The 107,990-nt window shown below is 41.0% G+C and overlaps 4 protein-coding genes across 6 annotated transcripts; 3 read left to right on the top strand and 1 right to left on the bottom strand.

Moving 5' to 3' along the window:
* Window positions 1–26,924: 26,924 nt before the first annotated feature.
* On the top strand, window positions 26,925–39,689 carry LOC124112188 (metallophosphoesterase domain-containing protein 1-like). 3 transcript variants are annotated; one of them, XM_046472184.2, is made up of 6 exons: window positions 26,925–27,318; window positions 33,776–34,051; window positions 34,610–34,850; window positions 35,323–35,438; window positions 36,810–36,920; window positions 38,618–39,689. In XM_046472184.2, exons 1-6 carry the CDS (start codon window positions 27,309–27,311, stop codon window positions 38,782–38,784), a joined length of 921 nt encoding a protein of 306 aa, XP_046328140.1. In that variant the 5' UTR covers window positions 26,925–27,308; the 3' UTR covers window positions 38,785–39,689. The 3 variants fall into 3 exon arrangements, with proteins under 3 accessions (XP_046328140.1, XP_046328138.1, XP_046328141.1); XM_046472182.2 differs by having other exon boundaries at window positions 33,746–34,051; XM_046472185.2 differs by lacking the exon at window positions 38,618–39,689 and adding an exon at window positions 37,592–37,666 and having other exon boundaries at window positions 33,746–34,051.
* Window positions 39,690–44,402: 4,713 nt separating this feature from the next.
* LOC124112187 (metallophosphoesterase domain-containing protein 1-like) lies at window positions 44,403–53,629 on the top strand. The gene is made up of 6 exons (XM_048382393.1): window positions 44,403–44,796; window positions 45,910–46,185; window positions 46,655–46,895; window positions 47,410–47,525; window positions 49,187–49,297; window positions 50,453–53,629. The coding sequence occupies exons 1-6, from the start codon at window positions 44,787–44,789 to the stop codon at window positions 50,617–50,619; spliced, it is 921 nt and encodes a 306-aa protein (XP_048238350.1). The 5' UTR covers window positions 44,403–44,786; the 3' UTR covers window positions 50,620–53,629.
* On the bottom strand, window positions 52,945–78,342 carry LOC124112185 (protein lifeguard 1-like). The gene is made up of 11 exons (XM_046472179.2): window positions 78,244–78,342; window positions 74,014–74,105; window positions 71,025–71,103; window positions 69,694–69,747; window positions 68,408–68,498; window positions 66,524–66,561; window positions 65,678–65,723; window positions 65,367–65,408; window positions 64,154–64,243; window positions 63,393–63,440; window positions 52,945–59,200 (listed from the first exon to the last, which is right to left on the bottom strand). Exons 2-11 carry the CDS (start codon window positions 74,096–74,098, stop codon window positions 59,048–59,050), a joined length of 726 nt encoding a protein of 241 aa, XP_046328135.1. The 5' UTR covers window positions 74,099–74,105; window positions 78,244–78,342; the 3' UTR covers window positions 52,945–59,047.
* A 262-nt stretch (window positions 78,343–78,604) lies between these two features.
* On the top strand, window positions 78,605–106,168 carry LOC124127138 (ubiquitin carboxyl-terminal hydrolase 1-like). Its single transcript, XM_046490592.2, has 9 exons — window positions 78,605–78,785; window positions 82,245–82,424; window positions 84,334–84,461; window positions 85,408–85,598; window positions 86,019–86,122; window positions 95,879–97,431; window positions 98,002–98,185; window positions 99,098–99,202; window positions 100,545–106,168. Exons 2-9 carry the CDS (start codon window positions 82,273–82,275, stop codon window positions 100,864–100,866), a joined length of 2,739 nt encoding a protein of 912 aa, XP_046346548.2. The 5' UTR covers window positions 78,605–78,785; window positions 82,245–82,272; the 3' UTR covers window positions 100,867–106,168.
* The last annotated feature ends 1,822 nt before the right edge of the window (window positions 106,169–107,990 follow it).

The following is a 107,990-nucleotide window of genomic DNA, read 5'->3' as shown; positions in this document are numbered from 1 at the left end:
GAGGTATGACCATCCAAACAGTTGTGCAGCAGAGCTTCAGCGTGGTTGCCATGTGGTTTATCAGACATCGTGTCTTTAACCTTCTCATAGTAAATCCAGAATTGCTCCCTTCTTTGATCGTCAGTTATCTCTCTTGGAGTTTCCTCTCTCTCCTTTGCCCACTTGGGGTTCTGGCGACCTATCCATGACTAGGCTGAAATCACCAACCGTGAATGCACTCCTTTTCCTCGCTCTGTCCAGTCGTGCTTCTGCTCTTCCTTAAAGATGCACGTTTACTACTTATCTGTTTAGCTGTTCTACCATGGAGTTTTCTGGCAATCAGGGTGTTGATCTGTTTACACCCTTGGTAGACTTGCTCATACTTGTCTAGAATCATGACTTCGCAACTTGTCCATTTTTGCTTCCACGGGTCGGCCTCCTGACGAACTCTTTTCCGCCTAGATTTCTCCGCCATTCTGCCGCTGCTTGTTCCTAAGCGCAGGGTGTCTATGCCTTGTGTGTTGTGAGAGACCCATTTTCGTGTAAAAGGTCATAGGACACACACTGCACTTATGCTCCCCAATCCTCCTTTCGGGCTTAGGTCCTTTGCACTTACTGTGATGGCATATTGTGCCATGAAGAGTGGCAAATCTCTTCTTACAGGACCTACATGTGAACTTCACTGGAAGACTGGGGTGGCTGCGCTCCATGTGAGTCGTCATGGCTTTTGCGGCGAGAAAGGCTTCCTGGCAACAACAGACTGTGGGCTGGAAGGGGATAAGGATTTCTGCGAAATTGTCACTTATTTGCAATGGTTGGAGAATATTTCCGCCGGCCCTCCCCTTGGATCTTGATACAGCGTGTGGACTTGTAGCCGGCTGGTTCACATCCGTTCCTCAGATAGCGGCATGACCCGCACCGTCAGTCTGAACTTCCCCCGACTGGCCTGGGTTTGGGCCACCCGGCCTTATGTAAGAGTGCAACGGGGTCCCTTGTTGCAAATGACGGCTCGGATAGCCAATTTTTCAAATTGCCCCTTGCTGAGGACAAAACGGCAACGTTTGACCCACTCGCGGGGATCTGGCGCCTTGCATCCGTATTGAGATTAGATATTGGTGTATTCATCATTGGGTTTGGGATTTTTATCCATTAAATCTATGGAGGGTTTAGCCTCTTGCGAGCCAGTTGATAGCTCCACCACGCAGAGGTACCTCCCAGCAGGACCGAGCAACGGCAGAGCACCCAAGTTAGTCAGGGTTACCAAGGCTTTTCACCCAAAGAACTCGGTAATGTCCGGTTGATCCTAGAAACAACACTAACAAAACCCATTCCTCGCCGTATACCTTGCATTGTGGCGCCCCCATTCTCTCTAGTACTGATGGCACATGTGGCAAATATTTTCTCTCCTTTTCCTTACCGCCTCAACTAAGGCCCCCTTATTTGGGTCCCATACGACCATCACATCAACTACTACCGCCCTCCCGTCTTTCACGAAGACTAGATCGGGCTTGAAATAGGCATCCCCCAGACGGAGTCTGGGTTCGCACAATACTGCCCAACCTTGGAGCTTGGCAGCAGTCGATACGGCGGTGCATATCTTGTGTCTTTTGATTCGGCTCTGTTTGACAAATCCAGTGTCCACTGATGTGACCCAGCGTTTTAGTGTGAAAACCACACCGCCTGCACCTCACATCTCCTGTCACTCGTCCCGATGCATCGCCTCCCTAGTGGGGTAGGTGTTGGTATGCAGCTTAATAGCCAGTGAGTACTCGGACTCTGAAAGGGTCTCACCTTGTAACCACCAGTTGGCGGCTTTGTTGTCCCTTAGTAATCGTGCTCCAAGCCCTTGGGCTGAATGGGCGTACCGAGTCATCCTTTGTTTGTTATGACAGCCCTTGAGGTTTGTAGCACACTCCGGAAGCCCCCATTTATCTATTTATCTACCAGCCGTTTGAGGCGCACCTCAGCATTTATCTCTTCACTGATTGTACGCAACAGCAGATCTTTGGAGTAAATAACACGACTTTTTGATTGCACAATGCTACAAGGAACCATGTATAGAAGACATCGGAGGCCATCTCTACAAAGTCTGGAAGTTAATTTAAGGTACCAACGTTTACTATAATATCTGAAAAACTATTGGACCTACTCCAGTCAAAGTTGGTATGAGATTATTAAACAGTCATACATAACTGGATTTTACATTTAAAGACAATCTGTGCATTAATATAACATCTGTTTATTTAGCTATCACTATATTTCATCACGGGTGGAACGAGCATTCATTGTAACAGCCATCTGCATAATGCTACCCCTGCCTCACAGGGTTGCACGGGAATCACGCACGCACGAATACATTGTTAGCATTAGATTTGATGTTGTCTCAGCGTAAGCATCTTTCCGCTGATGCGAAAGGTTTCGTTGTTAAAATATTTGAATACTTTAAGGCTGAAAGTGAAAGACGTTCGCCCTGCTTTGATATTTCAAAGTACATGAAAAGAATAAATTCATGTGCTACAGCTTCCCAAACAAACTGTAGTGAAGATTTTGAACTCTCATAAAAACACATGCTGCCCTGCACATCCCTTAGGGGTCATCTCAAAACAGGAAAATTCAAATGTACCGTACACGTGGCGTTTCTTCTATTAGAATTACAGCACTATAACTTTACAATGCGAGGTATTATGCCTTTGCAAGGAAAGAAATGTACCATACATACAGTTTGGTCAGTCATGGTGTCTCAGTGAACGATTTCGTTGTTGAAAACTTTTCTTGAATAATCAAAACGTCTTGTCAGTCGTATGAAGTAAAAGGAAAGTGATTTGGGTGAGAGTTGCTTCCCATGGCGTGATGCGCCGTGGAGGGTGAGGCCCTGTAAGAGTTGTCGTATATCATACAAAAACGAAGTTCTTTGTGTGGTAACATTTTTTATTAAGGAACTATTTATACAGGAACTAAGTCAAGTAGATTTTCTTGAGCAAGGAAAATGCAATAAGTGCCCCAAGGAGGATTTAATCTGAAAGAGAACACCAGACATGGTTTATGTACTGTTTAAATTGTATTTTTTGTTCTGCTAGGCATTGTTTTACATCCAGGGATTAAGATTACCTTGTGTATTTTCTCGAAACTAAGCTGGAAGCAATCAGCTGTACACACGTTTTCTTGGAATCTACCGATGATTCGGTCAAGACACCGAATGATCTAACTTTACAGGATTTTAATGCAAGGATCGGCAAAAATTGTATCTGAAACTATATTTTTTAATCAGGAATAATATATCCCAATATCTTAATTTAGTTGCAGCTTTTACTAAACATATTTTAAATAATAACCCTAAGCGAAGCAGCTGATCGCTATCGCCGGTTATAATTTTCCATATGAGACTGACCAGTCACCGTCAAGGCTCTCGCGCACGTGATCGCGAGAACTATGTGTTGACATAGAATCGTCAAACTATAACAAATATGACTTAACGAGTCAAAATATGGCATTTATGATATATGTATCCATTCTCTGTCAACTAAAGTTCGTTTCAAGGCATCAATAGCGGTAATCTGACCGTGGTTGCTGTTAATAACGGTGAGTTGTGCGATCTTCCGATTGCTTCACACACGATTTCGCCGAAATTAATTAAAACAATATTAAAAGGAATTTTGAATAAAAATAATGAAATAAGTTACATAAGTCCTGATATACAAAGAACACTTTTTATAGCCAGACAGTGTAAATTACATGAATAATTTGCGTACTTCAGTATGGATTTGTTGACATGGTATTTCCGGTGTTACGTGCTCATGGTAATATCTTTCCAAGGGGGAAAAAAACATCAAAACTCAATTCGTGTATAATGCGCACCCCCTTCTACACAGCTGTGTTTTTGGGGAAAAAAGTGCGCACTATACTCAAATACGGTACTCCACAAAGTAAGAATCATACAGTGTTTTCCAAGTCCCAGAACTTGGAATCGCACAGTTCTTTGAGGCACGCCAGGTGGACTCGATTGTGTTGGTATGCGCCCCGGTCTCGGGGTCCTTGAAGTTCACGGAGTGGTTGACAATTTGATGAGTGTAGCCAATCTTCCCAAGAGAGCTGTACGCTTTTTCAGCAGTCTGTAATTATGGTTGTCCCTTTCGCCACATTTCTCGATAGCCGGGATGAGGGTGGCCGCACTCCTGTCGGTCAATGTCGTCAGAAACACTTGTCGACTCTCACGCTCGATCCCGCCGAGCACCCAGACTCCCTTGACCCTTTTCCCACGGTGGTACTTTCGTTTCCCAAACTTGGATTTGTCTATCTCCACCCTAGATCCAGGGCCGCCGATCTTTTCGCTGTCAGCTTCAATCACTGTCATACAGACTTCTCGGCAGAACATGGTCCAATCCAACGTGTGATTGGAACCGACTCAGTTCCCGCTGTATGACGTGACTGGGAGTCTTGTACACCCAGTAGTACAAGCGCTTAACGAGCTGCGACAGGGTTAGATGGGAGTCGGAAAACAAACTGCCCTCACGAATCTACACTATCACGGTGACCAAAATCGCCTCACTAGTCTGCCATGGGGAATCGACTTAGACCCCCATGTCAGGCAGTGAATAGCAGTTGTCAGGATAGAAAAATAATACAAACAAGTGGCCTGTAATCTAAAACTCAGTTTATTTACATAGGCAATCAACCTAATTAAACATGAGATAACAATAACAGAGATACTGACTCAAGTAGGGGTTACAACAACAGGTATGTAGGACCTGATAGATAAACACCTCAGTTTGGAGCTAATTGACAAACTCACAACTAAATAGGCTGTGCTAACCAATCTCACCGGACGCTAGACAAGACAATGGATATGCTAACGTCTACGTCTGACAGGAATTTACACCTTGAGACAATAAGCAGTGACCAATTAACATAAGCTCTTAATTGGACCAATTAGCGGGGACTCAAAAGGACGGGATAATTAACTCTAAGGGATAATAGGTGGATTTAAATAAAACAACGCTTTAAGCATAAATAAGGATTTTACCCAAAATATCTTCCCAAAGTACTGTAAGATACAAATAGTTCTAGTTCTATGAATTACAAGTACACTCTTACACTCTAGTCAACTGGCCACTACCACAACTGGGACCGGCTCCTGCGAAGTCACTATGACCCCGCAGGTAGTAAGCCAGTCGACAAGAGTCATCGCATCGAACGGGATACGGAACACATCATCATACACCATAGCGTGGCCGGATTGGTCGTTCATGTTTACAAAACAATGGCGGGTGTGGCTTCAAGAAATGATGAATGGGGAGGCGGATCATGACATAATGTAAGCGATTTACTTCCACAGCCTCATTCCCGCCTCAAGAGTTTGCATAAACTCTTGTTACGCTTACAAAAATTCAAACAAGAGGTTCTCCCAGTTTGGGTGGCACTGAGTGAGAGAGTAATGCTTAAATCCTAAACGAGGGACAAACTACAAAATTATTCCACATACTGATTTATTACAATTTTCAAGTATTTGCAAATGATATACATGAATTTCTAGTTCAGACTCCACTAAATACAAACCAATGAAAGTATTATTGACCAGTATACATGTGTTACCTGTTCAGACATAACTGGTTACAAACCAATGGAAGTATTACCGACCAGTATACATGTGTTACATGTTCATACATAACTGATTACAAACCAATGGAAATATTACCAATATCGAACGATAGACACGGAGGCGTCAAACGCTTTCACTAGTCAGTCCTCGAACATATCTAACACACTCGGTTGACACACCGGGTCCAAAGTTTTGAAACTTCTTTAGCCTAACCAACACTGGCACACAATTTCCAGCAAAAATATTACAAGGCTACGTGCTAAATCTATCCCATTATAACAAACATGATAACCTACACAGAAAAAAAAATGGTGTGACTGGGCAAATAAAAAGAACTACTACTAATACAATTATCTTACCATACCGAACACACGTGTGCAAAGATTCCGTCAAGCCTGTCCCCGGAGCAAGACGCTGACTGCCGCTCGTGCGTCACGCACGAGCTTAAGTATCCCTTTCCAAAAACCCGGATGTTAAAAACACCCGTATGAACCAAGGTAACTTCCTGTTCCGGTTGTGTAGAGTGTAAACTTCCGTTACAATAACACGTATGCGCAAATTATTTGATTGCGCATGCGTGTTAATGGGGTGCTTATGACCTGTTAAACGAGCACTGAGCACCTGTGATAGCGCTTGCCTTCCAGTGTTTGAGCATCGGCTAATTAACGAATTAATTAGCCTAGCCGGTGAGCTGGCGAAACGCGTTCCAACCCCCACAGCGCTAATTGGATCTGAAAAAGGGTGCTCGGTAAAGTGCACTACTCCCTCAACTTCTTTATTATGAGGATCACAATGTTGGGAGTATATGCTTACTCCATCGGGTGAATGACTGCTTGGATGCAGAGCATATGTAAAATAAAAGTAATAACAATGGTGGGAACCTAACAAGGGAAGGCCACAATTAATAGCACTGATTTGCAATGGACGCCAGAGGTTATATTAGCATGGATTTGTAATAAGCATTGGACAAATGGAAGGCATCTGGATTACTTCCCCTTAATAGAGATGGTGGTACAGATTTAATGAATACGTCGCAAACACAAGACATGTTCCCAGGTCGCGACTCATGGACTGATATATGTATCAGGGGGGCATAGGTGGCCCATGCGTCTTAAGGTGGCGCGATTCGCTGTGCAGAGTTGCGTTTCTTGGCCATGCCAGAAATCTGATTGTGGGTTCGAATCTCGGTTTCCCCCCCGATTATGTTTCTAGGTTTGTCAGCACCATACCCATGCTTGTGGGTTTCACTGAAGTGGTAAACATCTGAGACCTGCATCACTTTGGCCTTTCCTCCCACATTAAGCTGATGCGCCATGATATATAACTGGAATACTGTTAAAAGTGGCGTAAAACCCAATTCACTCACTCACTCACCCCTGATGTCGATGGCCTCTTGCAGTTTCCTTTGATGCCAGTAGTTGTTGGACAGGACTTTGGAAGCTTCCCACTTGATGGTATGGTCTTGGTTCCTGAGGATGTTCAGAAATTGCAGATTTCTGGTCTACTTTATTCAGAGGTCTGTTCCTTGAGGCTGGTGTTGAGGGGTCTAAGGGTTTCTCCAACGTATTTGTGCATTGGTCCACAGTTGCATGGGATCTGGTACAATGTAGATTCATTCTCTGGGGTTGGTATTGTTAATTGGCTTGAACGAAGTTTGAAAGATATGCAGAAGAAATGCATATTTTGCACTTTAGATTACCTAAATCAAGTGGTCTGTGATATGTAATGTTGGGTAAATACATTCCAGAATATTCATTTAGGTTGTGGGGGAGGGGTACGTGTTCATATGAGCTATACTACAAAAGCCTTTCTCCCTGACAGCAATAGTGTATTGTTTTGCTGGTAACTTGTCCAATCGTCTTCGTATATGCTCGGCGATGTCCAAAGTTCTAGTAATGCAACACTTCTAAAAGATGGGATGATCATGTCCCCTGAAATCATGGACTGAATGCTCTCTTCCACCAGCATGGACTGACAGGGTGGTCGGTTTCTGATGTAGTGGCCACTGAATGCTCTCTTCCACCAGCATGGACTGACAGGGTGGTCGGTTTCTGATGTAGTGGCCACTGAATGCTCTCTTCCACCAGCATGGACTGACAGGGTGGTCGGTTTCTGATGTAGTGGCCACTGAATGCTCTCTTCCACCAGCATGGACTGACAGGGTGGTCGGTTTCTGATGTAGTGGCCACTGAATGCTCTCTTCCACCAGCATGGTCTGACAGGGTGGTCTTTCTGAAGTTCTGCGATCCCTTTTTCCGTTTCTGGCATAACTTTAATAATGGCTCGGATAAAGCAGTATATCACTTTGCATTGTATCTATTTAAGAAATCTGTTATGCTATTGTTTGTTAAATATATATGCATGTCTTTTTGAGGTCTCAATGTTCTCATTTCACTGTTTCAAGTGCATTTTCAGCTGAAGCATGGTTCCGTACAATTCACAATTTGCAAATCAGCAGAGCACAACCAGTTGAATCACCTGTCTTGATCAGACTCTTTAAGAACAATTGGCCATGATCATTTCTTCACACTATAAAATGTTAAATTCACAATAGCAGTTTAAATGAGCACCTGTTACAATAGCTACTGAATTATGTCAATACAATGTTCAGACATGTTATACATTTTGTTTTCTCAATATAATTATATTAATTTAAAATGAAACATTTCCCTTACAAAATGGCATGTTGACACCTATTCTGTGTGACCCCCAAGCATGCTCCACTCAGGCTGCTGTTCAAACGATCTTTGGAGGTGTGCGAATCTTGATGTATGTTGATCCAGGGAGGAGTCGTGATCCATGGAGGTGGGCGAATCTTGATGTATGTTGATCCAGGGAGGAGTCGTGATCCTTGGAGGCATGGTGAATCTGAGATCAGCGTGCCCTAGATTGTCGATCCCAGTCTTGAGTTTGTTGATCCTTAGAATTTCAATTCAAACTCGGAAAGGAGCATCAAACCATGGGAATGTTGATCCTTGGAAATGCGCCGATCCTTCACGGTACGGTGATCTTTGCAAGCCCATCAGAAGATCGCCACATCTCAGATCACAGCAGATCTAAGTTCCAAGTAATATGGATACTATTTTGGAAGGTCAGGGTAGTTGTACTTTCAGGTACTGAAATGAACATTAATGAACTGGTCGACTGTCAGGTGTTCCACAAGGACACATTATACATTGCCTGAACCTCACCCCAAAGGGCTTCTAACTCACTATAGATATAATTGTTCTCAGATAAGAGTTATAGCTGTTATAAATTATCATATTATGGCCAAAAAGTGCTAGTACCAAATACTTCTAAAAGTAAAACACCATCTCGGCGGTTTAATCTGGTTTGGTAACCAGACATTACAGAATATTCATGTTGACGTGTAGAAAGCACCTTTCATCTGCTTTTTATAATATACATACATTTGACAGATGACAATGCAACCGATGCAGCTCCCAAAGGGCCGCACTGAAATCTGAATCAGTCTGTAGGGATTCAAACCATAGCTTTCTGGCATGCAGAAGAGACGCAGCTATGCACAGATAATTGCTGGGTGTGAGAAGATTGTTCAGTGGCCATGTCTGATCCAGATGGGACAAGATGTGGTCGTATTTACGCTCAATGATGTTATTCAGGGGACAAGAACTTCATATTCCAACCTTTTACGTCTTTACAAAATTTGCATTTTTCTTATGTTCCTATGTACAAGTATGGGTGAGTATGGGCAGTAGACATCACTTAGCCATGACCAAAGGGCCAGCACATAAATTTTCCCATGGTCTGTGAATGACCTGCAATGTCTGCTGCATGTTGGTATTGACATGTCCCTGTAGGAATCCCCTCTTCTGAAGTCTCTACACACATTTAGAATACTCATCTTGAATCAAATGGGCAAATTTTCTAAATTGTTTGGGTGAACTTGTGTTGTTGGTCCCTGGCGTGGTATATTACCCGTAAACCCTATTTGTTTTGTGGTGTTGGTCCCTGGCGTGGTGTTATTACCCGTAAACCGTATCTGTTGTGTGTCTGGTCCCTGATCCCTTTTTTGACCTGGAAGCCTATGTCAAAGCAGCAGCAAGTCAACTACCTGCATGTGCACCATCTTCAGCAAAATGTTGCACTTTGATGCAGCAAGCACATGTAATGCCAGAAGCATGTGTGAAGATACTTGTTGCACAACATTCAACAAGCAGGTGCTTGTCACATGTCACTACATTGACAGTGAAGAAACCAGATGTCTTCTGCTTATATGGCTTTCAATAAACAAAGACTGTTGTCATTCAACCAGAATACAACCAGAAAGATTGTATCAAGAAAACCTGTTCAGCACTTATGGCAACAAGTTGTAAACAGGAACACATTATTGGATGGTTTGCCAATGGTTCAACATTGCGAATTGGCGGTTAGGTGGTATTTTTCTCCTGAAAACAGAAATAGAGCCTGAACACACTTTGGGCATTATGTGCTAAATGTTTGTTTCATAATTTCTTTCACAATAATACCTTCATATACTTGAGACCCTGATGCTGGTCCTTTGGCTCATGGTAGGCAGAAATAAAGGTCATCTTTGACCCGATGGGTCAGGTGTTTGTTTTGCAATACTCACACATACTTTGGTATTTGACTAGCGAGATTAAGATTTGTTTTCTTAAATCTTTCCCTGACTCTTAATTTGCGGCTGGCAAAAGAATTGCCATTACATGAAAATATGATCACTTACTTTAAAATAGTGCTTAGTTCAACTTTAGCATCAAAATTTGAATCTAGCCTTTGTCTTAAGTGTTTCAAGTCATCAAATGGAAAATAAATCTCATTTGGGGTCAAAGTTTACCTAGTCTAAGGCACTGTGATTTGATGTGCAGAGTTGCATCCGTTAGGCATGTCAGAAACCTGGCTTAGAATCCTGTTGCCCCAGAATATTTCTAAGTTCGTGAGCACTGTTCCAATGCTGATGGAATTTATGAAAGTGATAAACTTATGAGACCTGCATCACTTGGACGTTTTGGCTCCCCCATGAAGCCGACACGCTGTGATAAAACTGAAGTATTATTGAAATTGGTGTTGGAGCCAACTCCTCCATGCCCTGTCCTGTATGCCGGTACTAGCATCTAAAATTAGGAACTGCATCAGACATTTGTAGTTAGTGGTAGGACGTAAGATATGTTCCGCTTTTTCAAGATATTTTGAAGTTTGACCTTTACATATTGACCTTGCTCCTGAAGTCGGAGAATGCATTCTTTCTCTATAAACATCTCGGAAACAACTGGAACAAGTGAAACTTCACATGTGTTCCCACTGTTACTAAAATTGTTCAGTGGCATCGAATGAAATTGATATGGTCAACATGGCAGCTGTTTTCAAAACACTTTCATGAAATTTGGTTATGTATTTTTTAATTCCATGCCTTGGGATGTAACTGACCATTTAGAAGATATAATCAGAGTGGTCTAACCTATTTATACTATGGCTAACATTTGAACAACCCTGGCATTTGTTTAAACATTGTTTTTGATAACCATAAAGTGCTCTTTAACTAAGAACAGCTGTGTGATCCATGTTTTGAGACTATCATGCGTGCACCCCATTCTCTGGCGGATTCATACAGTTTGCACATCTTTTCATACCTCAATGAACAAAAAATAAAAGTCAATCCTTAACCAAGTAAAGCAAATTTTCTATTCACATGTTACTTGCCAATGTTGATGATACCTATTATGCACAAACATAACCCTATCCACAACACGAGTAAAGTTTGCAAAAAGCTATCAAATCATGTGAACATTCAATGTGTAATAGGCGCCCTCTAAAGCCTGAAAAAAAAGCGCCCTGTGTCAATAGAACTACCGGTCTATAAATTGAGGACAAGAGGGCTCATGTTTTACTGCGGTGTTCTGTTGTTCTCTTCTCCCTGCTGCCCATGTGACGTTAAATAATAACTCACTCACTCACTCTTCTCCCTGCACAGTATTGATTTGTTTATACGTTCTTGGAGGCTCCTGACCGGGTTAGCAATTCTAATCCTTACGTAATAGTTCAACATTCTTCCTGAAACTCTCCCTATAACCACGCCTAACTAACCTAACTCCCAACATTTCTCTATTTCTCCAAGCCCAATAACTTATACCAACCTAAAAATATCCTTCCCAACAAAGAAAACGAACTGCTCGTTAAAAGTGAAAAAAGCGGCTTCAACCACATACTTTCCCAGATGCTGGTGGAAGGACTGACGATTCCCTACCCAAGGGAGCAAGGGAGGCTTACAGCTGACACCCATCCGCTGTATTCGAGTCGAACATTCTCTCCTCTCTCTCCCCCCCCCCAGTGATGCACACACACCCCTTAAAGTCAAAAGTTACCCATTTGCCCCCCCCCAAAACATAACAATTCAAATAAAATATAAATATGAAAAGGAGGGGTAGATGTATACAAAATATTCAACACAAAACAAATTTTAATGAAAAGCTTAATGCAACAAAATGCGAGGCCGATATATAAGTTCTTAATCACTTTGGAAATTCACCATAACTTGTTGGTCCTCTGCTTCATGGCTCAGGCGTCTACATGGTGTTGATGCTCTGATCTGAGCTGCCAGATCACCCTTCTTGGTCCCTGTACAGGGTGTCCTCGGGGACATAAGCATGTTCCAGGGTCCCTATAAAGGAGACGCTGTGTCTAGAAAGTCTTGGTCCCTTATGTACGAGTCATCTCCGCTTATGTTTTGGGTTGAGGTGTCCATGTTGGTTGGTTGTTTTGTTGTGTTGTGGGTTGCTGTTTTTGTATGTTGGTGGTTGTGTTGGTGGTTGTGTTGGACTTAGTGGCTGTGATTCTTGGTTGATGTGCTTGTTTGTCTGGTAGTTGTTGCCCTAGTGGCTGTGGCGGTCTGGGTGTTTGGTCTGGGTATGCTGCTAGCCTTGCGGCCTGTTTTCCCTGCGGGTGTTGATGTTGTGGCATTTTGTTGAATGAAGAACTCTGCCATTAGATCTCTTGGATGTTGGTGGGTTGGGTGCGGTGAAGATGGGTGCATTTTCGGTAGGTAGGTCCGTCCCAAACAGTTTGTTTTCTTATAGATGTTGGTGTATGGGTTTTGGTGGTTGTATTGTTGTCTTAGGTGTGAGTAGTGATTTGGTTGTGGGTGGTGCAGGTTTTCTTGTTTGTAATTTTGCTATGTCGATGTTTATGTGTTTGTTGGCCTGTTGCAGTAATTGTAGTCGTGTTTGCTGCTATGCAATTTAGCAGTTCGACCTGTGAAGATCCGGGGTAGAACAAGTCTTCAGCAACAAATGCTTGTCGTAAAAGTGCAGACAAGCATAGTCACCTATCAGGCACTATTGTCACAAGTACAATCGGCCACACACACTCTTCCATGGATGTCACTGTAAGTGCAATAATATTGGACACAATGTTAAACTCCATTTCACCTCACCTTTGTATGAACAAAGTTCTGTTACTGTTTGTGCTGTCAGGGTGACCTCTTGTTTATGCGGCATTTCAATTTCCGACTCAACTTTCAAGTGTAATGCAGGAGAAATGTTGGAATAGTGACAGATTTAAATATATAAAACCATGATAACGCTTGACATATGTATGTGGGTTTTTATAATGTAAATCGGCTGCCACATAATTGAATAGAAAATTAGTCCTCTTTATTAAATATAGCAATAAAAAAACAGGAATAGCGTGTCACTATGTCAAACAAGAACAGCGATTACATGAAGATTAAAAAAAATGAAATGTTGACGATTTACTTATTTAATAGTTAAATGATGGGGATGGGAAGTAGCTTAAAAACAGTATGCACATAGGTCAAATCAAAACGTGAGAATGTAGCTTTTCGTGATTCTGGCTGCAAGCAATATTTGATCACATTTGATCAACAAAATCGGCAAATACATGAACTCGGAATACTATCTCATCAACCCTGGCTATATGGCTTAAAAAAATGCTTATGATTTTAAACTTTAAGTCACTTGGGCATTTTCAAGCATCGGACATTGACTGGTTTATTTCAACCAAGGCTTCCGACACCTTTTTGATGGACACAGATGACGTCCCGTTTCCCTTTCCTAGTTATCTCTTCAGCCATCTGCCTGAAATTGTCACAAGGGTTGGGGCAGTTCAGAAATATTCTGGTCCAGTTCTCGGAGGATGTTGAGGTCCTCAAACCCTGACCTTTCCTCCAGAGAAACTGGCACCAGGTTACTAAGTTCCGGAATGTTTGGTTTCTTACAGCAAAGGCAGACGGTCTCAATGTAGTATTGTCTGTTCACCTGCCTCCACCATGAACTTATGCAGGGCATCGTCAAGGGGTTCATCCCTTATGCTAGTGTGACTGCTATTGGCTACAACCACGTAGTTATGCAACCCAGCTCGCCACGAAAAGACAGTGGCCTCCATGTCATTTGGGCAAACAGTGTCGCCTGTCAGGCACATCAAGATTGGAAATCTGTTTCACCGATGAAAGTTTTCGCGGGTTCTGATATGCAAGAAGCCAAATGGCACTTGACAGAACACAAATCCAATCTTTTCGTTCCCTGTTCTTTTCTTCCAAGATGAAATCGAAACCTTCCCCAAACAGAACTGTTCCGATGGTTGTAACTGATGCATTTGCATTAAATGTTGCTTGCCATCATTCATTCTTTGTATGGTGTCATACACCTATCTCTTGGTATTTGGGGTGGTTTCTCCCAAACAAGTTCCTTGGTCATGAATTTTTCTATTCTTGAGCACTTCAGCTTTGTGCAAATTTCTTGGCCAATTCACTCTTGAATCCCATGTCATGACTCAGTGCTTCCAGAAGTCACTCAAAACAATAACTGGGAATGTTGGTAAAATCAAGGAACTGAGAGTATCAATCAGTAGCAAGACACAGGTTTTGAATGTTGCCTGTAAAAAAATATTTTACTGGTTACCCTCCCCCTTTTTTTTAATCTTTGTTTCATCTTGGTCAAACGGAGTCCTTCATGTTGAGAGGGAATGCTGTGCTGGCTTGGAACTGGAGGTTGAAAGGCAACATATCGAACTCTCTTAACTTAATATATCATAAAATATAACACTCTCAACAAAAATAGGGATCATATTTATTATATAGAATAATAAAAAATTATCAAGTAATAATGTAACAAATGTAGTGATATTCTTGCAAATACTTTCATGAGTTTCAGGAACAACCTGGGTCATAACATAGCTCCTGTGGTTGTTGGCCACCGATCCAGGTCCACCTCGACATAGCTAATGTATCCAGGGTGGTGCATTTGATCCGGCTCAGGCTGTTGAAGAACAGACACAGGCAGATGATGATTATGCTTTTATCAAATGATGAGGGTGGCTGCTGTTGAGGAAGGATGTGTTCTCCTTTTCAGGTTATTTCCTCAACAGCAGCACAAAGTATGGTATATACAAAGTATGGTATATGCAAAGTATGGTATATGCAAAGTATGGTATATGCAAAGTATGGTATATGCAAAGTATGGTATATACAAAGTATGGTATATACAAAGTATGGTATATACAAAGTATGGTATATATATATATATATATATTATTGCAGAATTACAGGTATTTATATTAACATAGTAGTACAAAGCCATTTGATAACCATAATAAAGTTAGTAATTTAACATTAAAGTCATATAATACTTGGAAAAGCACATGGGCCAAAATGGACCATGTAGTTAATTATTTTACAAATTAGTTTTATATTAACATTTCATTTACTAATTCAATATTACTTTAAAAGATATTCTATGTATTATTATCCCCTGCCACTAAGGGGAAGTTGATATAGGAATGGGGTCCGTCTTTCCATCACATTTCGTTTCCGGAGCAGAACACAAAAACCATGAGAGATATCTTAACCAAACTTGGCACATAGATAGGTCTAGTGGTGAACTGGTGACTTTTGATAGTTTGGGATTTTTTTTTAAAAATTACCAAACTTGGCAACCGTTTACATATTCTACAAAAACATCTATGCAGGGTTGTCTGAGAACCAATACCATAATTACCTAATTGAGATGTATACCACTTGACAAGGGAATTTGGTCAAGGTATATGGTGAATTATTGTGAAAACACAATTTACAAGTGGCACCCGAACCAGCCTGCTTCATTGCAGTGCATGCCGGTAACATGAACAGGGGCACCCGAACCAGCCTACATCCTCACAGTATAAGTTTGTTGGTGTGCCTTATGTTTTGTGTTTCAGGGAAACGCACATCAATGATTACAGTGAAAAAGACCTGCCAGGATATCAAGTCTATCCAGGAGACACTACACATGGTATTCCTCTAAGTAAGAACTCCCTTACTTCTCTTATTATCCCCCGCCAGTGGAAGGGGATATAGGAATGGGTGCTGTCCTTCCGTCCAGCCGTCCGTCCGTCACATTTCGTTTCAGGAGCAGATCTTGAAAACCGTACCATATTTCCTCACCAAACCTGGCACATAGATATATCTAGTGGTGAACTAGTGCCTTTTTGATAGTTTTGATTTTGAAAAATATTATTTTTCGTGTTTCCATGGCAGCGACTTTGATTTAGACTGAAAATGGCGGTAGTCCTCGTTTCCGGGGCAGATCTTGAAAACCATACCAGTTTTCACATTTGGCACATTGATAGGTCTAGTGGTAAACTGGTGCCTTTTGATAGTTTGGGATGTAAAAAAATAAAAAAATTCGAGTTTCAATGGCAACCAAATTTGGCACATAATGTCATCTCACAGTATTGAATACATTTCCTTTTCTTGTTGGTAAGTTCTGGATTGCTTGAGTGTATGTTCCTCCAAAAGTGTCATGGACACAGTTGTTGCATTCACTGACTAACTTCATGCAGAAACACAACTCATTACAAATACAACAGTGTAACTGATCTTAAACCTACTCAACTGTATAAACACTATATATTCTTGTCAACCATACTCTGTACTTCACTTGCTTGATAACGGTGTTAGAACCTACACTGAAACCATCGCTCCTAATTGTAATAAAGAAGTTGTTCGTCCATATGTCTCATCCTTACTCATTACAAATACAGTTACATATTCTATCATAATCTGCAGATGGCAAAACAACACCAGCAATAACTTTTTAGTGCAGCAATTAGGCCATTTACAAAAAGGCACAGTGAACATAGTTCACAGGAGCTATTGCATTGCACACAACCGGACATGTCATATTGGTGGGGGATATGAGTATTTCATGCTTGTTCAATTTAATTCAGCACCCATGGTGGTGTTCCGGGGATGCCTTGTGCTAGGGTTTTCCACTGGCAGACATTGCACTTGATGGCGTTTGTCTATTTTGTTCCATGGGAGATTCCTCAAGATGGTGGCAAGATTTGTTTTTGATCTGGTATCCTTTAGTTCACTTTCTATTGTTTGATAGGCATTACTTAGAAGTTGACGGATGAGAAAGTAGACACAATTAATGGATAAGAACTTCTTTATTTATTGTAAAGGTGAAGTTTTGGTATAGATCCTTATACCATTGTCAAGCAAGGCTGCATGACAACGGTATAAGGATCTATTCTGGAAACTGCCTTTACAATAAAGAAGTTCTTATCCATAAATTGTCTACTTTGTTCATTTTGTATGTAAAGGTATAGATTTTAGCATTTTTCTATTTGTTTGTTTACAGTATCCCTTCAGCTCATTGGGTGACGACTATTATATCATGTATCCCCAACTGAGGGGGCCAACTCCAACAGCCATCCATGCAGACATGGCATCAACTTCGGGGTGAATGCTCGTCCTTTTGCCACTGTGTGAGGTGGGCAACAGGGTTCAAGATGGGAAGAGAGCCTCCAAGATGACCCAAGACCAGGAAGACCAGGAAGACCTTCAAATGACAATACTAAAGAAAATAACAATTCAAAACAACTTTCCTTAAAAAATATATTGATAAAGGATTGCAACACTTGTATGTCCTATCTCAGTGGGCTGGTTCTCTTGAGAGTTGGGCGAACTCTCAACAGTTGTAATTTCTGGACATAAGTCCGCCATCTCCATTTCCAAGTTCATATTTGTCAGTCCCAGGGGCCTGGGTGATTGACAACCGTGCAGTTTAAGCTGGTGAGCGAACCGAGCTTGGTAGGCGCGGAGGGTTGTGTACAGTACGGGACCTGTTACACAACTGAGGTTGATAGGTCCTCAGCTGATAGTCAGCTGATAGGTCAGGTACATATATACCAATGCAATAACAATAACAGTTCAACAATTGAGCAGACATCTAATTTCCTTTAATTAAACCAATACTAAGAACTAACCAATTTGTAACAATTACAAACAATGTGAGAAGTGATGATAGGCTTCTTTATTCCTTAATTATTAAATAAGATTTATTTACTAAACAAGATTTACTTGCACATTCAAAACAACTAAGGATTAACAGAATGACCAAGTCAAACAAGAGGTGTGAGAAGTTGTCATAGGTTGTAAAAACTTCACTTTGAACCTCTATGCTGCTTGGATTAGATTAGAGCTTGAGATGGACAATGCCCATTCATATAATAGGGGTGAGGCAATTAAGCATTTAAAAGTGTAAACAAGCAAAAAATCACACAAAAATGGCATAACCTATATCTAAACTCAAATAGCCAAATCAAAAAAAGTGCTCAGCAAACCACTAACCAAACCAATAATTCTCCATCCATCAAAAAAAATCGACAGAGTAATCACTTAACTCCAAACAGGACACACCAACCTAAATAACCACCTAAAAAAAAATGCCCACACTGCAAACAACCAGAAACCCCAGAACACGCACTCATCCACTGCACACACTACCTAACACATCGAACCGCATTACAAACCACCCTCAATCTAAACAAGGCTCTCACTCTAGAAGCAATACCAAACCCACAAAATAAACTAGAAAACTTCAAGGCCTTAGGCATATTCTTAATAAAAACGGAACTAATAAAACGCATCTAAAAACACAATAACCTACCAAATCAAAATCACATAAACACCCACCATACCCAGCTCCCTTAGTTCTCCTCCCCAACCCCATCGGCATCTATTCCAAATCTCAAAATTCCCAAATTCTATATAAGCAACCCCTCAACCCCCCTCTTGGGTTGCACAGACCACTTTCGCCCCTTTCGGAAACGCATTAAATGGCCTGGCCGGGCCCGTGTGCGACATATGCATCAGTCGGAAAGCGCACGTTAAATCTCGTAAGTAATTAAGCATTTGAATTATTGTAGGCGAAATGAGGGCAAGCCCCGACTATCCATCCTTGTCAGCCAGGCCACCAGCAAACAGATTTCAACCATGTCACACCACAATCCGAGGGCAGTGTGAGAAACAGCCTCAGACCAGTTCTCACATTAACACGATGTGGCTCTGCAGACAGATAGTCAACATAGGTGCATTTAGAATTATGGCACAAATGGCTGATGTCCAAATTACCTTGGTTGAAATCTTCTCTGTGCACTATAAAGCTGCGTCTGAGCATTTATGGTGTGCCACTTGTTGGATATGGGGCAATGGTACCTCAAAACCCCATAGCCACTGGGCTTACATGCCCTGGACCAGATTTGACACTGGCCGATTTGGTCACTTTGGGCTGAATGAGCAAATTAAGATTTTATTCATTAACTGATTCAGTGACAGCTGATTGTAGCATTGCATTTATAAAAGACATAGCTATGCAGCAACCAGGACCTATTTCAACTGCTACACAAAGTCAGTCATAAACAAGTCATTAGCTACAGTATTACTGCACATGTTCAATAGTTTTAATATGAATGTTCGGTTTGTTTACTAGAACATGGCTTAGGGTCAAGTTGACCCTTTTTGTAGTCCTTCTCCCCCCCCCCCCCTCTGCTCTGTTTGTCACTGAGTTTTGACTTTAAATGTTCACTAATAATTTTGCTCCCGTGCTGCACAAGTTTTCTTTTCACAACACTGGGACTTTTCTGGTATTCTTTGTAATAGGCAGCCTTCTCCATTTGTTCAAGTGACCGCACTGCTCGACTTATGGTTCCACTCCAGAATTTTGGCACTTGTCGATTGCTGATGTCCCGGGGCCATTGTTGAGCCTATGAATAGTCGAAGCCCTCCCAATCATATTTCTTGAAAAGTTCACATTCTTTGGCAAAGAAATACTCATCGATCGGTTCACAGCTTCACATTTCTTTGTCTGTATACAGTTTCATTTGTTCGACAACTTCGACACTCAGCTTCGTCTTGAATTTCATTCAGCAAGTGTTTATCATTGTCATCGGTATTGAAATGACTAATTTTGTAGCAGCCAAGGAACATGGACTGCTGCCACCAGCTGTTTATTACACCGCGACGACACAGTACCGGGCACACCTGGAGCGGTCAACACTGTAGCACTTAAGGGTTGCTCCGAGCACTCAAGGTAAATTAACACAAAGTGTTTGCATGTCGCCTCCATGATACTTCATGAGTTCTTACAGTATCGGGCTGCACCGTGCCTGTATTAATTTTTAGCCTCCAATTTGTTACAGTGGTGCTGGGCAACATCTGGGTTGAAATCAGCTCTGTAGCATTGCCGAAATTGTCCTTGAGTCAAGTGGGTGGGATCAGCTATCTTTTGCACCTTCCACATAGGGTCTAATGTAAGCGATTTACTTTCACAGCCTCATTCCCGCTGCAAGAGTTTGCATAAACTCTTGTTACGCTTACAAAAATTCAAACAAGAGGTTCTCCCAGTTTGGGTGGCACTGAGTGAGAGAGTAATGCTTAAATCCTAAACAAGGGACAAACTACAAAATTATTCCACATACTGATTTATTACAATTTTCAAGTATTTGCAAATGATATACATGAGTTTCTAGTTCAGACTCCACTAAATACAAACCAATGGAAGAATTATTGACCAGTATAGAGGCGGTTCAAGTTCATACACAACGGGTTACAATCCAATGGAAATATTACCGACCAGTATACATGTGTTACCTGTTCAGACACAACTGGTTACAAACCAATGTAAATATTACCAATATCGAACGATAGACACGGAGGCGTTAAACGCTTTCACTAGTCACAGTCCTCGAACATATCTAACACACTCGGTTGACACACCGGGTCCAAAGTTTTGAAACTTCTTTAGCCTAACCAACACTGGCACACAATTTCCAGCAAAAATATTACTAAGCTACGTGCTAAATCTATCCCATTATAACAAACATGATAACCTACACAGAAAAAAAATATGGTGTGACTGGGCAAATAAAAAGAACTACTACTAATACAATTATCTTACCATACCGAACACACGTGTGCACAGATTCCGGCAAGCCTGTCCCCGGAGCCAGACGCTGACTGCTGCTCGTGCGACACGCACGAGCTTAAGTATCCCTTTCCAAAAACCTGGATGTTAAAACACCCGTATGAACCAAGGTAACTTCCTGTTCCGGTTGTGGCGAGTGTAGAGTGTAAACTTCCGTTACTCGAACACTTTCAGTGCTTGGTCTATTCCATCTGCAGACTTTCCCCTAGACATTTCACATCCATTTCTTTTCCTTTCGGCCAAGCACCAGTCCAGCAGAGCTTATTCTGGAATGAAGTTCCGATGATGAACTTCTTATCGGTTAGTTTTGCAGGCCATGCAGATTGCCTGTAATGGATTCTGCCCTGGCTTCTTCCTGCTTGCTATTGTCATTGAGTTGTATTGGCCATCCATGGCAATGTTCATCTCGCATGGCTCAGTACCCCTCTTCCGATTAACTTCCTTTGCCAATTCCACCTTTTGAGCTATATCCTGTGTATTCCATTCAGTTACAGCCTTAGCCACCTTGTTTGAGGTCCTCTGCAATCTGCTCCTTCATGGGGGCAGAATGTCCATGTTCGCCAACAGTAACCTGGCTCTTGTGTTTCCAAGAGGGGTTTCTCGAAGACCTAAGGCAAGTCATATGCTAGGTGCTGCTGGGTTTGGGTCCAGGTTTGCCTGTCTTGATTTCTTTATACAACTTCATTTCAGGTGCTGTGAAGTCGCATACAACACATTTCAGTGTTAATTTCCAGCATGCTCCCCATTTACTCTCCTTGTCTATCTGCAGCTAAAGGCCGACAGTCAGATGCAGTCGCAGAACTCTGTTCGGCCACCTTTTCATTGTAGACTAGTCACATAACCTCCAAGTCATCTTTGCTTGACTCTTGTTTCAGGTCTTGTTGGCTGGTCCTAGTAGGACGCAACAGCCTCACATAGGTAGATGCCCTCAGTCAGGAGTCGACAGCCCACTGCCATCCAACTGACTTGGTAACCAGTGAGAAGTCTTCAGCACTCATCGTGTCCTAACGGTCCTCAATATCGGAGGAGTCCACTAATGCCGACAGTGACAAATGCCTAGTCTAAAACAAATATTTATATGCTTCAGTGGTTTTACATGTGATACCCTGCTACTTCTCTGCAGAGTTGAACTGGCCTATTTTAGTGTACTATTGCCTACAATGACAAACACTAGCAAATGATATTTAGTGGTTTTTCTTTGTTCATACATTTCTTCTGATATTTCATACATCATCCATAGTTTCATTTATCATATTTCATGTACATTATGATTCAAACATCACATTCACACTCTCATTTTATCACACATCTTACATTATACATTTCATTCAGTTTCATTTATCATATTTCATGTACATTAAATACATATCAGACTTACATTCATCATATATCATCTCATACATCATCCATATGTATCATTCAGTTTCATTTCTCATATTTCATGTGTCAGAGTTGCACAAATAGTTCCTTTGTTAGCCAAGTTTTATAACACATCCAGCTGCATCAAGGAACTGGAGAGGAGACTTGATAACCAGTCGAAGCTGCTCCTGTAGCCTTTCTAGTCTCTGGTTGATCTCTAGGTAGATTCTCTTACGGGGTGGTGGACGGGCACTATGGCGATACTGAGCAAGCTTGTTCCTTTCCGTCTTTAGTCTCTGGATCACTTTGATGAAGGCAAAAATGTTCGGATGGGCTCTCTGGACGACCTTGTTAAGATGACAATGCCACCCTTCTAGATGAATAGTACAAGCACCCAAACACACACACACTCACACTCACTCACACTCACTCACACTCACTCACACTCACTCACACTCACACACACTCACACACACTCACACGTACACGTACACGTACATGCAAATCGCTATATAAGTGCAATAATCTTGGATGCGACGTTAAACCCCATTTCACCTCACCTTGTTACCTATTTGCTTAAAACCACTTGCGTTTCTTTTGCGTGTGAATATATATATTACACACACACAATCTACCATTTAACCTGTATGAATGTGCGTATGGTTTGTTTTCTATGTTTAATCTGGTCAATATGCTGGCTAGTAATTATTGTTTCGTAACTGTTTACTGTACGATGTAAGATTGATATATATCATCAATCCTGTATTGTTGGTAATATTGTAGAACTTCATAGTGGTGGTCACTTTTATGTATATGTTTCAGTAAGTATAATGGTAGCCCTGTATATAATCTAGTTATCAAGAAATATTATTGATCAGTGTATTATCCCTTATATAGGTTTACTGTACGAGTGTGATTTTATTTTATGTAAATTGTTTGTTTATTGTTATTACCGAGTGTCTTCTTCCACTATCATGGAATAAACGGATAGTACCTCACAACCCGTAGCCTGTGGTTTATGCACATTGACAACCTAACCTAATACCACTGTATCATGGCTGTAACATACACAGGGCTTGACTTGAGCAGCCGATTGATAGAACCGAGCCCATTCTACCACCTGTCCCGGTGAAGTCTCAGGGTCAGTGTAGTGTGTTGGGCAGAGGAACTGGAACCAGTACCTTCAAGTTGCTCCACCGACTCCCTCCCTCCACCGACTCCCTTCCTCCTACGACACCCTTCCTCCACCGACTCCCTTCCTCCACCGACTCCCTTCCTCCACCGACTCCCTTCCTCCTACGACACCCTTCCTCCACCGACTCCCTTCCTCCACCGACTCCCTTCCTCCACCGACACCCTTCCTCCTATGACACCCCCTGTCTGGCGCTCGGCATTAAGGGGCTAAAACAAGTCAGTATACTGTGTCTGAGTGGGGCATTCATGTTCAACTGCGGCATGGTATCTCGGTGGGCTAGCACTATAAATCGGCATCAGTCCTGACTCGCACACGCACACGCATCCACATCCACATCCACGTGCATGCACGTCGCTATATAAGTGCAATAATCTTGGACGGGACGTTAAACCCCATTTCACCTCGCCTCACCTCAACTCCGACGCCCTTCCTCCAGACTCCCTTCCTCCAGACTCCCTTCCTCCACCGACACGGGTGCAACCCACGGCAAACGGATTGCCTCTTACGAAAGGGGTGCTGGGGATACATTCTACCCTGGGTCTCCAAGGGGGAATAATGATATAAAAAGAATATAAAAAGATATGTAAATTTGAAAACGGGGGTAAAAAGCTAGGAATTAATGGGCTAGATAATCTGTATTATCTTGTCATCCTCTTACGGTTGCTCTCACAGACGCTTGCTAATACGTTCTGTTTAAGGGCGGTGTCCACTTTCGCAAGTGCGCCCCCGTCTTGCGCACACGCAGCACCAGCTTCAGACCACGTGAAAGGAAATGAACCAGATTGTAGCACAGGTTACCATTTACCTCACCTGGCAGATTGAGATACTTCACCTCAATGAACAAATTGGGATATTGATCTGGCTATCCTCATTTGATCCAGATATTGATTTGTAAACTTAATATCTGTTATTGATATATAATGGTCTTCAGAAACAGCTCAACACACCCACCCCTTGTATCAGAATACCTTCTGGTCAACAGATGATAGATCTGATAAACAGGTAATACGATAAATTGCCCCCCACAAGAGGCAGCTTCAATAAATGGACATTTCATAAAAAAGACATATTTATTCATTTATTCAAATGTTTGTGGTTGTTCGATTGTCCACGATCCTTTTCAAATGGATTTTAACAAGATTTTATTGCTCATGTAATTGCACCAGGTTGTCTGTAAATGATTCATCCTGAGCAATTGCATGTTGTTTCTTTGTTTCAAAGCATCTTAAGTATGGAGTGGTATCTACCTTCAGTGGCTGGCGATCAGTAGCATCTGTGCAGATATTGCTCCAAGTGGACATAACTGTTAACTACTTTGCAGCAGCTCGTGAACAATATAATGCCACTGAACATAATTCCCAGGGACCTCATAACATCCTTCCGGCTCTACCAGATGACTGATTTTAATAGTACTTGGCTATCCAACTATGTACGAAAGTATTAAAACTCTTATATTGACTCAAGGGGATGTTTTCTACTGTTTACCAGTGTGATTAAAGTATTGCAAATTCAGAAATACATTCTTTCTTTCATAGATTGCTTTTATCATTATCCAACCTTACTATTACCGGGTACTTGCAAACAAACTTGTCAAATAATTCATCAAAAGACAAATCCAAATTGTATCATAAGGTTGAAGCAAGTATTGTGTGAAAGCATAGAGCTTTCGATTGATATATTGCATGATATCATAAATATAAAACTACAAAATTTTATGTCATTTAAAAAATAAAAAAAATGGCGGTCATTTTGAAAATGCCACCAGGGATAATTTGGGGAGCTTTGTGCTTGGCCCATCAGTGTGACTTTCTGAAGGTCTCCATAAAAAATTACCTTTCTACTACTTTTTTTCCAGGTTATATTTTGTCTAATGCTCTTGGCCTATTATCCGCATATTACGTAAATTCCGATGTATGAGCCATAAGCTGGGTATTCAACAGTTTCGTTACAAAGTCAGTACTGCAAATTGCCATCAACAATGATGAGTTGTGTTCTCCCATAAGTTGCCACAGCATACCATTATTCTTCCACCCCAAATCTGACGACGTTGAATAACGCAAACGTCGCTAAAACGTTCTCCTGGACGTCTGTAGGCGCTTGCCCGAACATCAGACCTGCCCGGGTGAATCCTGGACTCACCTCAGTCAACTGTGAACAGTAGACTGTACCAGTATAATGTTCTGAAACTAGGTGCAGTCTACACCAAGCTAGGCGTCCCTGACGGTGACGATGAAATATAACTAGGCGTATGGCTGGACGTCGTGGTCGGATGTTATGGGCGAACCTGGGAGATGACGTTTACAGAAGACATCGTGATGGACATTGATCTATTGTTTGTTCTTTGCAAAGTAGTTATTAAAAACGTGCGTTTATTATTTTCAGTGATAGACTGCCATGCACCGTAACTTTTTGTCCGCTGGTACATTTCAATTTTAATCATGTATATTGAAAACACAGTATTGGAGTTTATATACTAATATAAGATAGCTACGCGATAAAGAACAATGAAGAACGAGGCGTGGTTTATTTCACGATAAAACATTGTTCTATCATTTCTGGGGATTTGAACATGCGCTCGCAACTTGATGACGTTAATTGGACAACGTTATTTTTAGAGAGAGGTGTCTAGTGAGTTGTTCCTCATAGATGTAGATGGACAACACTGGCCGAACGATCGCACCCAAGAGTAGCAGAGATATGACAATCGGTATTGGGAGAAAAGGTACAGATAATCGACGTGAAAATTGTGAGAGTATGCGGGAAATACCAAATTTTATCCCCCTATTCATAAATTGGATTTGTCAGACATTGCAGCGGTCGGATTCTGTTCAGGGAGTCGTCATTACTTGTATACGGGAAAATATGTTTAAAGGTGTACTTTTTACTGACATCCTTAAAGAGGCTGTAGAGAATGTTGATATGGCATATAAGAAATAAACGAATCGTGGTCGTTGTTTATCGTACAGTAAAACACAGCAGGGAGAATAAACCATGAGGGGCTGCGTTTTATCTTCCTGATGTGTTTTACTGTACGATACAACTCCCACTCGTCCTTTATTTCTTAAATAACAAATACATTGAAAACCGTTCCGTATTGCCAGTTGGTTAGTTTAAACATTAGTCCTGTGTTATATGCTAGGGCATTACTATTGTGTCAACGATGGTACATATTTCACATGAGGGTAGAATGACCCGATATTTGCACGAAAACATTTTATAGATTCTCAGTGCTGATTTGTCAGTTGAGGCCATATGACAATATTTCTTGACATTGTTGAGGGAAATATATACGATAATTAGACGTCATTCATTGTCGCAAATTGATTACGTTATGTGAACAAAAGTGAAGTCTCCCTGTATGTAATTGTCTCTCTTTACATTTCTCTATAAACTTAATTCACTCACTCCACTATCAGAATTAATTATTGTTTATCCCTCTAGTTCCTGGGTAGTTTGTTCTCTTTCGAGCCAGTTACCATTAAAGCTCCGTTCATCATTCGAAATAACATCAGTGTGGGGAGTTGTCAGTTACCTCCCTTGGTGACACCTTTCATACACCAGACTGTTGTGACAACCTGGTCAACAATCTCATGTAACGACACTTCTCCGATTTCACGTCACAGTCATCGGAGATCTGGCATTGATGGACTATTTCAACAATTTGTTTTGTATCTAATGCATTGTCAGTTGGAATGACCAGTTTCAGTCGATATTCAAGTTGTGCTGCCTTTTCTATAGGTTCTATATTTAGTATCGTGTGTATATATATAGTATCATGACAACATGGGCAGCTCTATTGTTTATCGAGAACTACGAAACAGAATCACACGTCGACAGACTCACGGAGTTGTACCTACAAATCTGACAAGACATTAACTCATAACAGTGCTAACAGTGCTAACAGTGCTAACAGTGACACCACAGTACACACAGCATGGCGTCAGGTAATGAGTAGTTCTACCCGGGAGTCGCGATGGGGACCTACAGTTATAAGACATGACCCAACATGTAGGGTCATGTCTTGACTGTAGGAACCCATCGCGGCTCTCGGCCAGAGTAATTCCTTCATATATATAATTACGTGAAATGTATTGATAGGGATTATTTGTTACATATTACACATAAGGATATGCTTGTCGTAAGAGGCGACTACGAAAGGGGTGGTCAGGCTTGCTGACTTGGTTGATGCATGTCATGGATCCCAATTGCGTGGATCGATGCTCATGATGTCAATCACTGGATTATCTGGTCCAGATTCGATTATTTACAGACCGCCGTCATATAGCTGGAATATTGCTGAGTGCGGCGTTAAAAAACAAACAAACAAAACACACAAGGAAGAAATGATTGTGTGTAATAACTTGTCGATATTGTTAGTTATGGTGTCTTTAGTTGCCGTATACCGTGTCATATTAGGTTAGCAGGCGTGAGCCTCGCCCAATATTTTCCCGCTAACCTAATATGACACCGTATACGGCAACTAAAGACACCTTACCGCATTTATTATGCCGAAAAGTTTACACTATTTAGTATCTTTGTCGCACATGACAAAATGAAAACTTGACACTTACAATCGGTATTTAAACGACAGGACCAGTACATATGTTTCCGATACGTTTTAATGTAAACATAAACGTTAACAATGGAATATTTAATACACTAAATGTATACGTTGAAAGTATCACAGCTAAAATGGATAGAATTATCATAAAAATGCCCGCATGTTAACAGAAATCTGCGGGCCACTAACTTGATAGCACTCCGCTTTCCCCTAACGACGGGCTGCTATCTATTCTATTGCTATGTGACGTCAATAGCGTCACGTTTGTTTGTGACGTCATCCTATATTATAGCTAAAATGGATAGAATTATCATTAAACCGCCCGCACGTTATCAAAAATGAGCGGGCCACTGTAACTTGATAATGCCCTCATATTGCTTGACGACGGGCCATTATCAAGCCCGTTGTTAGGTGACGTAGTGACGTCATCTGGTTTTTTCTTTGACGTTTCCATATTTGTAAAATGTGGTCAGTGACATTCGTGTTGATTGCAGTAAGTGTTTCAAAACCGATGTTGTTTCTTTTTATTTGATAACAAATTCCATCCATTTTAGCTATAATAACGGTAGCGCTCTTTTTCAGGGCATTATCATTTGCAGAAGCCCTCGGTCTTTTCAACTGCCCTCCTTCGTCGGGCAGTTAATAGAAAACCTCGGGCTTCTGCAAATGATAATGCCCTGAAAAATAGCGTTACCCTTCTAGTATGTTCTATGACGTTCCTATTTGTACCTCAATGACCTACCGACGTTGTTATCTTATTTTCTCTATAATTCTTATTAATAAAGTCACGAAAGTGGTTTCTTTAAAAATTAATGTCTTTGCGGATCACAATTAATTATATTAAAACACAAAACATTGTCAAATAACGAATTTCGGTACCAGAATTTCCATGTGAAATATGTAAGGTGGGTGTTGGAAAATTCAAAATGGCTGTTACTGACGGAAAACGGTCTCATATAAGGTCAGTAAAAATCCATCTTGGATTGTTCCTGACGATGTACGGGTTTATGTGGGGTCAGTAGTTCTGCTCTTTGATTGGTCAGTCTCACTTTGAGGCATAATAAGTGAACATGTGCATTTTAGAGATTCACAATGCTGATGTCAATTGAAGCCATGTGACTCCATAATGCTTCATTGTTGAGAAAAGGTATTTAAGAATTGACCTTCACTTTGTGAGTTCATTGGAGTATGAACCTTCACTCTATGAAGGTTCATACTCCAATGAACTCACACAAAGTGAAAGTCAATTCTTATGATTTTTTATCACAATTTCTTACCTCAAAGGATGTAGGCCAAGATCTAAACACAATTTTATTATTTAGATCTAGTACGTTTGACTTCATGTTCACACTGACCGCCAAACAACAACCAGCTATATCGCGGAATAAAATAGTTCCCCAAAAAGAGAGGTGACATGAGCGTATTGATGCAGAACTTGCTCTTCAGAAACATCTTACGCAACACATGTGTTCATATAATATCCCCTTTAGATGAGAAAGGTCTGTAATGAACTACCTCAGAAAGTCAGTCACAATAACAGCGCGTCGTAATATATTTACATCAAGTACAAAACGTCAAAATGGCCGACACGATAAACGTGACGGGGGGATTTCAGAAGTTGTTAATGAACCTGTGGCGGTTACATGTGTTAGTCATCATTGATCAACTGACCAATTATTGAAAGGTGATTAAAGATGCGTCAAACAGACACCAAAGTAAATTCGTAGATTGCTGGAGACAATCACTGTCAGCCTAGACACAGATCGAGTCGATACTGACGATAGTTTGGATGTGCATTTTTTCGTTTGTTCATTAGGATGGGCCGTAGCGAGGAAATTCACAATCATGCAGTCAAGCTCTCTTACGTTTCTCAATGTATACTGAAATGATGAGACCAAGATTAAAGGTTCTAAATGATCAGAAATAATGTTTATGTATGTTTTCGTGCTAGGGAATTCCCAGGGTTTTCCCCAGGAATGTGGAGGTAGTCCGTCAGTGTTTACGTCATTTCAAGAACACGGTCTCGTGAAAAAACGTATGAACGTCAAATTGTGTCGTTCATACACTTATGAACGTCAATTTCGCGGTCATGTGACCGACCTCTCGTCCAATGGAACAGTCGCATATCGTGTAAACGCCCAAATTAAAAAACAAATGACTGCTTTCCATTGTTCATGACGTCACAAATTGAATGCATTACGTCAGTGACGTTTCTCCGTAGGGATGTCATTTCGTATGATTTTTCTTCATTTCTTCTCTTAAAATGTCAATTAAGGATTGACAGGATCTTTTATGGTTTATTGAGGTATAAATCGAAAACCGATGTGCAAACGGTATGAATCCGCGTAGCGTGGCGGATTCTTACAAAAGTTTGCACATCGGTTTTTCGATTCATACCTCAATGAACCGAAAGAAATACAGTCAATGCTTATAATTAAATTCGACAACGAAAACATAGTTTATCTGCAATAGTTAAACCAAAAACAGTTGTATATATCAAAGCAGACAAAAATGACGAGATTTATAAACATTCCGGGTGTAGGTATACATGCTGGGGCGTGACACGAATCAGGCGATTGTTTAATTTATGCACATAGCTTCACACGCCTACAAAGTCATTAGCCAATCAACGGAGAGTATGATAAAATCAAAGTTCATAGGACCTGTCAATCAAGGCAAGAGGCGAGAAGAAATGCAACAGTCAGACTGTAAAGAACCGGAACAAATATGTCCGGGAGAAGGCGGCCGTTTCAAATAACATGGTCAGTTAACGCAAGATTCAAACATTAGTTCCCTGAAAACGGGAAGACAAAGTTGGAAAAATGCTGGTTAGAAATAAAACCCGAAGACATGAAAGTTGTGGAACCGAGGCGAGGGGGGAAAACAACAGGCGAGCGAACCTGCACGTTTGCTTTTTCATTCCTTCTGGACTTTCGGTCTCAAAGAGCTGTTAGGACAATGAATATGCATGAATTTTGCTTAATGTCCTGTGCGTGACGATACACGTGAGCAGAAAGGGAATTTCCCCAACTGTAATATTTTGATTCCCCGACATTCCACAGTAATAAAAGTAGTCCGCCTCGATGGGCGTGGCTTAATTTTTAAAATTCTTTGGGAAATAACAATATTGAATTACAATAACACGTGACCAGTTCAGCTTATCAGAATGCTGGAATTTCAATGAACACAACGAAAATTTAATTATTGAGTAATATATAGGACTGGATGGTATTATCATTATAGTGATATCGTTATACGCTTTTCAAGCAGATAACATATACATACAGATGACACTATTTTTTTAAGTTCTGGTATGTAGGTTAATAAAAATATAACAAGCTTCATGTCACCATCCTTTTAATCTAAAATCTATACAGAAATTCATTCACAAACGATGTTGCCCTTCGAAATTGATTGACAACACAGAGAAACATGGAAGTGATTTTGCTCTCATGTTGTCTCCCATGAATTCACGATTACAAAATATACTCCTCACAAAAAGTTAAGCAACAAGTATTATTTTCCGTGCAACATTCTCATCAGTGTTGAATGCCATCCAATGAGAACAAATTCAGGCAGGAGAATTACCTACGAATACTCGAATTAAAGCCTTTTCCATGTAGATTTTCCTGATAACACTGATAACATCGCCTGAACACAACCACCCTCAAAACACACTTGCAAAATGCACGACATGCATGTTTTACACACTTCACCCATGCACCCTGATTGCTTAAAAACTGCCAGCAAGGGCAATTTGTCGACATTAACACTTTAGACATGGCTAGGCGTCACTTAACGCCAACTGAGGTTGCTCAGATTGTTGGAATGGTACAGGGGAGTCTCACCCAAACTGCTGTTGCCGATCATTTTAATGTTCACCGTAGTGTCGTCTCAAGAGCGAAAACTCGATTCCATCAAACTGGACTGATGACAGAGAGACCACGCACAGGTCGTCCAAGGGTGACAACTCCTCGTGAGGACCGGTATTTAGCCACCTTAGCCCGGAGAAACAGGTTTACTACGGCCAGATCTCTCCAGAATTACCTTCAGAGAGTTGCAGGAAACAGAGTATCAACACAGACAGTAAGAAACAGACTTCACGCTCAGGATCTGAGGTCCAGACGACCAGTACGACGTATCCCACTGCCTGCACACCATCGACAACAGAGACTTGCTTGGGCCAATCAACGCCGTAACTGGAGGGTCAATCGCTTGCGTAACGTTCTCTTCACAGACGAGTCAAGATTCTGCCTTGACTTCAACGATGGTAGGGCACGTGTGTGGAGAAACCGTAATGAACGATACGCCAACTGTACAATTGCTGAACACGACCAGTACGGAGGTGGAAGTTTGATGATCTGGGCTGGCATCAGGGTTGGACACAGAACTGATCTTGTGGTCATCAGACGTGGTACCATGACTGGAGTACGGTACAGGGACGACCTGTCACACCTGTGATTATTCCCCTGGCACAACAAGCAGGTCCTAACTTCATCTTTATGGATGATAATGCTCGTCCACATCGAGCAAGAGTTGTCACTGATCTTCTTCAGACCAACAACATCACGCATATGGACTGGCCTGCAAGGTCTCCGGATCTTAATCCCATTGAACATGCATGGGACATTCTTGGAAGGCGTGTTTATGGTCTTCATGTTCGTCCTCAGAATCTGGATCAGAAGAGAATGGCAGAACATTCCACAACAGACACTTGATAGGCTTATCTGGTCAATGCCAAGACGTGTAGAAGCTTGCTTTCAAGCCAATGGTGGACATACACGTTACTGGACATTGAATCATTGTTTCAAAATGACTTAAACTCAAATTTAAAGATTTTCATCTTTCAGTGCAGCACATTTTGCACGACTGTTTTCATGATACTGTTTTTGTAAACCTGTTAGGCATAAACGCTTTTCAGTTCCCTTTGAAGACAATGTGTGTTTGTGCTCTTTCTTTGTATTGCTTTAGTCAGTTTTTAGGTATTGGAATATATGAACATGGACTGACACATAATAGATTTGTTGCTTAATTTTTGTGAGGAGTATATATACAATAACCTACTAGAAACTCGGAATTACAGAATATCTGTCCCTCGTGAATGAATGTTGTCCCTTTCCAAAGGCTCGGGATAAACACCATACATTCACTGGGGACAGCTTATCCAGTAAGTCCTTGTAGTTCGTTGGTTGTTCTCTAAATAAACAATGATGAATATCTATGTTTTTATTTTAATGTAGAGGTGGTTATCTTCAAGTTTGAAGTTCAGTAAGGTACCATTGGTTCAAATACTCAAATATGGCCCGCCATTTGGCAGTAACTGACTGACAGCGTATGAAACCAGGTCAATTATCATGATCGTTTTAATCAGAAACACTTGACCCATATATATTCTTATCAATGTGGAGGCAGTTGGGTTGCTTTGTCATGGTTGAAGCGTTCACACATCGTACCCAAGGCCGGATTTGTTTTTCCTATGGATTCAGAGTGTGAAACTCATGTCCGGTGTCCCCTACAGTTATATTGCTGGAATATTGCTAAAAGCATCATTAAACCATATTCACTCAATTGCTCTTCATCAATCAGTCTCAGCTTACTTATTTACATGTACACAAATTAATGTTCGAAATTACATTTGAAAGTCAAAGTCTTGAGATCTTATAACCAAAATGTTCAAAAGTTTAGTTTTAGTGAGTTCCTAAATAAATAAGAAAACGACATAAAAACAAACGGCATGGACCAAAAGACCCACTCAATTTTAACACTGCATATGATTTGTCAACTTGTCTTCTTTATGCTCATCTCTGCAGCAGAAATAGGGCCATGTTCTCCTTCAACAGACAACAGACAGATTACAGTGCAGTCGACGTTGTATCGCAACACTGTGCACGCGTGGAAGGAGCTGTGTGAGAGGCAGAAGGTGGAGCGTGTGCCGCCCCTCGACCCCACCAGCCCAGTGCCCGCTGACTGTGTGAGGTTTGTGTGCATCTCAGACACCCACAACCAGGTCGAGTGCGACCCGGGCCTCGTACCTCCGGGAGACGTTCTGCTCCATGCTGGGGACTTCACAATGAATGGGGTTCCCGCTCAGATTGACGAGTTCAACCACTTCCTGGGTAAGTATTTTGTACATATTGACAAATAGAGTTCTTGCTGTTGGTTTGTGTTTTCATCATGTTTGTTGTTTTTGACGCTTTACTCAAAAGAATATTCCCGCTACATGACGATGGCCTGTCAATAATTGAGTTTGAACCAGACAATCCAGTGATTGATATTGTGAGCAACTATTAAACTTATTGTTTGCCAACACTTTACCCATGTTCGTGGGATTCACCAAAGTGACAAACATCTGTGATCCATTTTACAAATGTTAAACTGATACTACCTTTATTTGTCTCCACCATGTTCAAAGTAGGAGCATGTTACTTGATTCAAGATTTTATTTTGATGCAATCGTTTGTCTGTTTAAGTTTTGCTTTTTCTAAAGCAAACATTGTTACCATACATTTTAAATACATTTTAAAATAACATACCAATATCTCAACACTGTTAAAAAAATCATATTTCAGATTGTCCAATCAAATGAAAGAAAACTTTGCACATTAAATATGTTAAATGTTTATAAGGTCATTTCCATTTTCGTTGTTTTCAATATGTGGTTACCATGGTTACAGGAATTCTACCACATAAGGTCAAGGTGGTCATAGCAGGAAACCATGACATGACCCTTGATGAAAACAAAGTACAGAACAGCAGGGATGAACTCTGTTGGGACTTTTATATAACCCGCGAAGAATATGAAAAATATATTCAGGACCACAACGTGAGTTCGTCTAAGGAGCTGTTGACGAATTGTGTCTACCTAGAGGACAGCAGTGTAGACATTTGTGGTATCAAGGTCTATGGAGCTCCATGGTAGGTGAAAAAAGCCTTTGGTGTTTGTGTTTTAGCTCACCTTGACATCGTAAGCAAATGTCATGTGTCTTCGTCCGACAACACAGAACTTAGAAAACTCTTTTTCAAAGCCACTGTACACAACATCATCATATCGACATGACGACTGCTTCATTCTTGTGATTCTAGTTTCGCCATTTACTGTCTTTGCTCTTTGGGACCTGTACTATCCTTCGTCAGTTGGGGACGGCGGGGTAGCCTGGTGGTTGAAGCGTTCAATGGTCACGCCAAATTTAAGTCTCGGGTTCACCCTTACAGTCGGATTAGAATGAGGGTAACTAGACAAACATGATGTTTGGGGAGATAATGCTCAGATCTTCCAGTGATAGGAAGTATGCCACATGTATATGACCTAAAATATTTGACGGATAGAAACAATACTTGATCCCCTATTTCCATAGTGTATCGGTTAAAATGGTCGCTATGTTCACAGGGTGCCTCGGTTCTGCAGCATGGGATTTAACTTACCTCGAGGACAGCCGATCCTTGACAAGTGGAACTTGATCCCCTCGGATACAGACATCCTCATAACTCACGGCCCCCCTCTAGGTATGTACCCTGTCACTCATGTACCCCTCAAGGTATGTACCCTGTCACTCATGTACCCCTCTAGGTATGTACCCTGATGTCTCATGTACCCCGCTAGGTATGTACCGTGATGTCTCATTTACCCGCCTCTAGGTATGTACCCTGATGTCTCATTTACCCCGCTAGGTATGTACCTTGATGTCTCATTTACCCCGCTAGGTATGTACCCTGATGACCCATGTACCCCCTCTGGCTATAGATCCTGGTGACAACGTACCCCCTCTAGATATGTACCCTGATGTCTCATTTATCCCGCTGGGTATGTACCCTGATGACCCATGTACCCCCTCTGGCTATAGATCCTGGTGACAACGTACCCACTCTAGATATGTACCCTGATGTCTCATGTACCCCATCTGGGTATGTACCCTGTCACTCACGGACCCCCTCTAGGTTTGTACCCGGTCACCCATGTACCCCTTCTAGATATATACCCTCATGTCTCATGTAACCCTGCTAGGTATGTACCCTAATGACCCATGTACCCCCTCAATGTTTGAACCCTGATGACAATGTACCCCCTCTAGCTTGGTATGTACCCTCATGTCTCATGTACCCAGGCTGGGTATGTACCCTATCACTCATGTACCCCTGCTAGGTATGTACCCTATCACACATGTACCCCTGCTAGGTATGTACCCTCATGTCTCATGTACCCCTGCTAGGTATGTACCCTGTCACTCATGTACCCCTCTTGGTATGTACCCTGATGACTCATGTACCCCTCTAGGTGTGTACCCTGTCACTCATGTACCCCTCTTGGTATGTACCCTGATGACTCATGTACCCCTCTCTAGGTATGTACCCTGATGACTCATGTACCCCTCTTGGTATGTACCCTGATGACTCATGTACCACTGCTAGGTATGTACCCTGTCACTCATGTACCCCTCTTGGTATGTACCCTGATGACTCATGTACTCCTGCTAGGTATGTACCCTGTCACTCATGTACCCCTCTAGGTATGTACCCTGATGACCCATGTAACCTCTAGGTATGTACCCTGATGACTCATGTACCCCCTCTAGGTATGTACCCTGATGACTCATGTACCCCTCTAGGTGTGTACCCTGATGGTGTGTACCCTGATGACCGATGTACCCTCTAGGTATGTACCCTGATGACTCATGTACCCCTCTAGGTGTGTACCCTGATGACTCATGTATCCCTCTAGGTATGTACCCTGGTGACTCATGTACCCCTCTAGGTATGTACCCTGTCACTCATGTACCCCTCTAGGTGTGTACCCTGATAACTCATTTACCCCTATCTAGGTATGTACCCTGGGATTCCAGAGGAACTCTGTCTATTAAACTGTGTTTTTTTCTGCAGGTCGAGGTGACCGGACTATAGACAGGGCCAGAGCTGGATGTCTAGAGTTGCTGAACACCATCCAGCAACGAGTGAAACCAAAGTATCATGTCTTTGGCCACATTCATGAAGGTACAAACTATTCCTATCGGAACATTCTTGATGTTCGCTTTGTTCAAGAGCTAAGAGTGACAAGTTATTGTCAGTCAGGACAGTTATGCTCCTTGATAAGGTTGACGGATTTTTACACTAAGTAACTTCACATAAAGGAGAAATGGCAAACACAACTAATTACAATGTACGAATACAAAACTTGATTTTGTTCTTTTGTTCCCACCTTGTTTACCACCATTACAAGTGGGCTCAAGAAACACATAATCTGATTGGTAGAGAATTAATTTAGAGTAGCCTCCCTTACTTGAAATATAAACATCGAGGCTGTTTAATTGTACTATTTACTTTTGCAGCGGGAATGCAGATTGTGTGTTGTTTTTCGCAATTTGGAAAAAAAGGGGAAGTTCTCACCCTGATAACATTTTTCAGAAAAGTATAATGAGACCAGACCAAATGATATTTTTGTTTACTGAACCTGCCAATCATATCCTATAAATAAGCGTAATAGAATGCACACTAAACCCCTTCCTCTTTCAATTGGAAAGATCCAATTTTTTATAATTCTTATCATAGAAAAACTTAAATTCTCTGAATATAATCAGCGGTCATCCTTTTAGAAATACTTTGTCTTCGGGTTATGGACACTACCGATGGGATAACAACCTTTTAGAAATACTTTCTGTCTTCAGGTTATGGACTGACTACCGATGGGATAACAACCTTTTAGAAATACTTTCTGTCTTCAGGTAATGGACAGAGTACAGATGGGATAACAACCTGTTAGAAATACTTTCTGTCTTCAGGTTATGGACTGACTACCGATGGGATAACAACCTTTTAGAAATACTTTCTGTCTTCAGGTAATGGACAGAGTACAGATGGGATAACAACCTGTTAGAAATACTTTCTGTCTTCAGGTTATGGACTGACTACCGATGGGATAACAACCTTTTAGAAATACTTTCTTTCTTCAGGTTATGGACTGACTACCGATGGGATAACAACCTTTTAGAAATACTTTCTGTCTTCAGGTTATGGACTGACTACCGATGGGATAACAACCTTTTGGAAATACTTTCTGTCTTCAGGTTATGGACTGACTACCGATGGGATAACAACCTTTTAGAAATACTTTCTGTCTTCAGGTTATGGACTGACTACCGATGGGATAACAACCTTTTAGAAATACTTTCTTTCTTCAGGTTATGGACTGACTACCGATGGGATAACAACCTTTTAGAAATACTTTCTGTCTTCAGGTTATGGACTGACTACCGATGGGATAACAACCTTTTGGAAATACTTTCTGTCTTCAGGTTATGGACTGACTACCGATGGGATAACAACCTTTTAGAAATACTTTCTTTCTTCAGGTTATGGACTGACTACCGATGGGATAACAACCTTTTAGAAATACTTTCCATCGTCAGGTAATGGACAGAGTACAGATAGGATAACAACCTTTTAGAAATACTTTCTGTCTTCAGGTTATGGACTGACTACCGATGGGATAACAACCTTTTAGAAATACTTTTTGTCTTCAGATTATGGACTGACTACCGATGGGATAACAACCTTTTAGAAATACTTTCTGTCTTCAGGTTATGGACTGACTACCGATGGGATAACAACCTTTTAGAAATACTTTCTGTCTTCAGGTTATGGACTGACTACCGATGGGATAACAACCTTTTAGAAATACTTTCTGTCTTCAGGTTATGGACTGACTACCGATGGGATAACAACCTTCATCAACGCCTCCATGTGTACGTTACGTTACCGACCCACCAACCCTGCCATTGTCATCGACGTCCCTGTTGCCGAGGGCCACTCAAAGGAGGAGCTGTCTGCAGTGTTCACACCTACCTCACATAGAACATGAGGTTAACAACTGCTTATGGACATTCTGTCTGCACGTCATATGTCACTCTTACATTCCCACTTACCTCCCTTTACTCACAAAAAAAGGTGTTTACGACAATCATGTAGCCATTTCTGTAATCAAATTGTGTGGTTGAGGGCGAATATGATCAAACAAGAACAGTATATGTATACCACCATCAGTAGCAATAACTTGTTTATCACTTTCACAACACTGGTGCTGTGAAGAGTTGTGTCCCTTTGCTACCAGGATCCGCTGGTGGTGTTAGAATCTCATGACCCCGTCAGCAGAATACATGTGTCTTTAACTTTCACTGCAGTGGCGCTATGCTACCAGGGTCTGCTGGGGATGTTGAATCTCATTATGACCCTGGCTTTATCAGCATCATACGTGTGTTTAAGACTTTAACAGTGGTGCTGTACAGAGTTTTGTCCCTTTGCTGCCAGGATCCGCTGCTGATGTGTAAATATAAATAATTTATCATGTCTTTTATGAAGTTTCATCTCAATTTTGACACAATTTATAACTTTCATTGGTTTCACATCTGACATTCTTTGTGTCAAATAAACTAATTGGTGATCAGGTTTATGGAATGTATATTTGAATTCCTTGAAGGTCATCATCAAACAAAATACCTCATTTTGATGTGAAATATAAGTGTTCATCTTTGTGTATCATGGTACATATTGTAACATTTCTTCTTGAACTGTGTATTTTGGTAGTACTACAACCCGGGGCTTGTTACTAGGGCTGGGACGAGTCCAAATTTACTACCCGGGTACCCGAGTTATCCATCCCTACTTGTTACATCGGAACAAATGATTACAACCAATAGCAAGCTGATGTGAGGTTTATACCTGTGGTGGAATATATGAGTATTAAAGTGAGATCACGTTCACACTGAAGACCGGTTTTGTTATTTACATGTAAGACTTTTACAACCTGTGAACGACAAAAACCATACCACCAGAAAAGATCTTCCTCGAATGCACCATGTTCATTTGTGATACATATCAGGGGCATACCCTGCCTGGAAGTCTAAGATGTCACAACTTGCTGTTCAGAGTTGTGTCCCTTTGCTGTCAGGATCCGCTGGTGGTGTTAGAATCTTGTTATGACCCAGGCTTTGTCAGCACCACACGTGTGTCTATGACTTTCACAACGGTGGTGCTGTGCAGAGTTGTGTTACATCTTGTTATGACCTTGGTTTGTCAGCACCATACCTGTGCTGGGGTGTTTCACCAAAGTGGTAAACATCAATGACCTGCGTCACCTTGCACACAAGAAGGTACCTACAGTTACTAAATATCAACTGGTTTCACAGATTTCCCATACTCAAGTATTCATGCATTCATGAGCCTGTTCAAAATTACATCAAAGGTATATATATAGTCATGGGTGGGATTCAACACATATATTCCATTTTCTCCACGTTTTTATTCGTCTTTTGAACTTTGACCATGCTGTAAAATTTTCTCAAATGCACTCTAGGATCTCAGAGTGAATGAGTTAAACAATGTCATCGCATCGGTAATATTACAGCCGTATAGCGATGAGAACAGGGTAACATCTGTCGACAAAGGACAGTAAAACAGTAAGGTATATCAGGTTTAGAATAAAACAAACCTTACAAAAAATTAAAAACATATAAATATTCAATAAATTAAGCCTTATCACTTAAAACTAGGCTAAGACAACCAGAAACCAAAGATGGACCACCCGTAACGAAAGCTATTGACAACCTCATGATGGGGGCCTACAGTACCGATGCTTCCTGCACGACTCCCCAGCAGTGTTTATTCCATCACCTGGATCACCATGGGTCGTACTTTATGCTCATCGTTTCACAAGCACCGGTCAATGAAGATGAAACTTCCCACCAATTATGGCACTAGAATTCGTACAAGAGGTTACAGCCATTAGCAGAACACATAATGTGATAATCTTACATATATGCAGTGTCCAAACTAGAGCACCAAATTGAGCATCGCCAATTTCAAGTAACCTCCACCGTAAATTTCTGCCATCACTATCAGTATATACCATCACGCACAATATCGGCCGACACCATTACTGTTTTGTTTGTTGCTTAATGCTGCACACAAAAAGCAATTAAACTGGATATTTTTTTAGTGAATATGATTTGTTACTGTTATGCAAGTTTATCAGTTAACTTTTTCAGTTGCTTAATCGGATATAAATATTATCATTTGATCACAATTTAAGTTTTGTTTGTCTGCTGTTTAACGCCGCACTCAACAATATAGAAGTGCATATATTCATCTGCAAATGCCAAACTACTCAGAATATCAACCAATTCGATTGACGTAGACAGATATTAGTGAAACAAACGATCTTGGTCGACAGGCAGATATAAGGCGGCGTAGGTTCACATACCTCGACCCCCGACATGCATCTGTACATATACTGCCCCAAATGGACACAACTGTTAACCTCTTTGCAGCAGCTCATGAACAATATAATAGAATGACAGACCTGTTGCTACTCTGAAAGTCCTGAAAGTGATATTTTGTGCCTGCAAGGCAGGGATGCGGAAACAATGTAGCGACAAAGCAGGCGTGGAGTGCACTTTCCCATGCACGGGTGTAGTGGTTATATTTGTAAAAAGGCTTCTGTTATCGAGATACAAAATGATGTGAATGGTCAAACTTCTACAACACTTCAATCACTAAATTATTCATAATAGTGATCCATAATACTATGCACCTGTACATATATTGCTCCAAGTAGACATATAGGGGCGGTCGGGTAGCCTTGTGGTTAAAGCGTTCGCTCGTCACGCCGAAGACCCGGGTTCGATTCCCGACATGGGTACAATGTGTGAAGCCCATTTCTGGTGTCCCCCGCCGTGATATTGCTAAAAGCGGCGTAAAACCATACTCACTCACTCACTCCAAGTGGACATAACTGTTAACTACTTTGCAGCAGCTCATGAACAACACCAGATGATTGAGTTGAATAGTACTTGGCTATCCTACTATTATGTACGAAAGTATTAAAACTCTTGTATTAACACAAGGGGATGTTTTCTACTGTTTATCAATGTGATTAAAGTATTGCAAATTCAGGACTACAACCTTCTTTTTCATAGATTGTTTTTATCATTATGCAACCTGACTATAACCAGGTATTCCACACAAAAAATAAATAAATAATTCTTCAAATGCATATAAAACAAATCCTAATTATACCACAAGGTTGAATCAAGTATTGTGTGAAAGCGTATAAAAGAGCATTCATTATATGTGTGTTTGTTGTTTAACGCCGCAACCAGCAATATTCCAGCTTCATGACGGCGGTCTGTAAATAATCGAGCCTGGACCAGACAATCCAGTGATTAACAACATGAGCATAGATCTTCGCAATTGGGATACGACCGCCCGATCCCGTTAGTCGCACTCACGACAAGCATAGTCGCCTGTTGTGGCAATCATGGGTTGGTGAAGACCTATTCTTTTCCCGGATCTTCATGGGTCTCATTTGATATATTGTAATGATATCATGAATGTAAAACTTCAAAATGTCATATTATTTTCAAAAATAATGGCGGCCAGTTTGAAAATGCCACCAGGGGGAACTTTATGCCAGGGTTATCAGTGTGACTTTCTGAAGGTCTCCATAAAAATTCAGCTTTCTACTACTTTTTTCCAGGTTGTTATTTTTTGTCTAATGCTCTTGTCCTATTATCCGCATATTATGTAAATTCCGATGTATGAGCCATAAACTGGGTATTCAACAGTTTCGTTACAAAGTCAATACTGCAAATTGCCATCATCAATGATGAGTTGTGTTCTCCCATAAGGTGCCACAGCATACCATTATACTTCCACCCCAAATCTGACGACGTTGAATAACGCAAACGTCGCTAAAACGTTCTCCTGGACGTCTGTAGGCGCTTGCCCGAACATCAGACCTGCCCGGGTGAATCCTGGACTCACCTCGGTCAACTGTGAACAGTAGACTGTCGCAGTATGGTGTGCTGACACTCAGATGCAGTCTACACCAAGCTAGACGTGCCTGACGGTGACGATGAAATACAATTGGGCGTATGGCTGGACGTCGTGGTCGGATGTTATAATCAATACTCTGGGAATTGAACTCACGAGATGACGTTCACAGAGGACATGTGGTCACCGTCGTTATGCACATTAATTTATTGTGTGTTCTCTTGCAAAATCGTTCTTAAAAGCATGCGTCTATTATTTACAGTGATAGACAATCATGCACCATAACTTATTTTCCGCTGGTATATTTCAATTTCAGTCTTCGGTCGAAACATGTATATTGAAAACACAGTATCATAGTGTGTACTACCAACAAATACATTGAAAACATTGAGGCTATTAACAGGGTCGAAGTGAAGTCAACAATGACACCCAATCCATAAACAACATACTACAATGAATTACAGATTATCTGTCCCGAAAATATTCTTTTGAAAGTTCCGAGCCTTTCACAAGGGGCAGATAATCCGTATTGCCAGGTGTGAGTCACAACAGTACACCGTCTTTTTTTTCTTAGTGAAATATAGAAAATGTGTTTCCCGATGAAATTTAATGTGGAGACACCAGCTCAGTCAATCCATTGTTTGATGGACGTCACAAAACATTTTCTGTGACGTCATGAACAATGGATGACATCAACTTCAATTATTTGTGACAATGCGTTACGACACATTGATATGGGCTGCTTTGCAAATAATATACAATGGAACAATTGGCGTGAACTAGCCAATCAGCATGAACAAAATTTATAATGCTCAGTGAGAGTGAGAATATGACCGATATCCTGGCCTCTATGTGTTATATACTAGGGCATAACTATTGTCGTTGGTTGGTTTGTTGTTTAACGCCGCCCTCAGCAATATTCTAGCTATGTGACGGCAGTCTGTTAGTAATCGAGTCTGGACCAGACAATCCAGTGATTGACAACATGAGCATCGATCCACGCAATTGGGATCGATGACATGCATCAACCAAGTCAGCGAGCCTGACCACCCGATCCCGTTAGTCGCCTCTTGCGACAAGCATAGTCACCTTTTACGGCAAGCATGGGTTGCTGAAGACCTATTCTTCCCCGGATCTTCACGGGTCTCATTACTATTGTCATAAACATGACGTCAACAGTGCCGTCGGCAATGTGTCAACGATGGTACATATTTCACATGAGGGTAGAATGACCCGATATTTGCACATATACATTTTATAGATTCTCAGTGCTGATTTGTCAGTTGAGGCCATATGACATAACATTTCTTGACATTGTTGAAAAAATATATACGATATATACGATAATTGGACGTCATTTATTGTCGCAAATTGATTACATTATCATCATACGTCATCTGAACAACAGGCTGCCTTCAGTGAAGTATCTCTGTATGGCGGACATTTCATACATAGTTTCTTAATTGTCTCTCTTTACATTTCTCTATAAACTGAATTCACTCACTCCATATCAGAATTAATTATTGTTTATCCCTCTAGTTCCTGGGTAGTTTGTTCTCTTTCGAGCCAGTTACCATTAAAGCTCCGTTCATCATTCAAAATAACTTCAGTGTTGGGAGTTGTGTCAGTTATCTCCCTTGATAAGTACAACAGACTGTTGTGACCGTCCTGGTCACCAGTCTCGTGTAACGACATTTTTCTCCCATTTCACGTCAGTCATCGGAGATCAGGCTTTGATGTACTATTTCAACAATTTGTTTTGTATCTAATGCAATGTTTTGTATCTATTGCATGTCAGTTGGAATTAACGAGTTTTCAATCGGTATTCAAGTTATGCTGCCTATTTGCATAAGGTTCTATATTTAGTATCGTGTATAGTATATATATAGTATCATGACAACATTGGCAGCTCTATTGTTTATCGAGAACTACGAAACAGAATCACACGTCGACAGGCCTACGTATGTAGTATCTACATATCTGACAGGACATTAGCTCATAACAGCACTTGAGTGACGCCACAGAACACACAGCATGGCTTCAGGTAATGACTAAATGAGTAATTGGTGACACCTTTCATTTTATAATTATGTGAAGTTTATTGACATGGATTATTTGTTACATATTACCAGTACACATAAAGGTAGATTGATTGTGTGTAATAACTTTCCTATATTTGTACAGGTGCATTTTAGCCAATCACAATGCTCATTGGTCAATTGAAGCCATATGACATCATAATGCTTCATTGTTGAGAAAAAGCATATGCTGTCGTTCATTGTTCATGATGTCACAAATTGAACGCATTATGTCAGTGAAGTTTTTCTGTAGGGATGTAATTTCATAAGACTTTTCTTCATTTACTCTCTTAAAATGTCAATGAGTAATATAGGAATAAGACTGGATGGTATTCTCCGTCTACTGGTATAGTGCAATACGCTTTCCAAACGATAGATATTATAATTATTCAGGAATGGTCCCATTGTTTCAAGTACTCAAACATGACCCTCCATTTCTTAGTCTTTCGCCAGGCCAATCATCATGATTGTTTCCACTAGTAATACTTGACCCATGTATCTTGTTATCACTGTGGACCACCTCCGTGGCCTAGTGGTAGAGCAGAAGGTCAACATGGTCAAGGGTTGTGCCAAAAGGCGTTAAAAGATGGTACATGTTGTTACCCTATCTGGCGCTTGGCATAAAGGGGCTAAAACAAGGACTGGTCCGCTCGGAGTCAGAAAACTGTGTCTGAGTTGTATATTCATGTTAAACTGTGGCATGGTATCTCAGTGGGCTGGCACTATTAACACATGATAAATTGGTCTTTCCTGGAACAAGCGGACACACACACACACGTGCATGCATGTCGCTATATAAGTGCAATAATCTGGGATGAAACGTTAAACTCCATTCCACCTCACCTCTTATCAATGTGGAGGCAACTTACTTATTTACATGTCAAATTAGTGTTTGAAATTATATATGAAAGTCAAAGTCTTGAGACCTAGTAGCACAAATGTTAGAAAATAAGTTTTAGTGAGTCCCTAGATAAATATAAAAACATACATAAATAAACAGCATGGACCTGAAGACCCCCCTCAATTTTTAACACTGCATATGATTTGTCAACTTGTCTTCCTTATGCTCATCTCATCAGACAACAGCCAGATTACGGTGCAGCCGAAGTTGTCTCACAACACTGTGTACGCCTGGAGTAAGCTGAGTGTGAAGCAGAAGGTGGAGTGTGTGCCGCCCCTCGACCCCACCAGCCCAGTGCCCGCTGACTGTGTGAGGTTTGTGTGCATCTCGGACACCCACAACAAGGTCGAGTGTGACCCGGGCCTCGTACCTCCGGGAGACGTTCTGCTCCATGCTGGGGACTTCACAATGACTGGGACGCCAGCTCAGATTGACAAGTTCAATCACTTCCTGGGTAGGTATTTTGTACATATTGACAAATAGAGTTCTTCATGTTGGTTTGTGTTTTTATCATGTTTGTTGTTTTTGATGCTTTACTCAAAAAAAATATTTCAGCTACATGACGATGGCCTGTCAATAATTGAGTTTTGACCAGATAATCCAGTGATTGATATTGTGAGCAACGATTAAACGCTGGTTATTGTTTGCCAACACTTTACCCATGTTTGTGGGATTCAGCAAAGTGACAAACATCTGTGATCCATTTTATTTATCTGATACTATACTACCTTTATTTGTCTCCATCATGTTCAATGTAGGAGCATGTAGGAGCTACAAAGCAACTCATATTTCAAATTGTCCAATCAAATGAAAGTCAACTTTGCACATTAACATGTTAAATGATGATACAGTACTTTCAATTTCCATTGAAACAGAAAAAATGTTTGCATTTGAAGTTTGAAGTGTGGTTACCATGGTTACAGGAACTCTACCACATAAGGTCAAGGTGGTCGTAGCAGGAAACCATGACATGACCCTGGATGAAAACAAAGTACGGAACAGCAGGGATGAACTCTGTGACAACTTTAATATTACTGACACAAAATATGAAAAATATATTCAGGACCACAGCGTTAGTTCGTCTAAGGAGCTGTTGACGAATTGTGTCTACCTAGAGGACAGCAGTGTAGACATTTGTGGTATCAAGGTCTATGGAGCTCCATGGTAGGTGAAAAAAGCCTTTGGTGTTTGTGTTTTAGATCACCTTGACATTGTCATGTGTCTTCGTCCGACAACACGGAACTTAGAAAACTCTTTTTCAAAGCCACTGTACACAACAACATCATATCGACATGCCGACTGCTTCATTCTTGTGATTCTAGTTTCACCATTTACTGTCTTTGCTCTTTGGGACCTGTGCTATCCTTCGTCAGTTGGGGATGGCGGGGTACCCTGGTGGTTGAAGCCTTCACTCATCACACCCTAGACCTGGATTTGATTCCCTACATGGCTACAATGTGTCAAGCCCATAATCTGGTGTCCCTCGCAGGATATACCTCGCAGGATATTGCTGGAATAAAGCAGCGTCAGATAAGAACAAGCATAACTGGACTAGCAGGATGTTTGTGGCAATGTCTTTCTAAGTTCTTCCATTGATAGGAAGAATGCCACAGATAGAAACAATATTTGATCCTATATTTCCATAGTGTGTCGGTTGAAATGGTCGCTATGTTCACAGGGTACCTGAGTTCTGCTTCATGGGATTTAACATAGCTCGAGGACAGCCGATCCTTGACAAGTGGAACTTGATCCCCTCGGATACAGACATCGTCATCACTCACGGCCCCCCTCTAGGTATGTACCCTGTCACTCATGTACCCCTCTAGGTATGTACCCTGATGTCTCGCTTTCCCCCTCTAGGTATGTACCCTGGTGACTCATGTACCCCCTCTAGGTATGTACCCTTATGACTCATGTACCCCTCTGGGTATGTACCCTGGTGACTCATGTACCCCTCTAGGTATGTACCCTGTCACTCATGTACCCCTCTAGGTATGTACCCTGTCACTCATGTACCCCTCTAGGTATGTACCCTGGTGACTCATGTACCCCTCTAGGTATGTACCCTGGTGACTCATGTACCCCTCTAGGTATGTACCCTGATGACTCATGTACTCCTCTAGGTATGTACCCTGGTGACTCATGTACCCCTCTAGGTATGTACCCTGGTGACTCATGTACCCCCTCTAGGTATGTACCCTGGTGACTCATGTACCCCCTCTAGGTATGTGACCTGGTGACCCATGTAACCCCCTCTAGGTATGTACCCTGGTGACTAATGTACCCTATTGGTATGTACCCTGATGACTCATGTAACCCCCTCTAAGTATGTACCCCGATGACTCATTTACCCCCCTCTAGGTATGTGACCTGTCACTCATGTACCCGCCTCTAGGTATGTACCCTGGTGACTCGTGTACCCCCTCTAGGTATGTATCCTAGTGACTCATGTACCCCTCTAGATATGTGCCCTGATGACTCATGTGATCCCTCTGGATATGTGACCTGATGACTCATGTACCCGCCTCTAGGTATGTATCCTGATGTCTCATGTACCCGCCTCTAGGTATGTATCCTGATGTCTCATGTACCCGCCTCTAGGTATGTACCCTGGTGACTCATGTACCCCTCTAGGTATGTATCCTAGTGACTCATGTACCCGCCTCTAGGTATGTACCCTGGTTACTCATGTACCCCTCTAGGTATGTACCCTGGTGACTCATGTTACCCCCTCTAGGTATGTAACCTGGTGACTCATGTACCCCCTCTAGGTATGTACCCTGGTGACTCATGTAACCCCTCTAGGTATGTACCCTGATGACTCATGTACCCTCTAGGTATGTACCCTGATGACTCATTTACCCCTCTAGGTATGTACCCTGATGACTCATGTACCCCTCTGGGTATGTACCCTGATTACTCATGTACCCCTCATGGTATGAACCCTGATGACTCATGTACCCTCTAGGTATGTACCCTGATGACTCATGTACCCTCTAGGTATGTACCCTGTCACTCATGTACCCTCTAGGTGTGTACCCTGATGACTCATGTACCCCTCTTGGTATGTACCCTGATGACTCATGTACCCCTCTTGGTATGTACCCTGATGACACATGTACCCCTCTGGATATGTGACCTGATGACTCATGTACCCGCCTCTAGGTGTGTACCCTGTCACTCATGTACCCCTCTTGGTATGTACCCTGATGACTCATGTACCCCTCCAGGTATGTACCCTGATGACTCATGTACCCCTCTAGGTATGTACCCTGATGACTCATGTACCCCTCTTGGTATGTACCCTGATGACTCATGTACCCCTCTAGGTATGTACCCTGATGACTCATGTACCCTCTAGGTATGTACCCTCATGTCTCATGTACCCCTCTAGGTATGTACCCTGGGGTTCCAGAAGAACTCTGTATATTATATATACTGTGTTTTTTCTGCAGGTCGAGGTGACCTGTGTTTAACCAATGACAGAGCTGGATGTCTGGAGTTGCTGAACACCATCCAGCAACGAGTGAAACCAAAGTATCATGTCTATGGCCACATTCATGAAGGTACAAACTATTCCTATCGGAACATTCTTGATTTTCGCTTTGTTCAAGAGCTAAGAGTGACAAGTTATTGTCAGTCAAGACTGTTATGCTCCTTGATAAGGTTGACAGACTTTAACACTAAGTAACTTGACATAAAGCAAGGAGAAATGGCAAACACAACTAATTACATTGTGCCAAAACAAAACTTGATTTTGTTCTTTTAATTGTTCCCACCTTGTTTACCACCATTACAAGTGGGCTCAAGAAACACACAATCTGATTGGTAGAGAATTAGTTTAGAGTAGCCTCCCTTACTTGAGATATGAAAACATGTCTTACCGGTATTTACTTTTTTCTTAAATGTCTCACCCTGATAACCTTTTTCTCAGAAAAGGATTATAAGACCAGACCAAATTTTATATTTGTTTACCAAACCTGCCTCTGCAAATGCCTCTGTAGAAAAGTGTGAAAATGGTATATAAAAAGAGCACAATAGAATGCACACTAAACCCCTTCCTCTTTCAACTGGAAAGATACAATTTTTATAATTCTTATCATAGAAAAACTTAAATTCTCTGAATAGGGATCAGCGGCCATCCTTTTAGAAATACTTTCTGTCTTCAGGTTATGGACTGACTACGGATGGGATAACAACCTTTTAGAAATACTTTCTGTCTTCAGGTTATGGACTGACTACCAATGGGATAACAACCTTTTAGAAATACTTTCCATCGTCAGGTAATGGACTGACTACCGATGGGATAACAACCTTTTAGAAATACTTTCCATCGTCAGGTAATGGACTGACTACCGATGGGATAACAACCTTTTAGAAATACTTTCCATCGTCAGGTAATGGACAGAGTACAGATAGGATAACAACCTTTTAGAAATACTTTCTGTCTTCAGGTTATGGACAGAGTACCGATGGGACCTTTTAGAAATACTTTTTGTCTTCAGATTATGGACTGACTACCGATGGGATAACAACCTTTTAGAAATACTTTCTGTCTTCAGGTTATGGACTGACTACCGATGGGACCTTTTAGAAATACTTTTTGTCTTCAGATTATGGACTGACTACCGATGGGACCTTTTAGAAATACTTTTTGTCTTCAGATTATGGACTGACTACCGATGGGATAACAACCTTTTAGAAATACTTTCTGTCTTCAGGTTATGGACTGACTACCGATGGGATAACAACCTTCATCAACGCCTCCATGTGTACGTTACGTTACCGACCCACCAACCCTGCCATTGTCATCGACGTCCCTGTTCCCGAGGGGCACTCAAAGGAGGAGCTGTCTGCAGTGTTCACACCTACCTCACATAGAACATGAGGTTAACAACTGCTTATGGTCATATGTCACTCTTACATTCCACTTACCTCCCTTTACTCACAAAAAGGCATGTACGGCAATCAAATTGTGTGGTTGAGGGCAAATGTGATCAAACAAGAACGGGTTTACAAATATCTGTATACCACTATCAGTGGCAATAACTTGTATTCATTGATATTTTATCAGCCATTGCCTAACACTTGAGCTTTTTATGCAACGTCAGTGAATCTTTTGTTCAATTTTTGTTTCGAGTTTCTGTGGTGTTTTTTGTCACCCAGTTTTGAAAATCTCATGCAATCAGCATGTTCGTCTGTCTGTCCTCCATCCAGTTTTCGGTTCCAGAGCAGAAGCGTTGAATAATTCTTGCTCAAACTTGCTATACAGATCAGTCTAGTGGTGAACTAGTGCCTTTTGATGATTTGGAATTTTTGAAAATCCTGAACAGCTGTATTTGTTACTTCACTGAACTGAAGGTATCCACTGGCAATGAGCCAAGTAGGGTATAAGTGGCCAAACTCTATTACAAATTGCACCACATCGGGGGAGGGGGGAGAAAGTGGTTGTCATTCCTTGATGACTCTTGTTTTAATGTGAACTGTTACATATTCAAAAACTGCTTGTTTTAAGAAAAACTATATGTATGTTTCAGGTGATGTGTAAATATAAATTTGTCATGTCTTGTATGAAGTTTCATCTCAATTTTGACACAATTTATAACTTTCATTGGTTTCACATCTGACATTCTTTGTGTCAAATGAACTAACTGGTGATCAGGTTTATGGAATGTATATTTGTATTCCTTGTAGGTCATCATCAAACAAAATACCTCATTTTGATGTGTAATATAAGTGTTCATCTTTGTGTATCCTGGTACATATTACATCATTACTTCTTGTACTGTGTATTTTGGTAGTATTACAACCCCGGCCCTGGTACTAGGGCTGGGACGAGTCCAAATTTACTACCCAGGTACCCGAGTTATCCATCCCAGCCCTACTTGTTACATCGGTACAAATGATTACAACCAATAGGAAGCTGATATGAGGTTTATACCTGTGGTGGAATATAAGAGTTGTAAAAAGGGGTTTACTTTCACACTGAAGACCAGTTGTGTTATTCACATGTAAGTCTTCTATAACCTGTGAACGACACCAAACCATACCACGAGAAAAGATCTTTCTTGCATGCACCATGTTCATTTGTGATACATATGCCCTGCCTGGAAGTCTAAGATGCCACATTTTGCTGTTCAGAGTTGTGTCCCTTTGCAGTCAGGATCTGCTAGTGGTGTTAGAATCTCGTTATGACCCAGGCTTTGTCAGCACTATACATGTGTCTATGACTTTCACAACGGTGGTGCTGTGCAGAGTTGTGTCCCTTTGCTGCCAGGATCTGCTACTGATATGTTAGATCTTGTTATGTCATTGGTTTGTCAGCATCATACCTGTGCTGGGGGGTTTCACCAAAGTGGTAAACATCAATGGCCTGCGTCACCTTGGGCCTTTTCCAGTGTTACATGCACCATCATGTGTATGTCTTTCCAAGAACAACTCTTCATGCACAGCTGTCGTGTTTGTGTAGCAGTTTATTGCAAGGTTTCATAATGTACCTCGGGCCAGCAGAAAACTCACAATTCACAACAAGAGCACTAAAGCTAAATTTATATTTTGAAACATAAAATGTATGCCAAGTTATTATTTCAAAGTTGGTGTTTTTTGGAGAACCATTTGATATTCTCATGTTCTATTCTCCATTATGAATTCTCATGCATAACATGACATTGATGCTTGTTGATGTGCCAAGAGATCGACTCATTACAATGGGCTATTTTATTATGAAGTATGTTTGTCTTTAATGAATGACTCAATAAAGTTGAGGTTTTTTACAGAGGAGCATTGAATTGTTAAAATGAAGTACATGTGGTATGTGTCCCAGTGGGCACTGAGATGTGTCCCTTAGGTGTGCCAGAAACCTATGATCATGGGTTCAAATCCCTGTTCTCCCGGAGTATGTTTCTAGGTTTGTCAGCACCATACCCATGCTTGTTGGATTCACCAAAGTGGTAAACATCTGAGACCTGCTTCACTTCAGACGTTCCTTCCACATCAAGCTGCCATGCTGTGGTTTAACTGAACTACTGTCTAAATCAGCAGTGTATGTTCTGTCTGAACCCTCGGTGAGGTCCTCCTCCTCCCTTGTACATTGGTCCAAAATGAGGCAATTCAGTCAGTTCTCTGCCATTGATCTGGGAATGTTTACCAAGTTTTGTCTAGTGGATCTGTATCTGTCAAACTTCATTCTGGCTATAAATAACAAACTTCAATCTCTGATATACATAGAATTTATTGACGCATATAGAAGTTTCATAACAAGTGTATACATTCACACAATAAACACATCATCATCCACAGTAACAACAGTTAGAATATGTATACCGGTACTCTCACATCATTGAAGTAGAAACAAAAAGGTTGACAAAGTTCCTGAAATCAGCTTCAGGGTGGATGGTTCTCATTTATTATTGAACATCAGATCTTAATCTGTTTACATACATAAATTACTAACAGGCACAAATACTTGGTGGACTGACTAGCAGCACTTGCTATTTTCTTTTTGAGGAAACAAGTAGGGAATAATTACTTGAGTACTCGTGTGGGCAGACTCACAAGTCACTTGTGTGTTCTCAACAGAAAGTCTTGTCATACAATCTTAACCTTTGGCAACTCCCTTAAGAGATTCACACACATTTGTTTAAGTAGTGTTAGTACTATTTACAACAACTATTTCACTGTTGTTATCTTCATATCACAAAACTTCATGTTTTAACTTTACTTCCTTAGTTTCCACGAGTGTCGCTGAGTGGTCCTCCTTTCAAGGAGGACTAGCGGTTTACAACTCAACTTGCTTGAGTACCTAAGTGATTTTTGTCCCTACTGCCCTCTTAATACTAGTTTGAAATAAATTGTTCATCCACAGATCTCAATCTCAATGTCATTTCACCAGGTCTAAATGTAGAGAAAATACTGATACACGAAAGGATATAATCAACAAATGAATACTGAATTAACCCATGTCTGCAATTAACAAGAGCGTGATATTACACATGTGACAGACATCAATGTAGACAACACCCATCATTGAAGATCTAACCTGGTAGGTGTCTGGTGTCACAGAAATCACTATTATGATATTTTTTACATCAAAGGCCCCAAAAAGGTCTTGAACTCCACTTGTCAGCACAGACACTTTTTCACCCTGTCAACATGTTTCAATGCAGGGTAGGTAAGTCTGAATGTGATTAAATGCAGGGGAGGTAAGTCTGAACATATTAAATGCAGGGGCGGTAACTCTGAACATATTAAATGCAGGGGAGGTAACTCTGAACATGTTTCACTTCTATTCCTGGGCTCAGTTTCACAAAGTGGTAGTATCTCTATGACTGTCTTAAGCCAGTGTTAAAGTATTAACTTGAGACAGTCGTAATGTTACAATCACTTTGTGAACCAGGGCCCAGATGTAGAAATCCCATAAACTCAATCCAAGACAAGAAACAAACATGAACCATTTTGGGGCCTGGTGTTGTATTTAACACTATTCAGTAATGTCACAATGTGTCAGTTGATGTGGGGTAAACCATTGACTCAAAGTGAAGCCAACAAACACAAGTACGACAGACCAAGGATCATAGAGGATACAAATTGGGATCTGAACCCAGAGCCATTTGATCCTGGCTCTGCTAAGGGATGGAATTCTGCAGAGTATTGCTGCACCTGATCTACTGGGCCAGCCGTCCCTGACAGATCTTGGAACTGGAGCACATTAACCCAAATCAAACAATTTGAACATAGCCATGAGGATTCTTTTACACTAATATGTGAAGACATTAGTCCAGAACTTATCTGTTAAGAGGATAAGCTTACACTAAATTCAAAAGGCAAGAACTACAGCATATATACAACTACAGTTACCCAATGATTTCTACATTCCAATATGTCACATATACGCTATGACAGTGATGTATATTACAATAATTATACGAGTATCAGATATAATTGCACCATTCAAAATAAACAAAAGATGTTAAGGCAACAAAAAATTGCTCCGTTTGTTGAAAACAAAGCCCCTATGTTAGAGGAGGTGGCTGGAGAAGGGGCTCAAGTGACAGAAAACAAACAAATAAACAATTTGCTGTGACCTTAACAAACTGTGAAAGAAAACCATTGCCCCATGCATGAACATGATGAACATGATATTTGACAATCTGGTCAACATGGCTGACAAACACTTTGATATTCATGATCAACCCTAAAGCCAAGATTGATAGTGTTTTTCACCAAGCAAAATGACACAAAAGCACAGTTACGGAACATATCTACATGATTCCACTGTTTCAATGGCTGTGAAGGTGTGATTGAGCTAAGCTTTTCTCTGAATACCGGGGTAAGCAGCATTGCAGCCATATCATGCCAGCGAACTCATGGGAATCAGACTCAAACCACATGTAACAAACACATGCTGACATAATACCGGTCATGGATAACAGTTCTACAAACTTACAAAAACTTCCCACATCTTGACACTCACAACATGAAACAACTTCAAAAATTACGAGCACGTCATCCAAGAAAGAAATAGCCAATAGTATCCTCCCTCCCGTCTATACACCTCAAACACATAGGCCATACATACTGAAACCTTGTCAATCCAGACCATGCCGCTCTCAGTTAAGTTGTCCAGATTTTCCAATTTCCAAATTAATGAATCCAAGCTAGACATTCCTAAAAATAATCATTCATACGATATCTTGACAAGTCTGGATCAATTAGGTTTCAGTGTCCATGCCCTGATATTCCCAGGCCAGATTACCACTCGGTATGGTGGGTGTGGATATGAGCCTTTGCAGTGATTGGCCTAGTTCATGTAAGTGAGAGACTGAGTTGGGTTTATCACCACTTTGAACAGAATTCCAGTTATATCATGGCATGTCAGCTTCATGTGGGAGGAAAGCTCGCAGTGATGCAGGTCTGATATGATTACAACTTTACAACCAAAGAGCATGGGTAAGGTGCTGACAAACACAGAAACAAATCTGGAATCTGGTCGAACTGGGATTCCAACCCACAATCATAGGTTCTTGGTGTGCCCAAAAGATGTGACTCTGCACAGCAAATTGCGGCACCTTAGGCCTCCCTACCCTCTCCCCCCATCCCCGCTTTCATGATAACACATATTGGAGCAAGCCATGGAATGCAGCAGTGCAACGGAACAACCTGTTTATGGAATACCTTGTTGGTGTATTCCCATACAGCACTATTCATGATGAAAAATATTTGTAAATCACAATGATATTTAAACATGTTGATTACTAATTAAAGGACAATGATCATATAAATTTAATAAAATTAAATTAAATTAAAAGTGATAAAGTTTTATGTATGATAATCATTATTAAAGATATATACTGCAATACATGGGAGGTTCTCATGACCCCATGGAAATATAAAATGATCCCAATCAACTCCCTCAAACCAAATGTGTTGGGAAAAGACCCAACAGTAATGCAGTGGTCGATATTGTGAGCAACAATCAACATGATCAGGGTATGAGGTAACACTATGAACCAAGTCACCGTACCAGACCATGTGATCTCTTACGATCAGCTTAGGTTGCTGGGACTAATTCTAACTCACACCCCCCCCGCAGTTCACAAACAGTAGGTATGCTATCATATAAGTTAATGAAAGGCTGTTCATTCATTCTGACAACTATCTTGTTTGTCCTTTGTTTTTAGATCTGTCTTATCAAGTACAAGCGTACGAGTTATCTTCCGCGCAGGGATGACAATGGCTGAAACTGTTTCAGCTTACCAGGGTGTTAAGAGGATGTCCTGGCGTGTAACCTGTTGTCCTCCCTGCTTGTGTTACCTGATATATAAACATGCACCTGAAGCACTCAACATGTTCTCTCACATGTTCAATCGATGACACATAGTGTAAGGCAGAGAATTTATAGATGTCAACTCGTTTTGGAGTATATACTTACTCTTTCATCAGGGACCGCCTCCGTGGACTAATGGTAGAACGTCCTCCCCGGAGAGCAGAAGGCCCGGGGTTCGATCCCTGACCGCGTCATGCCATAAGACGTTAAAAGATGGTACTTGTTGTTACCCTGTCTGGCGCTCGGCATTAAGGCGCTCGACACTAAAACAAGGACTGGTCGGCTCGGAGTCAGTATACTGTGTCTGAGTGGGGTATTCATGTTACACTGTGGCATGGTATCTCAGTGAGCTAGCACTATAAATCGGCATCAGTCCGGACTAGTACAAGCAGCCACACACATACATACACGTGCATGCACATTGCTATATAAGTTCAATAATCTTGGACGCGACGTTAAACCCCATTTCACCTCACCTTTCATCAGGTGAATGATGAAGGAGTAAGTATATACTCCGAAACGTTGTGTTCCTCCTAATAAAGAAGTTGACATCCATAAATTCTCTTCCTCATGTGTACCACTTCTTAATGCCTTTCAAATACTTGACACATAGTGTGCAAGTTACAACACATTGGGGACTACAGGCTATGACATGTACTACTCAAAACACAAAACAAGTTCAGGATCACACCATACTTTCATATTTCTATAGTTAATCTATCAGGTCATGACACATTAAATATTTTAACAAGAAAGAATCGGTGATCCTTAATTGTTTATAAGTATACATCTACATCAACATTCAAGGTGGCATAAGGTCACAGATCTTCTCTGCGGACGGGAGTCCTAACTACTGTGTACTGTTGATGTCAGTTTCCAGTCAAAATGGCTGCAGTGAGCTGAGTAGATAGGGTATGTACACAGTAACATGATATGGATTTGAATGTCATGATACGTCAGTCAACATGTATCAGCATAACAACATATCATGATATAACCCATGTATGTACATGGCAGCATACAGAGATGCATATTAAATGCAGAAACAATGATAAAATTCCAATTTTGTATCTATCATCTAACACTTGATTGAGGGTTTAATCTTGCTTTTGACAGTATTTCATATGTCGCCATGCCTGTCAGGTTGATTCTAATAAGAATGACAGATCATGGGCAATTAAGTTGGAGGAAAGCTTGAAATAAGGCAGGTCTTAGATGTTTACCACTTTGGAGAAACCCACGAGCTTTGGTCTGGTGAGGACATAGCTAGAAAAATAATCGGGTCGAACCAGGATTCGAACCCACAATCATAGGTTTCTGGCATATAGAAGAGATTCAACTCTGCACAGCAGATTGAGGCGTCCCAGGTGACTGGGCCACCCATACCACAGAAGTGCTGATGCATGACTTTACATCAAATATGGACCTTACATCAAATATGGACTTTTACATCAAATATGGACTTTACATCAAATATGGACTTTATCATTATCATGAATACGAGAACAGAAATAATGTGTATGTTATTGTTTGAAAAGGAGGTGAACTGAATGTGATGAAATGTGATATATGTCCTCAGCTGGTACACCAAAGACAACATCCCCTTGTACCACATGACTTACTGCATCACATAAGTCATGCACAATGTCCTCCCTACACACTGAAGAGAGAATCTGAACTCAGGTGTCTGTGAGATCCACCAGATAGTAGGGCTAGTGACCTGCATTCAACCTGTTCATAAACACAAGTTACTAGCTACTGACCAGTCATGCTGGTGAGCCAGGGTAAAGAGGGACTGCAGTACCACCACAAGTGCTCTATTCCTGTACATTAGAGGAAATGGATGATTTGTTTCATAATAGTAGTGTACCAGTCACAGTTCACTGTTGCAGACCTCCTACCTCTGAGGCCATATGTAGGGTGCAACCAAACCAACCAATTTCAACAGCCAGTGTGCATGCTAAAACAATCTGACTTGATCAGATGTATTCCTTGCCAATGACAGGAGAAAGATACATATATCCGATAAATACTCTCCATCTCCTTTGTAACATCAGTAGGGACTAGTTTCTAGAAGATCATTATAATAACAAATTTCAATGTATAGCAAACAAAATTGTAAACAATAAATCAAAGAAAACAATTATAAACATGCGTATAATGATCCCAGAAGAGTCCATAATCTTAAACCTTGCCACGGTACTTTCACAGAAAATATCTTGATAAACAAATAATTACCACTTTTGTGCTATTTTCATGTGATTGCAATAAAAAGAAAAAAACTGATAAAATAAAAATCTTTGTAAACAACTGCAACCAAGATAACATGATTATCAAGCAAACATATTTTGATAGATAGTGCATGCACTGAAGTTAATCTGAAGCAATCTACAGAGATAACGCATTTTCCATCTACAGAACATGGCATGGTTAGGTTGCCATAGAAAATGCCAATGTCGTCCAACCTGCGTTCATGCTGAAGTTGTTGCTATCAGTCTCTGGCTATGCCGATGATGGCGAGGATGTAGAGGAACATGTTGACGATGTCCAGGTAGAGGTTGAGCGAGGCGAAGATGTACTCCTCTGGTGACAGAGAATACTTGTGTTTCCCCCCTAGCATCAGCTGAGTGTCGAACACCAGGTACTGGAATAGTAATACATGGGGAGTAAGGTTCTGGAATAGTAGTACATGGGCAGTAAGGTTCTGGAATAGTCATACATGTGGAGTAAGGTAATGGAATAGTAATACATGGGCAGTAAGGTACTGGAATAGTAATACATGGGCAGTAAGGTTCTGGAATAGTAATACATGGGCAGTAAGGTTCTGGTATAGTAATACATGTGGAGTAAGGTACTGGAATAGTAATACATGGGCAGTAAGGTACTGGAATAGTAATACATGGGGAGTAAGGTTCTGGAATAGTAATACATGGGCAGTAAGGTTCTGGAATAGTAATAGATGGGCAGTAAGGTACTGGAATAGTAATACATGGGGAGTAAGGTAATGGAATAGTAATACATGGGCAGTAAGGTACTGGAATAGTAATACATGGGCAGTAAGGTTCTGGTATAGTAATACATGGGCAGTAAGGTTCTGGAATAGTAATACATGGGCAGTAAGGTTCTGGAATAGTAATACATGGGCAGTAAGGTACTGGAATAGTAATACATGGGCAGTAAGGTTCTGGAATAGTAATACATGGGCAGTAAGGTTCTGGTATAGTAATACATGGGCAGTAAGGTACTGGAATAGTAATACATGGGCAGTAAGGTAATGGAATAGTAATACATTGGCAGTAAGGTTCTGGTATAGTAATACATGGGCAGTAAGGTTCTGGAATAGTAATAGATGGGCAGTAAGGTTCTGGTATAGTAATACATGGGGAGTAAGGTACTGGAATAGTAATACATGGGCAGTAAGGTTCTGGTATAGTAATACATGGGGAATAAGGTAGTGGAATAGTAATACATGGGCAGTAAGGTTCTGGAATAGTAATACATGGGCAGTAAGGTAATGGAATAGTAATACATGGGCAGTAAGGTTCTGGAATAGTAATACATGGGGAGTAAGGTTCTGGAATAGTAATACATGGGCAGTAAGGTTCTGGAATAGTAATACATGGGCAGTAAGGTTCTGGAATAGTAATACATGGGCAGTAAGGTTCTGGAATAGTAATACATGGGCAGTAAGGTTCTGGAATAGTAATACATGGGCAGTAATGTACTGGAATAGTAATACATGGGCAGTAAGGTTCTGGTATAGTAATACATGGGCAGTAAGGTTCTGGAATAGTAATACATGGGCAGTAAGGTACTGGGATAGTAGTACATGGGCAGTAAGGTACTGGAATAGTAATACATGGGCAGTAAGGTTCTGAAATAATAATACATGGGCAGTAAGCATGGTAAGGTTCTGGAATAGTAATACATGGACAGTAAGGTTCTGGAATAGTAATACATGGGGAGTCAAGTACTGGAATAGTAATACATGGGCAGTAAGGTTCTGAAATAATAATACATGGGCAGTAAGCATGGTAAGGTTCTTCAATAGTAATACATGGACAGTAAGGTTCTGGAATAGTAATACATGGGCAGTAAGGTACTGGAATATTAATACATGGGCAGTAAGGTTCTGAAATAATAATACATGGGCAGTAAGCATGGTAAGGTTCTGGAATAGTAAAACATGGGCAGTAAGGTTCTGGAATAGTAATACATGGGGAGTCAAGTACTGGAATAGTAATACATGGGCAGTAAGGTTCTGGTATAGCAATACATGGGGAGTAAGGTTCTGGTATAGTAATACATGGGCAGTAAGGTTCTGGAATAGTTATACATGGGCAGTAAGGTTCTGGAATAGTAATACATTGGCAGTAAGGTTCTGGAATAGTAATACATGGGCAGTAAGGTTCTGGAATAGTAATACATGGGCAGTAAGGTTCTGGAATAGTAATACATGGGCAGTTAGGTTCTGGAATAGTAATACATGGGCAGTAAGGTTCTGGAATAGTAATACATGGGGAGTCAAGTACTGGAATAGTAATACATGGGCAGTAAGGTTCTGAAATAATAATACATGGGCAGTAAGCATGGTAAGGTTCTGGAATAGTAATACATGGGCAGTAAGGTTCTGGAATATTAATACATGGGCAGTAAGGTTCTGAAATAATAATACATGGGCAGTAAGCATGGTAAGGTTCTGGAATAGTAATACATGGGCAGTAAGGTTCTGAATAGTAATACATGGGCAGTAAGGTTCTGGAATAGTAATACATGGGTAGTAAGGTTCTGGAATAGTAATACATGGGCAGTAAGGTTCTGGAATAGTAATTCATGGGCAGTAAGGTACTGGAATAGTAATACATGGGCAGTAAGGTTCTGGAATAGTAATACATGGGCATTAAGGTACTGGGATAGTGATAGTTTGGCAGTAAGGTTCTGGAATAGTAATACATGGGCAGTAAGTTACTGGAATAGTAATACATGGGCATTAAGGTACTGGAATAGTAATACATGGGCAGTAAGGTTCTGGAATAGTAATACATGGGCAGTAAGGTTCTGGTATAGAAATACATGTGGAGTAAGGTACTGGAATAGTAATACATGGGCAGTAAGGTAGTGGAATAGTAGTAAGGTTCTGGTATAGTAATACATGGGCAGTAAGGTTCTGGAATATTAATACATGGGCAGTAAGGTTCTGAAATAATAATACATGGGCAGTAAGCATGGTAAGGTTCTGGAATAGTAATACATGGGCAGTAAGGTTCTGAATAGTAATACATGGGCAGTAAGGTTCTGGAATAGTAATACATGGGCAGTAAGGTTCTGGAATAGTAATACATGGGGAGTCAAGTACTGGAATAGTAATACATGGGCAGTAAGGTTCTGGAATAGTAATTCGTGGGCAGTAAAGTTCTGGTATAGCAATACATGGGGAGTAAGGTTCTGGTATAGTAATACATGGGCAGTAAGGTTCTGGAATAGTAATACATGGGCAGTGAGGTTCTGGAATAGTAATACATTGGCAGTAAGGTTCTGGAATAGTAATACATGGGCAGTAAGGTTCTGGTATAGAAATACATGTGGAGTAAGGTACTGGAATAGTAATACATGGGCAGTAAGGTTCTGGAATAGTAATACATGGGCACTGGAATAGTTATACATGGGCAGTAAGGTTCTGGTATAGCAATACATGGGGAGTAAGGTTCTGGTATAGTAATACATGGGCAGTAAGGTTCTGGAATAGTAATACATGGGCAGTGAGGTTCTGGAATAGTAATACATGGGCACTGGAATAGTAATACATGGGCAGTAAGGTTCTGGTATAGCAATACATGGGCAGTAAGGTTCTGGTATAGTAATACATGGGCAGTAAGGTTCTGGAATAGTAATACATGGGCAGTGAGGTTCTGGAATAGTAATACATTGGCAGTAAGGTTCTGGAATAGAAATACATGGGAAGTAAGGTTCTGGAATAGTAATACATGGGCAGTAAGGTTCTGGAATAGTAATACATGGGCAGTAAGGTTCTGGAATAGTAATACATGGGGAGTAAGGTACTGGAATAGTAATACATGGGCATTAAGGTACTGGAATAGTAATACATGGGCAGTAAGGTTCTGGAATAGTAATACACGGGCAGTAAGGTAGTGGAATAGTAGTACATGGGCAGTAAGGTTCTGGAATAGTAATACATGGGCATTAAGGTACTGGGATAGTGATACTTGGGCAGTAAGGTTCTGGAATAGTAATACATGGGCAGTAAGTTACTGGAATAGCAATACATGGGCATTAAGGTATTGGAATAGTAATACATGGGCAGTAAGGTTCTGGAATAGTAATACATGGGCAGTAAGGTTCTGGTATAGTAATACATGTGGAATAAGGTACTGATATAGTAATACATGGGCAGTAAGGTTCTGGAATAGTAATACATGGGCAGTAAGGTTCTGGTATAGTAATACATGGGCAGTAAGGTTCTGGAATAGTAATACATGGGGAGTAGTCATAGTAACTTATATCATATAATCTTGGCCTGACAAAACAGTGATTGATAGTATGAACATGGATCAGTGTTGTTTGGTTAGTTGTAACCAGCCAGGTCACACACTGAATCCAACAAATCCTAATTTTATTGAGAGGGAATACAGTGTCACACTGATGTCAGCAACATTCCAGCTACAGTATATCAGGATGGCCCGTAAATATTACAGTCCATTTAGTCAGCTCTCTTGACAAGTATCAAATATTGGGGACGAGTGCACAGTGAATGGTGGTGTGTCAGATGACTGGGCCTACGTACCCTGGTACAACAGTGAGGACACTAGACTACTTACAGCACAGAACAGCAGGGCTCCGAGGCAGGCATACACCAGGGTGACATACTGGAACATAGCAGGTGAACGTCTTTATACAGACACATTCACAAAGGATATTTGGCTTTTATTTTCAGATCATGAAGTGTGGTAGACATTAGATTTATAATCATAATGGCAATAAATCAGAGGAATGATGAGATTGAAGGTGCAAATTGTTCAGGTTCACACCAACATCTGCATCAGTAACATCCCTATTTTAGATTAAATGCAAAATATGAATTAAAGTACCCAGGTGTCACTTAAACAGATATTACATATTGACATTGCTTTAAGTTAACGTTGTTCGCTTGTTTTATTAAAAGTGTATCAACCCTTTCTGACGTTGAGGTTTTTCAAATCATAAAAACAGCGGACAAATTTTATCATTTTCCTCTGTTTCTATGAATGAATTAATGAGTTTGGTTTACTATTGCTTTTAACAGCTTTCCAGTTATATCACAGTGTGTCAGTTTGACGTGGGAGGAAAGACCCAAGTGATGCAAGTCTTAGATGTTTACCACTTTGTCGAAACCTACAAGTACAGGTATGGTGCTGACAAACCTACAAAAATAAATGTTGTAAACAGTGGATTTGAACCCACAATCATAGGTTTCTGGTTGGACCAAGGGACACAACTCTACATGAAGTGACTTGCAACGACTTGGCCACCACTGCCCCCTCTGCTCATATGAACACAGTAAGCAACTGCATCCAGTTACTTATGATCGTCTCTGGCATACCTTGCTTCGGATGATTGCACACAGAAGACCGAAGCAGAGCAGCACGATGAGGAAGACAAACAGCATGCCACCCATCATGGTGAAGTCCCACTGAAAAACACAAGAAAGACTTCAATCTTTGGAAGCTCAGAGTGACACTGATTAAACATTTGCAGTGCAGTTAAAGTTGTGATATTTTGATTTTCTCCGGCAAATAATTTGGGTTTGCAAATTGTCACTTCAGATTTCTTAATCTTTTGACATATCAACAACAACAATCAAGGCTAGGGTTGCGACGGGTACTCGAGTACCCGATAACGGGTTGGGTAGCCTAGGACTCGAGTCCAATTTTCAGGACTAGAGTACCCGTTCAGGGGAGATAACTCGTAAGTCACTTCAAAATGGACGACAAAGCGGACAAACGTTCAAATGTTTGGGCGTATTTTGACCTTGATGACACAAAGAAAAAGACCAAATGCCGTCTCTGTGGCATATATATCAGCTACGCAGGTAGTTCGACGAGTTCCATGAAAAAGCATCTAAGTTTTAAACACAAGAACATTTACTTTGATATTCTGCGTCACTTGTGGTTTTAGGTAAGCCATGCAGGCATTTAATAAAAAACATAATACCTTAGAATAGATCAATAGATGTTTGATGACCTTTTATTCACAAAAGCATTACAAACAAGTGGGAAAACATTGAACTATGGGTACTCGAGTCCGGTTCGGGTATTGTCCGCCGGGTACTCGAGTTCAGTTTTTGTACCCGGTCGCAACCCTAATCAAGGCATCATACAATAGTGTTGTAAGATGAAGACAACAGCTTTATTATGTCTAATGGAGCTTGTGATAACTAGTGCTCATCACAGGCATTTGTTTGTTTGTTGTTTAACGCCGCACTCAGCAATATTCCAGCTATATGATGGCGGTCTGTAAATAATCCAGTCTGGACCAGACAATCCAGTGATTGACATGAGTATCGATCCACGCAATTGGGATACGATGACACGCATCAACCCAGTCAGCGAGCCTGACCACCCAATCCTGATCCTGCTAGTTGGCTCTTATGACAAGCATAGTCGCCTTTTACGACAAGCATAGTCGCTTTTTACAGCATGCATGGGTTGCTGAAGACCTATTCTACCCCGGATCTTCACGAGACTCATCCCAGGCAATCAGAAGACACATGTATTTCAAATGAAAGATAATTCCATATGTAACACAGTACTAACCTTCGTCTGGAAAGCAAATATGGTCAGGGACACAGTCACAATCTGCAAGAAAAACAACAAATTATCAGAAAACATCTGAACATGTACTGAAGAGTTACTCAATGTACTGAAAGGTAACTAATAATGACGTCGCCGCCGATATGATGATATGTTGAAATAATGATGATGATAATCCTGTGTGAATATTTTTTCCCTGATCCTAAACAGGCTAGAACTGCCATTACCTAAACATGATCAATCTCAGGTGATTTCCTACATATGAGACAGGTCTCATGAGACAGTTTACAGTGTGATGTAGCTGATCTACTTACAGCAGTGACACCAACAGCCATGAGGACAGCATCCTGGTCATAGTGGCTGCAATACATCAACACGATTGTGTGGCAGTCACATATGGAAAGTACTTTTGAAATATTTCACAGAACGTCAGCTTAATGAGGGAGGAGAGTCCAGGGTACCAAAGTCTGAGATATTTACAAATTAGTGCAAACAAATATCTTGGATTCTAAACTAGGGGTGAAAGGATACAGCAAGGTGACGTGTGTGTGCATGAATATGTGCGTTCCACCACCAGCAGAATCTGGCATGACTGGGGATACATCACTACTCATAGTTGACAGTTACTGCTACTGTTATTAATTTGTAAACACTGTGTCAGGTAAATGGCAATGCGCAGGGTTTAAGGAATGGGGTCAGTTAAAATCATTCATGTCATGGCGATCAGTGCTGGGATTCTCTTATAAGCTTAACAACGTTGGGTTTTGGAATCCATGGCAAGGATCAAAACTTAACATGAAAGCCAAGGAAATTATCAAGATTTATTGGGTCCCTAAATCAAAACAGTAAAGAAAAATTCCTGAGACACCCTTAGTTTCTATGGGGAATCACAGGTCAGAAAATCATGAAACAACTCCCCCATCTGAAAGCCACAATAAACTACAATTTGACTACATGTATTTATTCATTCAATACCAAAAGATTATACAATGTTGTGCATTCCTACTTGTGTTACTATGGAAACAGGATAATCACTGATCTAGAAATTAACAGTGATTCACAAGTATAAACAGATAAAGCCATGCATGAAGGCAATGTGAAGTCAGGTTGATGGGAGTATCTAGCACAGTGCTACAACACAACAATAATAACTGGCTCACCTTGCAACGGTCCCAAGCAGGAATCCTTCACAAATAGTCTGCAAATATATCAAGGACTCATTCATACTCATATATCCATGAATGTTTTCAATGGTGCAAAGAGATGATTTGTTATGAGTGAGTATGATTTTATGCATCTTTTAGCAATATTACAGCTATACGAATAGGGGGGAAGAAACACCAGTATTGGGCTTCAAACATTGTACCATGTGGGGAATCGAACCCAGGCCTTCGGCGTGATGAGGAAAAGGTTCAAACAATTACAAACCATTGTAACTATAAACATGTTTACTAAATTTGCAGTGTCAACATTTGTTATTTTTAAGCTACCACCAAGTGATCTGTAATTATTCATTGAGAAAGGAATCTGAAATATCATCACTAGCTGATGTAGAGATAGTAAAAGTTCCTGTTTCGCCAGTCAAGAAAACTGTTTGTCTTGGTGATGACCACCAAATGTTTCAGCCGAGGAAAAGTGGAAGTTTTCATCAGTACTGACGTCACATTGTGTGTTATGCACAAGATATGTTCCTGGTGTAGCTCTCATTCAATTCAGTGAGTGAGTGAGTGAGTGAGTGAGTGAGTGAGTGAGTGAGTGTGAGTGAGTGTGAGTGAGTGAGTGAGTGAGTGAGTGAGTGAGTGAGTGAGTGAGTGAGTGAGTGAGTGAGTGAGTGAGAGAGTGAGTGAGTGAGTGAGTGAGCTTAACACTGCTATAAACAGTTTTCAGCTACTTCACAGTGTGCCTTCAAAATGTGGAATGAAAGCCTAAAATGATGCAGGTTTTAAGACGATAACCATTTTGTGAAACCCATAAGCACAAGAATGGTGCTTAAAGGATAATCATAACTTCAAATCTGGGTTGGATTTTCTGGGATCATAAGTTCTCCAAAAATAATTTTCAATCTAAATATGGAGTATCTAAAGGAATGATTCAGCTACCAGTGGATGAAATTATTACTTGGAAAACAGGCAGGAACATAATAAAATACTCTGTGTCATTGAGGGATTGCATCCTGAAATCCATCTTTGAATCCACTAAGCGGAGTTGAGCTGAATGTTTAATCAGGAAATGGTATACAAGGGTGTGCGTTATTATCGGTATATCGGTAAATTGACGTTCATACTTTCCACGATACATATCACAGTATCATTTTTTCATGCTCGATATATCGGGTGATTTTAAACAGCTATTTTTATCATGTGTTTAATGTTATGTACAGGCCAGATGCCTTCACTGCCCCGGAGTGTGCATCTGGGGCCTGAAGATGGCTACGTATTTATTGACTGAGTCAACATTATGTTGTACCAGCATCTTGTTCTGTTCCATTAATAAACTTCAATTCATACCTTAATGTGTCAGATTGCTTTTGAATTCAAAATTTAGAATCATACAATATATTGTGATACGTATCACAATACTGCCTTGTTCATCGCAAAATATTGTGAAATCCTTTCAACCTCCAATACCCATCCCTATGGTATACATATTCCTATCCAGCCTTTAACATGTTTAATAAAGTTATTACATACACTTTCCATACAGCTTTCTTGACCTGAATTCACTGACAGGCTCTGTCAGTATGTCAAGTGATATTCTTCTAGAGGTTCCATGCATCAAACAGGAAACTAGTCCATTGAGGTGAAAATTTCTTCAGATGCAGAGAGGAAGTGCTGGTATTAATGTTATTGATGATACCTTTTCATAAAAGTGACAGCATTACTCTATATGTGTGCTGAGAAGGACGAAAATCTACGAATACCGTAAATCTTCATTGCTTACAACCATGTTTACTTCTATTTCTCTCAGTAATTTAGGACTGCCAGTTAGCCCGAATCTAACTCAAAGGTACCTAAATTCCAAGCAGAATGTACCCCACAACTTACAAACACTGCAAGCAGAATCATGTTGGTGGGACTCTGTCGCCGGACGTTCGGACAGCAAGCCAGGACGATGATTGCAATGAAGGTGATGGCCCTGCAAGACACCAAAACACACTGAGAGCTAACACAAGAATCCTACAGCTTATGTGCAGGGTTCAATACATTTTCTTGCAAACCTGTAGTTAGGGAGTTGGGGTCAACAGAGCTTTGAAGTATTTCGGTAATATCCCAGTGTGTCAGCTTCAATAAGTTACTGTGGAGAACGGTGGGCACACACATGGTGCTGACAGACCACGGATCCTAATCAAGGTGGGATTCAAACTCAACAATATTTCAGCTATTATCCTGCTAAATATTCAGGCATGGGACATGCAAACCAGAGGTTGATATCATGTGTCCAAAGTTGGGATTCAAACTCAGATCCTGACAGCTGAACTGTGACTGACAGTGATTGTTTGTTGTTTAACATGTTTAAGGACACAGTCAGTTAATAATCCAGTTTTGAACAGACAATCCAGTGACTGACATCATGAGTATCGATCCACACAATTTGGATATGATGACATGCATCAACCAAGTCAGCAATCCTGACCATCCGATCCCATTAGTCGCCTCTTACGACAAGCATGGGTTGCTGAAGACCTATTCTAACCCAGATCCTCACAGGGTAGCTGTTCTCCAACTTGTCCTCAGGAAGGGCAGAATGATTGACAACACAACTCCATCAGTGTCAGTTTGAGGAAAGAGGTGAGGTGAGGTGAAATGGGGTTTAACGTCGCGTCCCAGATTATTGCACTTATATAGCGACGTGCATGCACGTGTGTGTGTGTGTGTGTGGCTGCTTGTACTAGACCGGACTGATGCCGATTTATAGTGCTAGCTCACTGAGATACCATGCCGCAGTTTAACATGAATACCCCACTCAGACACAGTATACTGACTCCGAGGCGACCAGTCCTTGTTTTAGCCCCTTAATGCCAAGCGCCAGACAGGGTAACAACAAGTACCATCTTTTAACGTCTTTTGGTATGACGCGGACGGGGATCGAACTCCGGACCTTCCGCTCTCCAGGGGACGCTCTAACAATAGACCACAGAGGCGGTCCTTTTTGAGGAAAGATATGTGATGATATGACACATTACAATTTTAGGGTCATTAGTTAACTGCCCTTGCATATTGCTGTGCAAACTATGTCGACAACATAATGTACATGTTGGGACAATTATTTGTGACAATAAATTACACCAAATTTGTCTCCAACTAGAACCAATATATCTTGCATCACTTACAGTGCCAGGAACCACATCCATGGATTGTTCCTTGAGTATTCACGAACCTCATGACTGTAAAGAAACAAAACTATTCATTGACATTTAGTTAATCAATATTCAAAGACATTGTGTAATGGTATGTGGGGAGGGTGGGTGTCTGGGTGTAGCTGCCAGTTACAGTCAGCTCGCCATTACAAACTTACTTCACTGGTCGCTGTGGTTGACTTCAACAGTTCACCTTGACCTCCACCACTGTTGTTATGTAAGTTGCTCTACTGACAACAAATACGCTATTGCCCTGCTCTCCCTTACGTCCTTTCTAAAGACAACTAAGAAGTATGACTGGTCATTTGATGATCTGGAGCCTCAGTACCGGCATCATGTTGCCTGCCTGACACCGGCTAGATCTGATACTAGCCCCCTCATCTCCCAATCAGTCGCTCATATTTTCCAGACTAGACCTAGGGGTCATGTGAAATGTGGATTAATGTTGTGTTCAAGATTTTGAGTGATGTGCATGCATGTGTAGATGGTGTATGTTTGGCTGTTGAACTTGTCCAATCTGACGCCGGTTTTATAATGCTAGCCCACCGAGATCTGAAGATCTGAAGATCTGAGATTGAATCTGAGCTCACCAGTTCTTGTTTTATCCCTTTAATGCCACGGGATCTAACCATGGACTTCTGCTCTCATTACAGATTCTCTATCCATGTGTGGGTGAGTGAGTATGGTTTTACACCGCTTTTAGCAATATTCCAGCAATATCATGCTGGGGGACACCAGAAATGGACTTCACACAATGTACCCAAGTCGGGAATCGAACCCGGGCCTTCGTCGTGACAAGCCAACGCTTTAACCACAAGGCTACCCACCCGCCACTCCCTATCCATTACACCACAGAGGTGGTCAATAAAACAGAACAGACATTAGTACCCACAGTACAGGAGGTGCTTGCAATCATCCGGATTTGTGATTTGAGAAGTTTCAGAGGAGGTGTTCAGATTGATGGCATAGTTTCAAAGATAAGCCTACAGATGAGACTACTGCTGTTTAATCTTTACAAGGTATGTACTGTACCTAATATTTGGGGAATCCCCGGCAAGCTGAGATAACTCACTGCATGGCAGTATACTTACTAAGTCAGAATGTCACATAAAAGAGAACTACCATGAATTCCTCAGTCATACAAAATTGTTTCTATAGTTTACATCAGGGAAGTAATTCAAGGTAAAAGGGCCTATTTCACCTTGGAACCCCCGTGTCAAGACACAGATGGCATGTATAGTTTATATATTTGTGCACTATAGAGACACATGGAGAAACAGCACTTCAGGAAGTGCAATACTTACACATAGAGGAACAGTGACATAATGGCAATGGTGACTGCGATCTGACAGGTGAGAATGCCATAGACCTTGCGGATAAATCCTGCAAATTAGAATGTTTTAGATTTCATCATCACATCCACTGGTCATGGTGATACACTGTATTGAAATATAATACTGTAATTGCCCTTCTCCAATAAGCACTCCCTGACAAACTTCTAGACCAATCTGTAAGTAATCCTTACAAGTGCCCCCTGCTACAAAAGGTACTGAGACCAAACATTTACATGACAGTCCATTCCTTGTGTACATATTACACGTTATTTAACTGTAACAGCAGCTTAGAAGGGGTACGTTATTGTCTAGTGACTACTAAGGAAAAGTTTGAATTAAGTTTGTTCACTCGATCTATTAAAACAAATTTACCTTGATGTGTATGGTTTTAATAAGTGCCCCCATTGTCAATTTAATAATTGCCCATGAACATACCTTGGTTGGATAGGCCGAAAAGCAACATCTCGGGTTAATCAGCCATCTGTCTCACATTTCTACCTATCCCCCTCAGGTCTTTCTACTCCAACCAAAATTCTAGGCCGTCAGCCTTCACTTTATTTAAGTAGTTCTCACAGTACTATGCAGTCAGGTTTAACATTTTTGTTTCATGTAGAGCCTTAAAGGACTAGTACATTGACAGCTATGGGTGTTTTAAAATCATGCATGAAATAATTTTTAATTTCACACCTTTACTTCATGCCCGATTCTCAAACTAAACCAATAGAGCTCCGCACAGGGAAACCGACAACCCAAGCGCTGCACAGAATAAGTGGCTTTGGTCATGTTATTATTAGAGGCAAATTGAAGAGAAAGCTCATGTGTTTTTCTGACAGATGGGTGACTAATTGCCAGTTTTATTGGATTAAAAGCCAGTGTTTATCAAAGCAGTGTTTATCAATATAAATGCCTCAGCCGTATGAAGCCAAAATTATTGCAGAACACTGTTCCACTGAGCATGCTGAGTAGTTAGAAGTCAAGGTGATTTCCAAAACATAGCAACTATTAGTTCTTAAAAACTGATCTATAATAACATCATCAATACATCATGAACTGTAGCACTAGGTGCAATTTATTGTGCGTCAACACATTGGTCATGCTGGTGAATCATGAAATCCCTACTCCACATACTGTTTGGAATATACCTGCATACATTAATAATATTTGTAATATGGAAACGAAATATAGTCAATCTAGCTTTAAATATTCACATATCAAAAAACATATTGAGCAATGCTCAACTGGTTGGTATGGTGGGTACTGAGTCGATTAACAGCCTGTTGCACAGATAATCATGATGTCGATGTTTGCGACTAATTACTGCAAGCACATCGGACAAGTGCCGCAACAGCTGTGTGGACTTTTACATCTCAATGTAGAAGCTGTTGCCTGTGAATATCATTGATCGACATTACACAAATGTCAAAGAAGGGATGTGTCACCATATCTCTTCTTTTTGTAACCACATTAACAGCAATCAGTTTTGCAATATATGCTATCTATGTACCATACACATTATATGATCACCATCATAAAGCTGTCTAAATAGTTTCTTTTCTTTTACCTATCTCGTTTGATTCAAGTGGGGATATTTAATGAGTGTTATTCACCTTACTGTCCTACTGTGCATGCTTTAGTTTAAAGAATGAATAAGACGGCTGAAATGTTGTTGATGGAAAGTTAAATATAAACTTACTATCATCAATATGAAGAGAATACATCAGTACTGTAATTTGTTGTTTGTTTGTTGTTTAACTCAGTACTCAGCAATATTCCAGATATATGACGGCGGTCTGTAAATAATCGAGTCTGGACCAGACAATACAGTGATTGATATCATGAGCATCGATCCATGCAATTGGGATACGATGACATGCATCAACCAAGTCAGCGAGCCTGACCACCCAATCCCGTTTGTTGCCTCTTTCGATATGCATGGGTTCCTGAAGACCTGTTTTACCCCAGATCTTCATAGGATGGATGGTAATTTGTAAATGTGGTAAAATTTGTTTAGATCCTCTTACTGCTCACATCACGCACGTCATACTTTTAACTGCACTTAACTTCTTCATACACTATCCTATCATAAACATAACATTATGAAATAAACATAATAAACAGTGTTCTTGCTGACCCCACAGGAGACAAATAGCAAACAGTCAGTGTGAGGATATTCACATACATGGCCATTCTATATGTATATGTTCTATAGTGTATCACTGAGTAGGTTATATTCTTTCTGTCATCATGATCATCGTCAAATATCCCACATTTTCTAGGACATGTGTTTATCTTACAAAGTAGTATAAAAATGGCAACAAACTTTAACAAAAACTTGTAGTTATTAATGACTGTGTATGTGTCATGATTCTGAAGACTATTCCATTTACATGTCATCAAGTGCAACAGATATTCAGTATTTGTCTCCACACATATAATAGCCTTCAAAATTCATGCTAGTCCACTAGCTCGAGACTACTAAATTGTGCTGAGGTCAAGTCAACATCCAGTGATGGTAGTCCTCAGTTTTGCTACAAATTGGAACTGAATAAAACTGACAGAAAATAAAATCTGATAAACATTTTTGTTTTGTTCAAGCAGGACAAACTACAAACTCTGAGGACAAGTAAAATATAGTTTACAACAGTCTTAAAAAACTGACTTTCTAAGGCTGTATAATGGCCTCGGTGTATACATTTCACTTTTTCAAACACACAAGACGTCCACAAGACAAATGAATTGAAAAAGTACATCTTTGTTTGGAGATTTATACAAGCCGTTTATAAGCAGATTATGCATTATGTCATGTGTGAGATATCGTAATGCGTAGGCGCTATCGTTGTCCATCATGAACATAAGGATATATCATAGTTATACAATACATTACAGATGTACCCATAAGAGCAATGAAGGAAGCAGGGAAATCAACAGAACGACAACTCCTCAATTTCAATATACTAACCAAGCCGGATACTCTTCTCACTGAAGCTGTTGTATTCCTGGAAACCATTGTCGTCCACAACGGGGTCAGCTTCAGGATCATACATCGTGATTCTGAAACACCAAAACTGTCCTTGTTGACTGAGGAAATAACTACACAGCCATCGCTGTGTACAATGATGTAGCTCGAAGAAAAGTAAATAGTCCGTCACGGCATAAAGTTTCTTTGAGTTTATTTGACCTATTGTAATGCCTTTTGTGATTGTAAACCTAAAAGGTGTTTTAATAAAATTTGTTAAATGCTCTTGTGTGGTTATTTACTGATTTCACTATTTAGCTCTGAACAACTGATTGAATTTCAATTTGGAAATCACCTCGTAACAATAGCAATGGCACCTACAGTGATTCCTCGACATAACGCTCCTCAATATACCACTACTCCGGATGCACTGTGGGGTAAACCTTGGCTCCCCAAAATGCATGAGGAATTTCCCTTAAAAGCATGTTGATGCAAATAAAGTGACAAAGTGTCTATGATCATGATAATAAGTTTGAAAGACTAACTGATGCTACTATTTTCATTGTCCCAGTGGTCTAAATTAAAATATGCTGTGCGTTTGACTTTTAACACAGTGAAGTTGTGCTTCAAACTTGAGGTTGATATGGAATCTTTTTTATCCTTCTTAAGACAGACCAAATTAATAACTTGTCCAACAGATTTATATCCTCAAAACACCTGAACAATGGAAGGAGAAAAAATGTATATCAGAAGGATATTCCCCACTACTCTGTATCTAGTTCTGAATAATCATCACAGATGATGCATTCAAGATGTATATATGTTCCAAGATATACTTGACCTCAATGAGTCCTGTGGAGGACCAAACAAGGGGCATAACCCTGTAAAAGTTATATTTGCCACTGTGATTTTTAAACTTGATTAACATATTTATCCCTTGATCATGCTATCCCTTGGTGATAATACAAGCAAGATGTCATCCTTGTATCCATAGAAGTTTCCAAGAAAAAAATGTCCCATTTTGGGGTACATTGCACCATGCCAAAACATATAAGGCTTGTTTTTATTTACATCAGCATGTTCAGTGAGGTAAATAGACTTGAGTGAGTGAGTGAGCTGAGTTTAACTTTGCTTTGAACATGTTGAACACTATTCCAGTCATATCACAGCATGTCAACTTAAAGTGGGAGGAGAGCCTCGAAATGATGCAGTTCAGAGAAACCTATTAACACTAGTATGGTGCTGACAAACCTAGAAACAAGTATGTAACCTTAGCCATCAGTCCGAAGCCTGAGTATAGTAAAATTCTGTTTGGTCTTGTAAACTCAGGTAATAATAGCATATATAAAAACACCAAATGCTACTGTCATTGATGACAAGAGCCAAGTTTGGGCTAGTAATCTGAAAGGTTTTTGGCACAGACTGTTGAAACATTATCAGGCCGAACCCGGATTCGAACACAGAACATAGGTATCTGACAAGCCCAAGGGACACAACTCTGCACAGGGAATGGTGGTGCCTTAGCCCCCACACAGACATAGATACAATGTAAAGATAACAGTTATGAATTCAAACATAGGACATAACAGCAACCTTCACAAGTGGTACAATTTAATTCTTTACCATGCAACATGCATCCATCATGCCCTAAGCATGACGCTTACCACTTTGGTGAAACCCATGAGCACGGGTATGGTGAGTGAGTGAGTTGTGTTTAATGTCGCTTTTAACAGTATTCCAGTTATATTCTTAGACGTTTACCACTTCGGTGAAACCCACGAACACGGGTATGGTGCTGACAAACCTAGAAACTTAATTGGGGCGAACTGGGATTTGAACCCACAATCATAGGTTTCTGGCGTGCCAAAGGGACGCAACTCTGCACAGCGAATCGCGGCGCCTTAGACGACTGGGATACCCGTGCCCCCCGCATGGGTATGGTGCTGACAAACCTAGAAATATAATAGGGGCGAACTGGGATTCAAACCAACAATCATTGGTTTCTGGCGTGCCCATGGGACGCAACTCTGTTCAGCGAATTGCAGGGCCTGAGATGATTTGGCCACCCATGACCCCTATCATTTTCTGAATCATAACTGTTCAGGCTAGTTTTGAACCAAAATAATGCCAATGAGTTCCCAAGGTACAAAAGCTCAATTTCATAAGAAATAATAAACTTGATTTGTGAGGATGTGCAAAAATGCCTTTTTGTTTTAAAACTTTACTCACTGTCTCACTTCTGGGTATGTTGATTACTTAAGTTCTCTGCTTATTGATTATACTTGGTTGGTCCAAACACAATTTTTATCTACTCTCCCGAACATTGTGTTAATCCTTTTTCCTTTCGCAAGCTATCAATTAATTGCAAGATGAAAAGGTAGAATTAGAGCCATGTAGGACGAACTGTAGGGGTCAGTGGGGGTTGTGCCCCTTTCTCGTGGGTTCACAGTGAAGGGAGCCAAGTGTTGAAAAAAGTAAAATAAATACACTTGTCAATGTATTTTTAAAATTTCATTAGTTTTTAATTTCAGTTTTAGTCCTTTTAATCTTCACCATGTTCACATGAAAATATCAAGAAAGCAGGATGTGTTTATGTGCTGAACAAAATTTATCCATGTGCAATACAATAGTAACACACAAATCGACAAAGCTGATGAATTTCCAAAACATTTTTGGTATGACTAGGAAAATTAACACTGAGTTCATCAGTGAGGACTTAGGTCAATCAACAGCAAGGCAACCTTATAATACCAGCTTATGGTTTCAAGACATGACAGAGAGAGTAACACTTGTTATTCATTGCACTTCTACAGCCATAGAATCATCCGCCACACAGAAAGTTGGGGAACTGAATTCTAAAGGTGCTCCCTCTTATTTCAGGACAGTGCGCATTAGAAGAATTATGGTATGTTTAATTTAAGGTGCAGACCGCTCACATATCCTTGCATATTGTGTTTTCGAGCCCCTAAGAAGTATTTCTCATTATGTGTCTAATAACAATCGCAAAGCACGAAAAATAAGTCTTACCTTTGAGCACATTTATTTTTATTTACAATTTGGATAGTAAATGACCACATCTTGTCAATTTAATCGTGAGAATGCCTCGCCAAGCATGACAAGTCAAGCAGTCGCCAACTTGTTATTGTTACCTGATTTCGAGCCCCTCCATGACAGTCAAGTTAAAAATAAATGCACAACATGATCAGTCACATGACATTACAGACAGGAAGTTTACCTACAGCAGCCAATACATCACCAGTGCATATGATTGTTCTGATGCAAAACTGTCATCAGATCAAGTTTGATTAAAATGTGCATTACTGAAAAAGTAATGTTTGAGGCATGTTTTCATTACTTTTTTAATATCTTACCTCGTGTAGCTTAATTCGTAAAATAACTTCAGCGACAAGTGGTGAACATTTTAATGTCTTCAGTGATCTTAGATGCGTCTACTTTGATTACATTACTAAGCGCATGGTAACGTATTGTTTAGGGGCTTGAAAACAAGTTACGAGGGGATATATGATGCATACTACAGCTGAAAGGGATAACAGTCAAACGTCCTAAGACCCTTAGAAATGCATTATACACCCAACATCTATCCCAAATCAGTGCAACATATGGTGAATATTAGCAATCAGTTGTCAATGTAATGTTTATCAATGGGACCGATTTGTTTGTCATTACACTCAACATGAATAAAGCTATATAATAGCATAAAATAACGTCAAAAGATCCAAATTAATGAGGTTTGACATGTATTCAAAACAATCACATTTGCAGTTGTACTTTTTAATACATGACACACACTGATACAAACTCATATGGATTCTTGTTACCCCACGTTATCAAAATGCGAAATGACTAGGTCACACGTGTCTTTGAATAAGTGATACACTTATTACGCTGAAAACGAAAATAGCAAATGAATTGTCAGTTCGATTCGAGTGTTTCTGTCATATTGTCAAAAGTAACAATGACAATCATAAGTAAATCGTGATGAAAATTTCATGTCAAATAACAGATGTTACATAATTTCTCCAGTTACATGATTAATATGGTCTTGTGGGGTATGTTTTTCGCCCTGTTTTTCTTCAGAGCGTGCAGCTTGGGCTCTCTTTTGCGCTTAAGGCTCAGCAACGTCTGCTTGAAAATATGACAACTATCAATACAAAAACATGCTATCGAAGGAAAATAATTCTGTCTTACGGAAAAAGTGAAAATTCAACCTACAGTTAGTTTATGATGTACTTGACAGCTTGCTAGCAGACAACAAGCAAAGTAGAATTTTCCCGTATCCACAACCGGAAGTTATGTTTTCATCATCATCGGTTTGAGCAGTGCAACTCATAACACATGTTGGCCACTAAGTTAAAAAATAACGTTCCAAAATTACAATGTTTGTACTAACTGATATACATAATATTTGTATAAAGAACAGAACAATAATAATTATATAAAAGCCGGTAACTGTGTGTTTTATTGCACAATATTACTCACTGCATTAAAGAATATAACAACAGTTGTTTCACAAATACTACAAATTAATAAGACTACGAAAATAACAGAATCGCAATTAACAACTTTGCACTATCCATATCAATGAACACTAACATTTTGTGTTATATATTTTCAATTGATTGCTGTATATAAAGTTTTTTAAAATGGACTTAAATACATATACGAAACTTTGTCTAGTCAAATAATTACATTTAGCGCGGCAGGTTCTTTTTGCACAAAATGTTGACAACTTTTATGACTTATTGAAACCGGTGGTAAGTAAGAACTGTTTCAACAACGGTATATGATAATGCGATGCAGTATAGAAGCTACTACACAACTGAAATATGATAATCCTTATCATAGGAAGAAAGCGATGGCTACAAATTATGTGGCTCTTTTATTGGAAAACACAAGAACACAATTTCCGTCACCTGTGAATTTAGCTTAAAAAAACGACTGCCAGATTCGTAGATATCATCATTTACCTTTTATTTTTGATTGAAAAGGCAGAATGATAGATCATAGAGCCAAATGATATAAAGCCTAGTCTAGCTTCTTGGTTCACAATGATGGCAAACAGCCAATACTGTACTTCCACATCGATGACATTGTTTTTATTCAATAGTAGTATTCAATAGCGCATAAGGAAGAAGCACAAAATTATTATACTGTATTGTGTTATTTGTTGTCTGATCCCATCACATATAACAATGTTTTATATTTGTACAAATAGCCCATATACATGCATTCATTTAGCATGGTACACTAGAGTATATTATTGCGGTAGTTAATTTATGATGGCTTGTAATGGCGCACTATCCTATTAAGTGTCAAATAACGCAAAATGTTTCTTGTTCATCTTTTATGACACATCAGTGAGGATCAATTGTTGCTGATTTTCTCTACCGATTTCGGTAAACAAAGTACCTGTCATTAGTGACTCAGGGGCGGACAACTCTATATTATCACTATTTGTGGCGTGGTACATTGGACTTACAATTCTTCCAGTTTTGGATTATGCATAATCAGTAGGCATACGACCTAGATTGGGTTCTTTTCTAATTAATTTCGAATGGAGGTAGGGGTAATTCCACTTCATTCCAGAAACTGTCATTAAAAATGTATACTTTGGAATAGCCGTGACATACCGCAATGAGTCCTGTATTCAATCAAGTGATGAAATATCGTGCTTAGTTTATATAAGTAAAGTTGACAGTGGGTATAGATTATGGTATTTACCAATACCGCGATAGTATAGAGTCAGATTGCAAAGAAACAATAAGGCAAACAGCGAATACTACAATGTTGATAGCCAAATGTATCAAGGGAATTGTTTATTTATATTACAAAGACCATTGGGTGGCCCAGTCGGCTAAGGCACCGCAATTCAGGATGGAGAGTTGCATCCTTTGGTCAAACCAGAAACCTATGATCTTGGGTTTGAATCCTGGTTTGTAAGCACCATATCCATGCTTGTAGGTTTCACGAAAGTAGTCCAGGTCATTGAACTGCATCAGTTCGGGCTTTCCTCTCACATTAAGCTGACATGTCGTGATATAACTGGAATACTGTTAAAAGCTGCGATAAACCCAACTCAAGCACTCACAAAGACCATTATTTTAATAATTAGGTATTAGGGTATTGTCATGTGAATGTGAATTTTCTGTTTTTGAATTGTAAAGTTAGTCCACTGGTCCTTTGACAGTTTATTTCAAAAATACAGTAAATATTTGTAAGTTATATATGTAACTGATTGATCATGCGAATTGATAATGGGGGTCATGGGAGGCCCTGTCGTCTTAACGCGCAGTAATTCACTGTGAAGAGTTGCATCCCTAGGGCATGCCAGAAAACCTATGATCGCAGTGCACCCTGTATATGTTTCTAGGTTTGTCAGCACCATACCCATGGTCGTGAGTTTCGCAAAAGTAGTAAACGTCTGAGACCTGCATCACTTCGAGCTTTTCTCTCACATCAAGCTGACATGCTGTGATGTAACTGAAATACTGGTTCAGAGTGGCAAATACTGTAAAAACAGGAAATTAATGCGAGCAGAATATTAATGCGAAAAATGACGGAAGGTCGTATTAATTTTATGCGCATTAATTTTGTACCATCAAAATAAGGAAACAATCAACAAACGAAATAAATCACTTCAGTATTATTTACTAGTATTACATCAAAAACAATGATATCAGATCATTACAAGTTGATAGCAGCCACTGACAACAATCAGTCACAAAGGTAATAGATAAATAAATTACTAGACAAAATAACAAAGTCACCTACACAAAGTGAAGTTGAGAAGTGGTCAGTTCACATCCTGTCAAACAGCCCAGATTGGCGCCAGCCACGAATTATCCCATCAGTGTCCTTTACAAGCTTGTCAAGAGCAGACACGAGCCGACGCGCATGAATGGGTTTCATGACACTAATCCGCAGGTCAACATGAGTGTGAGGATTGTCACCTGATCGAAGATTAGATGCAATGTTGTCAGCATACCGCTCAGTGAATTGTTCCTTCATCAGCTGTTTGAAATCGCCGTTCACAGAGATAAATTTTTAGGAAAGGGTATGGGCACTCGCATTTTTAAAATGCGCATTTATGTCTAAAATCAAGAGCTCGCATTATTTTCATGTCACATTAAATTCCTGTTTTACAGTAGCAAACAAATGGATTATGATCCTTGAAAGGTGATATGATCCCAACCATTTCCCAACACTAATATGAAAGATAAGCAATCATTGTCATCAGCTGACATTACTTGGTGATGACATGGATCTGAAGTTACATGTGAATACAGAACACTGAGCTAAACAAATGAATTCATGGTCTTTCTTTATCAAACAGGCCTCCTTAAATCTAATCAATGACAAAGTAAATATTCCATAAGGCTTCTTCCACCCCCCTACAATAGTAGGAATGTAAAACTGATAATGGAATTGTCGATAGTATGAATCAATATAATGAAAAGTAATCAATTAGATTAGATTATGGTATATTTCGCATATATTTTGCACTAGAAAACTCATTTGTATTTAAACCTGCTTAGCAAGGATTACGTCAGCTTCCAATTAGAGTTACCTCCCTTTTGTTTTAGTAGCAATATTTCATTTATTTCTAATACACTGCACCAGTGAAGAAGCAGGTTAGAATTTGTCTTCAACAACACATGCTTGTCGTAAGGGGTGTCTAACAGGATCAATTGGACAGGCTCGCTGACTTGGTTGATGTCATCGTATCCCAACTGCGAAGATTGATGCTCAAGATGTCAATCACTGAATTATCTGGTCCAGACATGATTATTTACCAACCACCGTCACATAGCTGGAATGTTGCTGTGTTGGGCGTTAAACAACAAACAAACAAATTCTGTTATGTCGATTGTTATAAATTTACCAAACCTTTAAGTTGTTTGATATTATCGTAATACTATTGCACTAGTGTTGGCTACTATTGCAATACTATCGCAGTAGTGAAACTAGCCCTACAAGTCACCCCATTGATAAGTGTCCTCTTTCATCATCCAGTGACTGTCAGACAGTGCATATAGAAAACAAGGTGCTAGTATGTGGTTTTCTAATATGATCATTATAAGCAAGAAAAAGAAATTGATTACTAAAATCATTTCTACCCAAAGTTATTTTGTATCCCAAAGTAAATATATTACAGATAATTACTATTTTTGAAATATGTTTATACAGAAGCATCTCTTTGCTCTCATTGCCAGATCCCAGTCGCCAGGTTGTGCCATAGGTATGGTTGTTGCTGACGATGACAGTCATGGGCAGGTCAGAAAGCGACCTCGTCTCTCACTCAAAGGGAAGGGGAAGAGTGCCAGTTCTGCTGCAGCTGCTGTTGATGACTCGCATGGATTTCAGGGAACCACGCCACAAGATATATGTGAAAGGTAGCTTCAGTAGAACCAAGTCAAATATACAGCACAGTCCCCCAAGAAACTTTATTACCGTATTCGACGTAATAAGCGCCCCGCTCTAATAAGCGCCCACGGCGATATTTGCTAATATATTGGCTAGTGAACAATCCCAATTGGCACCCCTTCCGATTGATCAATGTACACAAGACCTATTTTTTCGTGAATAATACGTACTTGTGTGTTATATGCACCCTTAATTATGGGCAATTAAATTTTTCGGAAAATATATCTGTCGTACATAAACATTTCAGGCTGTCAGCATAAACCATGAAATTTATCTTTCAACTCTGTTTCTAATAAGAGCCCCCTATTTCTAATTTTGAGAGCGCCCTGGGCGCTTATTACGTTGAATACGGTATATAATTTTCGATTAAGTTTATATTTATTCTGTGATGGTAATTGATGTGAATGTTTTGATGTATCAACTAAAATAATACATATTAGTACGTTCATAAAGTCATACCATACTTCAAGGGAGAGAATTAATTTCGGACTTGTTAATCAAAAAGATTTCAATCAAGGTTACCGTATTCTACGTAATAAGCGCCCACGGCGATATTTGCTAATATATTGGCTAGTGAACAATCCCAATTAGCACTCCTTCAGATTGATCAATGTACACAAGACATTTATTTGTGTATAATACATGTGATATATGCATCCTCTATCATGGGAAATTAAATTCTGGAAAAATATATCTGTCATATATAAACATTTCAGGCTGTCAGCACAAACCACGAAATTTACGATCTTTCAACTCCTGTTTTTCACCAAAATAATATTCTAATAAGAGCCCCCTAGTGCTAAAAAAATATTTTACGAGTTTCCACATAGAAACATGACTTTGACAAGGGCTGGAAATGGCGTTTGTGCTCGTTTCCTGAGCAGATCTTGAAAAACGTTCAATATATCTTCACCAAATTTGGCACATGGATCGGTGTAGTCGTGAACTTGTGCCTTTTGATAGTTTGGGATTTTAAAAAACCCAAATATTTTTTAAGTTACTGTGGCATCAACTTTGACTTAGACTGAAAATGGGGGCAGATTTTGAAATAGGCACAACATTTCTTCACCAATCTAGGTGCATAGATAGGTGTGGTGAACTGGTGCTTTTTGATTGTGATTTTTTTAAACCAATATTGTTTTGAGTTTCCACGAAAACAAGTTCCATATATTTATTCAAGACAAGTATTTACCATTGCTGGGGATATCAGTGACTTTGAAAGCATTTTTATCCCCCTGGGGACATATGATGCAGGGAGAGGGGGGGATGTAGTCAATGCCTCGTCTGTCTGTCTATAATCCTTTCGTTTCCAGAGCACAGAACGTGAACCGTTTGATAGGGTCAATATTTTTCAACAATAATTGGCAGAGATATCAAACAGAACCTGTAGTGGTGCCTTTTGCTATTTACAGATTTTGGTCATTTTTGTTTTTCTCGATTTCAATGGAAAGAAGTTGTACTTAGTCTCATGAGGGGGTGGATTTCATTGCCAGAGCACCACTCAAAAACCACTCAGTATCTTTATCAACCTCAGCATTATGTTTACTCAACATAATCAGTTATGATTAACTGGACTTTTTCTGTAGAGAGATGAAATGGTTTACAGATGCTAATCATCTACTCAGAAAGCACATTACTCAGAGAACTAAAACTTTGACTAAATGATAACATTATGTAGTTTCAAGTTTAGGTTACCTCTCCAGAGTAAATTTGTTTTGTTTTTCTTACTGTACCACTTGTGTTGAAACTTGTTTACCAAGAATTACGATAAATATGAAAAAGGAGTGGATCATATGGCTGATGTGATCTCTTATGTTCAGAGGGTTTTGAATCCTGTGCTGTAATATGTGCGATATGAAAGTCTTCCGTCTGTTTCAGATCGGAGGAAGCTGAGCCAGTTCAGACGCTTGACGGCAACACCACTGAGGACCCGGTGAACCAGTCCGAAAGCTTCGCCCCTGATGAAGGGTCAACTGTACCCCCTGTAGCGTCCCTGGAGAACTTGGGTAGGTAGAATAAATAAGATAGTATCCCTTTACAATAGTGCCTAGCTGAAAAGTAACTGAAAAGGCTACGTAATATTAATTGCCCACTTATACAACACTATACTCCAGACTATCCCCATTCAACTGACAAGTGTGCATTTCTGTTGCTGCAGTATCAGCTCCCTTTGCAGTAAACAACCCATGTTACATGTTAGCAGGGTTTAACCTTGACTTACAAAACTGGGGGTCAGGGGAACCCCCAATAACTACTTTTAGGGGTCCTTGCAGGCAGTATGAAGGCCCTGTAAAGTAATGATATGGATTTAGTGTACTGAACATATTGATAATTACTCTCGAGCCTGGACTGAATGAATGATCATGTGGACATTGGTCATTATTGATGGATGAAATAACAGACAACTATCACTGCTCTTGATGAGCTGTAGGTACAATGAATATTATTGTGCATCGTTTGGGATGCAGTATATTTTTTTTCTGCGTCCATTCTCTACATTGGTACTCGACCCTGTGTTAGGTGTTATCTTGCATTCGCATTATCGTGAGAAGAGATACTGATTCTATTTCTTGTCAACAGTTTGTCATTTTAATGACCCACGTTCACAACCTGGCATTCAATGTTGGGGGGCGGAACCCAGATGTCATACCAGATGTTGATCAAAAGATGATATTGTTGTTACCCTGCCTGGAGCTCAGTATTAAGGGGATAAGACAAGGACTGGTCGGCTTGGAGTCAGTATTATGAGTCTAAGTAGTGTATCCATGTAAGCTGCAGTATCTCAATGGGCTAGCACTATAAAACCAGCATTAGACTAGCAGTCACACACAGGTAGACATGCTTGGATGTCGCTATATTTGTGCAATAATCTTAAATGTGGTGTTAAACCCGATTTCGCCTCACCTCACTATGGCTATGATGATGCACTGATCCAGGGATCCTATGTTGTAGGCAACACCTGCTTCCTGAACAGCGTCCTCCAGATCCTGCGTTACACCCCGGGATTCCTGGATGGCCTTGGGGAGCTGTACAGGGAAATCATTGTGGTGGAGAAGACGATGAAACGTCATAAGGAGGTCACTGAAGCAGAGGAGGAGAGAGAACCACCTCTCTCACTCGAGCTGGTCAAGCAACTGTTCAAGGTTGGTGGTATTTAAAAAAAACAAATTAGATACTTTTTTGTTGACAAATGTATTCAGAATGAGTATTGGTTGATGGGCTTGTTTGTTGTAGTACTGCCTTCTTTAATCAATAAATATGCCAGAGTCTGCTCAATCTTCTCATGATTGTCACAGAATGGTCATGACGCGTGAAGATCCGGGTAGAGAATAAGTCTTCAGCAACCCATGATTGGCATAGCAGGCGACGATGCTTGTCGTAAGAGGTGACTAACGGGATCAGGTGGTCAGGCTCACTGACTTGGTTGATGCATGTTATTGTATCCCATATGTTCTGACAATGTCACATGGGATTTTATCCAGCTCATGCTCACCAGGGACATGTTTATAAGTGCTCTAAGTGCTCTAACCTGACCATGATTGACTGACTATTTTTGTTTTCAGCTGTACAAAAACATGGAGAAGAGAGAGGAGAGATACTGTGAGATAGCCAGTGCAGATGTTACCAGTATGGCTGTCAAGCCTGACAAAGTGCTAGATATTATACGGTCAGTAGTAAAGAGTTCATTTTTTAACTTATCCTGCATTACTCCGTATTGCATTTACTGCTGTCTTTGACAGAGAGACGAACTGTGTGAGATCCAGCTGCTGAAGAAAGTTGTCCCAACCAGCCCAGGAGGCAGCGCCCTCTCACAGTCGGCACGTGACCCGGAAGTCATGACGTCACACAAAAAGACATAACTGCTTTGTCACCTCCACGGATGGACGTACTTTGTATCCCTTGTGGAAATTAAAGCTTATTATTTGTTTTTTATATTTTGCGTGTTTCTACATTCATTATATGCTGCTACATTGTTACCTGTTATGGGCCGTGACCTTAGGGTCTTCCCATTCGTAAATTGTAACGTTTATCGCTCGTCTGTGGCTCACGTCACAGTAATTTACGGGCGCAATGTTGTTCCCGCCATTTTGTTTTCTTTCCCGCCATTTTGGCCATTCACCACGAGGCTACGTAATGTCGTGCTCTGCGTTTTGAATTCTCTCTTTGGCTTGGGTAATACATTACATTTATGTATGTTGTTTTGGTGTGCTTAAAGCCTTGCCTTTTCGCTACCTCTCAGCGTAATTGTTTCTTCTCATAAACTTCAATATAATACGAAGTTTTTGAGTTACATTATGTCTCCCGTACTCTGTGGTTTTGCCACATGGTTACGTGTTTGCTTAAGGCTTTGCCTTTTCGCTCCCTTTAAGCGTACTTGTTTATCTCATAAACTTTAATAAAATATACTGTTTTTGAGTTACTTTATGCTTCCCATACTTTGTGATTGGCCACATGGTTATGTGTTTGCTTAAAGCTATGCTTTTTCGCTACCTTTTAGCGTCATTGTTTGATCTCATAAACTTCATTGAAATACAAAGTTTCTGAATCACATTATGCTTCCCGCACTTTGTGGCTTTGCCACATAGTTATGTTTTGCTTAAATTCCAGATTTTCTGCCTCGCTGCACTTGTTGCCGCGGGAACAAATCTGGTCGGGGCCGCCCCTTTCTGCCGTGATTGTACGACGCCCTGTACTTTCACAAGGCAGTGCCGATGTTGCAGTCATTCGTCGCTGTGATCCTTCAGCTCATGCGAGTATCCAGGACACACCTCGCTCAACGTGCTCGTCGACCCCCACCTACGTTGACGGCAGCAGCGCTCAGCGGAGCTTCACGGCGGCTCCCAACGTAGAGTCTGCCTCCCATGGCACGACATACGACCGTTCACGGTCTCCTACTCCACCGGCGGCTCCAGCGCTCCCAACGTAGAGTCTGCCTTCCATGGCACGACATACGACCGTTCACGGTCCCCTGCTCCACCGGCGGCTCCAGCGCTCCCAACGTAGAGTCTGCCTCCCCTGGCACGACATACGACCGTTCAGTCTCCAACACCGTCAACGCTGATGTCTCCGGCGCCTCCGATGTCTCGGCGCCTCTGATGTCCCGGCGCTCCCGGCGCCTCCGATGACTCGGCGCTCCCGGCGCCTCCGATGTCTCGGCGCCTCTGATGTCTCGGCGCTCTCGGCGCCTCTGATGACTCGGCGCTCCCGGCGCCTCCGATGACTCGGCGCCTCTGATGTCTCCCGGCGCCTCTGATGTCTCCCAACGTAGAGTCTGCCTCCCCTGGCACGACATACGACCGTTCACGGTCTCCAACACCGTCAACGCTGATGTCTCCCGGCGCTCCCGGCGCTTCCGATGACTCGGCGCCTCTGATGTCCCGGCGCCTCCGATATCTCGGCACCATCGGCAATCGCCTCCCCGGCGCCACTGCCCTGTTCTACCCTACCCTAGCGCCAGCGTTCCTGAAAGAGACTCTTCCTCGGCGCTCCCCGGGTTTTCCACGACGCCCATGGGGTTCCGTGTTTTATCGCAAAACTCGGGTACACCACTTGATCGTCTCTCACACAGTTCATTGAGGATTGTCTGTGTGTGGAGTTTGCACCTCAGTTCCGACTCCAAGGCGGTTTTCTCGGCTACTGCGCAGAGTGATTTACATGTCACGTGTCAAGTACTCGGACTGTCAACAACTCCGACCGGATTTAGGTCAACTTACCATGGCAAGGGGTGCCATGTATTTCTACAGATTGGTTTCCATGTCTACCTGTACGCTTGGTGATACCACTCAACCAGGCGCCTGTCGCAGTCCATCCATGCACGGATGTTGGAAACAATAGACCTCCTCTTCCAACACGGCTGTCACAAGGAACCTTGTTTCATCAACCCTTCGCTATAAGAATGATAGCGCCTATAGGCGTTCAAGGGATGGAAAAGATCGCCTTCCTTCGTCCGGTTTGATCTTTTCGACTACGACACCTTCCTATCTTCCGCCTTGACTACCGGACACAGTGTCAATTTGATACTTAAAGTCCCTCGGCCGTCCCACTGACCCCTGTTGCATACCTGCCTCGTATCGTGTTGTCGTCCTCCATCGTCACCTCGATATAAGAACAGGAGTACTTATACGCCGCTTCAGGGATGAAAACGATCTCATTACTTCGTGCAATGGCCATATTGCCTCGACTTCCTACTACCCGGTTACGTCGATGCCCCGGCGGTCGATTGTGAAGCTGGTTTACTTCGTCTACTTGAGGTTGGCTCGCAGGCGATCACACCTTTTTCCGAATCGTACCGACGGTACGCAATCGCAGACCCCTGTTGCTGACTACCTCCCCTGCCACCTTGTCAGTGGCTAGTGGCCCACACCAGCCCACATTGTGACCACCTGTGATCCAGAGATCAACACCATTGGCACAGCAACAGCCTCGAGATAAAGGCTTATCCAGGACGTCACTTGCTGACAGTGCATTCTCGGTCACGCCCTGTTGATCGTGTCCACTGACGACGTCACCGTAGTGTGGTGTTTGCGGACCCAGAGTACTCGCCCCTCTCCCGGCGCTACAAACTCGACCGGCGCCCCCGAGAATCACCATCTTCGGCGTTCTAGGCGCCTCAAGCTCTCCGACGCCTCACGCTCTCCGGCGCCTCGGGCCAGACTATGTCAAACGGTCGACACCCCAACCCTAGATCTGTTTGCCTCATATCTGAATGTGGCCAGCTGACGTCTTCCATTCCACCTGTGCCGGATACGACCGCTGTGGCAGTCGAAGCCTTCCATCGTTCCTGAGAAGGATTACGCGCGTACGCTTTTCCGACTCCGGTTCTCCCTCCCACGGTTCTTCAGAGATCCAGGCCACTCGACCCCTGCCATTGACTTTGGTCTCGCCTTATTGGTCAGCCAGAAGTTGGGTTATCGACCTCCGAAATATAGCCAGAGACAACCCCTGGAACTTCCGGTGTGGTCCAACCTTCTGCTCCATCCACACGGTCTGTTGCCACACCCTCATACCCGCATGTTATCGTCTGCACGCCTGACACACATGCAGAAAGCCAAGGGCTATTCGGCTAGAGCGACCAAGGCTATTGCTTCAGCCCACCGTCCATCTACAGGAGGACTGTATGCTGATAAATGATGCTTGTTCCAGGCATTTTGTTCTGACAAACACCAGGATCCGATGACAGCGTCACCGCAGATCCTGGATCAGTTCCTTCTGTACTTGCGTAGCACCCGTCGGTTGAAGGGCTTACCACCCCCACATACCTGGTCGCCATCTACTCCGTTCTGGCCATCCCGGACGATCGGAGAAAGACGAAAATTCCCGACCTACGGGCCTGGCTGCGCTCGTTCAGTCTTGAAGCTGAAGGCCAAGTTCGGACCGCCTGCGTTGGATCTGAATATGGTCTTCAATGCCCTTCGAACCACTCCCCTCGTCTTCCTTCTACGACCTTAAGTAGAAGACGGGTGTTTCTACTGGTTTTGACTACTGCCGCTCGAGTCCATGTACAGCACGCCCTCGACGTCTCCCGTGCCCGGTTCGAATGCGGTACCCAGGGCACCGTTCATCATGGACCGTACTGGGACGTCAGCGTAAAGACTCAACTCCCAGGACAGCCTGATAGATCATTCCTTGTCCCCTCCCCCCTCGTCCAGTGTGGGTGCCGAGGATGAGGATGAGCGTCATTATGCCCAGTAAGGGCACTGAAGGTTATTCTACGATCTAAAGACTGCCGCAAGTCTAGGAAACACCTTTTTCTGCCGGTCTCCCCTTCGTCGCAGTCGTTGGTCAGCCGGAATACTTTTCCCTGTGGCTCCGGGCGGTCATCCTTAAAGCTTATGAGCCGCCGGATTGGACCCTCCCCCCAAAGGCTATCACCTGAAATAAAATGAGATCAGGGCGATCGTATTTACACTGGTTCTTCACGGTATACTGTTCCATCCAGTCGTTCAGGGAAGCCTGTTCGTGGCGATCGGACACCGCCTTCACCAACCACTACTTCCGTGATGTAGCCTTGAAAGTTGTCGCCGGCGTTCACAGTTTTGGTCCCTGGTTGTAGCCCAACAGGTCATCTATCTCAGACGCTACTGATTCTCCGATACCCTGAGCGGGGCCCGTCGACCTCTCTGGAGTTTATCACCCCAGACGAGACGGCTCTCTTGCGTTCCGCATTCGCTCTTAGGTCAGTTTTAGTTTTGGGTTACCCGACTCATTCTATTGCTGTCACCTATCCGGGTTTTACTTTTTGCATCAACTCTCGCTTCCTGACGACAGGAATGGTAGTTGATGTGGACACCGGCGCCGACGCCAACGCCGCTGCTTCTCTGATACCTGAGCGGTGCCTGTCGACCTCACCGGTGTTCCTTGCCTCCAGCCTAGAGGGCTCTCCTGCGTTTCGCATTCGCTCTTGGGATTGGTCGTAGATTTTGCCGCCGACGCCACTGATTCTTCGATTCCCCGAGCGGGGCCTGTCGAACTCTCTGGTGTTTATCGCCTCAGATTAGAGGGCTCTACTGCGTTTCGCTTTCGCTCTTCGGTAAGTTATATATTTTGGCTACACGCCTCATTATCCCCCGCCGCGCGAAGGCGCGAAGCGGGGGATATAGTATTCACGACCGTCCGTACGTCCGTCCGTACGTCCCACCTGTTTGTTGCCGCGATATCTCAAGAACTAAACACTGGATTGTCTTCATATTTGGAACTATGGTGTATATACAGACTCAGCAGACACCAGTCGGTTTTGGTGACCTTGATCCCATTTTCAAGGTCACAGCAGACAAATCTGCTTTTAGAGTTGGAAAACGGTGTTGCCGCGATATCTCAAGAACTAAACACTGGATTGTCTTCATATTTGGAACTATGGTGTATATACAGACTCCGCAGACACCAGTCGGTTTTGGTGACCTTGATCCCATTTTCAAGGTCACAGCAGACCAATCTGCTTTTAGAGTTGGAAAACGGTGTTTCCGCGATATCTCAAGAACTAAACACTGGATTGTCTTCATATTTGGAACTATGGTGTATATACAGACACCGCAGACACCAGTCGGTTTTGGTGTCCTTGATCCCATTTTCAAGGTCACAGCAGGCAAATCTGCTTTTAGAGTTGGAAAACGGTGTTGCCGCGATATCTCAAGAACTAAACCTCTCGATTGTCTTCATATTTGGAACTATGGTGTATATACAGACACCGCAGACACCAGTCGGTTTTGGTGACCTTGACCCCATTTTCAAGGTCACAGCAGGCAAATCTGCTTTTGGAGTTAGAAAACGGTGTTGCCGCGATATCTCAAGAACTAATCGCTGGATTGTCTTCATATTTGGAACTATAGTGTATATACAGACACCGCATACACCTGTCAGATTTGGTGACCTTGACCCCATTTTCAAGGTCACAGCAGGCAAATCTGTTTTTGGAGTTGGAAAACGGTGTTGCCACAATATCTCAAGAACTAATCGCTGGATTGTCTTCATATTTGGTACTATGGTGTATATGGCGGGGGATATTTCGTCACTCTGTGACAAATACTTGTTGTATTTCGGTTACCTATTCGGGCGTTTCGTTTTTTGCATCGACTCTTGTTTCCCGAAGACAGGAATGGTCGTAGATGTTCCGGTCATCACTTGTATGCGGTGCGGATTCATCGGACCTTGACGAGGGTTTAATATGGTTCACATCTGCAGGTATGCCCACCGGCCATGCCGTCTGATAAAGATGCAATACGGAGTAATGCAGGATAAGTTAAAAAATTAAGTAAAATCTAAATATTTTTTACATTTGTATACTTATCCTGCATTACGAAGTCTAAGTGCCCTCCCTTTCGCTACGCTACCTCCCCACGAAGTTTCAGATGTTATGTTTAAAGCAGTTATGTCTTTTTGTGTGACGTCATGACTTCCGGGTCACGTGCCGACTGTGAGAGGGCGCTGCCTCCTGGGCTGGTTGGGACAACTTTCTTCAGCAGCTGGATCTCAAACAGTTCGTCTCTCTGTCAAAGACAGCAGTAAATGCAATACGGAGTAATGCAGGATAAGTATACAAATGTAAAAAATATTTAGATTTTACTAAATTGGAAGTTATAACCTTTGTTTATCCGTGTCATAGTCCTGCTCATGGTTTTCACCAAATAGTGAACTGTGTATGTTTTTTTTAAATTCTATTTTAATTTAATTTAATTTTAGCTTGCTCCAATCACTGCAGTTTCTATGTTAACATCACCATTTTAATGTATTCAACTGTAGTATGTCAACATATACAATAAAATGTTAACATGGTTAAAAAGAAAAAGTAGTGAACTTTTGCAATCTCGTTCACATTCCTCCCATGTAAAGCCTATAAGGTCTATTGCTTAAAGCTGAAAAACTGTATGTATGTCAGCCCACTAACCGACTAAATTGTTAGATTTTTCCTATCTCACACTATGCATTTCTTCTTTCTTCTTCGATCCTATGTGGAAATGTGCTTGAACAGAGTTTCCAGCCTCTGAAAAACAATTCCCCCAAACACATCCCAGCATCACTATTATCACCACTTAAACAAATGGGTCGTGCACTGTAATCCCGTGCCTAGCGACCTACACGACCTGATCACATGATTAACCCAGCCACATCATCTCTTTATCATCACCACTCTGTAGAGACGTGTACTGTCAGTGTTAGAGAATATTTTTTACAGATATTTGCCTGTAATCATCTTCCAGACAAATCTTTCAGCATATATCTTCTCAAGTGTCATTAATGTGAGGTGGATCACCGTTCAAAGTCTAAGAACTCCGACAAGAATTTGAGTACGCTGTCAAGCACAAGCCGTCGTCTATCAAGTTGAAGAAGTCCAGCAAGCTGATTGTCCCCTCCACCGTAACAGTGGCAGTGGAATTTTCCCTGCCTGCCCTCTCAGTGGCTGATGATGGTGTTATAGACAGCTTCCTGTCTGAAGACGTGGCTACTTTACCTCCTTACCAATTGGTTGCTGAAGAACCCGGGTCCACGTTTACATCGGCACTGCTGTCTTTTACGGACGTTTGCATGGTTCCCTCCTTCCAAAACTACATCTACAGCTGTGGTCGACCCTTCCACTGCTCCTTGTATGTCTGCTACCAGCTGCCTTGTGTCTCCCGCTTCTCATGTGTTGTATCGCGTAATAACGATCGCTCCTCTTTGCCTAAAGACAATCACGCTCCTCCGTGGTGACTAACAAGATTCCGCTGCCACCGATTGTCAGGGTTCACTGGAACCCTGGCTAGTCAATCGTATGATCGAAAGCTCAAAGGACCGCTAAAGGACAATCTCTCGGTCGTCTGGTACATCAACAAGCTGGGTTCCACCAAGTCGATGTTGCTCCTGTCGCTCTCGATCAACTTTTCCAGTTGATCAACTCCCTCAACATTCTGGTTCTAGCGAGGCGCATTCCAGGGATCACCAACGTGACAGCCGACTCCCTATCCTGACCCGATTGACCGTCATCAAGGAAATAGACTCCACCCGTCGATCTTCCAGTAGATCTGCCACCTCTACCCTTCCCGGAGGTCGAGCTGTTCACAACAAGGGTCAATGCTCATCTCTCACAGCTCGTCACTCCCATCCCGGATTCTCAAGCTTGGGACCACAATGCTCTGGCGATTCCATGGGAACGCCTTAACGCTTTATGCCTCCCCCGACCGCATTCTACCTCAGGTCCTTCAGAAAGTGGCTGCCACCAGTCCCCTGACACTGCTTTTGGTTGCGCCCTTTTGGACAACTAAGAATTGGTTCACCACATTGGTACAGCACGCCGAAAGAAGGTTCCACCATCTTCCATCTTTGCAATTGGCGTATCTACAGAGGTCCAAAGGATATTCCAAGCTGGTAGCGAAGAACGTTATGGAGGCTCACTGTTCCTATACTAGGATCCTCTACGACCACAAGTGGAAGGCGTCTGAGGCGTATTGTATGTTAATGACATCTCCGCTCCTACCACTGCTTCACCACAACAGGTTGTGGAATACATCCATCATCTAAGATCTACGCATAAGCTTAAGGGATCTTCTTTGGCCACTTATCTTGCTGCGCTCAACTCCATCATTGCTACTACCACGGAATTGAGGATTTCTACAGTTGCTGAACTTCTGTCCCTTATTTGGCCTACAAGTTGGCGTACCAGTCATCCTGTTTCCGGCCTCCGACCTGCAATGTTATGTCATCCTCCCTCGTTTGACTTCAGCCGAGTATGAACCACTTGCAGACAATTAGTTTGAGTTGATCACTTTCAAGACCATTTTTCTGCTAGCCCTTGCGAGTGCTCCACACGTTAGCAAGATATATGCTCTGGTTGTAAACAGAGTCCTGTTTGAACGGTTAGAGAGTCGAAAGGTGGCCTTCACTTGGATCTTATTGTGAAGAATCTGCTTCCGGGACAATCAGATCGGCAACTTTCAATCCCCACCACTGGCAACCTGAGCCCTGGTGACCTTGAAGATCTCTCCTTATGTAAGATTCAAGCGCTCCACATCTACTTGGAAGCTGCGAGACCACTTTGGTGCTCTGGGAAGAGACTCTTCATGCCACTTTCAATAGTCTCCCGTACCACAATCTCCTTTTGGCTCCTTACCACGGGTCTACACTTGTGCTGGTACTGGCTTGAAGATCCTCTTGGGGATATATTATCAATCATTCCTCTTCTTGTCTTGGCATGCTTCACTCCCTCGGACGAGATTGATAGCTTTGACAAAATGTTAAGAGATGCCGAGCAGTCGCACGCTATTGTCCATGGGAGATAGTATTGTGTCTACGTCTTGTAGAGTCGATTGACTGGAGACCCCTTCCGGACCGATTATGAGTCATACGCTTTATTGCTCGTTCTTTACAGCTACGCGGTTGTTCATGTAACAATGTTATACGTGAAAACACATTTCGCATGTTATTGCATATTTCATGCTGCAGTGTCCGACAAACATATCGCAGTGGTATCACTGGTTTTGGTGTTTTCTGCTCACAACTTATTTCAATTATTAGCACCTCGTATACATCTCACAGTTGTAGTCTATACAGACTAGGATATCTGTGTCCATCCAACTGTGGGATAAATGCATAGTGTGAGATGGGATAAGTTTAAGATTTTGAAAATTTTATGATAAATTGTATATTTATATACTTATCCTCTCTCACACGTTATGTGCCCTCCCAAACATCAAAGCTCATCTAGCCTGTTCAGAACGAAGGGGCAGGGGTAATCACATGATCAGGTCATCTATGATGCTATGCACGGGATTGGTGACCATGGTGATGCTGGGATTTTTTTTAGAAGCTGGAAACACTGTTCAAGCACGTTCCCACATAGGATCAAAGAAGAAATGTGTAGTGTGAGATAGGATAAGTATATAAAAATACAATTTTTTATAACATTTTCAATATTTTGCTATTTTTTCAACCATCAAAATATTTGGTTCTGCAGAGAATTCAACCCAATGTTCGAGGGCAACCTGCAGCACGATGCCCAGGAGCTGCTGAGATGTCTGCTGTGTTACCTCGAGGATGCTGAGAAAGAACTCCATCAGATTCAGACGGACCTCATAGCTTCAATACCCATTAGTCTAATGCCAGCTCAACTTGCTCCAGTCAATCCCATCATGCAACGCTTCCTGGCAGCTGGGAAGAAGCATGAAAAGCCATCAGCAACGGTCAGTAAGCCTCCTGTTAATGGAAGTGGTGATGGTCCCTCAAAGGAACCCATCAAGACCCAGCTGTTCAATGGTGAACTAGCTGATGAAGTGGATGGCATGGTAATGACCAATGGAGAACATGAAATATGTGGCTCAAAAGTGTGTGAACTGTCAGCAGAGGGAAGTGAGGCTGTATCATGCAACAAGAATCGGAAACGACGACGTTCTCGCTCAAAACCTCTACCTTCACTTAAAGCAGAAGAATCAGCCAAAAGTGTTTCTACGTTTGACAATTATGCCAAAGAACATTCTGCCAAATCAAGTACCAAGACTCCTTCAGAAATGAAAACATCTGAACCTGTTAAGAAAGGAAGAAAGAGACGTTCGAACGGAAAGGAAGAATCAACGACCAAACACGATTGCGAGAGTGAAAGCAAAGATAAAAGTGCTGCAGAAACCGGAGGTCACAAGAAATCTAGACGAAGGAAGAAGGTTGATCTGACTACATCCACGGAGGATGGACCTAAGAAGACCCAATCTGATACTGCTCATTGTGAAGGTGATAAATCTCAGCCCAGTATACTGTCCATGTTTACTAAATCAGGGCGTAGGCTTGGTATGCGAGGAAGACTTGTTAAGAAAGAACCTGAAGCAGACGACACGGAAACTGTCGGTGTCAAACAGGAACCTCTAACAATGGAGTATGAATCTGATGAGATGAAGGACGAAGATGAAGTTTCCTTTCCGAAGCTGAATGTTTCTCCTCGGAAGTCTGAATCATGTGTAAAGTCACCCTCCAAACTAAGTCAGGACTTTTCCCAAATGACTTGTAAGTCACCATCAAAGTCTGATGACAAGAATGGATGTGTAGATGTGAAGCAGCCTATGTTAAAGTTACAGAAGTGTGATCATGTATGTAACAGTCCTTTGAAAAGTGTGAAGGCCACAATAGCCATGAACATTCTCAGCCCAGCAAAACGTCAAGTCAACTTTGAGTTAGAGGAGGAGGACTCTAATAACCTAGATGATAGTGATGATGAATATTTAGGACATCTTAAGTCAGTTCCAGTGAAACCCTTGTCTGTGAAAGTGGAAAAGTGTGACCGGGTCTGTGACAGCCCCCAGAAGTCTGTCAGTGCTCACCTGGCCATGAAGTACCTTTCTGGCCACAAGTTACCCAAAATGGACTTTGTCGAAAAGCTGTTTCAGGGAACGATGATGTTGAGAACCAGATGCCTGGAGTGTGAGTTTTTCCGCGAGAGGAAGGAGGAGTTTCAGGATGTCAGCGTTCCCTTGAGGCGGGAGCAGAAGTCAGACGATGAGGAGGAGCAGGATGAAGACTCAGGTAATAACTGTACTGTGAATAGTGACACACCTTCATTGAAAATGCTTAACCGTATTAGAGGTGCACGGTATTACTGGTATTCTGGTATGCCATGATATGAAATACTTATGAATAGGAGTCACAATACTGTTATCTTGATTTTTTCAAAATAATGATTTTTTTCATCTTGTTTGCAAAGTTTACAGTGACAAGTATCAAAATTATAATATACTGAAATTAGCAACTGATTTCTGTGATCTAAGAAGCGAAACTATTCACGACCAGTTTCCCGCATAAAATATGTCTATTACGCATGCATTGTGACCATAGCAACAAAGTGACTGACAGTTCTAAAAAATATGAGGGGAAAAGTTTTTTATTCAGGTACATAACAAATTCAGATGAAAGAACGCATGCAATATGCATACTTGTTTATGTGCAAACTAAACATGCAGAAGTTCTCGTATGGTTGATGTTCACATAAAAAAATTCACACTGCAAGTATGTACAATTTTGCTTCATGGAAAGATTAGGTAGGCAGATAAACGTCCATGATTCAACAAACATCACAAACTGTCCTTCATTTCCAAGATGACGATGACTCCTGCCTGTCTAAGCTGATGTCTGCGTTTACTGAGGTTGAACGTCTCCGTGACGACAACAAGTACTACTGTGACATGTGCAGATGCTACGTTGAAGCGGAGAGGTCTCTCCACTATGACCAGCTTCCCGAGATCCTGACCCTGCATCTCAAACGATTCTCAGCATCATCAGGGTAAACATGTTGATTGTTATGTTTAATGTTATTGCTTAGTTTGGCGCTTGAACGTCATGTGCTGTCTTTATCCTCGGGGTGAAACGATACATCAGTGCACCAGTGCATCATGAGTTTTCATGAGACAATACAATACACAATACGTTTGTTTTTGTATTGGTACAAGATGATACACTTGCTAAAATAAATTACTTGCTAATCGTTTAATGACGCCCAAGCATTTTCCGTGCACCGGACTTGTCCGAATGTGACTGCAAATTGTCCGATTTGAAAAAGTGGAAACTGGACATTTTAAAATTTGACAACTGGTTGTTTTCGAAATACTATTTGCAGGACATTACAACCTGAGACCGAATATAATAACAAAGGATACAAAATAAAGAGCAGCAACCAGACTGACATGTGGTTTTGTTGTTGATTAGTGTAAACACAACTTGCAGGGATGACTTCAATCAACATCAATCACCACAGGTATTTTTCGCAGGCCCCTGAATCTATTAGTTTTGGGGGCGGTTGGGTAGCCTAGTGGTTAAAGTGTTCGCTCATCATGCCGAAGACCCGGGTTTGATTCCCGACATGGGTACAATGTGTGAAGCCAATTTCTGGTGTCCCCCGCCGTGATATTGCTGGAATATTGCTAAAAGCGGCGTAAAACATACTCACTCACTCACTATTTCTATAGGTCCAGTGTTTCAGTAATATCCCCATCCTGCTTCCGGGCCTGTGGTATATCTGTATCAAGTCACATGTTGATTTCACAGAGTTAGCCATATTTGATTACCTGTCAATTTCTGTCGTAAACATCAGTGACAGAGGTCCGAAATGTCCAACTGCAATTTAAATAAACGACCTGTTTGTGATAAACGCTTGTCAAAACCCTTCTGAAGTTAATTGTGTTGTGTTTTGTTTCAGAATGTTTGGGTGTGTCTCCAAGATCAATGACCATGTAACGATACCCTTGTCCCTGCCATGCCTTAGGTACAAGTGCCCCAAGCCTTGCTGCCGACCAGATCATAGGTAATATCTCTCTCTCTCTCTCTCTCTCTCTCTCTCTCTCTCTCTCTCTCTCTCTCTCTCTCTCTCTCTCTCTCTCTCTCTATTTGTAATATGGGATGTATACAAGAAATACAGATTAACTATAGTAATATGAAAGATTAAGGTGTTCTTTAACTGCCATGACAGATTAACTATAGTAATATGAAAGATTAAGGTGTTCTTTAACTGCCGTGACAGATTAACTATAGTAATATCAGGGATGTGAGCAGGTTTTCCAAAAAAGAGAGGAAAACTCTAATCACCCCCCCCATGCCCCCCCATAAATTTTTTAAACAGTTGATTGCATTTTAAGCAATTTCGTGCAATTTGGACAACATTCACACCAAGAAATGTAATAAGTCAGTGGCAAAAGTCAATGACAAATAATCAAAGATTGAGGATGCAGTAAAATTTCGAAGTTAAATCAGTACTTTAAAAAATTGGGCATAGCTTCCACACACCCGGCTACCCGCCGGGTCTGGGAGCAATACTGCCATAAACCTCACCCCTATCCCCCAGACACAAGGACAACTGTCACAAGGGTGCAATGTCTGACCCTTTTCCCATGTTGAAGCATATGGAAAAACTTACCTTGTACTTACTTACCTTTTGTTGAAAAAAAATAAAACAACATTGCAAACATAAGACATTAATACAACATATATCCCCGTGTTATGGGTTTTCAGATGCTGAAGAAACATTCATAGTTTCTCGCTAATCACATGAACAACTGTAAAACATCTCATTCACTTATAGCTTAAAAAACAACTTTATCTTAAAATCAAGCCATCATCTGTTTATTTACAATTTCTGTGTGATACATTCTAGTGCAAGTATTCGTGATAGAAAATGTATGATGTCCAAAAACCTATGATCCGACGATAATAGTATTATATCATGAATAATAATAAAGGCATATATGATGCTGAAAGCTCTGATCGAAAACAGGACAATCCATGACGGTTGTCAGGAATAACGATTATATTTAGAGGAGTATATTCTTTTAAATCTTTGATCATATTTTTTCGCAGAAAATTAATTTTTCCAAGGATTACTGTTTTAAGAAACGCGATTTTCCACATTTCCGCGGAGATTTCACATCCCTGTAACATGAAAGAATCAAGTATTCTTTAACTTCTTTTGTGTACTATGTATCTTTGAAAAGTTAAATATTATGAGTTAAACTTAAACAATCAGGATTCATCCATTAATTTCTTATGAATGTTTCTGTGGTTGTGGGGGAGATATAATAAGCACTTAATTTTGTTTTTCCTGTCAAATTCAAAATTACATGTTCCCCACAAAACTTGTGTCTGTATTTCAGGTACAACCTCTATGGTATAGTGACACATGCTGGGGTGACAATATCATCTGGCCACTACCTGTCCTACGTCCGTGTCGACTCGGGCCCCGGTTCCTCTCATCTACCTCTTGCCAACTTCATCAAGACGGAATGGTCTCCGGTAAAGGGAGATAAGCAAGACAACACAGACGATGATAGTGAGCCCTCAACTGTGCAATGGTTTGAGTGTGATGATGAATCTATACGCATTCACTCAGACAAGAATTTCCGGGAATGCCTGACATCCGAGAACAGTTCACTACTTGGGACACCATATGTCTTGTTCTACCAGCGTGTCAACTAAATTGGTGTAATTATTATAAGAGTTATATATATGAATTCATGATCTTCTAATAAACACACGAGGAAACCATCATCTCCAATTAAGTATTGTCCATATTTATTAGCAAGCTCTGAAAAATGTCATTTGACAAACTCTTGCAATTATATTTTTGTAATGTGGTTTATTTCCAACATGGGGCGCACAGGTGGTCCAGTCTTCTAAGGCGTTGCGTTGTGCTGAGTTGCGTCTCTTGACCACCCCATGAACCTATGATTGTGGGTTTGAATCCCATTATATTTCTAGGTTTGTCAGTACCGTACCGTGCTCATGGGTTTCACTGAAGTGGTAAACGTCAGAGGCCTGCAACACTTCGGTCTTCCTGCTACATCAAGCTGACATCGCTGTTATGTGACTGGAATACTGTTCAAAGCAGCGTTAAAGCAAACTCACTCACTATTCTAAATATTAAAATTATACCAATCTGTGTGTTTACAAGAAGTTTTCTGTTTTACTATGATTTGAATAATTTATTGTCAGAATGTACATAATTCAACTGCAGGTTAGATGATGTGTTGTACTGTTTTATTGTATCTAATGGAGGTGATAGATACACATCACCCAGAGAAGTCGGAGCATGGTATTTTACCAGGGCCATTTTCACAAAGTGACCTTGAATCTCTTATTCTTAAACAAAGACTTGCACTGGTCAGTACCATGATCACTTTGTGCAAGTGGGCCCAGGGTGCCGTTGTACAAAACAACCTTAGCACTATGACTGTTGTAAGTCTATGTTAAGGTGTGGGAGTTACGATCACCTTACCGCTAAGATTGCTTTGTACAACGGCAATGTCATTAAAATCAGATCTAAGTTCTTGCTGCCGCTAAACAAAGATCTGAGGACATCCCATTACGGGTCATGTCAGATCAACAATCTCATGACTTTAATGAGTGACTATTGCTTAATGCTGCTTCATCAATCCACAGTTAGCTTTCAGTGAGTCTGACTTGAGAAAACTTGCCTTATCACGTACAGGTATTATTGGATAATACCAATCCTATGTCTAACAGGATATGTCTTGAAACAGGATGATACGTGATGAAATCTTGCCCCTTATTATCTCGCTGACTTATTTTGATAACAGTGATGTCATAAACAGAATATAGGTAACCATTTTCAAATTCATTCAAGCTGGACTGACTTACTTGATTGACAGAAAGTGGTAAATCGATGATGATAAAACAACAGTGATTCTGCTCCAGCATTGATTCTCGGATGCCAGGTATAGTACTGTCAGAAATGCTAGAAAGAGTGCTTAATGCCCGTTAAAACAAGACAAAATCTTTCGCAGGCTTTTGCTATTGAAATATCGAGAAGCTACCGATCTTCAGTAACAAGTGCAGTATGTGTCTCAGCCCAGGAACCAGACATGTACCTGGACATGCTTTCCTGAACCTTGCCATCTCATTGCTTCCACATTGCTTGGTCAGTCAGGCAGGTTATATTTTGCCACAAGACGTATTAATATTTTTTTAATGTTGTTCTTGAAGTCAGTGTGATCCACAGCCTAAACGTGTATCAGACTTGTAGTAGACGATCCTTCAGATCTAAGAATTAAATAAAAAATACAGGCACCAAAGCAAAACAAAAGGTAACTTTTTGTTTCTTATAACATTATTTTATTGAAGAAAGTGTTGATAAAGTTGTCAGTATTCCTTCAGTAAGCCAGTCTTTTATGATGAACATCTTCCATTAAACCCAAGTGTGTCAGTGTACATATGACATTGTATGTTATTTAAGACGTTTTCATTTATTATTGAAATGGTGTGTCTACATATATAGAGTGATGTCAGATGTGAAGGTATATTGAGTGAAGGTACTGTGTACCCCGTGGGCATCCATACCTGTGTCCTACCTAAGGAATGAAAAACTTGCTTGGAACAATTGGTGATCCTATCAAGTCTTAATTGAAGTTATTTCAAAACACATTTTTCTCCTGAAGTTCCTTCATTTGTATATCAAAATAGCAGTTAATGGTTATTCCCACACAAACAATGTTGCATTTAAACACAAGACACTAAGTACTGTGCATCATCTTGACATAGATAGGAAGTGGTCATAAAAGTCTATGTTAAAGTATGGGCGTTACAATTGTCTGAGTCCTACAATAACTTTATGGAACAGGCCCAGATTATGGAGCATAGACTCTCTCTAGGACTAAGTACCATGAGGGGCGGTCGGGTAGCCTAGTGGTTAAAGCGTTCGCTCGTCACGCCGAAGACCCGGGTTCGATTCCCGACATGGGTACAATGTGTGAAGCCCATTTGTGGTGTCCCCCGCCATGATATTGCTGGAAAATTGCTAAAAGCGGCGTAAAACCAAACTCACTCACTCACTAAGTACCATGAGTATTTGAAGGGAGACTAGGCTCTCTCGGTCATCAGGGTAATTATTTGTTGCTGGTTTGCTCCAGCCTGTTGTCTCCCACCAACTCTTCTCTTCATTCGGATGGATTTCAGTACCTTGGTTTCTATCAGGGATGCTTCAGTGTAGATTCTTGAGAGAAGTCTCATTTTCTCTAGAGTCGTAATATTCTCAAAAATATCCTTTTAATCCACATCTGTGCTATTTTCGTTTCATGGATCTTAAACCTAGGTAATTCGTAGTGATTGGCAGCCACATGAAATGGGACTGCTTTAAGGTATTGAAATTTGTGTTTCTGAGGCATGCTTTCCTGTACAGACAGATTTTGCCAAGGCTTGCGATTACGGAATTCATGCCAATTTTATCATAATCATGCATTTCCAAACGAGTAATGCTTAAAAGATCTCGCAGAAAAATAATCAAACCTGTAATTGAAATTTCTGTGTGTGAAAGGGGGAACCTCCCCCTCATCAATAAATTTCTGGCAATATCTCTGCAGACATGAAACTTTACCACATGAATTTACAATTGCATTTATAAGGTCAAGTTCATCTTTGATGTGAAACATGTTATATCTTACTTTCTCTTGACTATGGTGCAAAGATCTTTTCATTACTGGAAATCCTTCAATGGATCTAGGGAATTCTTTTGGCACATGTGATGTAAAGGTCAAGGTCACAAGACTCATCCTATGCCTTCTTCAGGATGGGGCCCTAGGGTACGATCCACAAAGCTATCGTAGCACTAGAGTAGCACTAGAGTTATCCTTACTCCCATACTTCAGCAGAGACTTACGACTTGGATTGCTCTACGATCGCTTTGTGGAACAGGGCCTGCTTTGAAAAAGGTTTGGTCAAAATAAGAGGATAGGGTCAGCATTCAGGATTTTTGTAAAACATGGTTATGACATTATCACTGCCAGTCAGTGTAACTTTGGTTATTGTTAACTTCCAAGATCTGGAGTAATGTTTCTCAGACTGGAAGTACACAGTATGTTAAGACTTTGGGGGAAAAGTCAGTGAAGAGGCTGCCTTAATTTTTGCAAGTACTTGCAAACACCTACAGTTAAAATTTGAATTGCCCAAGATACAGGTGTACATGTTTATTTGCATGTAGTGTGAAGCTATGAGTGAGGACAGCACAGAGAGTGGCTGACATATTCACTGGTGGTAGTTCTCATGTTATGGTGTCAAAACATGACTGATGTGATGTCTGTTTCTCAGGTGGTTAATAGTGCCACTATGTTTCCCTTACCTCTTGTAGTTGATTGTTGTACATTTATTGTTGTGTATACTGATATATAGATTCACCTCAGACGCTGTATAGGACTTAAAAACCTGTTGGAGAATATCTTGTTTTCAAAAGGCAAGTGTCCGAATTGCCACTGTACATCTTTGAACACTTTAAGTGTGAATCACAACAATTACAAAGCAATATTCTGCCAGTAATTATTGTGCACAATATGAATATGAAGTAAATTATGAATGGTCCTAGTTTCTCTCTTGTTTGTTTTAAAGTTTTATTATTAATTTCTTTTCAATCTCGTTTTCAAATCTGCATGTTTGTTTCAGAATATTTATGTCCATATTCTGAAAAGTCTTCGACGTATTGATTTGAATATTGTGATTTCAGTTGAAGTATTACTCTACCTCTGAACTGTAGTCATATTTTCTGTTGTCAAACAGAGTTTGTATGCGAGTGGTCTTCATGTAGTTAAGATATTAATAAGAAACTTGATAAGGGATATACCTTACCACAAGGATGGAATAAGGGATCTAGCTTGATTACCGGTAGATGTTCCCGACAACTACTCTTGTTCCCAAACTGTTCCTGACTGAAGCACCCAGTGTTCAGATGATCGGGACATATCTCCATTGTCATTGCTGTAAGACCAGTAAAGTCTGGCTTACCAGACCGGAAAGTTGGTATTTTCTCACGCTTGTGTTAGGGTGCATGTATTTTTAGGCTGGGAAGCAGGTTAACACCATATTCTACTCAAAAGAAGTTAAGGACCGCCTGATTCTTTCATATCACTATAGTTAATCTGTCACAGTATGATAGATTAACCATAGTAATGTGAAAGAATATGTGCTCCTTTACCTCTTTTGCGTGGTATTTTTCTTGTAGTGAACTCGGTCAGATAATGATAGGATGAGGATGCTGTGGGGACCGTGAAAGCTCCTCCTCTCCCCCGACGATGTCAAGTTACTGCCATTCAAGCTGACAGGAATTTCCTTTGCATGCACCCTATCTCCTATTTTACGATCACTATCTCCTGCCATTAGTTATAACACAGACTTGTCAGTAAATCATTTTTTTAATCTGGATACTGTGTGTACTTGTTGAAAAAGACTTCCAATGAGAATAATCAGTTGGTTTGGTTTTGTAGCTTGTTTGCACAGTTTCAGAATATTAGCAATAAATAAGGCTATTCAGTGTGTGACCTTATAAATATGCAACAGTTGCCAGTATTCAGTATTATCACAACCAGCTTTGCTCAGTCAATGTCTCCTTATCTGATCATTTTTTTATAATTGTTCGGTCTGTTTTAATACAAACTATTACTTATTCTCAGTCGTTCAAAGTTTGAAAACATTGAATTTAAACAAGGTGTACCCACTTTGTAGTAACATGTTGGATCCATTATGTAGGGTGAAAATATAGAACTGGTTTTCAGGTATGAAGTGATCAGGTGAGTGACCTGTTATGTGATACCCAGTTGTAAAAATTTGAAGGTTATAGAAGGAGAATAGTACTGTATACTTCAAGAAGTATTTGCTGATGTTAGGAGTGCCAAGGAAGCAAGATTATTAGATCACTGTGAATGTGCTCAACAATGTCAGTTATCGTTATATTGTGATAATCCTCAATTTTATGATAATAAAGATACATCATACATCACTTTAAACTTATTATTTATCTAAACAGGTGAGATGAGGTTTGACATTGTGTTTAAGATTATTGCACTTAAATAGTAAAGTGCATGTATATGTGTGGCAGCTTGTACAGGTCCTCACTTATCATACTTGTAGTGCTAGCCCATTGAGATACCATGGAGCAGTCTTAACAAGGATACAGACACAGTATACTGACTCCCAGCCGACCAGTCCTTGTTTTATCCCCTTAAATTCGAGCGCCAGGCAAGTACCATCTTGTAACGTCTTTTGTTATGACACGACCAAGGGATTGAAGTGCCAAACTTCTGCTCTATCCACTCGACCACAGAGGTTGTCTCATCTAACAGGCAACCAAATGGATCAATCCACACCAGCAGGCCATGATGACACAATTATCCCTGTCGCGCATTGGAACCTTCCAATCCTTGTCTGTTCTTTCAACAAGCTGTGGTAATGGGGACCGACCCCTTGTCCCCCCCAGATACACACTGTATGAAATACCACAAAACAACATACTAAATAAAATTATTTATTTCTCACTTGAGTCAGTCGATACATACACTCAAACTTGCAGTGGTCAACACTAACGCCTTAACAGTCATTGTTCGAAAAAGTCTTGAGATGACATCATTAACAGATCCAATAACATGATGTGTCACAGTGAGATGATCCAAATTTGTCTGTAATCCTGCACATTCACACAGCCTCTCATTCTTCAAGGGGGAGCAGATAAGTCGTTTAGGAGCCACTGAAAAACAAATGTTTATTCTTAACATAATTCTATAAAATGACAGACCATAAACTTAAATCAACTTATATTGGATGTAAAACATGTTCTCATAACCCGTAGCATCAAGAAAGTATTGGATGATATCTTATTGTTACAGTTTCTATTTTGAACATGCTCAAGCTTTTATGATGGATCAGACTGAAACCTTCAAGGGTAGACACGGCCACAAGTAAGAAAACATTTAGAGACTAGTTGTTTTCTCCCCAAATCTGCTGACTAGTTAAATATGACCAAATTGTGTCTACCCGTGCCCTTAAAAGAACATTGATTTGGTATGGGCGAGTTTGGTTTTACGCCGCTTTGAACAGTGTTCCAGTTATACCACTGTGTCAGCTTAATGTGGGAGGAAAGCCTGAAGGAATGCAGGTCTTTGACGGTTACCACTTTGGTGAAATACAGAAGCATGTGTATGGTGCTGACAAACCTAAAAACATCAATGGGCGAACCGGGACTCAAACCCATGATCATAGGGTTCTGGTGTGACCAATGGATGCAACTGTACACAAATTGCGACGTCTCAGACCACTGGGCCACCCATGCCCCTCATCTGGTATGACCGAAAGAGTGATAAATTTGTGATGGCAAACCTCTGAACATTGCCGATATATGTAGTAATGCATTGGGACTATGCTTGTACTTACACGATGATGTTGTTGATGGGGATGTGGATCAACTTGACGAAGAATCCAATGAAGCCCATGATGCAAAATCCTATTGCTGTGGCAATCGCGATCTTTTGGAACTCTGAAAACAGGTTTACAGAATAATTAATACTCATTACACATTCTCAACATGCTCAACACAAAGTCATGCATCTACATGATATTTTTCATTATATATTTTCACACTTTCAAAATAAGCAATAATTTTATCTATGAATACATAAGTTATAACAATAACATTTGCAAACAATGTTTTTTAATTAAAAATAGAGCTTTAAAAAGAATGGATGGCACACCCAATGTAAAACCACAGGATTTCAGATATGTTAATTTTCTAGGACATTCACCGATTGTACTCTAATATGTTAAGACCT

The sequence above is a fragment of the Haliotis rufescens genome, unplaced genomic scaffold (assembly GCF_023055435.1).
Source record: "Haliotis rufescens isolate VD_foot unplaced genomic scaffold, xgHalRufe1.0.p SCAF_4, whole genome shotgun sequence".
In the NCBI taxonomy this organism is placed as follows: Eukaryota; Metazoa; Mollusca; class Gastropoda; order Lepetellida; family Haliotidae; genus Haliotis; species Haliotis rufescens.
Note: the sequence above shows the minus strand (reverse complement) of the source record. Positions and strands in the feature narration are given on the sequence as shown.

Coding starts and splice junctions, on each gene's coding strand:
- LOC124112188 (XM_046472182.2), top strand. Junction 34,052..34,609: donor CGAGTTCAACCACTTCCTGG/GTAAGTATTTTG, acceptor CCATGGTTACAG/GAATTCTACCACATAAGGTC. Junction 34,851..35,322: donor AAGGTCTATGGAGCTCCATG/GTAGGTGAAAAA, acceptor CTATGTTCACAG/GGTGCCTCGGTTCTGCAGCA.
- LOC124112187 (XM_048382393.1), top strand. Junction 47,526..49,186: donor CACTCACGGCCCCCCTCTAG/GTATGTACCCTG, acceptor TTTTTTCTGCAG/GTCGAGGTGACCTGTGTTTA. Junction 49,298..50,452: donor CTATGGCCACATTCATGAAG/GTACAAACTATT, acceptor TTCTGTCTTCAG/GTTATGGACTGACTACCGAT.
- LOC124112185 (XM_046472179.2), bottom strand. CDS start 74,098: ATGTATGATCCTGAAGCTGACCCCGTTGTGGACGACAATGGTTTCCAG. Junction 69,748..71,024: donor ATGTCACTGTTCCTCTATGT/GTAAGTATTGCA, acceptor GTTTCTTTACAG/TCATGAGGTTCGTGAATACT. Junction 65,409..65,677: donor TGGCTGTTGGTGTCACTGCT/GTAAGTAGATCA, acceptor TTTTTCTTGCAG/ATTGTGACTGTGTCCCTGAC.
- LOC124127138 (XM_046490592.2), top strand. CDS start 82,273: ATGGTTGTTGCTGACGATGACAGTCATGGGCAGGTCAGAAAGCGACCT. Junction 85,599..86,018: donor TGGTCAAGCAACTGTTCAAG/GTTGGTGGTATT, acceptor TTTTGTTTTCAG/CTGTACAAAAACATGGAGAA. Junction 99,203..100,544: donor TGCTGCCGACCAGATCATAG/GTAATATCTCTC, acceptor TCTGTATTTCAG/GTACAACCTCTATGGTATAG.